General features: G+C 39.4%; 3 protein-coding genes and 1 non-coding gene across 14 annotated transcripts; 1 reads left to right on the top strand and 3 right to left on the bottom strand.

The window, feature by feature from the left end:
- Window positions 1–13,721: 13,721 nt before the first annotated feature.
- Window positions 13,722–25,051, bottom strand: PLA2G12A (phospholipase A2 group XIIA). Its single transcript, XM_004476171.5, has 4 exons — window positions 24,744–25,051; window positions 18,744–18,820; window positions 17,098–17,263; window positions 13,722–14,670 (listed from the first exon to the last, which is right to left on the bottom strand). Exons 1-4 carry the CDS (start codon window positions 24,943–24,945, stop codon window positions 14,552–14,554), a joined length of 564 nt encoding a protein of 187 aa, XP_004476228.1. The 5' UTR covers window positions 24,946–25,051; the 3' UTR covers window positions 13,722–14,551.
- A 22,428-nt stretch (window positions 25,052–47,479) lies between these two features.
- On the bottom strand, window positions 47,480–108,271 carry CFI (complement factor I). Of its 2 annotated transcripts, none has more exons than XM_058294169.1 (14): window positions 107,980–108,271; window positions 94,751–95,030; window positions 92,231–92,384; window positions 80,580–80,761; window positions 79,308–79,421; window positions 79,066–79,176; window positions 74,300–74,323; window positions 74,115–74,135; window positions 70,997–71,032; window positions 60,949–61,052; window positions 60,671–60,774; window positions 53,400–53,677; window positions 49,712–49,816; window positions 47,480–47,901 (listed from the first exon to the last, which is right to left on the bottom strand). In XM_058294169.1, exons 1-14 carry the CDS (start codon window positions 108,034–108,036, stop codon window positions 47,684–47,686), a joined length of 1,788 nt encoding a protein of 595 aa, XP_058150152.1. In that variant the 5' UTR covers window positions 108,037–108,271; the 3' UTR covers window positions 47,480–47,683. The 2 variants fall into 2 exon arrangements, with proteins under 2 accessions (XP_058150152.1, XP_058150155.1); XM_058294172.2 differs by having other exon boundaries at window positions 74,300–74,320; window positions 107,980–108,236.
- On the bottom strand, window positions 69,549–69,651 carry LOC111759919 (U6 spliceosomal RNA). The gene has a single exon (XR_002793756.1). It is a non-coding gene; the product is annotated as a U6 spliceosomal RNA (small nuclear RNA).
- On the top strand, window positions 107,377–128,519 carry GAR1 (GAR1 ribonucleoprotein). 10 transcript variants are annotated; one of them, XM_023583990.3, is made up of 8 exons: window positions 107,377–107,529; window positions 118,940–119,658; window positions 120,016–120,232; window positions 121,756–121,910; window positions 122,382–122,441; window positions 125,281–125,425; window positions 127,680–127,745; window positions 128,183–128,519. In XM_023583990.3, exons 3-8 carry the CDS (start codon window positions 120,028–120,030, stop codon window positions 128,194–128,196), a joined length of 645 nt encoding a protein of 214 aa, XP_023439758.1. In that variant the 5' UTR covers window positions 107,377–107,529; window positions 118,940–119,658; window positions 120,016–120,027; the 3' UTR covers window positions 128,197–128,519. The 10 variants fall into 10 exon arrangements, 9 of the variants coding, with proteins under 9 accessions (XP_023439758.1, XP_058150168.1, XP_071071210.1 ...); XM_058294185.2 differs by having other exon boundaries at window positions 107,424–107,529; window positions 118,940–119,613; XM_071215109.1 differs by lacking the exon at window positions 118,940–119,658 and adding an exon at window positions 124,127–124,226 and having other exon boundaries at window positions 107,434–107,529; window positions 125,339–125,425.
- The last annotated feature ends 3,322 nt before the right edge of the window (window positions 128,520–131,841 follow it).

Raw genomic sequence — 131,841 nt, 5'->3', positions numbered from 1 at the left:
TTAGAGAAGTTGTGAGCTTATAGAACAATCATAATGTGCAGACTTCCCGTACATCACTCCAGCCACCAACACCTTACATTGTTGTGGAACACTTGTTACAAATTATGAAAGAACACGATCGGACTATTACTGCTAACTATGGTCCATAGCATCCACTTGGTATATTTTTTCCATACACCCCCTAATATTAACACTATGTGTTAGTTCTGTACATTTGTTATAGTTCATGAGGACGCTCATATCTGTACTGTTGGCCACAGTCTATCTTCCACCACATGGTTCGCTGTGTTATACAGTCCCGTGCCTTGTACATTCTAGCCAAATTATATACGCATTAGCATTCACTTTCATGGAGAATTCTGCAATCATGGCCCAGTAAACCTTTAAATGTTTTCCTTAGTTCAAAAGAAAAAATTTCATACCCCCCGAATGTTGACCCTTAGGGTTGATATAGTACCTACTTTCACACTGATACAAGAACATTACAGTATTGCTGTTAACTGCAGCCCATACGTTACATTAATTGTATTTTCCCCATGCATCACTATATTCTTACCACCTTGTAATAGTGACATACATTTGTGCTAGTTCATAGAGGATTGTAGTTCACAACCACAATCCTCATCCACCTCCAGGTTCACTGTTATTCAATTCCTAGATTATTGTTTAACTTTCTTTCAACTGACATTTACATCCCTAGACTACCCCTTTCTGTCACAATCTCTTTCATAAACTAGCCAGGTTAGTTATATTCACTATGATGTGTTACCATCAGCTCTATCCATTTCCACAGTTTTATGGTCAAGCCAATTGAAAATTCTACATACTTTAAGTATCAGTACCCCTTCTCAATCCTCATCCTATCTCCCAATAACCTATAGTCTAGGTTTTAACTCTATGTTTATTCTTTGTATTTAGTTCATATTAGTGAGACCATACAATATTTGTGCTTTTGTGTCTGGCTTATTTCACTTTAGCATAATGTCCTCAAGTTTCATCCATGTCATCATATGTGTCCCAATTTCATTTCTTCTTAGTATTCCATCATACATACAAACCACATTTTGTTTATCCATTCATTGGTTGATGGACAATTGGGTTGTTTCCTTCTTTTGGCAATTGTGAATAATCCCATAATGAACATTGGTGTGCAAATGTCTATTTGTGTCACTGATTTCAGTTCTTCTGGATATATTCCTAGTGGAAGGATTGCTGGATCATACGACCATTCTGTATTTAGCTTCCTGAGGATCTGCCAAACTGTCTTCCACAGAGGCTGCACCATTTTATATTCCCACCAACAGTGAAGGGGCGTTCCTATTTCTCCACATCCTCTTCAGTACTTGTTTTGTTCTTTTAATAATGACCATTCTATGAAGTATAAGATACCTCACAGATGAGATACCTCATTGTTGTTTTGATTTGCATTTCTCTAATGACTAGTGATACTGAACTTTTTTCATGTGCCGCTTCACTATTTGTATTTCCTCTTGGGTGAAATGTCTCTTAAACCTTTCACTCACTTCTTAATTGGACTGCTTACTCTTTTATTGTTGTCCCCTGTGTAAGGGAGCCCCACGCGCAGTGAGTGCACCCCATAAGGAGAGCCGCCCAGCACGAAAGAAAGTGCAGCCTGCCCAGGAATGGCACCGCCCATACGGAGAACTGACACAACAAGATGATGCAACAAAAAGAAACACAGATTCCCGTGCCTCTGACAACAACAGAAGCAGACAAAGAAGAAGATTCAGCAAATAAACACAGAGAACAGACAACTGGGGCGGGGTGGGGAAGGGGAGATAAATAAATAAATAAATAAATAAATAAATCTTAAAAAAAGAAACCTCCACCTCCCACCAGGTCTTGGAAGATGTTTTTGTACGTTTTCTTCTAGGAGTTTTATGGTTCTCACTTTTATATTTAGGTCTTTGATCCATTTTGAGTTAATTTTTGTATAAGATGTGAGGTAGGGGTCCTCTTTCTTTCTTTCTTTTGGCTCTGGATATCCAGTTCTCCCAGCATCATTTGTTGGAAAGACTATTTTGCCACAGCTGGGTGGGTTTGACAGTTTAGTAAAAAATCACTTGACCATACATGTGAGGGTCTGTTTCTGAACCATTAATTTGGTTCCATTGGTCTAAATGTCTATCTTTGTGCTGGTACCATGTTGTTTTTAATGCCGTAGCTAAGTAATATGACTTAAAATTCTGGAAGTGAGAGTTCTCCAACTTCATTCTCTTGTTTTAAAATGTTTCTGACTATTCAGGGCCCCTTATCCTTCCAATTAAATTTGGTAATTGTGTTTTCCATTTCTTTTTAAAAGGCTGTGGGGAGCCCTGCAAAGCAGGCTCCAAGTTCACAGTGAGAATGTAGATAAAGTGCACCTGGAGAGTCTGGAGATAAAATAAGGGGTGTCCACTGTGCAAGGTCATGTGCTGAACTAAATATGCTGTGTGGATAAGAAGTAGAAACTGTGTTATCTTAGGCTTATGAATAGAAGAATAACTTTTGTGTTTGTATTGACCTAGAAACGCAAACCTTCTGAATATGCTATTTCCCCTTATGGTATAAAATAAAGTGTGTGTTCAAGCCAAGTGCCTGAGGTAGTTGTGAGCTCCTCATGGCCCACCTGGCCCCCACTATTTTGAGTCATTTCTTCAGCCTCACACTCCTCCCACCTCATGAACCTGTTCAACTGTGCAGGTCGTGGCGAAAGGGTGTTGGAATTTTTATCAGGATTTCATTGAATGTGTTTATAAATTTGGGAGAATTGACATCTTAATGATATTTAGTCTTCCCATCCATGAAAACAGAATGTTCTTCCATTTATTTAGGTCTTCTTTGATTTCTTTTAGCAATGCATTGTAGCTTTCTGAATACAATTGCTTTATGTTTTTGGTTAAGTTTATCCCTAAATATTTGATTTTTTTTGTCACTATTGTAAATGGAATTTTTTTCCTGACTTCCTCCTCATTACTAGTATAGACGCTATTGATTTCTGCATATTAATTATGTATCCTTACACTCTGAATCTGTTTATTAGCTCTAGTAGCTTTGTTGTAGATATTTTGGGATTTTCTAGGTATAGGATCATATCATCTGTGAAGCAAAAGTTTTAATTCTTTCCCGATTTGGATGCCTTTTATTTCTTTTTCTTGTCTGATTCCTCTAGCTAGAATCTCTAGCACTGTATTGAATAATAGTAGTAACAGAGGGCATCTTTGTTTTGTTCCTAATCCCAATGGGAAAGCTTTCAGTCTTTCATTGAGTACAATGTTAGCTGTGAACTTTTCATATATGCCCTTTATCATATTGAGAATGTTTCTTTTGTTTCCTATCTTTTGGAGTATTTTTATAAAGAAAGATGCAGGATTTTTTCCAACACCTTTTCTGCATCAATTGAGATGATCATGTGATTTTTCTTCTTTATTAATGTGGTGTATTACACTGATTTTCTTGTGCGGAACCACCCTTAAATGACTGGGATAAAAACCACTTAATCATGATAAATAAGTCTTTTAATGTGTTGTTTGATTAGATTAGCAAGTATTTTGTTGAGGATTTCTGCATCTGTATTCATTAGAGAAATGGGTCTGTAGATGTCTTTTTTCCTAATATCTTTATCTGTCTTTATATTAGGGTGATATTTGCCTCATAGGATGAGTTTGGTAGCATTCCTTCCTGTTCAATTTTTTGGAAGCATTTGAGTAAGATTGGTATTAAATCTTCTTTTATTGTAACAAATATGCCAACTAATGAAATACATTGCTAATGGGGAAAATTTGAGGGGGGGGGGTATATGGGAATCCCCCTATATTTTCAATGTATCATTTATGCAATCTAAACCCTTTTTAAAAATAAAAAACAAAAAAGAAAAATAGAAAAAAAATCTTTGAATGCTTTGTAGAATTCACCTGTGAAGCCATCTCATTTGGGGAACTGTTTGAGGACTGTAGCACTCCCTTTAGTATTTCCTATGGAGACAATCTCTTCATTACAAACTCTCTCAGTTTCTGTTTATGAATAGTCTAAACTCACCCTCATTTTTGAAAGACAATCTTGCTGGATATAAGATTCTTGACTGACAGTTTTTCTCTTTCAGTATCTTAAATACATCATATCACTGCCTTCTTGTCTCCATAGTTTCTAATGAGGACATCCCTAGTATGTGATGAATCACTTCCCTTGCTGCACTCAGGTTTCTCTCTTTATCTTTGGCATTTGCTGTTCTGTGTCTTGAAATTGGTCTATTCAGATTTATATGGATGGGACTTGCTGTGCTTCTTGGGCACTGATATCCATATCCTTCAGTAGTGTTGGGAAATTTTCTACTGGTATTTCTTCAAATATGCCTTCTGCTCCTTGTCCTTCTCATCTCCTTCTGGGACATCCATGACACAAATGTTTGCACATCTCTTGCTGTCCTTTAGTTTCCTGAGACTCTGTTCATTTTTTCCTTTTTTTTTTTTTTTTTCTTTATCTGTTCTTTTGTATTTTTGCTTTTGGAGGCCATGTCTTCAAGTTCACCGATCCTTTCTCCTGCTTCTTCAAATCTGTATACACCTCCAGTGTATTTTTTTTTAGGAGGTACCAGGGATTGAATGCAGGACCTCGTACATGGGAAGTAGGCACTCAACCACTGAGCTACATTTGCTCCCCTCCAGTGTATTTTTAATTTCATTTATTGTGCCTTTCATTCCCATAAGATCTTGTATTTTTCTATATATGCATTCAAATGCTTCCTGGTGCTCATCTAGTGTTTTCTCAATATCCTTAATCTCTTCCACCATCTCATTGAATTTAGTAATAGGATTTGTTTCATCATCTATGATTAATTGTCTCAACTCCTTTATGTCATCTGGAGACTCAGCTTGTTCCACTGACTGAGCAATCTCTTATTTCTTGTTATGGACTGTGTATTAATCAGGATTTTCTAGGGAAACAGAATCAAAAGGAGATATCTGTAAGTAGTATGAGATCTTATAAAATTCTCTCACATGACTGTGGGTAGCCTGCAAACCAAGAGCTCTAATGCAGGTCCTTGATGAGTCCCCAGAGATGCTGTCTATCTGAAGTTGAGCTGGAAATTCTCTCTGAAGGCTGAAATCACTTCCTCTCTTAAGGCATTCAGCCGATTGGATAAAACAGTACTCATTGCTGACAGCAATCTCCTTGGTTGATTGTAGATGTAATCAGCCATTTATGCAATCAACTCACTAATGATCAAAGTCCACAAGTGTCCTTTTATTACAATTAGCCCAGTGCTTGCTTAATCAAACAACTGGGTGCAATTACCTGGCTGAGTTGACACATTAGCCTAACCATCACAGATTATAATTTTTTTGTTGGTATCTTGGCATCTGGTTTACTAGATTTATTTATTTTAGGTGCAGAATTTGGAACTTTATATACAGTGACTCGTTTAGCCAATGTGAAAATTTTCAGCCATTTAAAAAATCTTTTTATTGCCCTTCCTTCCTTGCTGGTTGCATAGTAGAGCTGAGGATGCAGTTAGTACTGTGAGCCCTGGAGGCTAAACCTGCCTGCATTGCTCTAGGAACCATGAATCTTCTCCCTCCTTTTCCTCCTTCCAGGGGTAGGAATGGAGCCACAGTTGTATGCAGTAATCCAAGCCATGCAGGCCAAAACTGTCTGTGGTTGCCTGGAGGGACTGATGAAGCTCCTTGCCCCTTCCTCCCCTGCCTGGGATGGGGATGGAGCCACAGGTGTGGGCAGCAAACTAAGTCACGTGAGTCAAAATTGACCGCGGTTGCCCGGGTAGACTGATGAAGCACTGGCCTCCCTCCTCCCCTGCCAGGTGCAGGAATGAAGCCTCCTGTATGCCAGCAATCTAGTCTGTGTAACCCAGAAGCAGGTGCAGAGAAGGAGAGAGAGCACTGTCTCTCCTCCTGTGCTGTGAGGGGCAGGGGTGGAGCCAGATATGTGTACAACAGTCTAGTTCATGTAGGCTAAAAGCGGCTGCAATTGCCCAGAGAAGCTGTCCCGCTTGCCCTGTCAGGGGAAGGGATGGAGCCACAGCAGTGCCCAGCACTGTAGTCTGTGTGGGCTGGAAGTGGCTACAGTTGCCCAGAGAAGCTGAGGAAACACTGTCCCTCTCCTGTCCATTCAGGGGTGGGGATGGAGCCACAGGTGTCTAACAATCCAATCTGTGCAGGCCCAAAGTGCTTACAGTTGTTCAGAGAGGCTGAGGATGCACTTTCTCTTCTCCTCCCATCAGGGGTGGGGAGGGGCCAGAGATGTGTCCAACAATATGGTGTGTGTGGGCCAAAAGGACCTGCAAGTTGCTAAGAGACTGGGGGAACACTGTCCCTCTCCTGTCCTATGTGTGTGTGGGTGTGTGTGTGTGGGGGGATAGAACCACTGGGTGCCCAACAATCAAGTCCATGCAGGCTGACAGTGCCTGCAGTTACCCAAAGAGGCTGGTGAAGGTCCCCCTAACCTCCCCCCCTGTCCTAGATGGTGTCCTAAGAGAGGGCTGCAATCCAACCTAGGGGGACAGAAACTGGTCCCTACCTTCACAGTGATTTTCAATGAGCATTGCTTGCCCTCATGATGAGGATGGAGTTAAAACAGAGGCTACTGGTCTCTTTCCGAATTGGGCATGTTCAAACTTTAGCTGTTCTTAGGACTGTACGTTAGCCAGCCAAATTTACTAATTAGTAGCAGAAATCTGTGTCTGACTCCCACATTTTGGGAAATGGAGCTTCCAACCCCACTGGGGAATAGCTTGAGGTGGCTTGGGGCCTGGTCACTGCTGCACAGATTTCACGGCAGATGGGTAGTCTCCTCCTTCTGCTCTCCCAAGGATGTTACAGGGTGCTCTTCTGCTCTCCTGGGCCCCCAAACAGGTGATTTAAATAGCTTTGGCAGATCACTAACTGCACTATAGAATGAACTAACTCTTGGAGCTTGTTACTCAGCCATCTTGCCCCTCTGCTAAGCCTGAAGCAATTTCAAATCACCTGCAGTGAGCTAGGCCAGGCTCAATCCCAGCATCCCCATGTTTTCTTTCCTGAGTCCCTCAAATGTTCAGGATTTTGAACATCTCTTCCTGTTTCACATGTTGTCCTTTTTTATTTTATTTTAAATGTTGTGTTGGTACAGGAAATTTGGGTTAATGTAAACTAGAGGTAACGCCAGGATTTTTAAGTCCAGAGTACATAGATCATAGTTTATCTTGACATGCTGTCCTTGCCTATGCCGAAGTGTGCTAATCTGGTGCAATATAGTGTTTAATTTTGATTTTATTTCCTCCTTGTGTGGCTATTGTGTAAGACTTACTTCAATGGAAAACTCTTTTAAGACTGGATAAAAACACAGCCTTGCAAATAAATTTATTTTAGGAATTGTTTCACATGACCATAGGGACTGGAGAATTTGAATTCCATAGGGTACACTTCAAGGTGAAAACTCCAATGAAGATGAAGTTGAATTCCCCAGGAGAGAAGCTAGTTGGCTGAAGTAAAGGCAGGAATTCTTTCTGACTTCTGAAATCCTCAGTTCTGGCTTTAAGACCAACTGGATGAGGAGACTCTCCTTACTGCTGAGAGTAATCGCCTTTGTGGATTGTACATGCAATCATGTACTATATATAACTATAGTTATAAATTCATGAATAAAACACCCTCGTAGTAACTATCAGGCTAGTGCTTGCCTGACAAAACAACTGGACACCATAACCTAGCCAGGCTGACACATGAAATTAAACATGATACTCCTCTGGACCTTCTCATTTCAAAAGTAACCAACTTAGGACTGAAAAACAAACAAACCAAAAATGTGTTAAGGAAACACTTCCAATACCTTAAAGTCAGGTTAAGGGATGCTTAAGTAAATAGTAAGTTCTAGTATTTGGGAAAGAAAGATGAAATCTTCTACACGTGCTATAACTGAAGTCTTGCTTGGTTATTAAACAGAATATGAAGTCATTGGAGAAGGGTTTTATTCTCCTGATGTTCATTTCATTGTATACAGAAAATATTTCAGAAAGCATTATATATCTCAGTAACTTATTCTGCAGTAAAGACAGTGTCTCCTTCTTAAGATATGATGATTGAGTTAAATGACTGTAAAGCACTCAGAACAGTGCCTGGCATGTAATAATTGGCTATATTTTTATTACTACAATCTTTATGCTCCTTGAAAGCAGGAATGGGATTTCTATTGGTTTCCTCATTACTCAGCCCAGTTGCTTAGCATTTGGGAAGTGTTCTATAAATATTTATCCACTGAATGAAATTCAGGGTTTCAGCATTTGCACTCTGGAATTCATCAGTTTGAATGAGTTATATCACCAGGGAACTTCCTGTCCTTGTGCCTAATTTTCAGGGTCTCCTCTGCTTGAATCCTGAAAATACTTCCTCTGTCAGAGTCCCAACTGGCTGACCTTCCAATATTCTGAAAGAAGTAGAATTGATATTATTTTTTTTTCTCCTAGAATTTTTATTACTTTTAAACCTATGTGATTATATACTTTAAAGTAAATTATTTTGTCCATCTTAAGACATACTGAATCACAAACACTAGGGATGGGGCCCAGCAATGTATGTTGTAACAAGTCCTAATGCACACTTATGTTTGAGAACCACTGATGTAATTAGATCCTAAGCTCTTTCTCCACTATCAAAGAAAAAAAAAGTAAATAGATACTTTTGAAAAATTCAGATACACTAAAAAACGGAAAATTAACAGACAGTATGGCTTAATTCTTCCCATATCTGAATAGTCACTCACAGAATTTACTGATACTAAAGGTCTTAGCCAAGTTTTACCTACCTGGTAATGACATATATAGAATACATGTAAATTCAGAGAATTCTAAGAACTTTTGGTTATTATTTATAGTGTTTAACCTGCAAAACCTAGTGTTTTTTCCTAAAGCTTAAATTTATGTGATTCTGATTCCTACACTTTGGAAAACTTGAGAGCCAACAAAGAAAGTTTTGCAAAGCTGTCAGCAAAGAGACTTTGAAGGATGTTATAGAAACTGCCTAAGCAAGCCTGGGTCAAAAAGTATAACATGACTGTGGCTTGTATGCAAAGACAAAGTTACTGATCCAAATTTTAATAAAAAATTTCATTATTTCTCATATGCTCGTTGCTCTGATTTATTCTCAATCTTTAATTTATGATTTGGAGAGGTTGCTAGTTTTGTAAGGTTAAGTGGTAAAGAAAAAGAGCAAACTACAAAGGCCACTTCAGTCATCATACAAGTGTGAAAGAATATTTACAGGAAATTTCTGTGAATTTTGAACAACACATGGTAGTACATGTGGAAGGATCGTACCTAATAGGCTTCATTCCACTCTCCAAAGCTACTGAGTCTACTAAAAAGAGTTGTTTTTATAAAAAGACTCCATTGCCTTCCCTCAGTTAGATCTTATCCCTTTTTTGTACCAGGATAAAATAGTCATTTTGCATTATACTTCCTGATACTCTTATAATTCTACATGTATGGTTAGAAATACCAGTTTTTCATTTTAGGAAGAAACTATTGTAAATGAAATACAGCCCCTAAATCAGATATTAGATATAAGCTAATAAAAATAATTTCTAATATTACTAGGCTAGACTAGTTTAGAGGTTCATTGAAGGAAAACTCTGGCTCCAGAGGCTAATTTGCTTTTGCTTTCACAACTAAACTGTCTTCACAGGTTCTCAGTGCTTCTGTTTCCCCATCTATATGTGTATCATACACACACGCACTCACATACATAGAAAGATGAACCTAGAAATAATTACAGGTGTGTGTGTATACATGGATTATTATACACACATACTTCCGTGCTGGCAGGGACTAGCAGCACCCAGATATTGGTTTCTAAATATCATTCTCCAATAAAAAGAAGTAGGGCTCCTTGGAAAAGGGGCTGATTCTGGCTAGGGCGGGGCAGAGAATATACAAGACGAGCATGGAGCATCTCACAGTGCCAGAAAATGAGGAAGTGCTCAAAAATCAAAAAGATGGGACAAAGCTCCAGGGAAGGTGTTTCCACATCCGGTGTTTGGTGGCTTTGGTTGTTTTGTTTACTTGGCTGAAACTACCTGAATGTATGGTGGCACGGTGTGGTGCAACACCAGGCTCTGGACCGACTGCATGGGTGGGGGTGGGCACTGAAAAAAAGAAGAAAGCCACAGAAGCAGCTGAATCGGTGAAATCCAGAAGAGAAGGGAGAGACCAGCAGATGCTGGCATGTGCCCTGCCAAGTGACAGAGGAGCCAAGAATCACCAGCAGCCAGTCTTTTACAAGAAATCACTGCCTTGAAGATGCCTTGATTTATACATTTTCCTGGCCTCAAAACTGTAAGCTTGTAAGCTAACAAATTCCCATTGTTAAAAGGAAAGAAAAATGTTTACATATACCACGATCAAGTGGGATTTATGCCAGGTATGCAAGGGTGTCTGAACATAAGAAAATCAATTAATGTAGTAGACTGTATTAACAGAACAAAGGGAAACAAAACAAAGGGGGAAAAAAAACCACATGATCATCTCAACTGAATCAGAAAAGGAATTGGACAAAATCCAGCATTCTTTCTTGCCAAAAAGAAAAAAGAAAAAGAAAAAGAAAAAAGAAAAATAGGAATAGAAGGAAACTACCTAAACATGATAAAGGGCATATATACAAAATCCACTAACATTACACACAGCGGTAAAACAACAATAAAAACAAAAATCAAAAGGATGGAGCTTGTCAAAGGGGCACAGGAACCAAACTGACAGAGGTCCCATTGGCCAAAACTGGAACAATTTGAATAAAAAATCATGTAGAATTATAAACGAGAATATATATATTTAAAAAGTACATGGGACTGGGAAGCAGAGTTGGCCCAACAGATAGGGCGTCCGCCTATACATGGCAGGTCCAAGGTTCAAATCCAGGGCCTCCTGACCCGTGTGATGAGCTGGCCCATGTGCAGTGCTGATGCGCGCAAAGAGTGCCGTGCCACACAGGAGTGTCCCCCGCATAGGGGAGTCCCACGCGCAAGGAGTATGCCCTGTAAGGAGAGCCGCCCAGTGGGAAAAAAGTGCAGCCTGCCCAGGGATGGCGCCGCACACACAGAGAGCTGATGCAGCAAGATGAAGGGACAAAATGCAACACAGATTCCAGGTGCTGCTGACAAGAATAGAAGCGAACACAGAAGAACACACAACAGATGGACACAGAGAGCAGACAACTGAGGGGGGATGATGGGGAAGGGGAGAGAAAAAAAATACATGGGACTATACTGATAAATTGAACAATAGGAGAGACAAATCTTTTATAGAAAAACAGAATTCCAAATACTATATAGAGAATCCCCCCTGTGAGGAGATGGAGTTTAATCTCTTTCCCCACCTCCACCCTTCATCCTGCATAGCCTGAACTAGCTTTCAAAGAATTAGAAGTATGGAAGGGGAAAAACTATAATTTTACAGTGAAGAAAGCTGTACCTTAACCAAATGTCCAAGATTAACATCACTGGTAATAACTCAAGTTGACATCATGTATCCCCTGGTTTGACATGATGTAAAAGACCCTTTATCTTTGTTGAAGTCTTCCTAAAAATCAAGAACCCCAGTCTGATCATGAGGAAAACCTCAGACAAACCCAAATTTTGGACATTCTCCAAAAGAACTGACCATTACTTCTCAAAAGTGTAGAAGTCATGAAAAACAAGGAAAAACTAAGAGGATGACAATTAGACATGACTAAATATCCTAGATTGGGGATCCTGGAAAAGGAAAGTGACATTACTGAAAGAAAGTATGAAATCTAAATAAAACTGGGTTAATAGTAATTAAGTAGCCAATGTTGGCTTCTTAGTTTCTGAGAAACATTCCATGGTTATGTAAACATTAGAGGAAACTTGCTGAGGGATATAAGGAAACCTTATGCATTATCTTTGCAACATTTCTGTAAATATAAAATTATTCCAAGATATAAAAATTTCATTTAAAAAATCTGAACATAAAAATTGCTTCTATTAATGTTTGTATATTATCTATTACAAATTAAACATTTTACAAAGACATTCTCTTTTCTTGAGAAAGCCAACAATAGGACTGCTTAGAAAATCTATGAATTAGTTATATCTTTAAAGTTACCTGGTCATATATTTACTGTTATTATTCCAATTAAATATTGAAAACAACTTGTAAAACTGTAACGGTTTGAAGTACCATCACATTCTTTTTCTTTTTAAGACTTATTTTTTTCTCTCTCCCCTTCCCTGCCTCCCCTCCCCCCCCCCCACTTGTCTACTTTCTGTGTCCATTTGCTGTGAGTTCTTCTGTGTCGGCTTATATTCGTCAGTGGCACCAGGAATCTGTGTCTCTTTTTGTTGTGTCGTCTTGCTGCGTCAGCTCTCCGTGTGTGCAGCGCCACTCCTGGGCAGGCTGCACTTTTTTCATGCTGGGTGGCTCTCCTTATGGGGCTCACTCCCTGCACGTGGGGCTCCCCTATGTGGGGAACACCCCTGCGTGGCAGGGCATTCCTTGTGCGCATCAGCACTGCGTGTGGGCCAGCTCATCACATGGGTCAGGAGGCCCTGGGTTTGAACCTGGACCTCCCATGTGGTAGGGAGATGCTCTGTCCGTTGAGCCAAATCCTCACTTCCCCCACCACATAAATCTAATCCATTCTTGGGCATGGATCCATTTTAAGTAGTATTTTTTGATAAGGCTACTTCAGTTAAGGTGTGATCCACCTGATTCAGGATGGGACTTGAATTACTAGAGTCCTTTATAAGCAAAATGAATACAAAGAAAGAGAGAGAGAAAGCCACAGAAGCAAGAACTGAAACCCAGAAGAGAAGGGAGAGAGCAAAAACATGTTGCCATGTGCCTTGTCATATGGCAGAGGAGCCAAGGATGCTGGCAGCCAGTCTTTGGGAAGAAAGCATTGCCTTGATGATTTCCTGATTTGGATATTTTCTCAGCCTCAAAACTATAAACCAATAAATTCCCATCATTCAAGCCAAACCATTTCATGGTATTTGCTGGAGCAGCCTAGGAAACTAAACCACTGACCTTTTATAAAAGTTTGAAAGAAAGTATCAATTAAGGGTATTAACATTTAAATTGTATCAGTGTTTGCTCCCTTCCCTTCTCTAATAGGGGATACATCTCTTGGCAGGATAGCTGCTACCATCTCACAGTTTGGTAAATATTAGGTTCCTTATAATGATGTATATTCAAAGTTAGGAATCTGGCCTTTATCCAGAACATATTTTTCCTTCTGCCCCTAATTGTAATTCTAATTAGAAAGAACCACCTCTCCTTGGGCTGTCCTTCTCTAAATTTCCAAGCAGTTTATCTTAATAACTTAAGTCATAAGTTACTCAAAAGATATATATGGCTTGGGATCCTGGGTTAGGGGAAATCAAACGGCCAGGGGCAAGTGAAGCAGTAGAGGAACAGAGATGAGAGCTCTAAGGGGTTGAAAAGTCCTGACAATTCATACACATTTTCAGGGGTAGCCAAAGTCTTCTGGGATTTGCTCTTAAACATCTTTTAATAATTGTCAAAATAAATAAGAGATTTACTATAAAAGGTAGTTCTTTGTATCTTGCCCTTTTGTATCCATCCCTTTTGAATCCACAGTTAAAAATGATAACAACATCAAGAAAAATTTTTGCTAAAACCACTAATGGATATTTTTAAATATTCCAAAATCTGGAATAGGCACTAGGGAATAAACACCAAACATAACAGTATATAGAGTTCTAAAGTATATTATGTTAAAGAACTTTTCATTTGCTTCATTAAGTCTTCTAACCAATTTAGGCAAAGATTACAGCAAGATATGACATCTATCATATGAGTGGTTCATAAAATGGGAGTGGTTATACTTCTGAATCTTGTTTACATTACCTTCTATGCATATTATATAATACATAGACGCCCTGGTTTTGCTTCTTAAAGAGGTTACTAGCTGATAGTTCCAAGTTTACAAGAGAAACACATACGGAAACCTTGTCTGTGTAACTAGCCCTGTCATTAGAAGAAACAGGATATATTCATATGCTTAACAAGTTATAAAGAAATAGCATATCATGCGCAATTAAAAGAGAAAAAATTAAGCCAAATTCTATATAAGTATTTTAAAATTCCATAGTAAACAAAGATCTAAGAGAGGATTTTCCTGTATTTCCAAATAAGGTAATGTTGAACATACCTTATAATGAACTTCTACATTTGACCTTTTTTGTAAATACAGTTGCAAAAACTGGGTTGCAGACCCTCCTTTAAAAAATTTTTCCCTCTTAACACACACCTCTTTCTGGGATGGGTTAAGATCATTTGGCACAGTAAGGGAGCTTCCCCCAGGAAACTACCTGAGAGGGAAGGCATGACCTCCCTACCACCTCCGTCACTTTTTTTTTTCCTTTAGCTTGAGGTTTTAATGTCAAAATATAAAGTCTTGTAAGGTTTTAAAATAATCCTTTCACAAAATAAGGCAGCTTTAAGCTGTAAAAACATTTAGTTCTTTGTCAAAGGTTAAGTTTTTCTGTCCTCATTTGCTGTAACCAGCTGTCAGCATCTTCTTTAGAGATCAGTTTTTTCTTCATAACGACACCTGCATGCGGCTCTTTGGCTGTCCAGGTATGGCTTACAGCCTAAATGTATAACACTGCCAAACAAGAGCTCCACTGTAGTTTCACATGCTGCAAAGTAAGAAAATGCTATTACTGTCAGGCAACTACAAAGCACGTATATTACATGTTACAGCACAGGTTCAAGTACATCCTTTGTGGGCACACAAACGTATGTAGAAGAAAGTCATCCCAGACCCTTGCAAACCAGCAGTACATATAGATGTGCAGACTTTAAGTTTTACTGTCTTTACCATATATTTTACTTTTTAAAAAAAAATTATTTAAAACAGCTTTATTGATGAATAATTGACATATAATAAATTTCATATAACATGAACCCTTTACAGGCATTCACCCCTGAAACCATCATCAAAATCAAAATCAAAATAACTTCTATATTCATCACCCTGAAAAGTTTCCTACTGAGCCCCTTTTGCCTTTCCTGTTCTTCTCCAATCCCAGGGAATCCTTGATCTAGTTAATGACATTCTAGATTTCTTTGCATTTTCTAGGATTTAATAAAAACTGAATGCTATAATATGTACTATTTTGTCTCTTTTATCTCAGGGTAATTATTTTGATATTTATCCATGCTCTTGTGTGTATCAACATACAGTTGTTGAGTTTTACGAGTAGCATTGCCACAAATGATTCATCCTGAGACTCATTGTTGGATACTTATTTATACCCAGTTTCTGGCTATTACAAAAGTACATGAAATGAAGCTTTAGTTACGAATTCCTCTATCCATGTAAGTTGTCTTTTATCAGTTTTATTGCACTATGATTCATATGTCATACAATCTACTATTTAAAAAAATTAAACTTGTTGTATTTTATTCACTCCTCTGTGCAAGTATAACTAGTTAATTTTAGAAAATTTCATCACTCAAAAGTAAACTTTGTACTTGTCACCATTCATACCCACATTCTCACAACAAAATGCAAAACAAACACTAAATTACTTTCCAATTCTCTAGATGTATGTATACTGGATAGATCAAATAAGAGGAATAAATGACATATTTTCCATATATTTTACTTTTTGTTTGCATTCAACTGCCCAATCCAAGTTTTTGTACTAGACAAATGACAGTGTTTCTCAATAGCACTGATCAGTTATTCAGTGAAAATTTTCACTTTATCTGAAAAATAAAAGCACCAATAGAGATGCCAGATAACACTTTCGAATTTGTGTTTTAAGGAAAGATGTTTTAGGGATAGAGGAAAGTAAAGTTAAAAAACAATAAAAACCCTCCAAGCACTTAATTATGGCCAATGGCTTCTACGCATTAATATTACCATTTAAAATGTCTAAAGTAAACACAATCCACTCAACTTCTTTGACCAAAATTCAAATTTGGCCTGGGAAGTGGGGCACATAGGAATCAGAGATGATTTTTCCCTGGCAGGTTTTTAACATTTTTTAAGATTATGAAAAACATAATAAATTTACTTTTTTTATTCTAGGAAGGCTTGTAGCGGTTTGATATAGTTATGAATTCCAAAAATAGATATTGGATTATGTTTGTAATCTGATCTGGACCTGGGCATGATTAAGTTATGATTAGGGTGGGTGGGAACTCATAGATAAAAGACATGGCAAAGGACAGAGTTGAGGGTTTTTGATGTTGGAGTTTGATGCTGAAGCCTTAAGCTGGAGCCCTGGGAAGTAAGCTCACAGAGAAAAGAGAAGCAAGCCCCAGGAAGAGAGGATCTGAGCCCAGGATGAAGCAAGTCCCAGGAAGAGAGGAACCCTAAACCCAGAGAGAAGCAAGACCCTGGAAGGGAGGAACCCAGGAAACCTGAACCCTTGCAGACATCAGCAGCCATCTTGCTCCAACATGTGAAAATAGACTTTGGTGAGGCAAGTAACTTAGGCTTTATGGTCTGGTATCTGTAAGCTCCTACCTCATATAAATACCCTTAATAAAAACTAACCAATTTCTGGTATTTTGCATCAGTACCCCTTTGGCTGACTAATATAAGACTAGAATACCCAGTTGAGATTATCTTAACATGTTACACTTTTAGTTTCAAATATTCATATTAAGAAACTTTTCACTGATGTAATTACAGAATCTTAACATTTTCAGAGTTCTCTAAAAGTCTGTATCATTAAGAAACACAATCAACTACAGAAGTGAAGAGACTAGGACTATTAAATATCAGAAAACAGAAAATACATCTACCTGTGCTTCAGCTGTGCACTAGTTTACTTTAGCAAAATCTTTTACTGTCTTTTTAAAGATACATAGATCACACAAAATGTTACATTAAAAAATATGAAAGGTTCCCATATACCCCCCCACCCCCCTCCCCCATCTCCTCTCACATCAACAACCTCTTTCATCAGTGTGGCACATTCATTTCATTTGGTGAATCACTTTGGGGCACTGCTATGGACTGGGGGAGAGTGTATACTAGTTTGCTTTAGCAGAATGTATGCAAGGGGATACAGAGGCTACTCATCCCTATCCCAGCGGATTGTCCTTACCTTGAACATGCTGAGCTAGTCCTAGTGTTTTCTGCACATTTCGGCAGATCTTGGAGAGGCAATACTGGAACTCCTCATCACAGTCATTCTTGCTTTTGCCACAGGTCTCATAGCACCTGTCATGTTGGTTGCAGCACTTTGTCAGGGAAGGGATGCCAATGTTAAGCTGAAAGAAGCATTTGGATGGATTATGGCAATGAAATTCAAAACTCTTCTGAAGCACTGCATGTAAACAGATTTAGAAATAAATGATGACACTCTATAGGTAATTTCCAAAATCCCATTTTTGCCTGAAATATATCCATGTTATGACTCTCCTCATTACTCTAATCCACACCCACTCCTTTACACCTTTTTCTCCCTCTCAGCCATGTGCTCACAGTTTCTTATTTTGCAACATTAAGAATACAGCTATCTGCTGGTGACAATCACAATTATCCAATTGTACAAAACACAGTTTTTAAAACAAAGCTAAGGCTAAGGGCATTAAAAGATTTCTCCTACAACTACAAGCAAGCAAGTCCCATCCATCAGCCATATGGGATGGAAGCCTACTCTCAATTAGAGGGGGAGTGGGCATCACCATTCCAGAATCCTCAGGATTGGGAAATAAAATATGGACTAGAGTGGACTTACTGGTATTATACTATAGACTTACTGTGATTCTAGCACTATAAGAAATTATATCATTGATGTGGAGACAGTGGCCACTTGGAGGTGCTGAAGTCAGGGAGAAGGAAAAAGAGGTATAATATGGGTCATTTTCAGGACTTGAAATTTCCTGAATGACATTGCAATGACAGATACAGACCATTACATATCCTGTCATAACCTACAGAATTGAGTGGGAGAGAGTGTAAACTGCAGTGGCAGTGTACCAAAATGTGTTCAACTGTACTGAATGTACCACACTAATGAAAGAAGTTATTAATGTGGGGAAAGGTGGGAGGTGTGGGGAGTGGGGCATATGGGAATCCCTTATAATTTTTATGTAACATTTTATGTAATCTAAGTATCCTTTAAAAAGAAATTAAAAATGTATTTTAAAAAATTTTCTCCAAAGGTTAAGCAAGTATGATTTTTGGATACTTCAAAATATTTTGTGTTCTGTACCCTGAGCTGCCCAAAATAAAATTTTGTTTTTGTTTTTAGTCCTTAAGTGTTTATTCTTTCCCCCCAAAGATACCATTACTTGGAATCTACAGTTTATTTTTAATCATTTTAAATAACTTTATATGCAAACCCTTATGGAACCATTTTCATGAACATTTTCACTCCATAATACTTTGCTCAGATCCAGCCTTCTCTACAACAAACATCCTGTCCCACTTAGCCTAATTTTAATATAGAAAATGTTATGGTGTAACGATACCTCTTTTTCCCTAAGTAGAAATATTTGTGACATTAGGACATCCCAATTAAATGGCATCAACATCTATACAATTAAAAAATCACTAATTTTACTCCATTTAGTTAAGACTTACTACATATATAGTTACCCTTAGCTGTAAAAGAATGTAATAAACCTGACCATTATTTCTATAATCAAAATTAATATTTATGATCTTGAGAACTCATTATTAGTGTTGCAGTATTATTATGTAGCCTACCAGTCAAAATCTTATCAAATAAGAAACAATATTTACATGAACACCAAACATCGGAGAGCCACATCCATTCGGTGGTGAGGGTTTATAATCATAATGTGGGAAAGGCTTAGATCCTATAAAATAAAAATAACATCATAATTAATTTTCCAATATAATAGAAATAAAATACATACTTGAAAAAAGTGCACAAGTGTGCTAGATATGCCCTGGAAATATTATGTGGAAACTGACTGAAGTAAATATGTCTTTATTCTGATGAGCATTAAGAATGCTAATTTGTCTACTTATTTTTATTTCTCCTGCTGTGAGGAATGTGGCATATATATAAATGTATGCACACATGCATATATACACATACGTGGTGGTTCCTCAATGTTTAATTATTGTTTTTTTTCTTAAAGATTTTTAAAAATTTTTTTAAATTTATTTCTCTCCCCTTCCCCTACCCCCAGTTGTCTGCTCTCTGTGTCCATCACTGTATGTTCTTCTGTGACCGCTTCTATCCTTATCAGTGGCACCAGGAATCTGTGTTTCTTTTTATTGCATCATCTTGTTGTGTCAGCTCTCCGTGTGGGCGGCGCCATTCTTGGACAGGCTGCACTTTCTTTCCCGCTGGGCGGCTCTCCTTCTGGGGCACACTCCTTGCACATCGGGCTCCCCTACACGGGGGACACCCCTGCGTGGCAGGGCACTCCTTGTGCGCATCAGCACTGCGCATGGGCCAGCTGCACACGGGTCACGAGGCCCGGGTTTGAACCGTGGACCTCCCATGTGGAAGACGGATGCCCTAACCACTGGGCCAAGTCTGCTTCCCTAATTATTATTTGAAAGCTTTTTTTTTTTTAATTTAATTTTATTTATTCATTTTTTAAAAATTGAAAGCTCTTATCATAGAAAACATACAAAAGCTAATCCTGGATTTCAGGAGATTTCTCCAGATTGGGTCCATATCTATGAAAGATGAATTCATTCTGTTTTCCCATACATCTAACACATATTATTTTTAGATTAAAACCTACAGACGAATAGCAGATGTAGGTCAAGTGGTTGAACACCTGGTATTCACGTATAAGGTCCTGGATTCAAGCCCCTGTACCTCTTAAAACAACCAAAAAACAAACAAACAAAAAACAAAAACAAAAATCTATAGGCAAAGACTATCTTCTCCACCTTCTGCAACCTTCTCTACTGTACCCAAAGCTCAATAATCACTAACTAACTAGTTTACTCAGCAAGAGCCTAAAGCTAAGAAAGACAAGGCCAGCTGATGATCATTTAAATACCTTAATACCATTATAAGACATTACAAGGCCACATATTCTGTCCCCAACTCCAGTGAGCCACTTCACAAATATACTCCTTTGCCAGCTAAGGGAAAAGGTCAGGAGTAGGTAATGATGGCTTGGTGGGCCCTATTACTCTGGCTATACTATTACCCCCTAATAGTCCAGGGAATAAATTCTACCACCAGTGAAGCAGTAACCAAGAGTCATCATGATATCACTGTAACAATCTTGAATTTTGGAGGGTTAAGAAATATACACTTAATATAAAAAATCACTTCATACCAGAGAGTCACCTACTTTCTTTCTGAATGTTTCCCTGATCCTCCTATATCAAGAAATAGCCTATTCCATTATGGAATGGCACATTAAGATGTTCTTTCTTTTGCCTTCTGGTAAATTTTACCTGTAAGCAATCTTCTACCCCCTGGAGAAACACAAAATAAGGCAACTCCTTATTTTAATAATAATCCTTTAAAACTTTTGGAACTACCATTTATCTTTACTTTTAAAAATAAAATACCCCAATTATTTCAGTCATACCACAAGCCATAGTTTCCAAATACTGCATCATGGTTGGATACTAGGAGAAACACAAAGCATTCCATCAACTTTCCCTCAACTAGCCTGTATTGCTAGGAGACTTAAATAAATATAAGGTTATCTTCCAAAAACAATGTGAGGGAAAAAAAAGCAGCCCTTCAGTAATTAGCCATCAAAATAAGTAACCCACACAAAGTAATGATTATTAACGGTTTAAGTGAGTTGCTAAGAAGTTCCATGCTCAAAAGAAGTGGAAAAGTATAGGCTCAAGAGTATAACCTCATATGAAGGTAAAAACTATAGCCTGGTCAGTCCAGTCAGAAGGAACTATGTAAACAAAAGGGAAAAAATTGTCAACATGGGTCTAGAAGATGGGAGACCAATGGCAGAATTTACTCATGTCTTTAGCACCATCCAAGAGGGAGAGGGTTGTGGAAGCCTCAGGTTATCACAGGAGTCATTGTGACCATTCAACTCTTACCTCCTGCTTTTATTCTTTTATTCCTAAGAAAATTGTTTATGATTTGGCTTCCCACATACAAGGGCTAAGAGAGGGAGGACACACTAACCACTTGGATGCCAACTGGGCACCTCAAACTTAAGATGTGCCTCCTGACATCCCTCCACCCCCACCACTCCAAAATCTGCTCCATCCACACTTCCCTCTTGTCGTTTAATGGCAACTCCATCCTTCCAGGCACTTAAGGGCAAAAACCTTAGCCATCCTTCACTCTCTCATTTTCTTATACTACGCATCCAATTAGACTGCATATCCTGCTGACTCTACCTTAAAAATAGTCTTCGCATTACCTCCACTCCTATTAGTCTGGTCCAAGCCACCACAGATTACTGCACTAACCTCCTAACTAGTTCCCCCATCCTATCTCCCTGGCCCTATCCCAACCCTAGCCATAGTTCAATCTCAACACTGAACCAGAGTGATCCTATAAAATATACAATACATGAGGGCTTTCCTCTGCTCAAAACCCCTCCAACGGCTCCTTGTATCATCAGAATAAAAGCCAAAGTCCCTTCAATGGCCTGTAAGACCCTATATAATCTGGTCTGCCATGCCTTATCTGATCTCATCTCCTATTACTCTTTCTTACTTCGTTCCACCATATCTGACCTCCTTGCTGTATCATTGGCACTCCAAATATGTTCCTAATTCAGGGCCTTTGAAACAGCTGTTCCTCTGTATGGATGTTCTTCTTCCTAATATCTACATAGTTGCTCCTCCACCTTCTTAGGCATCCCCTGACCATACCATTTATAGCACATATGAACATCTAACATTCTGTATCATTAAAACCTACAACTACATGGAATTACTGCTCATCAATTTCACTCTCTGCCTTAACACAGTGCTCTTTCTCTGGATGTTTTATCTTCTGCATGGATGGCTGAAATCTAAAGATTTGTCTAGACTGAGACAAAGTTATTTCTGTTCTATGTGCTTTTCTTAATTTGAGGCAAATACTTCCAAATAGACCTTTTTTTTTTTTTTCACCTCGAAGAACATGAAGCAGATGAGAAGAAGCACAAGGAAAAGGCTGTTGGGTCACCCAGAATTCTTACCACTGTGCTTTGTGAAAAAGAGATCCCTGGTAGAATCCCAACAAGCATTCTCAAACACTTGAAATTTAAATTCATGATCATAAATGGATCACTCTGTTTTGACTCTTGTTCTTCCTATCCCCCTCCACCCATTTTATTCTCGACACAACAGTCAGAGAGATCCTGTTAAAACACACATCATGTTACTCCTTTGCTCAAAACTCTCCAATGGCTTTCTGTCACTCAAGTGAAAGTTAACTTTTTACAATGATTTTTCTCCCCAATTATTCAGACTCTCTTGCCACTTCTCCAGTATATCAGGCACATTCCTACCTCAAGGCCTTCAACTTGGCCTCTGCAAGAATGCTCTTTCCCCACATATGATCATGGCTCATTCCCTTTCTAGTTAGGTTTTTTACTCAGTGAGGCCTGCCTAACCACAATATATAACATTTCAATAGCCCCGGCCCCCAACATTCCACTTCCTTTCCTGCTTTATTTTTCTTGATGGCACTTACCATCATCATATTATATATTTTATTACTTGTCTATCCCCACTACAAAGTAAATGCCACAAAGACATATTTTTGTCTGTGTATTCAGGGCTGTATCCTTAAGATCTATAATGTAATTAGTACTCATTAAATATTTATTGAATGAATTAGTGACATCCATAACTGCTAAAACCATTTTGCAATCCAATTGTGTTTTCAATTTTTCAAAGGAAATGAATGTTTCCTTCCTCAAATCGCCGCTGTCGAAGAAAAAAATTAGGAAACAAAATAGTAAGCATCAAATTTTCCCCCTAAATAACTTTACTTAACTCTCAATAAAGCTTTTTTCTTACCCAGGGAAGGACGGTCAGGAATAAGGAAGCAAGTCTCCATATCATCTGTCCTTTAGATAAAGCAAGGATAACTAAATGCAACAAGTCTGTACCCTTCAACCTGACCACCCTCTCGCTAACATTAACTCTTTCTTTTAAGCTCCCTTGACCTCTTCATTGCAACTAAAGTTTATCCTTTAATCACTACGCTCCTCAAGCTTTGAGATTTGCCTCTTTCTATTTGGTTCTTGATTTGGTTCCTTGCATTCTAAAATATATATGAAAGGCTGACTCAGAGTTCCAGGGAGACTTCTCAAGTAAAAGGAACTAGAAGAACAATTTTCATGGTGTTAGAATTATCAGAACGGTCACTTGGTACTTACTAAGTCAAAAAGGGATTTTCACTGAAGTATACCATTTCGTAAATTCTTAAATTTATTTTCTGTTTTTTATGCTGGGGAGCTTGCTCTAAATGGTATACTTAGTGGCACCATTAAGATTAGTAAAAGTAAAGATTAAAAAAATATTTTAATAGAAATAATATTCATTTGTTGTGAGATTTTTATTTTAATGTTTAAATAAACTCTAGACCCTTGACTCATCATCAATTTACGAAGACTGCTCCTCCCAACTCTTCCCTATCTCAGTATATGGCGACTCCACACTTCCTTTAGCTCAAGTCAAACCCTGGGAATCATCATTGATTGGTTTTTCTCCCCGGTGCTTTTTTCTTTTTCTTTTTTAGGAGGTACTGGGCAATGAACCCAGGACCTTGTACCTGGGAAGCAGATGCTCAGACACTGAGCTACACCTGCTCCTCTCCCCAGGTCTTTTGCACTTGTTGTTCCCTTTGCCTGGAATGCTCTTTCCCCAGATTATAGGATTTTCCCCCTTATCACATTCAGGTTGCTTCTTAAATAATTCGTTATCCATGAGGCCTTCCCTAAACAATCCACACTCCCACCAAAGACATTCTCAGAGTCAAACAGGAAGTAAAAAAAAAAAAAAAAGGAAAGAAAAGAAAAAAGTACATGAAAACAATTATATTAACCAACAGGGACGAGAAGGAGTCGTTGATACTCAAGGAAAGACAACTCCCGTCAAATCTTGGTAGATTACTGCTAATGAGAGTTACTATAAATCACTCTTTCTCAACAGAGTACACCAAAAGTCTGTACAAAGGTTGCGATTTATTCTCCGTAGCTTTGCAGGAAAACAAACAAACACTGAAAATCAATTCTTCAGAAAGTTAAAACAGCCTGACTTAAAAATTCTAGGTTTGCTTTGTATGATTGGTTGTCTAATTTACAGGCACTAAAACGAAGAACTAAAATCACAATATGTTCCATTCCATTACCATGATCACTTTAGGTAACGTGGTGCGATTGCCAAAAAATAAAAAATAGGAAAAGGGGAGCAGATGTGCCTCAAGCAGTTGAGTGCCCGGTTCCCAGTGCCTACAAACAAACAAACAAACAAAAAACCAATGATAACAAACAATCAAGTGAAAAAAACCAACCCGGGGAACCCGATGTGGCTCAGTGGTTGAGCACCCAATCCCTGGCTCCCGTACCTCAGAAAAATCATTCAGAAGCAATGCAAACAAAACGGAGAGTACGCATTTAGGGAACCTCCTAACAATAGCGATGAGACCCGGTAACCCAGTTGTCCAATCAGTAGAACAGCAAGATTCTAGCCGTGGTTAAGTGTGTCTACGGCAAAGGACGCCGTCGTCTGCCTCGCATCTCTCGCTCTCTCACCTCCAAGACCTCCATCTCCCCAACACCCCCGTCAGCACGGGCTTCGCTGGCCTGGGTTCCCTCTCACCGTCACTGCACTTGTACTGACAGAGCCCGTCCTCGCCTCCAAGGAGGTCCAAGGCGGCGTTCAGGTACGTGTCTATCTTGTGCACGCCGTTCCGGATGGTCTTAAGGGTGGTCCTCCAGTCGGTGGTCTGGGCCTCCCCCTGGCAGCTCAGGGCGGCCGCCAAGAGCAGGAGGGCGAGCGCGGGCCGCGGAAGCACAGCCATCCGCGCAGCGCCCGGCGTCGCCGGGTCCCACGGGTCCCCAGAGCCGCGGCCCCGGGCGCGCCCCCCAGGAGTCCCCGGCACGCCTTACGTGGCCGCGCAAGCGCAGGACTAGGAGGCAGCCGCCGGCTCCTTGTCCACGCCTCCTTCCGGGCTGCGTGAGCCACGCTCGCCGCTGTCGCGGCCGCCGCTGCCGCAGCCTTTGCAGAGCGCCTGAGCGAAGGCGGCGCTGTCCCGGCGACGCGCGGCGGGGCGCGCCTGCTCAACGGGGCCGGCGGTCCCCGCGCGCGCCTGCGCCGAGGCGTGGCGCGTCGGAAAGGTTCGCGGGAGGCCAAAGCGCGGGTTTGCGGGGGCACCCAGTTCAAGGGTTTCGGCGTGGCTCGCGAAGGAACCACCCCCGGAGCTTTGAAAAATACCAATGTTCGGACCCCATGCCCGGAGATTCTGATTAAATTGGTTCGAGGTGGCACCGGGTATGTTTTAAAAGCTCCACGAATGGAGCTATCGAAGAAATTTCCATGGCCTAAGCTGACCTGTCGGGGTACAACCAGTCACCCAGAGGTACAAGCTTTAGGTGCGGACAATTTAGGAGAAGTGAGTTTCCGAAGTCCCTTGCAGCGGGGTCCAGCGGGGTTAGCTGCTTGGAAACATGATTCTCTTGCCTCCCACCCCCACGCCTGTTCATCATGTCGCCCTTTTTCCGCGAATTGGGGGAGCCGGGCAATCGAAGGTGGTGATGGGTGCCTGACTGTAGTTCCCCCGAGATTAAGATACTGCTTTGGACTTTGTGGAAGAAGGTGGTTTGATAGTAAAAAACAAAACACAAAAAAAACATGGCCATGAATTTTCTTCCCTGTTAAGGAAGACCCTGAACTCTGGTTTTGACTGCAATTAAAAAAAAATCTTGATCAAGGAAATCATTGTTTTTTCACTCAAAGTATTTTTAACGTGATAGATCCAGTGGCACTTCTCTGTATTTTTTCGTAGTGGTGTGCAGGATCTTATATAATGATTGTAGCGTAGCCATTTGCACCAGAGTTGTAAATATCTAGTTATTAATATCTTTGCATCCTACCAATTTCTAAGATTTTTTTTTTAAGATTTATTATTTCTCCCCCCACCCTCACTGCTCTCTTGTGTCCATTCACCGTGTGTTCTTCTGTGTTGGCTTGCATTCTCACCGGCACCGGGAATCTGTCTTTTTTTTTTCTTCATCTTGCTGTATCACCTTTCCACATGTGCGGTACCACTCCTGGGCGCTCTGCACTTTTTGCACGCAGGGCGGCTCTCCTTGCGGGGTGCAGTCCTTGTACATGGGGCATACCTACGTGGGGGACCCCTTGCATGCCACTGCGCCTGGCCTAGCTCACCACACGGGCCAGGAGGCCCTGGGTTTGAACCCTGGACCTCCAATATGGTAGGCGGATGCTCTATGAGTTGAGCCACATCTGCTTCCCAGTTGCTGAGATTTTTACAGTAGGATCCAGGGTCATAAGTAAGTGTTGGGGATAAGAGAGTCTTTTTTTTATTTTTAAAAGATTTATTTTTTATTTATTTCTTGCCCCTTCCCCCTCCCCTCTCCCCTCCCCCCCAGTTGTCTGCTCTCTATGTCCATTCACTGTGCGTTCCTCTGTGACTGCTCCTAATCAGCCGCACTGGGAATCTGTGTTTCTTTTTGTTGAGTCATCTTACTGTGTCAGTTCTCCGTGAGTATGGCACCATTTTTGGGCAGGCTGCACTTTCTTTCATGCTGGGCAGTCTTCTTATAGGGTGCACTCTTTGCGCATGGGGCTCCCCTACACGGGGTACACCGGTGCGTGGCAGGGCACTCCTTGTGTGCATCAGCACTGTGCATGGGCCAGCTCCACACTGGTCTAGGAGGCCTGGGGTTTGAACCTTGGACCTCCCATGTGGTAGGCAGATGCCCTATCCATTGGGCCAAGTCCACTTCCCGAGAGTCTTTTCTATAATAAGAATTACAAATAGGCGTTTTGTGTTTGTTAGAAGCCTCATAATAATAAGTGTGCAGCACACAGTTCATAAGCATTACATACCTCTTTATTGCTCTGTACCAGGCATTTGACATACATGATCTCTCAAATTTTGAATACCCCCTTTAGGAATGCTGCCTTAGAGTGAATATGAAACAAAAAGAAGGACTTCCCTATGGTAGGATGTAGCCCAAGCCAAGTTCCATTAGCAGAAACCCTACTGGACTTTTTTTTTTTTTTTTTGTCTTCATTTATTTTTTTAATGTTACATTAAAAAAATGAGGTCCCCATATACCCCCCACCCCCCTCACCCCACTACTCCCCCCATAACAACAACCTCCTCCATCATCATGAGACATTCACTGCATTTGGTGAGTACATCTCTGAGCACTGCTGCACCTCATGGTCAGTGGTCCACATCATAGTCCACACTCTCCCACGTTCCACCCAGTGGGCCATGGGAGGACATACAATGTCCAGTAACTGTTCCTGCAGCACCACCCAGGACAACTCCAAGTGCTGAAAATGCCCCCGCATTACATCTCTTCCACTCCTTACCCCCAGCAGCCACCATGGCCACTGTCTCCACACCAATGCTACATTTTCTTTGATTACTAATCACAATAGTTCATGAACAGAATATCAGTAAGTCTACTCTAATCCATACTCTATTCCTCCATCCTGCGGACCTTAGAATGGTTGTGTCCACTCCACATCTATATCAAGAGGGGGCTTAGATTTTACATGGATGCTGGATGCAATCCTCCTGCTTTCAGTTGTAGGCAGTCTTGGCTCCCTGGTGTGGTGGTTGACCTTCTTCACCTCCTTGTTAGCTGAGTGGGGTAAGTCCAATAAACCAGAATGTAGGAGTTGCAAGTCTGTTGAGGCTCAGGGCCTGGCTATCACATGGTCAGTCCAGAGATTCAGGTCCCCTGGGTATACATTAAACCCCAGCAACGACTACAGTTCTGGTAAAAGTAACAGGAGAGGCTTGTGGACAAAGATCACATCTGAGTCCAGCTCCATCACACAGAAACACAAACTCCAAAGTAGGGCCAACTGAGCTGGCAGTGAACTCCATCTGCCATGACCATAGAAGCTGTGGGTCTCTGTAGCCCTCAGAAGAACCAATACCTAGGGTTGTATCTACTTTATCTGTCTCTGGTTTTATGTTGGATATATGGGAGTACTGTATATATTGTATATATGAATTACAGTGATCTAAAACTTTTGTGAAGATAAGCTTAATAGGAAAAAGAAAATATAGGACGTAGGCAATGAGGAAAAGACAGAAGTAGTTGCCTACTGGACTTTAATTTGCAATAAGCCCCTCAGTCAGGGGCCCTTGTGCTGGGATCAACTTGCACTATAGAGGAAGCAGGGGAGGAATTTGCTGGTACTAGTATTATCCTCATTGCATTTCACTGTGAGGAATCAAGGTGCAGAAAAGGCATGTAACAGTCCCTTGTCAAACCAAGGCCTCTAACCAATGATTCTTCCTCCCCTCTCCAACTCCCTCCCTCTCTTCCTTCCTCTATATAGAATCATTTTCTTAGCTTTCTGGAGCATTGTTTCTCTCATCTCTACAGTGTGAATGGGATGGGCTTCCTCTGAGTACGCCGAGCTCCACTACCAGAAAACAAGACTTGGTTCCTCCAGTTCTTCCAGAGAAGGTCCCTTGTCTAAGAATCTTTCAAAACAAAGGGCAGCATTCAGCAAGATAACCTGGTTCTAGTCCTCAGTTAAGGTATACCTAAAGCCTCCCCTTTTTTTCTTTTCTCTATATATTTATTACTTGGTGATCTCATTTAACTTCTTCCACCTTAATTACAGCCTCTGCTCTGAGGACTCCGATTGAGTCAGCCATGTGTCATCTCTCCTTAGGAATTAAATTCTCAAATTATAGTTCCTCTGGCTGATAGAGCTATTTTATCTTTCTCTCAAGCAAATCTTATCTACTGAGTTCCCCATGGGAATCACCATCATTGTTCTGGAAAACAGGGTTCTAAGTTTTATATTCTGCATTCTCTTTATAGTCAATCAATAGATATTTATTCTTTTGCTGCAATAATTCCAATTTTTAGTTTTTCTTTTAGTTCTTGCTCTCAAATACTAGGAATTGACGATAGGGCTGGTTATACAATTTCTGAGGTCCAATACAAAATAAAAATGCAAGGCCCCTTGTTAAAAAATTTTAAGAATTTCAAGAAGGTGGCAGCAAAGCGTTAAACCAACTGTGGGGAGCTTCTGAGCGCAGGGGCCTGTGTGAAGCCATCCCCAACTGGCAATATTATGTAGTTTCTTCTAGATTACCCCATCATCATTTTCCCCCAATAGTTAGCATAAAATGTTTAAAAGAGCCTTCTTTACAGGGCACTTTCATCTAGTCAGCAAAACCTGTGTTTTACCCTCCTTTTCACTGTGGCATCCTCTTTCCATTGCAAAACCCAAGCCATCTTCCAGGTCATTTCTGCTAGGAAAGACGGGTGTGTCAATAAATACTTTGGCCATGTGTCTCTCTAAATCACTGGAGGAAGAATTTTGTGTGGTCTTGTAGTACAAGAAAAATCCAGTTGAATATTAAGACATTGTTCTGTACCTTACAATGTTAGAAAAATTCAATGTGACTCTTGCTTTCAAGCATGCTGAGTGCAGTTTTAACATTAACCAGATTTAGCTTCAGCAAAAATGTGTAACTATGAGCGTCCTCATCGTTACTTGCATCTTTCGTTATCTGAATCTTCACATTGGTACCATTCCCCCCCATCCTTATCACCCTAAGATTGCCTGATCTCAGGTACTATGAATATTTTAAGATTAATTGAGAAAAGCAAAAACTAATTTTTCCAGACCCTTCTTAGAAATGTCACCCTAATGACTTTTTTTGTTTCAGCTAGTATAAAAGCAGTGAGAAAAACCCTTTTAGGGAAGGCAAATTTGAGACATACCTGGCTCCTGTCCTTCTGCCAGCATTAATAAACCTGCTTTTTCTCATGACCATCTATCCAAGTGTGGACTCCAATTCACCTGCTTGGGGCAAGAACCCAGAGGGACCCCCGCCGGGTTTTCTTCAGTCTAAGCCAATCATATTGATTCCATTTCTTTCCTATGATTGGTTTAGAAATGGGCATGTGATACAATTTGGGCCAATAAGATGAAGGCTAATAAGATGAGGGCTAATGTGGCTTCTGGGACAGTTTTCCTAACTCTTAAAAAAGGATACTGGTCAGGGATCTGCTCTCTTTTCACTCCTTCCTGCCTGTGGATGTTGTTGATGATGAGGCAGTGGGAACTGCTACAGCCATACTGCAGCCATGAGAGGACAAGCTGGTAGACAAAAGCTAATATAATAGCTGGCTCTCCAGGTTCTTGTAATATCATTCAGTAGTTATGTATTGAATATTTACTAGTTTCCAAGCACTGTAGTAGGGAATGTAAATACAGCAGTGAACAAAGCAAATCAAAGCCCTTGCTCCAAAACCTACCTTCAGGTGGGGTGAGGGACAGTTAACAAAGGCATACCATGACATATGGGCATATGTGTCACGGAGAAAAATAAAACAGGGAATGAGAATTCAGACTATGTTTCTGTTGGTGTGGGATTCCTGTTTTATGTGGTGAGGGGGAAAGTCAGGTAGATGTCTCAGGAAAGAGCATTCTAGGCAGAAGGATCAACAAACACGAAGACCTTGAAGAGAGCCTGCCTGCCATGTTTGAGGAATTGCAAGGAGGAGAATTTGGCTTGAGTGGAGTGATAGAGTGAGAATAAGGTGAGAGAGGTGGAGGAAGAAGGGATATGGTTGTGTAGGTCATGGAGGCCTTGCAAGCCAGTGTAAGGGTTTGGGCTTTTATCTTGAGGGAGATGGGAAGCCATGGGAGAATTCTGGGCAGAGATGTGACATGACTTGCTGCTTTGGCTAATGTGCTGAGGATAGATGGTAGGCAGACAGTAACTGAAGTTGAGAAGTCAGTTAAAAAGTTACTGTAATAAGCAAGGTAAGACATGATCATGGCTTGGCTCAGGGAGGGAGCAGTGTAGGTTTGATAAATGGTTACATTCTAGATATAACTTGATGATCAAGCCAACAGGACTTGCCAGTGGATTGAATATGAGATATGAGAGAGGGAGAGAAGTTGATGGTTTTGAGGTTTTAGCTTAAGCATTTGGAAGGATAAAGAGTTCTCACTAATTGAATTGAGAAAGATTGTGGAGGGAGCAGGTTTGGGGGGGAAATCAGGAAATCAGATTCTGATATATTGTGCTTGAGAAGCTTATGTCAGCAGTTCTGAGGCCTAGAAATAAATTTGGAAGCTGTTAGCATAGAGATGGCTTTTAAACTCATGAGATTAGCTGAGATCATCTAAAAGTGTGTGAAAAGAGATGCAGAGCAAAGTCCAAATCTTAGGAAATCAGGGAGCTAAGAACCAGTTAAGGACACTGAGAAGCAGACAGTGCAGGAGAAGTACAAATAAGAAGTACAACTAAGAAACAATTCTGATGAGTCAGAGGAAAATGAGGTCTGGATTTTGACCACTGGATTTAGCAACATGGATGTTATCAATGAACTTCACAGGAGAGGTTTGAATGGAATATTTGGGCACAAGAAAAGGAATTGGAAACAGCAATTGTAGTCAATATCAAAACAAAACTATGAAAATATAAACTATGTTCATTTGTGCTAATACTTGTCTGAATATATAAGAGTGTTGGAATGGGATCTTCTGGGTACCTGAGACTAGACTTTATTTTCTATAAGAAGCGTCCCAGTACAATAATAAACATAGTCCATTAACTAATTCTACTAGAAACCGCTAATGATCTCTGCAATGTACACAGGCATCATGGAACACAAATGGTATTAATGAGGTGAGAATGCAATGCTTATTGAATTTAATGTAACATTAACTCAGAATACTTGGAAATTGGAATATTTTGCAATAATACAAAATTAACAGAATTCAAATGATCAAGGACTATTCCTTTTTTTTCTGGTCTCTTCCAATGTCCCATTAAATGGCTTCAACAGTCTTACTGAAATGAAAATAAATACCACTTGGTAAAGTGATTCCAGCTATAACAATCTTTGCCCAATATTAGGGCTGAGACCCACACTTATTCCCCTTTAATTTGAGTTCCCTTTTAGAGACTTATCTTCCTTTTACATTTTTATTTGCTTTGGTATTTTCTTTTCATTTCTTATTCTTTCTGTCGGCTTCTAAACATGGAATACCTTTTCTCATCTCTGGATATCATTTGATTACATCTGCACTCATTCTCAAACTCAACATACTTTCAAGAGTTCCTTGTATGAGGAAAAGTCAGCATTCTCCTGAATCCTAAAAATAGAGTGCTTTCTGGCAGATGATGGGTGCTCAGTAAAAGAGATTTTGATTAATAGAGATTTTGTCCAGGGACTGTTAATTAGCATGATCTTCCCTGGAGGTTGTTGGGGAACAGAGCTCAAGAGAGGCGGAGCTCTGCCACCGTCTTGTGCTTAATCCAGCCACATGGACTCACCATCTTACTAGGGAGACAGGAAAATAAACCCTTAAACTGTAGTTTGCTAGATTTCCAAATGGAAATCAGCCTAAGTTATCAAAGAAGTTTTCCTTGAGATGAGCTTAATCTGAATTTGGGGAGAACTTTCCAGGCTAATGCAAAAGCAAAGGCCCTGTGACTTGAGGAGCAACCACACTCTGGAATGAAGAGCAGTTTATTGTGACTTGGGATGTGGCTGGGAGGTGGCTGGAAAGGGAGAAAAGGCCAGATCAGGCAGGGCCTCATATACTATTGGTAGGCTGAATCGTGTCTCTCAAAAAGATAGACTCAAGTCCTAGTTCCGCTGTACCTGTGAATGTGACCTGATTTGGAAATAAGGACTTTGCAGATGTAATCCAGTTGAGGTGAGGTCAGGTAGGATTAGGGTGAACCCTAAATCCAATGACTAGTGTCTTTATAAGAGGGCCATATAAAGAAGACACACAGGGAAGGTGGCCTGGCACGTTGTCAAGGAAACAAAAATAATACAAACGAATATGTAATCTTCTCACAAAATTGTCTGATCCATACTGCTTTTGCTTTTTTAATGACTGATCTGGAATTTCTAGCAGTAACAATGAAGAGGAACATATTTTCTAGTTCAATTAAATGTACTTCTCTTTGGTATACTACAAGTCAAAATATTTTCTCCAGATACAGAATATCATGCTTATAATCCCAAAGAAAAAATACCTTTGCACAACTAAAGTTTGGAATTTGTGGTTTCATAACTAAGATGTATTATTTATTCTTTTTTTTTTTTTTTTAGGTAACAGGACCTCATACATGGGAAGCAGGTGCTCAAACCATTGAACTATACTCGTTCCCCATTTATTCATTTTTGATGATAGTATTACTAACCCATTATTATATAGTGACTGATTTTTCTAGTGTTTTTTTTACTTTTTTTTGGTTAATGTCAGTCACATTAACATTCTTACATCACTGCTGCTTAGAAGGAGAACTGGGGGAGTCTGTTTCCAATATATTTTCTCTGAAAAAAGCTGACTTTCTGATAGCATGATTAGCATGACTGAACTTTCAGTATTAAGCACAAATACATGAAGTCACATGTATTAGTCTGCCAAGGGGATGCTGATGCAAAGTACCAAAAATCTGTTGGCTTTTATAAAGGATATTTATTTGGGGTAAACACTTAGTTAGGTGTTGAAGAATCCAACTCAAGGTTGCTTTCTCACCAAAGTCAGTTGCCACGTGTTGAAGCAAGATGGTCACTGATCTTGCAAGGGTTCAGTCATCCCCCCTGGGTTTCCTTTCTCTCATCTGCTGGTGGGCACAGGGCTTGTCTCTCATGGCTTCCTCTCTCCTGGCAAAGGGCTCGTTTCTTTCCAGGCTTTCTATTATCAGTCTCAGCTCTTCTGGTCTCTTCACAAGGTCATCTGTAAGCTATCAGGTGAATGCCACAACTCTCCCTGGGGCCCCAGGATCAAAAATGACAGAGCTCCCTCTTCTGGTGTGTCTTCTTGACTGAGTACCCATTTATATCAGCCAGCAAGGGTCAGGAACTCAACCCAAGTCAAGCTTTATTGATGTGGTAGAATCAAAGCCCAAGTCTTTACAGGTAATTTAATCAAGATCCCCTCAATTGAATACAATATAATCAAAGTTTATCACACCCAGAAGAATAGATTAGTTTACAAACATAATCTTTCTTTTTTTGAGATTCACAAAAATAATCTCAAACTGTCCCAACACACAATAACATATTGCTTAGATTCCAAATATTTACAGTATTTCAAACCTACAGACATACAAGAAAATAAAGAAATTGGGCATCCCATGCAAGAGACTGTAAGAAAACTTGAAGTGGGAGAGACCTATAAAGTGGTTGTTCATAAATTAGAATTTGCCTTTCAAAAAAAATCCAATAAATTGACCATAAATATTTAGTTAAATGTTTAAATTGTGGGTCTAACAGCATTGCAGAGGCTAGGAAAGCTTTGACATTAAATTATAGTATGCTTTTTGGATATGGTATATCTATCTTGAGCAATACCTTTTTCTTCAGCTTGCTTAAGAGAACCTATAATATATCATTAATACTTGTAGAATAAAAGCCACTCATCCTAGCATTCAAAACCCCCCTTCAGCTTCAGAATCATCTTTAGCTATCCTCTTCTAGTCTCTGGGTTGTCTTTATTTCCTTCAGATATTATTTCACAGCTGCCTCATACATGATTTGGGCAGGTTATGGCACTTTTCTGACCTTTTGTTTTACCTTAACATGATCTTTTTTTTTTTTTTAAAGATTTATTTTATTTATTTCTCTCCCCCCCATTGTCTGCTCTCTTGTATCCATTTGCTGTGTGTTCTTCTGCGTCCATTTGTATTTTCAGGTGGAACTGGGAAACTGCGTCTCTTTTTTGTTGCATCATCTTGCTGCATCAGCTCTCTGTGTGTGTGGTGCCACTCCTGGGCAGGCTGCACTTTTTTTCAAGCGGGGCGACTCTCCTTGCACATGGGGCACCCCTACATGGAGGCGCCTGTGCGTGGTATGGCACTCCTTGCACGCGGCAGCACTGTGCATGGGCCAGTTTACCACACAAGTCAGGAGGCCCTGGGTATGAACCCTGGACCCTCCATATAGTAGGCGGATGCTCTATCAGTTGAGCCACATCTGCTTCCCAAATGATCTAAATAATAGTGGCTGGTGCACCAAAGTGGCCAGTGACTACTTGCCAGTGTTTTTAGTATCATTTCTAACAATGTGATTGATTCATGCTGCTTCTGCCCAAAGTGCCCGACATCCCTCTCACTACCATTGAAACCCTGCCATGTTTTTAAACAAATAGAATATTTTTCTTGAACATTTTTTGCACACAAGAAATTCAAGGCACTGCCACTGTTTTAGGTTTTCTAGAGTTGGGAATAATGTGTGGGTTCCCCTGGGATAGCAGAAGGGGCCACCAAATGTCCTAAAGGAGCTTGCCAACAAGGAATATTTAATGACAATGTTGGAGGGAAGATAACAAGAATGTCAGAACTGGAAAGATCTGTTTTGAAATACAAGCCATTGTGATAAGTTATAGTTTAGAATCACTTGGTATTGAAAGAATAAATAATAGATATTGTTTCTTCCTTAAGACTGTTATCATGGAGATACTGTGTAATTAGGAATTCTTTCTTATACCTCAGCTCACATATTATATCTATAATAACATTGATTTGATAGCCACAACACCAACATTTTATCTGGCAGACAGGCCTTTTCTCAAAGCCAGATCTTCAGGAAGGAATTCTTTTAGGGTATGATTGCTGGGTACGTGGAACTGACTTTTACTTATTTTACTATTAACAAACTTGTATGGCATTGAATTAGGTGTTTTTGGTTTGGAACACAAATCTTATCAACATTATTAGTCTCAGCTGATCATATTATCATTTATTTTCATCTCTCTCCTCCCCTTGGTGACATTTAGCCTTCATTCATATATTCTGTCCTGCGGCGGCTTGCTCGGTCGGTAGAGGTGGGGTCTGGCTGCGGACGAGGGGTCGGTCCAGCTCTGGACGAGGGGTTGGTCCCGCTTGGGACGGGGGGGTCGGTCCCACCTGGGACGAGGGATCGGTCCAGCAGCAGACGAGGGATCGGTCTCACAAGGGGTTGCGCGGTTCGGCTGACGGGGTCGCCCGGCGAAGCCGGCGACGAACTGGGGACAAGGGAGGCCAGGCCCTTGTCGGGGGCTCTCAGGACTGGAGGGCGCACGGCAGAAGAACTACCGCGGAGACAAGGTAAACACGCAAGTCCACTTTATTGAGGGAGAGGCAACAGTTTTATAGGGGCTGGGGAAGGCTGATTGGTCGAAGCCACGCCCCGTTCTGATTGGTTGCCGGCAAAAGGTCAGTGGGCGGTACTGGACGGGGGAGGGGTGGTGGTTAGGGATTGGCTGTCGCTGTTGCTGGGGGAAGGGGCAGGGTTTAGGGCTTGGTGGCTGCTGTTGCTGGGGTGGAGGGCAGACTTGAGTTTCCCGCCCACGCCTGGCTGTTGCTGCTGTCGGGGGAGGGGAAAAGGGCGGGCTGGATTCTTCCGCCCACACCTGCCTGCTGCTGCTGTCGGGGGAGGGGAAAAGGGCAGACTGGAATTTTCTGCCCTGCGCCTGCGCAGGGAGAAGGAAGAAGAAGGGTGCCGCCCCACAAGGCATCGGGTGGCGCCATCTGGGAGGAGGGGCGGCCGCGGAAGCATGGCTGCCGAGAAGGGGAGACCCGAGGGCACTCTGCGCCCATGCCGAGCTTCCTTCAGGGGTGGCGGTGGGCCCGACCAACCACCCTATTATGGGGGCAGCGGCTTGGCCTGCCGCGGCTGCTCCCCCGCCAGGCCAGCAAACCACACTTCAGCCCGAGGGGTGACCGCACTGTCCCATAAACATCACCTGAAAATCTCTCTCCCTGATCAAATTTGCCAAGCAGAGAGTCATTATCTTCAACACATCAAGGAACTGTTGTAGAATTTGAGAGAGGTTCAATCATTTGCGTATAGAAAGGCCAGGACTCTGGAATGATTTGGAGAAGGAAAAATGGTTTATTGACAGCCCACAGGACTCGGGAGCTTTCTGTTGCAAACCAGAGTGCCAAACAAGAATTTTGAGTTCCTTTTATACAGAGGAAGGGCTAAATTGTTCTTTGTTTCAGTGCTCAATAGGTTTGAATTAGCATATATATCTTCCATATCCTAGGTAAACTTTTAGCATGGACTTTATATATTCTAGGTAAGCTTTTAGCACATTTGGATTGCATTTTCCCTGAATATTTAAAGTTTATAGAGTTTGCATTGATAAACTGTTTCCTGGGACTGGAGTTGTTGCCCTGGTTACCAAGGGCAGGGCTGTAGCCTCTCACCATCCCACACCCACAAGTCAGGACAGACAGCTTAGGTTATCTCCCAAGAGACAAAGAGCCTCCCAGCCATAGCCCACATCAGAACCAGCCCATGCTTACAGATCAGGAGCAGTTGTCTCTGGTGCTTCATTTTGTTCTAGCTTGAAAGTTCTTCATGCTGTTGATTTTTAGCCAGAATCCCCTGTCAAGGATGAGTTAAAAGACTCTTGATCCAACCAGCCACCCTATGTTAGTACAAGTTGTAATTCTACGGTGTAGGCAACCTTGGAACCAGGAAGGAACACTGCCTTAAGCTTTCCATGACTCTGGGGAAGCAGAGAAACTCCCAGGAGGCAGGGGTGTGGGAAACCAAAGATGCATTTAAATGGTTATTGCCTCAAGATACCACGGATTAGTGGGAGAGACATTTAATGTATTATTACAATACAATTTAGGAGCATTTGGGTGGGATTATAGAAATACATTTGAAGGAGAAAATCTGCTTATGGAAATCTAGAAGATTTCAGAGAGGAGGTGACATTTGAGGTAGAATTTTGAAGAATAAGTAGGGGATGGGATGCTTACATCACAAATGTAGCAGTTCATTTCATGATGATGATTTTTCCCAGCTCATTAAAAAAAAAAGGTTTTTATCTTTCCTTCAAAAATGTTTCCAGTTTATTCATTACACTTTATTTTTATTTTTTTATTTTTTAAAAGATTTGTTTATTTATTTCTCTCCTCTCCCCCCACCCCGTTGTCTGTTCTCTGTGTCTATTTGCTGCGTTGTCTTTGTCCACTTCTGTTGTCAGCGGCACAGGAATCTGTGTTTCTTTTTGTTGCGTCATCTTGTTGTGTCAGCTCTCCGTGTGGGCGGTGCCATTCCTGGGCAGGCTGCACTTTCTTTCGCGCTGGGCGGCTCTCCTTATGGGGTACACTCCTTGCGCGTGGGGCTCCCCTACATGGGGGACACTCCTGTGTGGCATGGCACTCCTTGCGTGCATCAGCACTGCACATGGGCCAGCTCCACACGGGTCAAGGAGGCCCAGGGTTTGAACCGCGAACCTCCCATGTGTTAGACGGGCGCCCTAACCACTGCGCCAAGTCCACTTCCCCATTACACTTTATTTTAAACCACATAAGTAATACCAGAATATGTGCATATTGTAAATTGTTCAAGTAAGTAGAGTACAAAATGAAGTTATTTTAAACTACATAAATACAATCCATGAATACATTCTTTATTTAAAAAACACTCAAATAGATTGAGGAAAAAGTGAATGTTCTGTTGTCAAATTCTACTTACTACAGTTAATCACTGTTAACAGTTTGATGTGAATTTTCAGAGACCCTTTTGAATGACTATATACTTACATACAGGATTTTCATTCATATCTACTTTGGCTACATGGGAGTGGGATATGGATGTGCCATCTGTTATTTAGGCTGTTCCACTTTCTTTTTTTACTAGCAAACAATGCTGCAGCAAACATTCTTGTAAAATTGTTCTTTTCTGTTTATGTATAGTTCTTCAAAATAGGTTCTTGGAAATGGAATTGTTCAGTTTATGCAATCAAAGATTTATATTTGGTAGAACTGTAAGAAACGAAGATTAGTTTCATTTTCACAGAAAGGAAGAAAATATTAATTAATGTAACCTGGCAGCTTACTGCCTAAGTCTCCCACTCCCGGGTTAAGCAGGAACAAAGGAAACCAGCTTAAGTCAGTCCTATAGGTTGTAAAAAAGATGCCCAAGAAAGAGCTAAGTCAATACCAATTCAGCACTAAATTCCATTTCTTATTTGGCAAAGGGGAGCAGGTAAAAACTAAAATGGTTGGAATGTGATAGAGGAAGCAGTTAAATCACAAACTTTTGTGTGGGAAAGGTAAATCTTCTCGGATAGGCTGTAATCACTAAAGTATCCAGTCTATGGAGAAACAGAGGAAGGGCTTGCATGCTAGGCTTAGGGGTATAAATTGTGTCATTTTTCTTTGTTTGGGGCGCGAGCCACGTTTTCTGATTGTGTGCCCCTTCTTGCAAGATTTAGAATAAATTCCTTTCTTCTCCACAATTGGGTGAGCCTTATTTTCTTCCAGAAAAAAATTTCTTTCTTACAGAGCCGGCAGAGGGCGGTCTGCAGCGGCGCCCTTGGTGTGTGGAAAATGCCTCCCCATGGCGGGTTAGGATTGATGCTCTGTGGATGATGCCGACCTTGCTGCCGAGCCCGTGGCTACACCCAGTAAGACCCCTCCCTGCTCCCCACCAGGAATAAAAAATATAGGGGATTCTCATGCGCCCTGCAGATGTTTTATTTTATGTGAAAACTGAAGCATCAACATATCTGAAGTCAGTCTGCCCTTCTTTTTAGAATGTAAATTCCTCGAGGGCAGGAACTGTCACTTTTAGTTTTACAGTATTCCTTTAGTGGCACTGTGTTGGGGTTCAGAAGTGGGAAGAGTCTTGTCTAGCAAGACTCAGATGCATGAAGAAAGCACAAGTATACACGGCAGTTTGTATGCTCAAAGAAGTAGCTCCATTTATTCGTTTTTCTTCCCATATATATTCCCGTTTCTAGCCTTGATGCAGAATTAACAATGAATCATAACTCATGAATCTGTTTTCCTGGTTAATCATAAGCATGTTTAACCTAGTTTAGCTCGTGATTAAATGTCTCATAGTGTGTTTACAGCAGGCTATGTTCTGAACATCACAGTCACTTTCATCCGTTATATACTTAATAAATATCTATAGGTACTACATAACTTACATAAGACTCCTCAGTCAGGCAGGGTGGCTAAAGTTGTTTGCAACCATCTGCGTTCAAAGTTTTCCTTGAACTTCCATCAGGGTCTCACAGAGGCAACCTGGTTTACCACAGCACTGTATTGTAAAAATATGTAGTAATCAACATGTATTGAGCATACATTGTGTGTCAAGATTTACTTGTATGATCTTTACAATAATACTATGCAGAAATACACACTATTATTCCTGTATATCAAAGGAGGAAATCAAAGCATAAAGGGACTAAGGTAATTCTCTAGTCTTACCAGGAAGTTGCTGAGCCATATTCAAACCTGGCATTTTGATTTTGCAGCCCATGCTCTTAACCACTTCTGTGTAATCCCTAATAAATATTTGCTGAATAAATTAATGAGTAAATAAACCATGAACTACAATGTTTGATAGATATTGACATATTGCTTTCCAAAATGACCATACCAATTTAAGCTATCATGAATACTATCTGAGAGTGCCTGTTTTCCCATGACCTTCCCAGTCTTGAATGTTATTGATCTTTATTTGTTGCACGCACATAAAAAGGTATATCTAGTGAAAAACAAAGCTATTCAAGATGATGGTTACCCATGGGCTGAGGAGGGAGGGAGATATTATAGGAGCAGCATATAAGGAGCTTTTGCTATGATGGTGATATTTTATTCCTTAAGCTATTTGTCCAGGACAAGGGAACTCATTGTATTAGTCTTCCTAACTTTTTCAGATGATGCAAATATTGTATAATAAACCTTTAAAACAATAAATGATTGCTATTTTAATTTTGAATTTCCATGCGTTTAGCAAGCTTATCTTTCTTGATGTTTTATATGCATTTGTATTTACTAGTCTTTGAATTCTTATTCTTCTTATCTTTTCCATTTCAACTTTTTTTCTTATTGATTTTGAGGAATCCTTTCTGTATCATGGATAATATTCCTTTGCTATATATGTTATACACATTTTCTCTCAGTTGTGGTGTTTTGGAGCTATGTACTTCAGAAAAACATGTTCTTAAGCTTAATCCTTACCTGTGGGTGTGAACCCATTGTAAGTGGGACCTTTTGATGAGATTACTTCAACTAAGGTATGGACCCATTTCAATCAGGATGGGTCTTAATCCTAATACGAGTCCTTTATAAGCAGAATGAAATTCAGATAGAAAGAAACCATAGAGGGATCTGCCAGAAGCTGAAAGTCAAAGGAACCCAGATAGAGAAGGGAGAGACTAGGAGAGGCCACCATGTGCATTGCCATGTGACAAAGGGGCTCAGGGCCAAGGATCACTGGCAGCCAGCCCCAAACATCAGTCTTCTGAAATAAAGCATCACGTTGATGATATCTTGATTTGGATTTATCCTAGCCTTAAAAAGGTGAACCAATAATTCCCATTTTTTAAGCCATCCCATTGTATGGTATTTGCTTGAGGCATCAAGGAAACTTAAACGACTTCATCTTAACTTTGTGATATCTCTTACTGTACTGAATTAAAAAATTTTTTAATGTCCAAATATGTTGATCTTTTCTTTATAGCTCCTAACTTTCTAACTTTCTTAACATCTAAACATCCTTGAAACTTTCCTGACCACCTAAGATTTATTACCTTATTCATGTGTGTGTGTGTATATATATATATATATATATATATATATATGCATGTATGTACATCTTGTCCACAACAATTTGAAGTAGCTCACAATGAAAATACATACAATACAATTGAATGTGACCATGTAATATTTGGATGTACAAAATCTCTTAGGGCTTATACAGTCCAAATATAGAATATGGCAGATAATGCTAGTGCTCAGATATCTATTTTCCCCCACTTCTTCTTGGACACAAAACAAAACTTCATTTCCCAGCCCTCCAGGAGTAGGTTGGAGGCTACTGGCTGATGCAATATAGGAGGAAATAATTTCTGCCACTTCTGGGCCTGGTCCTAAAACCTTAGTGCAACATTTCATGCCCCTCCTTTCTCTTCTGCAGTGACCTTAGAGATCAAATGTTGAAGATGGTGGTATTGTGTGATGGAAGGAGCATGGGTCCCTGAATACCTTGAGCAGAGCACCAGCCATCTGTATTGACTATGATTTAAGCAATATATATATATTTTTAATGTTTTTTAAAATTTCTCTCCCCTTCTCCCCTTCCCCCAGTTGTCTGCTCTCTGTGTCCATTCGCTGTGTGTTCTTCTGTGTTCACTTGTATTCTTGTCAGCGGCACCTGGAATCTGTGTCTCTTTTTGTTGCATCATCTGGTTGTGTCAGCTCTCTGTGCGGTGCCATTCTTGGGCAGGCTACACTTTCTTTTGAGCTGGGCAGCTCTCCTTATGGGGTACACTCCTTGTGTGTGGGGCTCCCCTACGCAGAGGACACCCCTGCGTGGCATGGCACTCCTTGTGCACATTAGCACTGTGTGTGGGTCAGCTTACCACACGGGTCAGGAGACCCTGGGTTTGAACCTTGGACCTCCCATGTGGTAGGCGGACGCTCTATCTGTTGAGCCAAATCCACTTCCCTGAGCAATATTTTTTTAAATTGTGTGAGCCATTAATATTTCTAAGTTGTTAGAGCAGTTAGCCTGCTCTGTCAGTCTGACTTTGGCACTGTGGAAGCCTTTGATATATTTTGGTCACCCAGCATTTTTTTTAACACTCTTCCAGTGTTTGGAGAATTTCTAACTTTTTAAATCCAAATTTCTCCTGGCTAAAAGTCAGAAATTAATTTTTCTGCCCTCCTTTTGACTAAGGCTCAGATATTCAATCCTTCTTTTAACAACTGCGTGTTAGCCTCACACAGAGTATTAGGTACTATTCTAGGTTCTAGCAGTGAACAAAACGGACAAAATCTCTGCCCTTCTGGAACAGGGGAACAGGCAATAACTAAACCAAAATATATTTAGGAAGTGATGGGTGCTTTGATGCAAAAATAAAGCAGGGAAAGGGGGATAGAGAGGGCTGGGGCACAGAGTGCTAGGGCAGTTTTAAATAGTGTTGCCAGAGAAGATCCCTGATAAACTGACATTTGAGAAAAAACTTGGGGGAGGTGGAGGAGGGAGCCACAATGATATCTGGGGAAGAGGGTGCCAAAAGAAAACAGAAAATGCAAAAGCTCTGAGGGAGGAACATGCCTGGAGTGCTCAAGGAAGATTAGAGAGGTCAGTTTGGCCAGGCTAAGCCAGGGGAGACACATTAGAAGCCAAGGTACAAGAGGTAGTGAGGGGCCAGATCACTTAGGGCAGAGGTTCTTTTTTTTTTTTTTTTTAATATTACATTAAAAAAATATGAGGTCCCCACATACTCCCCACCCCCTCACCCCACTCCTCCCTCAGGGCAGAGGTTCTTAACCGGGGTCCCTCAAGGGGTCTGTGGAAAGATTTTAGGGGATCTGTGTACTTGAATTGAAAATTCAAAAAAACATTCTTGTGGGGACGTGTTGGTGCAGGTGTGATATATTTATTAAATAATATGCAGTTAGTGTAGACTTAGTATGATTTTTATTTTGATGTAGTATGTTCTGAGTGCAGTGGATAACAGCCTGCAAAAAGGTAGGTAAGGGGAAGCAGACTTGGCCCAGTGGTTAGGGCGTCCGCCTACCACATGAAGGGGGTCTGCAGTTCAAACCCCAGGCCTCCTTGACCCACGTGGAGCTGGCCCACACGCAGTGCTGATGTGTGCAGGAGCGCCCTGCCATGCAGGGGTGTCCCCTGCGTAGGGGAGCCCCACGTGCAAGGAGTGCTCCTGTAAGGAGAGCCATCCAGCGTGCGAGAGAGTGCAGCCTGCCCAGGAATGGTGCCACACACACGGAGAGTTGACTGAGCAAGATGATGCAACAAAGAGGGAAGGCAGATTCCCGTGCCGCTGACACGCAGTGCATGGACACAGAGAACAGACAACTGGGGCAGGAGGGGGGAAGGGGAGAGAAATAAAATAAATCTTTAAAAAAAAGGTAGGTAAGGATGGTAGAGATGGTTTTATGACACCAGCGGAAAACTCGAATTTCTAAATGTTTGTTGAAAATGACCACTTGAACAGATGTTGAACCATATTAGCTTATTGGGTGTTGAAATTATGGGAACGTTGTGAAATGTAAATTTTGAATAATCCTAAAATCTAATTTAAAGACATGCTGACATTGAGTGTCATAAAACTGTCTGCCACTACATTCTGAGAAGGGGTCTGTGGTTTTCACTTGACTGGCAAAGGGGTTCATGAAGCAAAAAAAGGTTAAGAAGCCCTGACTTAGGGCCTTACATGCTAGAGTGAGGAATTGAGATTTTATTGAGTTAGTTGAGAGCCAAAAGACTTTTTGAGAAGAGAGGTGATATTCCCTGGCTTATGTTTTAAAGGAACCATTCTTGTGGCTGTGTAGAAGAATGGACGCTTTGTGAGTGGAGTGAGGGGTAGAGGTGGGAAAACCTTCTTCCAGGTGAAGGATAGTGGTGGCTAGGCTCCCAGTGGTTACAGTGGAGGTGGCGAGGAGTGGTCAGATCCTGCATATGCCAAACACAGAGCCTACAGGATTTGTTGGTGCCTTGAATGTGGGGTTTGAGAGAAAGAGGGGGCAGTCCTGGCTAACTCCAAGGCAATTGAAGATGGGATTGCCATTAAGTCAAAAGGGGAAGACTGAGGGAGGTGCTGGTTTGGGAGAGGGAAGATCTGGAATCCATGTTTGGTGATGCTAAGTAGGATAGCCAAATGAAAATGTCAAGTAAGCATTCCATATATATGTCTGGAATTGAAAGTATCAATCTGGGAATCATTATCCCCAGATGTGTGTCCTAGTCTCTACTTCTTAGGTGCATGGTATGAAACTGATTGGATGTGGGTGAGTGAGCAAATGGGGGAAGAAGCAGTATTGTACGGAGCTGTTCCTGTGGAGGGGGCACCTAGTTTTCAGAAGTAGCAGTGTTAGAGGCATAGCAGTCGTGTCCAGTGACTAGCCTTTGTTCACAAGCTGTAGATGGAGACTGGGACCAGAGTTAGTGGCAGTGGGAGTCTGATGAAGCACTCCTACAATGGACTTTCATGGTGGAAGCGCTGAAATTAAGGTTCAAAAATATTATGTGCTGCCTTGACATCTGGGAGAAAAAGAGAGGGCCTTGATCGTTCCCCTTGGCTCTGCTCCTGTGGATGAGGTTCCCCCAGGCCTTATCAAATGGACCAGGTGCAGTCTTGCTTATCCCTGAAGAGCGGATTTCAATTCCCTGCCATCCAGCTAGATTGTTCAAAGAAACCAATCACATCTTCCCATAGGAACCAGGGGGCACCCCACTTTCCTGATACTACAAAACCTGCCTCCCTGGTTGGTTGTTCTCTGTTCCTGAGTGCAGCCCCCATGTGTGGGGGCTGTGTGGCATGCAGTGTCCTCCTCTCCCAGACTGGATCTATGACAAGTAAACTGTTGATTTCACCTCTTGGTGTTGTGTGTGCAGCCATCCCCATAACCCTAAGGCAGGCATCCTTTCTCACCAAGGAGGAGACTAGGAACATTATTTCCAAATGAGTAGCCTCGGATGGGTAGCCTCAAGAACAAGATCTGGCATTCCTGCAGATTCTGTGACCTGCATAATATCTTTGAATAAGCTTATTTTTTTTACTAAACCAATTAGATTGCCTTCTGTGGTCTGTGACTAAGAGACCTGACACAGATCCCTAAACTGGGGGAACTCTGGAGTAGGTTAACCCATCCTTGATGCCTCTGGCACATGGAATTGTATGGAGAAGCTGGCTCTTTCCCCTTCAGGTACCAACCCTGGTCCCTCTGCTGCAAAGCCTCCAAGTCCCAGGTCACTTCAAAGGGCCACGATACCACTTCTCCCTAGATCAGCAGACAGTGCCCCAGGTGCTGAGTTTCCCAGCTCCAGCCCTTAGTACGTTCCTCTTTTTGCCTCATACACTGACATCTTTTAAGGTGCCAGATGCTCCAGGATTGCTGGGTCAGGATAAGGTGGTTTTAAAACATGCCCACAAATTCTGTGACAGTCCCCTGACAAGAGACAGATTATGCCCCCTCTCCTTGACACAGAGCTGGTTTTTGTGATAGATAAGATACTGTGTGGCTTCCAAGGTAGATTAGAAAAAGTTGTGAAGTTTCTGTCAGTTCTTTTGAGACCACTCGTCAGTTGCTACAAAAGAATTCTGGTGACCCTAAGTCTACCCTGTTGAGACCTGTATGGGGTGTGGGGAGACCACACAGAGAGAAGTCTGAGGAGCCCCAGCTGTTTGAGTCTTCCCAGGCCATGTGATGACCCCTGCCCCAGCCTTGTCTGGCCTCAATGGCATGAGAGACCAGAATGAGAAGTGCCCAGCTGAGCCCAGTCAACTGCCAAGTTCATGAGCAGAATAAGTGACTATCATTTAAGCCTCTATTTGGGAGTTCTTTCTTACACAACAATATGAAAACTGAATAGTCTCCTGCATTCAATGGCAAAAACAAACAAACACTGAGCAGCAGCTGATTTTGGAATATATGTAGAAATGAGTATTTCTATTATTAAAACAACTGGGCTCTATTCAGGACTGGACCCAGAAGCCATGCTGAAGGTAATAAAGTGGAGTGAAGTGATAGAGGAAGACTGGGTATCTGTTGTACATTTGGGGATCCACAGAGGAGCCCTGAGTGGACAGCATGCCATTTACTGAGCTGGGGAGGTTTAGTGAGGAACAGTCATGAGTAGTGGGTTGGCCATAAGTCTTCTGAAATGCTGTTAGATATCCAGATGGAGATGTCAGTTGCTGAGTGGGATAGAGTGGCCTGGAGTTCCAGGAAAGATCAGGGCAGCAGATACGGAGTTATGAGTCATTGATGTAACATTGGTGAATCTAGCTGAGATCCACAGAGAAAGTTCAAAAGGAGAGGAGGAGGCTGAGAAGGAGATTAGAGGGAGGGGATGTGATGCCGTGAGTGGTCAACTGTGCCTAATGCCACTGGGGGTCAGAGGACACAAGTACAATTAAGTGACTGTGAGATATGACACCGTGAGGTCCATGGTCATGTTGAAGTATCCATTGAGTGGTCTAGAGAGAAGGTCAGGGAGACCTTGGGAAATGAGGAAATGAGGGCACATTTTCTAAGAAGTTTAATGCTTAAAGAAGCAAAGAAATGGGACAAGAACTGTGAGATCTGTCATTAACCTGTGACAGATATTGTGCCAAAAATTTTACATAAGTGTGTACTTACATTTTTACAAAATTCCAGTTTCCATTTTACAGATGAAAAATGAAATGCAAAGAAGATAAATTGCCCAGGTCAAGCAATTAGTAGGTGGGAGATTTGGGGTTTGAAACCAGGCTAATCTAACTCCAGGTCATTCTAGCTTAACCTTTAGTATAGTTAATACATTACTTCTGTATGAAGAGATAATTTAATCAAGTTTTCTGATAAATAAAATTGGTATGCTTGTCTGAAGTTTTTATTTGTGGATTATACAGCAAGATGCAAGATACCAATATAGCAATTGTAGAGACCTTTAAAAATAGCCAATAAAATTTGATTCATTGTATTTTATCTACAGAAGTGTTACCTGTGTACTTTTCCATTTCAATTAAAATGGAACTCCTAATAGAAGTAGAATAGAAAGAAGAGGAAGATCACAATTTTATACATTGTACTGAGAAATAAGAGACCTTCCCACGTGATTGCTAATCCAGTCAAAATAAGTGGCCACTCTTGTGTAAACCCCTGGGAATTCTGGTTTTCCACAGTTTTCACCCCAACTCACAATACCCCAAACATAAGTCACATTGTTAACATCTGTACAGACTAAAGGGCCTCCAGAATCCCCTTTACAGGCATCGATGGAACCATCTTTTGTACCTGAGAAAGAAAAGAGAAAAAAAAAAATCACACATTTATTTCCATTTGTCAAAGCTACTCTGCTCTCTTCCTACCTCCTCCACTGAAGTGTCTAACTACTTAGACTTTCTTACATTTTCCTATCAGGAAATAACGTATCTTCTCCCTTATTACAAGTCCCTTCTGGGCTCATGAAATTGGAGAGATACAGGTTGGGGATACTTGATAAATCTTCTATTCATTCCTTAAATTTAGCAGGTGTTCTTTCTGCTCCTCCTTTATGCAACTATAAATTGAGGTGAGATGACCATAGCATTCAACATTGAGGGGGAAAAATAGTGATACCTAATGCTTATTGAGTGCTTAATATGAATTGGCCATTCATGGTTTTAATGAACACTACAACTCTATAAGGTAGGTGTCATTATTAACCCTATTGTACAAATAAGGCAAGTTAGGCACAGAGAGGTTAATTAGCTTGTCCAAGGTCACACAGCTAATAAGTGGCAGAGCCAGAACTTGAAACCAGACAGGCAATCTTAGAACTTGTCTTCTTAACTGTGATATGCCTCCTGGCAGATTTTGTGCCATTTTCTCCTCTTGTTCACTGTAATACTGAAGTCCATTTCAAGATAAGGAGGGGCCAAGGAGTGATCTGTTTACTTTCTTCTCACTCCTATGACTAACAAAGATTTTTACTTCACTGTATTCAAGAAGTTATAGGATGTCAGTAATTTTGCCTTCTTCAGCAATACACTATTTATAAATGGTTTCAATAAAGCATCCTAAATGTACTACACTGGTTGGTTGGTATCCTGCCTTTGGGACACCACCCTAAGTAAGAATTGCTATAGTTCTGTTAGGTAGGGGCATTAGTATTACTGTGATGTAAAAGGAGACAGTAGAAGATACCTTAAGAGATATAATGATTTCTGAGGGAGGGGGGATTTTCTTCTAAAAGGTGGCACTTGAGATGAGATAATTTGTATTTTTATTCATAAGTAGTTTTGTTTTGATCTTGGATACACTGCTTCTTGCCTATAAGACTCTGGGCAAATTACATACTGCTCTGCATCTCAGTTCCCTCATCTATTAAGTTTTCCAATTTTGCAGATGAGGAATCTTGCTCAAGGTCACATGACTAGCAATTGATGAAAAGTGGGCTATAAGCCCAGGCAGTCTGGTTGCAAAATTTGAGCTCTTAATCACTGTGCTATACTGCTGTGTAATAGCTTATGGAAAGTCTTTCTTTCTTTTTTAAAAGATTTATTTATTTCTCTCCCCTCCCCCCCAGCCCCAGTTGTCTGTTCTCTGTGTCTATCTGCTGCGTGTTCTTCTTTGTCCGCTTCTGTTGTTGTCAGCGGCACTGGAATCTGTGTTTCTTTTTGTTGTGTCATCTTGTTGTGTCAGCTCTCTGTGTGTGCAGTGCCATTCTTGGGCAGGCTACACTTTCTTTCGTGCTGGGCGGCTCTCCTTACAGGGTGCACTCCTTGCGCGTGGGGCTCCCCTACGCGGGGGACACCCCTGCGTGGCAGGGCACTCCTTGCGTGCATCAGCACTGCGCATGGGCCAGCTCCACACGGGTCAAGGAGGCCCGGGGTCTGAACTGCAGACCTCCCATGTGGTAGGCGGATGCCATAACCACTGGGCCAAGTCCGCTTCCTGAAAGTCTTTCTTACCAGTATTAGAACAAGGGAACTTGAATTAAGGGAAAGGGCCTACCTAGAAAAGTTTGATGATACAGCAGCCAGAAGGCCAAATAGAAGGGTTCACAGCCCAGTTTGGTAGGAGGTATAAACTATATCTCTCAGGTAAAACACTTGGTACTTACCTGCACATTGCATTTCTTTTTCATAGTACCGCTTTCCGTAAAACTTAGAGCAGTTGCCTATTAATTTAACTTCACCCCACTTAAGTGAATAGACTTTCTCGTTATCTAAATAAAGTGAGAAAACAGAAGTCATCAGTGTGAAATCTAAATAAGTATTTACTCTTGTAACTTAGTAAACACTAAGAATACATAAGACTATGTGGGAATACAGATTAACTTTTGAAGACAATTCATTAGAATTTTTAGTTACATGCTCCACTTATGTCTAATTTCTATGACTGTCTTTCTAAAATTGGGTAGATAAGGGGAATTATTTGAATACATGATCTGAAGTCATACTTCACAATCTTAATACTCCTTTAATAAAGAGTTGGCTATTTTGAGTCTAGTAGGGAAGTTGGTTTGGGAATCAGCATTCTGGAACTTCTCATATAAATAACTTCTATCTTCTAAAAGGCCTTTGTTTCCTTGAAAGTGCTTGTTAGAGTGAAAATGGCTTTTTAATCTAAGAAATTAGAATAACGAAAAAATACATGAAATTATTAGTGTGTATGTATTTTTTGTATATCTCCTAAGATTGAAAGGTGATTTAGGATTCCCTCTTCATTTAAATGCGAGATTTGGGACTTGAACATTTTTAGTCCAAGAAAAGAGAAGGGCCAGGGACAGATTGGCAGAATGGAGAAGCAATCTTTCCAATTTCTCGTTCAGTGTCAGCTCCCTCACTACACAGAGCTCCAGGAGGGAGATAAAGATCTTTGAAGTATATGGCAAATCCCAAAAGAGGTTCTTCTTTCCTCCTTCAAACCTTACTTACAGTAAGTCTCAAGGTATCTGCCTTCTAAAGGATGGGAGCTTTTCAAAAAATTATTAATTTATTATTTCCCCTAAATCATGGAAAGCCTATAAAAACCGGGCTCCTGTACTATGTGAGCACTTTTTAAAGTAATTTAATATGGTAAAATATATACTACACATAATTTACCATTTTTACCCTAGTCACAATATTGTGTACCTATCACCACTTTATATTTCCAAAACTTTTTCACGCTCCAAACAAAAACTCTACACCCATTAAGCAATAATTCCTCGTTTCTCTGCTCCCTATTCTACATATTTCATAAAAGAATCATATAATATTTGTCCTTTTGTGTCTGTCTTATAGTGTTTTCAAAACACAGCCATGAGGTAGCACAATCATAACTTCATTTCTTTTCATGGTCAAATAATATTGGTCAAATAATTTCCATACAATAATTTTCATACAATAATTTCCATACAATAATTTTCATGGTCAAATAATATCCATACAATGGATATACCACATTTTGTTTATCTGTTTATCCATTCTCTTGGGCTGTTTTCATCTTTTGGCTATTGTGAAGAATGCTGCTATGAACATGGGCATACAAGTGTCTGTATGAGTATGTGAGCAATTTTTAATGACTCAGGAGATTGCACTCTCCTCTGAACTCTTGCTTTGTACACTTCTTAAGTCACAGTCTGCTATCTTGAATTCAGGTCTGATGGCTTCTCCATATTTCTCAACTTCTCCAAGTTGAGAGGTAGGTCTTTGTCTTTCGACTTTATAACCTCTGTAGCCTCTTCTCCCTTAACTGGGTCCATAGTTTTCATATAAATTCCCTACACTCTGACTTTGCTACCTTGCACACATAATAAGTGTTCAATAAATGTGTTAAACCATATTTGTTCAGTACATGGTCAGTGAATAAGAACACATCTCACTCCCAATTTATAAGAAACACATGGAATAGAGGAACACATTTTAAGTGCTACATTAAGGAAACAATCAGCCAGATTCAAGATGTGGAAATTCCAAAATAAATTTATCTCTAATAAATACATTTTAAATAAAAGGAAGGAAAACTTCTCAAGATTAAAGAAGATTTAAGAAAAATATCCACAAATGCAATATAAGGACTTTGTATTCAGATTCAAATGATCCAATTCAATTGTAAAAATATTTTTAAAATAATCAAGGAATATTAAACAGGGTGGTTATAAGATGATATTAAAGAATCACTTGAATGTTGTTGGGTATGGTATTGGTTTTGAAGAGCTTTTTAAAAAAAGTCCTTGTCTGATAAAGATATATAGAGAGTATTCGTGGGTGAAATTATATGGTATCTGGGATTTGACTTAACATACTCCTGAAGAAAAAGTGGAGAATATGCTGAATAGTTCCTAATTGTCCCTCAGATCCATTTCCCACCCTTCCGTGGCCTGCTGCCCTCAGAGCCCAACCTGTCGGCTCAAACTCCACAGGGATCCCTTGCCCTCTGGGTTCTAGCTAGTTTCTGAGAAAGAGGGGAGGTGGAGAAAAGTGAAAGTAGGGTTGGGTGTAACCTTCAACCCAAGGTCTAGAGTTCTGGTTTAGGCAACCTGTCTCACCTGAGTCTCTCTCCATCTGGTCACCTCTCCCTCCACCCCTTTCCTGCTCTAGGGGTGATGAGAGCTCAGAGACTGTCAGTCCAGGGTACTTGCACCAAGCTTCTACCCACATCTTTGAAATTAAACCCCTTTGTAAATAAACCCTCCTAATCATCCTTTTAGAACTCTGATTCATACAGGGAGAGCAAACAGAATGGCAAAATGTTGATGAATGTGGAAACTGGGAATGCATAAATAAAGGTTTATTATATTTTTATCTCTACTTTTGTATGTATTTGCAAATATATAATGAAAGGTTTAAAAAAACTAGAACAAACATAAGAAGACAATACCTCTTGATGAATTTGTTCCTAACAAAACCTAGTATTTTGTAAATCTTGGGTTTTCCAACATACCATACATTCAGTTTAATTTATACATGTATTTAATACCTCTCACTTTGGCAATTATAAAGAATGCTTTGGAATATGGGTGTATAAGACCAATGTAAAGAAGTTACTTTGGGTTTCTGCTGACCAAGGGAATTTAAGAGACCAAAAGGAAGCTAAATTTTGAGATTAAGTCTTCAAGATGATGAGAAAAGAGTGGGCTAGTTTAATTCAAATCTCATCTATAATTTAGCAGGTCTTTCTAAAAATTTGTGTCATTGTGTCCTCCCCATCTCTGATTCATATAAAATGTTGACCTCATGTCTTCTTAGCAACCCAGAGAATGAGTTCTTTAAGTTCTCTTTCTCTTTGTGGGGATGTGTGGGGATGGGACATGGGGAGTGGGGTGGGGAAGGCAGACAACTGGGAGGTTATGAGGATCGCTGATTCAGCATATCCCTGGAAAACAATTTTGTTTTCATCCATATCTCCCCAACAAATCAAAACAGTTCATACTCTATGTCTCTTTCCTGTGTTTTTTTCTTGGTGAATGGTTATCTCCTCAATGTAGGTTTCAAGTTTACACAGAGTGGGTACTTTGAAAACTCTGGATCAGGACCAGCTATATAATATGTGGGTTCAGTGAAAATGAAAATGCCGGACTCCTTGCTCTAAAATTATGAAGAATTTCATGGCAGTGACAGCAGAGCAATAAGCCAAACATGGAGCCCTTCTGAGCAGGGGGTGCCATGGTCTCAAGCCCATGAAACTGGCCCTGGCTGGGTGCTAAGTTTTCTGGATATGATTGTATGGTTTCTCTGAGTACAAGGAGATTAGCTCCTATATATTTCTATTCCCATTCATTTTTTGGCCTCTGAATTCTATTTAACAAATATTTAATAATTTACCTTTCTCTCGACCCCATCCAGAAACAATGCATGTATCACCGGGTTGGAATAGATACGGAGACCAGGGGACGCAGGCGGGGATGGAATGAGGCAGCACACATTCTCGTTGGTTTGGCCGCTTTTTCACCTCGATCAAAGCTATGTCATTTTGGTAGGTGGTTCCACTGTAGTTTTCATGGATAATAATTCTATTCACAGACTGAATTTTTAGCTCCGAGTTTGGCTTAAACCAGTTTAATAATGCTATCCATATTTGGTAACGGTGAATTTTACTGACTCTATATCAGAAAGAAAAAGGAAAATAGATTATATAGAAGTTTAAAACACCACCAATATAAACATGGAATTCTGAAGCTTTGTTTTTTATATTCTGCTTTTTAAAATTTCCCAGTCTCTATCTTTGTTGTCATGAGGCAGTGAGCTTAACCTTACTTAACACAGAATTAAGGCCAATGGGCAAACAAAGAGGAGAATAATCCGTCTAACTGCTCATTATCAGGAACATGGAGAATTGCTAATATTTCGAGATGCCCAGAAGTGGAATGAGTTTGCTGTCTATGTAGTGAGTGACTCATCACTGAAGCTGTTTAAGCAGGGACCAGACATTTTGTCAGAAATGTGGTAGAGGAAGTAGGGAGATGGACCACACACTCTTTTGTTACTAGGCCCAACCCAGAGGTTCTCTTGGGGAAGACAGCAGCAGTCATTCTCCCAACCATTGAGGACTTTCTTCATCCTAACATTGCATTGTATTTATTTGTTCCCATGCATTTTTCCTCATAGACTAGACTCTTTAAAGTGTAAAATGGGGTTATTCATCTATGTAGTCTCAGTGCCTAGCATTGCACCTCGAACATAATAGTAGCAGCTTAAAAATCTTATGGAAATGGTGAATGATCTATTGCCTGTTCTTTCTTTTTTTTTTTTTTTTTTTTAGATTTATTTATTTATTTAATTTCCCCCCCTCCCCTGGTTGTCTGTTCTTGGTGTCTATTTGCTGCGTCTTGTCTCTTTGTCCGCTTCTGTTGTCGTCAGCGGCTCGGGAAGTGTGGGCAGCGCCATTCCTGGGCAGGCTGCTCTTTTCTTTTCACGCAGGGCGGCTCTCCTTACGGGGCGCACTCCTTGCACGTGGGGCTCCCCCACGCGGGGGACACCCTTGCGTTATTGCCTGTTCTTTCACCTCACTCCATTTTTATGCCAATTTTCATCTCATAGTTTCAAGCAAATTGTGTATTTACCTCTACATCAGGGAATGTGAAGAGTTGCTTCATTGAAGTATTAAAACTTAGTTTATTTTTTCCTGCAAAAGTAAGTTGCTACATAAATGAACTCATGATCTAGCATTTCCAAAAAATTAAGTATTTCATAAAATATATTTTCCTTAAGCAACAAAACTTATTTTAAACATTTCAGTGGAAATATTTTGAAATGTATTATCTATCATAACTTTTGCTTCCTCAAACAGCATAAACTGAACATAATTTAACCTTACATGAGAATGATTCAAATATAGGCACACCTCATTTTATTGTGCTTCACTTTATTGCACTTTGCTAATATTGCACTTTTTACATATTGAAGGCTTTTGGTAACCTCGCAACAAGCGAGTCTATCTGTGCCATTTTTTCAACAGCATGTGCTCCGTTGATGTTCCTATGTCACATTTTGCAGTTTTTCAAACTTTTTCATTATTATTAAATCTGCTATGGTGATCTGTGATTTGTGATCTTTAAAGTTACTATTGTAAAAAAAAATAATAAAGTTACTATTGTAATTGTTTTGTGATGCGACAAACTGCACCCATGTAAGATGGTGAACTTATCAATAAATGTTGTGTGTTTTCTGATAGTTCCATGGACTAGCCATTCCTGTCTCTCTGCCTGTCCTCAGGCTGCGTAGGACACAGCAGTATTGAAATATTGAAATCAGGCCAATTAATGCTACAATGGCCTCTAAGCATTCAAATGAAAGAAATAGTTGCATTTTTCTCACTTTAAATCAAAAGGTAGAAATGATTATGGTTAGTGAGGAAGGCCGAGATAGGTTGAAAGCTAGGCCACTTGGGCCAAATGGTTAGCCGAATAGTGAATGCAAATGAAAAGTTCCTGAAGGAAATTAAATGTGCTTCTACAGTGAACACATGGATGATGAGAAAGTGAAACAGCCTTATCGCTGATACTGAGAAAGTTTTAGTGGTCTGGAAAGAAGATCAAACCAGGCACAACATTCCCTTAGGCTAAAGCCTAATCCAGAGCAAGGCTCTAACACTCTTCAATTCTATGAAGGTGAGGAAGTTGCAAAAGAAAAGTTTGAAGCTAGTGGAGATTGGTTCTTGAGGTTTAAGCAAAGAAGCCATCTATATAACCTAAAAGGGCAAAATGAAGCAGCAAGTGCTGATGAAGAAGTTGCAGCAAGTTATCCAGAAGATCTAGCTAAGATAATTGATGAAGATTCTATACTAAACAACAGGTTTTCAGTATTGATAAAATAGCTTTCTATTGGAAGAAGATAACATCTAGGACTTTCTTACCTAGAGAGTACTCAATGGTTGATCTCAAGGTGTCAAAGCTTCAAACCTTCCAAGGACAGGCTTATTCTTTTGTTAGGGGCTAATGCACTTGGTGACTTTAAGTTGAAGGCAATGCTAACTTACCATTTAAAAAATGCTAGGGCCCTTAACAATTATGCTAAAACTATTCTGCTGTATTGAAACAAGAAAGCCTGGATCATAGCACATCTGTTTACAACATGGTTTACTGAATATTTTAAGCCCACTTCTTAAAAATTAACTTAAAAATTAAGATGAGACCTACTGCTCAGAAAAAAATATTTCTCTGAAAATATTACTGCTCATTGACAATGAACCTGATCACCCAAGAGCTCTGATGAGGATATATGATGAGATTAATATATTTTTTTAATGCCTGATAACAAAATGTCCATTCTGCAGCCCATAGACCAAGGAGTAATTTTGACTTTCAAGTGCCATTATTTACTAAATACATTTCATAATGTTAAGCTGCCATAAATAGTGATTCTTCTGATGGGTCTGGGAAAAGCCAATTGAAAACCTTTTGAAAAGGATTCAACATTCTAGATACCATTACAAACATTCATGATTCATGGGAGGAGCTCAAAATATCAACATGAACAAGAGTTTGGAAGAAGTTGATTCCAATCCTCATGGATGACTTTGAGGGGTTCAAGACTTCAGTGGAGGAAATAACTGCAAATGTGGTGGAAATAGCAATAACAAAGGAACTAGAATTAGAAGTGGAGCCTGAAGATGTGACTGAATTGCTGCAATCTCATGAGAAACCTTTAATGGATGAGGAGTTGCTTTTTGTGAATGAGCAAAAAAAGTGGTTCCTTGAGATGGAATCTACTCCTGGTGATGATGCTGTAAAAATTGTTGAAATGACAACAAAAGACTTAAAATATTACATTAACTTAGTTGATAAAGCAGCAATATGGTTTGAGAAGATTGACTTCAATTTTGAAAGAAGTTCTCTTCTGGATAAAATGCCATCAAACAGAATTACGTGCTATAGAGAAATCTTTCATAAAAGAAAGAGTCAATCGTTGACTCTTTAAGTCATTGTTGTCTTATTTTAAGAAATTGCTGCATCTACCCCAACTTTCAGCAACCCCAACCCTGATCAATCAGCAGCCATCAACATCAAGCAAGACCCTCTACTGGCAAAAAGATTATGACTTGCTGAAGGATCAAGTGATGGATAACAATTTTTAACAATGAAGTATTTTTAAATTAAGATATATACATTTTTTTAAGATGTAATGCTATTGTACAATTAATAGACTAGAGTGTAAATGTAACTTTTATATGCCTTGGGAAACCAAAAAATTTGTGTGACTGGCTTTATTGTAATATTCGCTTGATTGTGGGAGTCTGGAACTCAACCCGCTATATCTCCAGGGTGTGCCTGTAATCATAATCATTGGTGCTGTGCATTACAGTTAAACAGCAATGTCTAGAAGCTATTGAGGTGTGCTGTGTTCTTTTATATATACTTAGTGACCTGAGAATACTGTGCTACATAATAATTTTGGGTGTTTTTCAGGATCAAAGGTCCTAAGAATTAAGGGTTAACCCTGTTTATTCAATTCACTCAACAATTGTTTATTATTTACCTAATCTATACACCAGGAACTGTGTTAGGCACTGGGGATGCAACAATGAACAAAATCAGAAATGCTTCCTGCCTTCATGGAGCTCAGGGAAGGAAGCAGCATTAAACAGATAAAGCATACTGAAGAAGGTATATGGTCATCTGTGAAAAGGAAGGAATTAAAAGTACACAGGGTTCTGATAACTTATAGAGAGGGCTTTGGCTTAAGGGAGTCAGAAGGTTCTCTGAGGAAGTGACGACTGAGCTGAGATTGAATAAAGAATAGCATATCTAGGGAAAGAGGTCAAGGCAGATCACTTCAGGCAGGGGAAACAATAAATGAAGGTCCCTTTGCAAGGGGGAGAAAGGTGCGTTTGAATAGCTGAAAGATGTCCAGATGGGATGGAACCCAGAGCAGGAGGTGGTGCTGTGGAGCAAAATGAGACTGGCAAGATTAAGGACAGACTGGTGTCTAATGGGTCATGTTAAAAACTTTGTTTAGATTTTTATTCTAAGGGGTATGCAATGTCATTAGATTTTCCGATGGTAAATGATCAAACCATATATGGAAACATCGCTATTGTTGAACAAGAGAGAATGGATAGGTAGGGCAGAATGGATATAGGTAAACTAATTAGGAGGCCCTGGTTATAATCCAGCTGAGGCGTGAAGACAGGGAGCCAGTAATGGCTGACATAGAAGTTTTGACAGTTAAATACTTAGAACTTAAAAATATCATCTATAGTTGGTGATATATTGGCTGGACTGGTTTGGGAGGTGTGGGAAGGAAGTGGGTCAGGGATGATTCTTAGATTTCTGATTTGTATGACTAGATGAATGGTGGTGTCACTTGCTGAGGTAGGAAGCATGGGAACAGGACAAGATTTGGGGGAAAGGGAAAATATCATTAGTTTGGTCTTAGTTATTTTGAACTTAGTGTACTTTTGTTATAGCCAAGAAGTATGAACAGGCAGTTGACTATAAGGTTAGAGGTTGGAGAACAGATCAGGCTTGAGATACAATTATGTCAAGATACATTGGTATATGAAAACACATCAATTCAGGGAAAAGGCATAAGAAAAGAAGAGGATGCCAGGTTAAGCATCCATGAACTCCAGATTCTCAGATGAGCAAAAACATCTGAACAGTAATGTTCATGTATCAGAGAAGGTCTGACCAGAAGGGTAGGTAGAAAACTAGGAATGTGTAGTGTCACAGAGACCAAGGGACAAGGGACTGTCAGAAGAAAGAAACTAGATTTGGTTCATTACCCCTATCCATGAAGCTCTTTATGGGTATCATTCAACATATTTGATAACCCTCGCAACTTAGGGTCACCTGCAGATTTGCTAAGCAGGCCTTTATCTGAGTAATGTCAAATACGCAGAACTTTTTCCTGGTTCTCCTACTAACTAGTAGTGTGGCTTTCGCTAAGTCACATTACTTCCCAGTCTCAGTCTGCTCATCTATAAAATGAGAATAATATTTACCTCTTAGAATAGTTGCAAATATTGAGCAAAATAACATGTGAAAGTGGCTGGCAGAGTACCTGGTCTGTAAGAGGTGCTCAATAAACAAGGTTTCATTCATTCTAAAGATCAGAACTGAAGATGGAGTTCAGAGCTCAGCCTGCCTCCAAGCTCACTTTGATTCGTTTATCAGCACCCTTTGGTACTGCCATTTAGCCACTTATAACTTGTCATATTCACCCTGCATCAAACTCGTTTTTCCCATCTGTAGGTAAGGATGAGGTTTCCTATCATAAGCTAATGCTTAATCCAGACGTATTATGCCTACCCCATGTCTCTGACCTGAGACTCTCAAAACTGTCAAAGGAGTAAGTAGCACAATGTAGCACATCTTCTTCAACCCCTCAGCAGGCTAATGCCTCCGAGACCGATGGTCCATCAGCCAAGACCTGCTGTAGCCCAGAGAACTTCCAAAAAGAAAAATGCAATGTGAGTGGTGCCCCTGAAGTGGAGCAGCCTGATGATCCCCAAACTAATGTGCCCAGGCCAGCTCTGAGTCATGCACCCCACATACCCAATTTATCCAGGATCACTGAGCAAGCCAGTCAGTGTTGGAGTAGTACATGAGTTAATTAGCACAGGGCTTAGATCAGTTCCTTTACTGCCTAGAACTCATATCAAATGTATTTAAGGGCACATGAATAGAAGAAAAAGTGATTTGTGTGTTTGGAACCTTTGAATGCATGCAGCTTTCTAAACAACATCCTTGTTGAGATGAGACCAGAGACGGGCCAGGTTAGCATTATATCTATATAAACTTTTCAGTCATAATGCCTTCCAAATAGTTTGGTCTCAGTTTTACAAAATGTGGGTATATGGAGAATTAAAATAAAAACAGAACCTTCTCACACTTTCATGCTGCCTCAGCATCTCAGGGTGGTAGTAACATAAGGGACTTTGGCATGGTCAGTGATGCCTCAGCATCAGACCCTATCATTAGGTGCCTCAATGACCACCCGAACACCTGTTAGGCAAGAGAAATAGCTTCTCCCTTTCCACGTCCTAGCTCGGTCTGCACCCCTGCAAAAGTAAAAACCAATCTCCCCAATTCCCATTCCTGCTTGACCAACTGCTACCGCTGCACCCACATACTATTATAAAGGCAGAGTCCCGAGGTCCACTCTCACCCTGCTCCCCGCCTGCTTGGTTGAGCCTACGCTCCACTGTGTTTCCCCATGTGACCCTGTGAGGTGTGCTGCTCCTCTCTGTTCTAAGACCCGTGAGTACTGATAAACTTATCCTTTCATACCCCTCTGGTGTCACTCATCCTCACCGCACCTGAATATCTAAGAGCCTTTCAATACAGGGTTGAACCTACCTGCCTTACCACCACACAAATGAGCCAAGGAGAACCTTGGTACTTCCAGGTCTGATCTGACCTTGCCAGCTGGGATCAAACAACTTGGACTGTGGATATTGCAGTAGGGTCTGGGGTAAGCATCTGGGAGACAGGGGAAGATTCCAGTCATGAATATCAGATGCTATTTAGCAGTTAGTAAAGTGGAATCTCGGGGACTTTTCTCAGATAGACTTTATTCCTCATCTGCCACCATCTCTATTACCCATTTTCATTATTTTAGGAAATCCCAAATCAACTAGAGACATTTTTTACCTGACACAATGTGCAGCAGTCAGAATCCAACAGCCACCAATATAAATTCCTCCACAGGTGATCTTATCATCATCCTTAATTGCTATCTGCCATGGGAATTCTTTCTACAAAAGACATTGGTGTGGTCACTGCCAGTCTACCAGAGAGCGCTACAAAGAGGTATCCCTAAGATATGCATCATAAGACTCCCAGTCTCTTATTATATCATCCCCAAAATTATTTTCTCAACCTTGGCCATTCCTGGCAAGTAAACCTTATGATTTTTCATGCAGGTTTACCAAATGTGCAGACTTTCCTCCCACCACTCGTTTCCTTCGAACGTGCGTGTTGTCTTTAACTCCACAGGACAGTTTAGGTAAAAAGGACTTTATCCGTTTTCTTTCTTCAAGAAAGGAAGAGAATGTATCATTATTATTTAAAACCCATTACCTTGTGCACAGACACTTCTTGATTACTTATGCCACAAAAACAAAAGCAGAGTGACAGCTAATACAAAATGGGCCTGTTAAACGGTGGATGCTAAACTGAACTATTCACCTCTTTTTATTTTTTATTTTGGCCTAATATTAAAATTGGTTTGACTCTTTGGTGCTCTGCCTTCAGGTGGACTAGAAGCAGAAAGAGTCTGGCTGAGGCTTAAACATTTCCACAGGGATGGCTGAAGAGGAGACAATGTTCGAAATCATGAGGATACACTGACATGGGAAACTGCATCTTCTCACCTATGTAGTTTTTATTTTCTAGAGATTGTTCATATTATTCTTTTCAATAATCTTAATATTAATGATGTTACTCTCAAGTATTTTCTATATGGTCAGTACAAAGTATGCTTAGTACGGCGCATATGTTCTATCTCATTTAATCATCATATCAACCCTGAGAGGTAATGTGCTAGGGATCCCTGGGCAATCAAACTTCAGCGGGCCAGGAGGTATTTTTTGAGCCATTTGACATGTGAAGATGTTTCCTTCCTCTATGAGCATCCACATGTGGCACATTTGCCACTGGGAAAATGCGGTAGGGCAAGACTTTTGAAATGAATTTGCAAGAAAATTCATCAGAAGGGAAGAAAGTTAAAGTATAAGATGCTCTATTTGCTTTATATAGTTCACTATATCTTGAACATTTTTGCAAGCTTGCTTTTTAGTAATACTTAAAGAGCCCCAAGTGAGAAAGGAAATCAATAACACTGTCAGTCATTTGGGACATAGAAGAAAGAGGTTGGTCCCAAAAAGTGATGTTATGAATTAACATGGATAGCATATGTATATGTTTTTGGTTCCACCCATCTTTAAAAATTGAATTGAGGGTAAGTATGATGTTAAGTCTTAAATTTCTGCTTGGACCTTTGAAAGAAGAGAGACCTCATCCATTGTGAATTGTAAAACCAGCTACCTGGGTAGTATCTAAAAATTAATGTTATCTTGAGTCAAAAATAAAGGGATTTTGTTATAAAAGCTGTTCTGATTGATAGCTGTATCTTTAAGTTCTAAAACATCTGATTTAAAAAACAAAATGGGGGAAATGGACTTGGCCCAGTGGTTAGGGCGTCCGTCTACCACAGGAGAGGTCCGCAGTTCAAACCCCGGGCCTCCTTGACCCGTGTGGAGCTGGCCCATGTGCAGTGCTGATGCGCGCAAGGAGTGCCCTGCCACGCAGGGGTGTCCCCCACGTAGGGGAGCCCCACGCGCAAGGAGCGCGCCACGTAAGGAGAGCCGCCCAGCACAAAGAAAGTGCAGCCTGCCTAAGAATTGCGTCACACACACGGAGAGCTGACACAACAAGATGACACAACAAAAAGAGACACAGATTCCCGGTGCCGCTGACAATAACAGAAGTGGACAAAGAAACAAGATGCAGCAAATAGACAAAGGGAACAGACAACTGGGGTGGGGGGAGGGGAGGGGAGGGGAGGGGAGAGAAATAAATAAATAAATCTTTAAAAAATGAAAATAAAAAACAAAATGGAGCACAGGTAACTCAAGCCATTGGGTGCCTCCCTCCCACATGGGAGGTCCCAGGTTCAGTTCCTGGTGCCTCCTAAAAAGGAGACCAGCACACAACTAACAGACACAGAGACAGCACGTGTAATCAACAAGGGGCAGGGAAGAAATAGATAAATAAAGATAAATCTGTAAAACAATAAAACAAAACCCAAACTGTTAAATAATTTTGGGGCCTAGCAAGCTAAAGGGAGTCTTATTTGCATTTAAGCCCTATTTTACTCCTAATTTATATTTAAGGCTATATTTTCATATATATCACTCGAAGTTATATAGTGAATAAATAGTTGAGTCAGGATTTTACAGTTTTGCCTCACTTGAAACTCTTATCAATTATTAAATTTCCAGGAACTTAGTACTTTTGTTTAGCTTAGTTCTTAGAGCACAACTGACCAGAGCACAGAGCTTCAGAATCCTTCTATTTATCATAGTTAAAAACATATAAAAGTGCAGGTTAACTCAGTCATATTCTATTATTTTTCTATTTCAGAATGTATGTCGTGCATAATGTTTGAATTGTGGTTGTTTTTAACAAGAATGACCTTAAACATTCACAACAGTAAAACCTTATGTAGGAGTATTGTTTTAATTTCAAAACTAGCCATAAGAAATAACACACTTTTTTTTCATTTTAAAAACAATATTGAAGTATGTCATTCATACATGAATATACATAAACAATAAGTGTATAGTAAAAGTTGTGAACTTATAAAACAAACATGGGTAACATCATACATTGCTCCCATGTATCACCCCACCACAAACACCTTGCATGTTGTGAAACATTTGTTACAAATTATGAAAGCGCATCCTCAAAGTATTACTACTAACCATAGGTCATATCTTACATTTGGTGTGTTTGTCCTCAAACCCACCCTATTATTTTCTTGTTTATAAACCATACAATTTATTTAAAGTGTACAATCAATGGCATTTGGTATAATCACCAAGTACATTCATCACTTCAGTCAATATTAGGGCATTTTCATCACTCAAAACAAAACCCACTATTAAACCCATATGTTAGTGCTACTAATTACAAATCCTGTGATGCGCTTTCACCATTTCTATTCATTTCCAAACATTTACATTTTCACCAGTTCTGCACAGATTAAAACCTCAGCTTTCCATTCTCTAAGCATATTCTTTTTTCTGGTGACATAGTCTAACTACTGACTCCGTGGTTTGCTAATTATATTTAGTTCATAACAGCAAAGTCATACAGTATTTGTCCTTTTGTGCCTGGCTTGCTTCACTCAACACAATGTCCTCCAGGTTCATCCATGTTGTCATATACTGCATGACTTCATTTCTTCTTGAGCGGAATAATCTTTCATAGTGTGTAATTATCACAGTTTGTTTATCCATTTGTCAGTCGATGGAAACCTGGATCGCTTCCATCTTTTGGAAATTGTGAATAATGTTGCTGTGAACAGCGGTGTGCAGATGTCCGGTCATGTCACTGCTCTCAGTTCTTTTGGCTATATACCTAGTAACAATGTTGCCAGGTCACACGGCAGATCTATATCTAACTCCCTTAGGAACCGCCAAACAGACTTCCATAATGACTGTAGCATTCTACATTCCCTCCAGCAGTGAATAAGTGTAGCTATGTTTCCACATCCTCCCCAACACTTGAATTTTTCTGTTTTGTTAATGTGGCCATTCTAGTGCGTGTGAGATGATAGCTCATTGTAGCTTTGATTTGCATTTCCCTAATAGCCAGTGATGCTGAGCATTTTTTCATGTTTTTTGGCCATTTGTATTTCTTCTTTAGAAAAATGTCTATTCAGGTCTTTTGCCCATTTATTAATTGGGTCATTTGGCTTTTTATTGTTGAGTTGTAGGATCTCTTTATAGACCGTGGATATTAGACTCTTGTCCGATGTGTGATTTCCAAATATTTTCTCCAATTGAGAAGGCTGCCTTTTTACACACTTCACAAAGTCCTTTGAGGTGCAGAATTGTTTAATTTTTATCAGGTCCCATTTATCTATTTTTTTCTTTTGTTGCTCTTGCTTTTAGTGTAAGTTTTTAAGAGATTCCACCTACTACAAGGTCTTGTAGATGTTTCCCTCATTATCTTCTAGGAGTTTACAGTTCTTGTTATTTTGTTTAGGTCTTTGATTCAATTTTGAGTTGATTCTTGTATAGGGAGTGAGATAGGGGTCCTCTTTCATTCTTTATCCAGTTCTCCCAGCATCATTTGTTGAAAAGACTGTTCTGTTCCAGAAAAGTGGACTTGGTAGGCTTATCAAAAATTATTGATAGAAGATTGAGAGACAATGAGTTTTTTTTTGTTGTTGTTTATTATTATTGGAATAATGAAAAAGCTCTAAAAATGATTAAAGTGATGACTGCACAACTATGTGATTATACCAGATACCACTGATTGTACACTTTGGGTGGATTGTGTACTTTATTTATTTTATACACTTTATTTTTTCGTCTTTTTTTTTTAAAGATACATAGATAAAAAAAATTACATTAAAAGATATGATGTTCCCATATACCCCTTGCTTTATTGATATGTATCAATAAAACTGATTTGTTTAAAAAATTCATTTGACCATGCGGGTGAGGGTCTATTTCTGAATTTTCAATTTGATTCCAGTGATCAGTGTGTCTGTCTTTATGTGCCATTTTGACTACTGTAGCTTTAGAATACACTTCAGTGTCAGGAAACTGACTCCTCCAATTTTGCTCTTCTTTTTTAGGATGTTTCAAGACCTCTTTCCCTTCCAAAGAAATTTGGTAATTGACTTTTCTATTTCTCTGAAGTAGGTTGTTGAAATTTTGAGTGGTATTACATTGAATCTGTAAATCAATTTGGATAGAATTGACGTTTTCATGTTGTTTAGTCTTCCAATCCATGAATATGAGCTATCCTTCAATTTATTTAGGTCTTCTTTGATTTCTTTTGGCAGTGTTTTGTAGTTCTCTGAATACAGATCCTTTACATTCCTGGTTAAAGTAATTCCTAGATATTTGAGTCTTTTTGTTGCTATTGTAATGGAATTTTTTTCTTGATTTCTTCCTTAACCTTCTCATTACTAGTATATAGAAACACTACAGATTTTTGTGTGTTGATCTTGTATCCTGCCACTCTGTTGAACTCATTTATTAGCTAGCTTTGTTGTAGATATTTTGGGGTTTTCTAAATATAGGATCTTATCATTTGTGAATAGTGGGAGTTTTACTTCTTCTTTCCCAATTTAGATGCCTTTTCTTTCTTTTTCTTGCCTAATTACTCTAGCTAGAACTTCTAGCACAACGCTGAATTAACAGTGGTGGCAGTGGGCATCCTTGTCTTGTTTCCAATCTTAGATGGAAAGCTTTTAACCTCTCCTCATTGGGTACTATGTTGGCTGTGGGATTTTCATATATGCCCTTTATTATGTTGAGGAACTTTCTCTCCGCACCTATCTTTTGAAATGCTTTTATCAAGAAAGGATGATGGATTTTGTCAAATGCCTTTTCTGCATCAATCGAGATGATCATGTATTTTCTTCCCTTTGATTTGTTAATGTGGTAAATTACACTAATTGATTTTCTTATGTTGAATTATCCATATATACAAGGAATAAAACCCACTTGATTGTGGTGTTTAATTGTTTTTATATGCTTTTGGATTCTATTTGCAAGCATTTGGTTGAGAGTTTTTGTATCTACATTCATTAGCGAGATTGGTCTGTAATTTTCCTGCAGTATCTTTATCTGGCTTTGGTATTAGGGTAATGTTGGCTTCATAAAATGTGTTGGGTAATTTTCCCTACTCTTCAATTTTTTGAAAGAGTTTAAACAGGATTGGTATTAATTCTTCTTGAAATGTTTTTTAGAAGAATTCATCTGTGAAGCCATCTGGTCCTGAACTTTTCTTTGTTGGAAAAAAAAATTTTTTTTAAAGATTTATTTATTTATTTCTCTCCCCTTCTCCCCGACCCTGGTTGTCTGTTCTCTGTGTCTATTTGCTGCGTCTTCTTTGTCCGCTTCTGTTGTTGTCAGTGGCATGGGAATCTGTGTTTCTTTCTGTTGCGTCATCTTGTTGTGTCAGCTCTCCATGTGTGTGGCACCATTCCTGGACAGGCTGCACTTTCTTTTGCACTGGGCGGCTCTCCTTACGGGGCGCACTCCTTGAGCGTGGGGCTCCCCTACACGGGGGACACCCCTGCGTGGCAGGGCACTCCTTGCGCGCATCAGCACTGCACATGGGCCAGCTCCACACGGGTCAAGGAGGCCTGGGGTTTGAACTGCGGACCTCCCATGTGTTAGACGGGGGCCCTAACCACTGGGCCAAGTCCGCCGCCCTGTTGGAAAATTTTTATGACTTATTCAATCTCTTTGTTTGTGTTTGGTTTGTTGAGTTCCTGTATTTCTTGTAGAATTGATACAGGTTGTTTTTGCATTTCTAGCAATTTGTCCGTTTCTTGTCTAATTTGTTGGCATACAGTTTCTCACAGTATCTTCTTATGATCCTTTTTTATTTCTGTGGGGTCAGCTGTAACTTTCCCCCTTTAATTCCTGATTTTATTTATTTGCATCTTCTCTCTCTCTCTTTTTTTTTTTTGTTAGTCTTGCTAAGAGTTTGTCGATTTTATTGATTTTCTCAAAGAACTAGCTTTTGGTTTTATTGATTTTCTCTATTGTTTTTTTTGTTGTTGTTCTCAGTTTCATTTATTTCTGCTCTGTTCTTTGTTGTTTTCTTCTTTCTGCTTGCTGTGGGATTGGTTTGCTGTTCTTTTTCAAGTTTGTCCAATTGTTCAGTTACTTCTTAGATTTTAGCTCTTTCTTCTTTTTTAAAACAGGCACTTAGGGCAATACATTTCCCTCTTAGTACTGCCATTACTGTATCCCATTAGTTTTGATAAGTTTTGTTAATTGTTTCCATTTGTCTAGAGATATTTCTCTGGCAATTTCTTCTTTGACCCATTGATTGTTTAAGATTGTGTTGTTTAGCTTCTATACGTTTGGAAATTTCCCCTTTCCTGCCTGTAGCAGTTTGATATTATTTATGAATTCCAAAAAGAAATATAGATTGTGTTCGTAAACTGGTCTCTTCCTCTGGGCATATTATATTGTGTTAAATTCAGAGGTTTTACTTTTACTTGATTAAATTATGATTAAAGCTTTGATTCAGCCATATCAGTAGGACATTGACTCTCTGTCCCTTTGGTGGGTGGGGACTCTCAGAGAAAACAACATGACAGAGGAGAGAGAGTTTGAGTTTTGATGCTGGAGCCCCATGAAATAGACACACAGGAGAAGAACACAGAGGAATAGAGATAGCTCCTTAGACACAGCGGAGGCCCCAGAAAGAGAGATGAGCCTAATAGTCTATAGCTGACCTTGTGAAAGATCAGAGCAGCTGAGCCCAGAAAGAAACAAGCGCCAAGAGAGAGAGACAAGCTGTAGCAGTTTGATATGGTTATAAATTCCAAAAATAGATACTGGATTATGTTTGTGATCTGGTCTGTACCTGGGCATGATTGGAGTTTTGATTGGTCCATGTCATTAGGGCGTTGAGTCCCCGCCCCTTGGCATGGCAAAGGACAGAGTTGAGAGTTCTTAATGGTGGAGTTTTGATGTTGGAGTTTGATGCTGAAGTCTGATGCTGAAGTAAGCACACAGAGGAAAGAGAAGCGAGTCCCAGAAAGAAAGGAACCTTGAACCTAGAGAGAAGCAAGACCCTGGAAGGGAGGAACCCAGGAAGCCTGAACCCTCACAGACTTTAGCAGCCATGTTCCTCTAACACATGGAAATAGACTTTGGTGAGGGAAGTAACTTATGCTTTATGGCCTGGTATCTGTAAGCTCTTACTCCAAATAAATACCCTTTATGGAAACCAACCCATTTTTGGTATTTTTCATCAGCACCCCTTTAGCTGACTAATACACAAGCCTTATGCTAACTTACAGCTGAGAACAGAAGGAGCTGGGACCATGGAGCCTTAGGAGGAAGAGGAAGGCTGAACCCTCACAGATACTGGCAACCATCTTGCTCCAACACTTTGGTGAGGAAACAGACTTTGGTGAGGAGAGTAACTTATACTTTACGGCCTTGTGACTGTAAGCTTCTACCTCAAATAAAGACCCTTTATAAAACCAAACAGATTTCTGGTACTTTGCATCAGCACAGCTTTGGCTGACTAATACACTGACTATTACTGATTTCCAGCTTCATTCCATTATGATCAGAGACGGTGCTTTGTATAATTTCAGTTTTTTTGAATTTATTGAGAGCTGTGTTGTGGCCCAACATGTGATCTATCCTGGAGAAGGATCCATGAGCACATGAGAAGAATGTATACCCTGTTGTTTGGGGGTATGATATTCTGTATATGTCTGTTGGGTCCAGCTCATTTATCATATTGTTCAAGTTCTCTTTTTCCTTGTTAATCTTCTGTCTAGTTGTTCTATCTTTTGATGTGAGTGGCATATTGAAGTCTCCAATGATTATTGTTGCGATATCTATTTCTCCTTTCAGTTTTGCCAGCATTTGCCTCATGTATTTTGGGGCACTCTAGTTAGGTGCATAGATGTTTATGACTATTACTCCTTCTTGGTGGAGTGTTCCTTTTATTAATATATTATGGCTTTCTGTATCTCTTATCACTTGTTTGTATTAAAGTCTGTTTTATCTGACACCAGTATAGCTACTCTTCTCTTTTGGTTACTATTTGTGTTAAAATATCTTTTTATAACCTTTTACTTTCAGGCTCTTTGCATCTTTGGGTCTAAGGTGAGTCTCCTGCAGAGAGATATGGATGGCTCATGTTTTCTTATCCATCTGTCAGCCTATGTCTTTTGATTGGGGAGCTTAATCCATTATCATTCAATGTCATTACTGTAAAGCATTACTTATTTCAGCCATTTTATAAAAATATGGAATGCATCATGAATTTGTGTGTCATTCTTGCACAGGGTCCTGCTAACCTTCTCTATATCATTCCAATTTTAGTATATGTGTATATGTGTATATTTAGTATATGCTGAAGCAAGCCCAAAATAACAAATTTTTAAAAGCAGTTCTGGGAAGTGGACTTGGCCCAGTGGTTAGGGCGTCCGTCTACCACATGGGAGGTCTAGGGTTCGAACCCCGGGCCTCCTTGACCTGTGTGGAGCTGGCCCATGTGTAGTGCTGATGCACACAGGGAGTGCCGTGCCACGCAGGGGTGTCCCCCGTGTAGGGGAGCCCCACGCGCAAGGAGTGCACCCCATAAGGAGAGCCGCCCAGAGTGAAAGAAAGTGCAGCCTGACCAGGAATGGCGCCTCACACACGGAGAGCTGACACAGCAAGATTACTCAACAAAAAGAAATACAGATTCCCATGCCGCTGACAACAACAGAAGTGGACAAAAAGAACATGCAGCAAATGGACAGAGAGAACAGACAACTGGGGCGGGGGGTAGGGAGGGGAGAGAAATAAAAATAAAATAAAATAAAAGCAGTTCTTGGGGAGCAGATGTGGCTCAAGCGGTTGAGCACCTGCCTCCCACATGGGACATCCTGGGTTTGATTCCTGATGCCTTCTTCTCCTTCTTTTTTTTTCTTCAAGATTTATTTATTCATTTATTTCTCTCTCCTTTGCTCCCCACCTTGGTTGTCTGTTCTTTGTGTCTATTTGCTGCGTCTTCTTTGTCTGCTTCTGTTGTCAGTGGCACTGGAATCTGTGTTTCTTTTTGTTGCATCATCTTGTTGTGTTAGCTCTCCGTGTGTGCAGCACCCTTCCTGGGCAGGCTGCACTTTCCTTCGTGCTGGGCGGCTCTCCTTATGGGCACACTCCTTGCGCGTGGGGCTCCCCTACGCGGGGGACACCCCTGCATGGCACGGCACTCCTTGCGCGCATCGGCACTGCTCATGGCCAGCTCCACACGGGTCAAGGAGGCCCGGGGTTTGAACTGCGGGACCTCCCATGTGGTAGACGGACGCCCTAACCACTGGGCCAAGTCTGCTGCCCCTGGTGCCTTCTAAAGAAGACAAACAAACAATGAATGGACAACAAGGAGACATTGAGCAAAAACGATGAGCAGACGAGCACAATCAGCAAAAAAATTAGAAAAAAACAGTGAACAAGAAAAACCAACAATGAGCAAAAAGACAAGGGAGCCAAGGTGGGGAGCAGTCTGAAGTAGTTCTCAAGAAGCATTTAGCCTTGTTTATCTCAAAAATCATAGGGAAAGGAGCATTTTTTTTTTCAATTTAAGTTGCTATCAAAGTTAATTGTGCTTGAATAAATCATTCACACTAACACACATATACATACTCATGTAGTTGCATACTTAAACCAGTGAACCACTAGTAAAAAAAGTATAATGTTAATTTACCTGCATCCATATCAGCAGTCAAGATTTCCATTTTCTCTATAATAAAACAAATTCCAATGTTTAGAGTTGTGTTTACAGTAAAAAGTGAATCATTTAAAAAATTAAAACTTTGTTAATAACTTTTTATCTTAAACTTGTCCTCCCTTTAAAGAGGACTGTGCCAAATCCTTATTTCCTTTCCATAGCTAGGGAATTTTGAAGGCTTGAGATGAATTACCTAGAAACTTTTGCTGGTATCAAACTAGAAGTGTCTAGTGAGTGGTACAAGTGAGTGACAAGACTCACAGTGCCACAGTTTTCTGAGTTTAGAACAGGTAAAGTGTAAGGACCCATAGAAGGAAAGCTGCTTTTTCAACTCTACATAATGCGAGGTTTTTACATAAGGTGGAAGCAGTCACTGATACTGACCAAGTGAGTCCTGAACTGATGTTAAAAAGTCTCTGCTCATTTATACATAATAAGGCACCTCGTAAAGGGGCCATGTGAACAGAGAATATTTTATTTGCTTTAGTATTAGGCTAATTAATATTAGTCAGAAGGGAAAAAAGGTTCTCTTCCTTAAACTTCTGTTTGAAGCTATCTGGGCTAATTCCATCTTGAGTGTGCCCCATCCTAGAACATTTCAGGGGACAGAATTATGATTGCTTTATCCTGGGGATCCAAAGGCAGCTTCCCCCCAATTTTAGCTCTGCCTTGGATGAGGGTGTGGTTGTGATGGCATAGCTGGGAGGGAGGGCAATGCTACTTTGCTGCAGCAATTCTGTATCTTTCTCCTGGATTTCTCAAGTTCTCTGTGGAACGGCAGACATATATCGGTTATGTCATACAATTAGGTTGTTTTCTGGGGCAAAGAGATACTCTGCTCAGAAGCATTCACCAAAGCACCTTCATGAATCAGAAAAGATTCAGCATTTGTATTAAATGCTCAACAAAGGAAGATGAAGAGGATCCAGTGTAGCTGAGGTGAACCGGATATTAGAAGAACAGCATAGAGTTTCAAAAACACAAACAGTAAGAAACAAAATTGACTTAATTTTATAAAAGTTAAGGATTTCTAGTCAACAAAACCCACATTGTGTAAAGTTAATAGATGGTGACAGAATGGAAGAAGGTGTTTGCAATGTCTAAAACTGACAATGAGTTAATATCTAGAACGTACAAGGAACCCCTGCAAATTAACTAGAATGACAACTGCAACCGTGATATGAAATTGGGCAAAGAAAATGAACCAGGAAAAGGAGAGAAGACACTCAAAAAGCTAGCCAACATACACATGAAGAGAAACTCAAAACCACTGATTATTAGAGAAATCAAATTGATAAACAATGAATATCACTTTATACTATGAAACTAGCAAAATGAGAAAGCTTGGATAATGCCAAATGTTGGTGGAGTTGAGGAGAACCCTCAGGCATGGTGGGTAAGTAGACTCGTACAGCCTTGCTAAAGAACATCGAGACACCGCCTAGTCAAAACAAGCCCATGCATACCGCAAGACCCAACAATTCCTTGCCCTAGTGGATGTTCCCCCCAAATTCTCCTGCATACCCTCAAAGTGAAGTTATTCACCACAATGTGATTGTGTGACTGCTGGAAAGGTGGAGAACAAATTGTGAAAGATGAACACCACAGAATATTTTAGGCAACAGTTAGAAGCAACAGATTACATGAACACATAGCAACTTGGACAGATCTTTAAAAACTTAATATTGGAAAGTGGGTGTAGCTCAGTGTTTGAACACCTGCTTCCCATATACGAGGTTCTGGGTTCAATCCCTGGTAGCTCCAAAACAAACAAACAATCAAACCCCAAAACTTAGTGCTTTTTAAAAGGCAAGAAAAAAGAAATGAGATCTACAACACAATATTACGTGAATTAAACATATGTGCTCACAGAATAACAACACATGTTGGAAAAGAATGCATACCAACAATTGACATACACATTAAAGCACATGAAAATGGTTTCCTATATGGGGATGGGAAGGGCAGAAAGGTATAGGAATAAAGGGGGTACATAGGCAAATACTAGAGAGGCTTTGTCTGGACCAATGACGATAATGTACAATGAATTGAGGACCACAGCTCACTCATCTCTCTACACCTGAGGTCCAAAACAAGAAAGGAAGGAAGGTAAGGAGAGCAGAGGGAGAAAAAGAATAAAGTAGGGACAAAAAAGAATAGCAGCATTGGAAGGGAAATGATTAGAAGGAGGGAGGGAATATTAAGAAGAGGCGTTTAGAACAAGGGTTGATCTTGAGCATATAAGTTCCCAGAGATCTAAGGCATCCCAAGGAGGACCATGAACTTCCAACATTATGTGATCTGGGGATTTGAGTATTAAAGAAAAGGATGACCCAAAGAGTGGGAGCATTTAGGAAAATCTGGCTTACATAAATAAATAAGAAAATATCTACCATGAAAAGATCTTATCTTTCCTCTGGTGGCAATTTCTTCAGGAGCAGCCTTGGTTTTAAGAAAGAAATAAAGAGAAGGGTATTTGGCAAATGTGAAATGAGAAGGGAAGAGTCTACTTTTGGTAGTTATTTGGTCAGCGGGCTGTGGATGGGAGTGAGAATTGGCGTTTGTCACACTGTGCCTAAACTCATGCTAAAAAAGGGATATTGGTAACAATGGTGACACCACCCTAAGTTAATAATTACATTAAAAGATAGGAAGAAAACAGTACCTTAATTTTGTTTCAATTCTGCAACATCCAAAAAATTTATTAAAAGTTTGACCTTGGGAGGCGGCTGTGGCTCAATGAGTTGGGCTCCCATGTGCCATATGGGAGGCCCTGGGTTCACGTCCCGGGGCGCCCTTGTGAAGGTAGGCTCCCCCGCCAGCGCTGTGGAGAGCCTCGCAGACTGCCCGCTCCGCAGAGTGCCGACTCAGCAAGGTGACAACAAAAAGGGAGACAAGCAAAAACACAGAAGAGACGCGTACCGAATGGACACAGAGAGCAGACACAGACAACAAGCAAGCCGTGGGGGTGTGTGTGGCAGAAATAAATTAAAAAAAAAAAATACAGACACGGAAGAATGCACAGCGAATGGACACAGAAAGTAGACAGCAAGCAAAAAGCTGCAATGGAGGGGGGAGGGAAAAAAAGGTTTACCTTGCGGAACAAATGCGATGGCTGAAAACAAAAGCAAAAATAATTTACCATGGCATAGGATAATTTTTATTTGAGCAAAAAAAATCACACATTACCAATGCTTTACATATATCAGAAAAGCTATAGCACTGTATCCTTGCTATCAATACTGTAATATAAATGTTCTGTTATAAAAATAGATTTACCTTGAGTTCTAAGATGTCCAGCTGCTAAAAACAAAACACAAAAAACTCATTATAGGACAGAGATTATTTTCACTTGAATAAAATATTTACAAGTCATTAACATAAAAGTAGATAACAACTTAAATTAATATTTACAAAATGAGAAAAGAAACCATACTTTGCCATCTTACTTTGGCTTTTAGTACAGCAAAATAACTTACTTATTTTACAATTAAACACATAGATTTAACTGCACCAAGGAAATCATTTCAATTTGAATTTTAAAAAGAGATTAGTATTTTAGCTATATTTGAACACCTCTTCAACAGCAAACATCTCTACAGTGATGCAAAATTTATAACCATCTTAAGCTTATATTAATAAAATAAGGCCTTGTGATAATATGAATTCGTGATAAATGAAATTGAACTCAAGATATAATCCAAACCTTCCTTGATTTAGTTTTCTGACCTGACTGCCTAAAAGAGAGGTCAATGAATACACTAATATATTTATTTTATATCTCTGCTTTCACTTGCCCTCTGTGTGTGTGTGTTTGTGGGGGGGCAATAGAATCATTGCTGAAAGACAAAAGGCAGAGCTCATCCTAAAGAAGGGTAAACTGAGGTGACAGTTGACTAAATGTATTTTTCATATGAATTGAATAAATTGATGAAAATAAATAAACTTTAAGTTATGATTAATCCCTTCTAGTAGGATTTTTTTTCTGATAAATTAAGAAACCACTTTTTTAATCTTAAACTTTGAGTTTTGAATCAAGAGGAAGAGGAGTGAAGCAGATTTGGCCCAATGGATAGGGCATCCGCCTACCTCATGGGAGGTCGGCGGTTCAAACTCTGGGCCTCCTTGACCCGTGTGGAGCTGGCCCATGCGCAGTGCTGATGTGCGCAAGGAGTGCCCTGCCACGCAGGGGTGTCCCCCGCGTAAGGGAGCCCCACGTGCAAGGAGTGCGCCCCATAAGGAGAGCCGCCCAGTGCGAAAGAAAGTACAGCCTGCCGGGGAATGGCGCCGCGCACACAGAGAGATGACGCAACAAAAAGAAACACAGATTCCTGGCGCCGCTGATAAGGATAGAAGCGGCCACAGAAGAACACACAGCTAATGGACACGGAGAGCAGACAATGTGGCAAGGCAGGGGAAGGGGAGAGAAATAAATAAAAAAAAATCTTTAAAAAAAAAAGAGGAGGAGGAAAAGGAGGGTAAAGTTAAGGAAGAGGAGGAGTAGGAAAAGAAACCTGAAATATTGTACTAAAGAAATGACATCAAACTGTACAATCTCACTGGCAAAAGTCTTGGTTTGCTGCCTTCCTCACTGAAATTTTTTTTTCTTCCTCTCCTCTTTTTACAAAGGATTGGATTATTATTATTATTATTTATTTTATTAGGAAGTACTGGGAATTGAACCCAGGACTTCTCATACATGGGAAGCTGATGCTCAACCTCTGAGCTATATCCACTCCCCAATGAGAGCTGGTTTTTTCATTTTTTTTTAGAAGTTCCTGGGTATCAAACCTGGGACCTTGTCCATAGGAAGCAGGTGCTCAACCATTTGAGCTACATCTACTCCCCATAATTTTAATGAACACAAAAGTACTTTTGCCCAACTGCTTACACACTCATCAAAACAAACTAATGGTTCGACATCCTAAAAAGCATATTCTCCAATTTAAGACTTGCTATCAATGGAAAAATAAAACAAAATTTCAGTAAAGTCAAATACTTGGTCTACCAAGTAAGGCAAATTTATTATTACTCTCAATTCATCCATCCCTTTATATCCTCAGCATTTATTTACAGATGTGTGTATAAGGAGGCATTTCTAGAACTTTTGGAATCTAAAAATAATTAGATGGAGTATGTTTTCAAGGAGTTTATTATTGAGAAGGGGAGGTAAGACAAGTATAAAAAACTACCTGTACAATAAACATTAAAAGTAAGTAGTGTGCTGGTGCTGACTCATACGAGCTTGCAAAAGCCTGCTGTGTCCATTGATCCCCCAACTCATGTTCTGGGATGTCATGTCAGTAGCTTGAAATTACCCATGGTGAATCATTACACCACCAAAACTGGGAAAAACTACAGATCAGGGCCTCCTCCCCAACCCAGGAAACCAGTGGTTAAACATTTACCAGCAACACCACTGGATAAGTTCCCAAAAATATGTAGATATAAGCATACTAACTGGTTCTACAACCTTCCCTATTTTTGATAGCATCTCCATCCTTTTGATTTTCACACCAAAACCCTTGGAATCTGACTGCTCATTTGCTCTCACTCCTACCCCCATTCCAATCTATCAGCAAATCTTTTTGGCTCTACCTTCAAAATATATTCAGAATTTGACCACTTCTCACCATTTCCATTCCTACCAACTTGTCTTAGTCACCATCATTGCTTCCTTGGATTACTGCATTAGTTTCCACTAATGATTCCCCATTTCTCCCCTGACCATTCATAAAGCCTATTCCCCACCCAGAATGACTGGATTTAAAATGAAAGTCAGAGCACATCACACTCCTCAAAGTCAAGTAGTGGCCCCCCTTTCACTCACTAGCAGACTTTACATGTCTGTCCTGACCCCCTTGTCTTCCTCACTGCTGCCACCTCACTAATATCACCTATTGCCCATTCTCTTACTCTCACTGCTGCCATATGTACCTCTGCCACACTAGGCACCTTGCTGCTTGTCCCTCAAACATAGCAGGAATGTTCCTGTCTTAGGAACACGACATTGGCTGGTACCTCTCCTTCGAACACTCCTTTCCAGATAGCTCCATGGCTAGCTCTATCATTTCCTTCATTTTTATGTAAAAGTTATTTCAGTGAGGCCTTCCCTGATCACCTTATCTAAAATTTAAAAACTTACCTCCCCCCAAAAAACACACACACAAAACTTACCCCCTGACATTTTATATACTCCTTCCCTGCTTTAGTTTTTCTCCTTAGAACTTACTATTTTTCTTGACATTTATTTATTTCTCTTGTTTATTGTCCCTTTTTCCCCACTAGAATGTAAACTACTAGAAAAGAACAAGGATCTTTGAAAACATTATTCATTACTGTAACCCCAGTTCCTAGAACATTGTTCAGCATACATAGTTGACATTCGATAAATATTTGTGGAATAAATGAACGAATAAATAATTCACAGAGATTTTCCTCCTGAAAGCATCAGTTGGAACAAAAAAGTCAGTCAGTGTAGCACAACATTGAAGACAATTGGAGGTTGCCCATGGCACCAACTCATTCTTTTGAAACTTGGTAAGTGAAAGGAATGAATAGCATTATTTTGCCTTTCCACTTGAAATTCATTTCATGGTAACCAAATATTTGATGAAGGAAAGTTCTCTGTAAAATTCCAGTTAATAAATGCAGAAGTAATAACAGAATTAGAAAACACTATCTTGCAACCCCTACTGTCAAAATATATCTAGACAATAGTTAACAAAGTCTGCTAAAAATCATTTTGGTAAACACGTATAGGAGAAATTTTTAATGGAAAGATCAAGGTGATTCAATGCTCAATCTTAGCATTACTAGTGGGACAACCAGAGAACAGAGCATTACATATAATAGGAAGTGAACAGCAACACCCATCAAGAATTCTTGCCTAAAATATTGAACCTTGCATCTAATCAATCCTCTAGGATCTAAAGACTTGTTTGGAAATTTTGGGAAATTCCTGAGATAGAAGAACACATTCACATCTCAAGGAGGAATTAGTCATATCTAGAATGAGGGAGACCCTATGGACAAATGACTCAGGTTTCCTCCATAATCAATGACATGAGCAAAGCAGGTGTAGCTCAGTGGTTGAGCACCTGCTTTGTATGTACAAGGCCCCAGGTTCAATCCCTGCTACCTCCTGAAAAAAAACCAATGACATGAAAAAAATTAGGGGTGAATAGGTGGATGGGCAACATTTAAAGAATAAAAGAGGTTTAAAAAACCTAATGTATAGACAGTTTGCATCCTGATTCAAACACATTTGAACAGTTGGGAAAATTTGAACATAAGCTATTATTAAATGATGTTACAGAATTAATATTTTTAGATGTGTTGATAGGATGGTTATATATATATTTATATATATTATATATTATATATATTATATATACATTTCTAAGGATAAGAACATATATATATAGATGTGTTGATAGGATGGTTATATATATATATTTATATATATTATATATTATATATATATTATATATATATATAATGTTCTCATCCTTAGAAATGTGTACAGGTGAAGTGACATGATATATGAAATTTGCTTTAAAATACTATATATATTATATATATATTATACATATTATATATATATTTCTAAGGATATATATTATATTATATATTATATATATATATGTTCTTATCCTTAGAAATGTGTACAGGTGAAGTGACATGATATATGAAATTTGCTTTAAAATACTCCAACAAACAAACAAACTAGAAGAGAGGTAAGCAAGACTGGCAAAATACTGATAGTTGCTGAAACTCTAAGATGAGTACATAGGGGTTCATTCTACCACTGTACTTTTTTTGTACATGGGAACATTTTTCTAATAAAAACATCTAAAATAACAAATATTTTCTGAATGAAAATATGTAGAGGTTATCATTCCATATATCTTCAAATGCCCAGTCATAGGACTGTTACTGCTACATCCTCCTATGGTCACTTAGGATTACAGATCACCTAAAGAAGAGTTTCAGAATTCCTGGATCAAATAATGAAGAAAAGTAACCACAAAATAAAAAATTACCTTCACAACCAATTTCATCATCTTTTGTGATGCAGTCCACCTCACCATTGCATTTATACTGTTGTGGAATGCAAACACCTGATTTACAAAGGAAACTTTCACCTTGGCATCCTACAAAAACAAAAATAGAGATTTCTTCATTTCTTAAAATTGAATGAGATGGGATCTTAAAATGTAATCGTTTTTACATTTTTTAATCATGAAGACACATGTGGGCATTTCAAACCTAGATTTATCTCTACCTTTACAGCAGAGCTCATCACTTTGGTCTCCACAATCATTGATGCCATTACAGGCCCTCTTTTCAGGAATGTATTTCCCATTTACGCACTGAAACAAGCCATTGGTTGGAGAATCTGTAACACAAGGATTTTCTTTGTGAAGTTTATTTATAGAATTGTGATGTGATATCCTTAAAACATGTTAGGAGAGTACACTTACTGGTATTCTACTATAGAATTATTGTGACTCTAGCAATGGAAGAAATTATATCATTGATGTGGAGACAGTGGCCACGGGAGTTGCTGAATTCAGGGAGAGGGAAAAAGAGGTGTGATAAGGGGGCATTTTCGGGACTTGGAGTTGTCCTGAATGATATTACAGGGACAGATGCAGGACAGTATATACCCTGTTGTAACACACTGAATGGACTAGGAGAGAGTGTAAACTACAACGTAAACTATAATCCATGATGTGTAGCAATGCACCAAAATGTATCCATCAAATGCAATGAATGTACCACACTAATGAAAGAAGTTGTTGATGTGGGAGGAGCCGGGTATATGGGAACCTCTTATATTTTCTAATGTAACATTTTGTGTGATCTATGTATCTGTAAAAAAATGATAATAAAAGAACAACAACAACAACAAAAAACATGTTGGGAATAATGGGATCAAGAATTAGGGTCTCTTGCTGTACATTGGAAGCCCTGGTTCTCACCCATTCTTTTCATGCTACTACCTTAATTCTCACCCCCAAGACATGTTTGGGAATGCCATTTATATTTTGATGGTACTTTTTCTTAGCATCAGAAAATGGGAGGGCATGGCTTTGGCCTTTGGCACCATATGTATGGCTAAAATATGTCAATGCCAGGATGGAGGAGCAAAGTAGCAATGACTTCCTAGAAAGTGAAGCCCTGTCATGGTCACTTAAATATTTTAAAGGAATATATATAGGCTGGACATCTCAAAGGAGATGCCAAGGTTTCTTTTGACAGAGAATTGGCTTGTGTTAGCTATATTAACTTTAATCCAGATGTTCAAAGAAGTAAAGGGGAGTCAAACAGCTTTGCTTTCCACACAGAGATCTGAATAGAAGTAATATTTGAATGACAAAAAGTACAGTAGGGAAAAGCACCAATTTAGTATCTAAAACCCAAAACATTATAGAGGCCATATCTTTGCCTCTCTGACTGGCAACCGGGTATCAATCATTTGTTTGTTTACTATAGACTGAGTGTGAAATAAATGACCTTGAATGAAGGGAAAATAGGTGAATACTCTACCAACCTGCATTCTGTGTATAACACACCACACTAGCTAATTCCTGGTATCCGTTAGTCATTGCCTTAGTAAAAGTACATTCAGCCAAACTGGTCTCTAATCCTCGACAGTGCACATTCAGACATTCAGTGTCATTTGTAGTGATATCTTCAGATGTAAGAAAGCTTCCTTCAGTATCAAGAGCGCCTCTGCAAATGGAATGAATAAACATTAGGGTAGAATAATGAGTACTTCGTTTTTATAACCTCACTGTAGAAGGTAAAGGGTTAGGGTTATTTTCTCTCAATATCTAAATGTGAGTTTCAGATTGGGCAAGATATTAAAATTCTATGAGCATCAGTATCTTCCACCATCAATGGTAATATAACTACCTTCCTGGGTTTTGGGAAGATTAACTAAAATTATCAATTTAAACTGACCAGTCAGTGTTTGAAACATGGCAAGCACGTAGCAAATATTGGTTACCTCTCCCCTGTCTCTTTTTTAAGGAGGAATGCTTCTTCCCAATTCTGATGTTCCTTTCCAGCCTGAGCTGTGCTATTCCTGGCCTTTTTCCATCCCCTTACCTTCTCCACTCTCTGGAAAAAGGAGGGGATTCACTTGATCAGGGAATTTTCAAATTATGGACCATTCATGGTCAGCTCAGCTCTTCTACTTTTTCTTTTTGAAAAGAGGAGGAAAAATGTTCCCCCATGCTGTAAGACTTACCTGATTGGCCATTATTGCATAGAATCTGAGAAGTTAGGTTGATTCAATTCTAGCAGGCCTATTTTGTTTTCACAGAAAGTTACATCCTCCAATTCTGCCTTGGCAGTAAAAAAGGTGATATTTTGGCATCCATGTGCCATTGTGTGGTCTTTGCAACTTGTTCAAAATGTGGGGGGGAAGAGGAGTATTATTTATTGGATACCCCTCCATTACCCAATGCTATAAGGAAGATAAATTGCAGATTCTTCCAGGATATTCAATTGCCTCTTATTTCTCTTTAGAAGAAAAAGGAAATGTGTTTTAAAAACGGTTGGGCAAAGCTACATTGGACAAGTGTAAATAAATATAAAGCACAGTGGCAAAATAAGTATTAGGGAAATCAGAATTAAATGCAAACAACAACAACCACCACAAAAGAGAATAAAGAGGATTTTTTAAAAAATCACACGAGATTCATAATGAAGTTATAGTAGTCATTTGGGGTATTCAGACAGATAATCTGGAAAATCTCTTATCTAAAAATACCTGAAAATACTAGAAAAAAAGCACCATTGATGAACTCTCAATAAAGGAAGGAAAAATCTCCCTGGCTAAAATTGGAAACATAAGTCCATGAGCATATGTAAAATACAAGCAAATTACTAAGATGGCAAAGATTGAGAAGGTTTACCATTAGGTTAAACCATAAGGCATGGGTCAAAAGTCAAATATCAGCAATATCCTATGTTTGATCTAATAATAAGAGAATCACTATCAACCTACCAACAAATGTAGTTTAAGAAGAAGAAAACTGAATTCAGAAAGAAGGATTGAGATGCAAGAAGGAATGGAAGACCAAGAAGTTGGTAAGCATGAGGTAATCTGAACAACAGTAATAATACTTGCTTTTTATATAATAATAGTGATTAAATTTGGGAATATATAAACACAAGGTGGAATTAAATACTGGAAACATGAACATATAAGAGAAGATGGGGTAATGGCGTTCTTTGTGCTATCCCTGAGGGGGGTGAAGACTTCCTAAATCAAATAATCATGGTATAAATTAAGGATAATCACTAAGGAATTTTTATGTATAGAATTGAAATGTATAATTCCTAAAGCAAGGAGGAATTTTGAGGAGAAAAAGGGGAAGGATTAAAAAAATTGATTAATCAATAAAGCTAGAAAACACAAAGTAAATAATAAGTCCAAAATAAGATAGGAAAAATTAATTCAACAATGTAAGTAAGCACAATAAAATAAATGGGCTAAATTCTTAGGTAAACAATGATTGCCATATTAGATTAAAAAAAAATCCAGGTGTTTACGAGACGCTCCTAAAATACAAAGATATATTAATATTGAAAGTAAAAAATAGGAATAGATTTTAACAAAGCAGTTAACAGGCTTTCTTGTTCTAAATGATAGCATATATATTATATAGAACCCTGTACTCAATAATTGAGTATATGTGTAATGTCAAGCACTTCTGAAGCATTTATTATAAAACATACTGAACCACAAAGCAATCTCAAAAAATATATTTTAAAAATGCTGCCCTAAAGGCACATTCCCTGGCCACAAGGCAATTAATTAGAAAATCAGTAATAAAAAGATCACCACATTATGAATGTAGATGAAGATATCTTCAAGAATAAACTAATGAACCAAATCCAACAGCACGTTGAAAGAATTATCCACATTATCAAGTAGGATTTATCCCAGATATGCAAGGGTGATTCAACTTAAGAAAATCAATGAAGGTGATAAACCTGTGATGGTTAGGCTACTGTGTGAACTCAGCCAGGTAATGGTGCCCAGTTGTTTGGTCAAGGAAGCACTGGGCTAATTGTAATACAAGGCAATTCATGGACTTTAATCATCAGTGAGTTGATTGCATATATGACTAATTACATGTACAATCATCTGAGGAGGTTGTTGTCAACAATGAGTGACATCTCATCCAAAGAGGAAGTGATTTCAGTATTCAGAGAGAGAATTCCCATCTCTACTACAGACAGCCAGTGTGTCCTGGGGAACTCATCGAGGACCTTCATCAAAACCCCTAGTTTGCAGCCTGCCCTCTGGAATTTGGACTTGTGCATCTCCACAGTCACGTGAGACAATTTTGTAAAATCAAATACTATTTACAGATATCTCCTATGGGTTCTGTTTCCCTTGAGAACCCAGACTAATACTGGGAATGGTTCTTGAGAAACAGACTTGCGATCTCTGAAAAACAGACTCAGAGTCTCACAGTGTGAGTAGCAGAGTTACACTGGAAACTAAAATCTCAACCTTGCAGGGTGTCTGCTGTTAAAGTGTTGACACTGATAGAAAAGGAGTAGAATCCTGAGGATTGGGATGGAGACATGTGGATTGATGATGATATTGGTGGGAATATTGAAACTCTAAATTCTGCTAAGACTTTAACAGATAAACCTGTAATGGTCTGCCTCAAGGAGATCAGCCAATGTCAAGCTTGCATCACACAACCTCCAGCCTACCCAAGGAATCCAGACCTGCTCCATGCCCTGAGGTGGGTACCACCCAACCTCAAACCTGTACTACCCACTCTCCAGGCTGCCCTAAGGAGTCCGTACCTCCTCTGTGCCCTGAAGAAACAATCACCCAACATCCACCCTGCCCTGAGTGGTCTGCGGTCCAACACCTGCCTCAAGAGATTAATCCTGTCTCACCAGATGAAACTGCAAGGAAATGTGCTGAGGAAATTGACTTGCAAAACACTTCTAATTCTTTTCCTTACCCACCCCTACCACTCCTCTTTTCTTCCAGACCTATAACTAAACTAAAATCACAAAGAGCTCCCAAAGGTGAAGTACAAAGTGTGACCCATGAGGAAGTATGCTATACTCTAAAAGAACTGCATGAATTTTCCAGTTTATATAGGCAAAAATCAGGAGGATATGTATGGGAATGGGTTTTAAGGGTAAGGCAGGTTAGTATAGTGAAAGGGGGAAGGCAGCTGGCTTGGCATACAACATGGCCGACAGACCACCTGGCCAGAAACCTCCTCAGAAGAAGGATGCTGGAAAGACACTGCAAGACCCCAGCCATGAGAATCTCATTTGGAATGAGACTCCCATTTGGGGTCAAGGGAAAGCCCTAAATACTCTCAAAAGGCCTCACCATTGGCCCCCTGAGAAATGATAGAGGGGGACAACCAATCAGAACAGCAAACAGCTGGGGCCCCACCCTAACATTATGAAGGGGAAGGAGGAAAGACTTTAAAAAGCCCTGATCTGGTGCCCCACACATGCAACTCACTCTGCAGTACACCCATGGTCCATGTCTTGAACCTTGTACTTTTCTCATTTCTTAATAAACTCTTTACTCTCTTGCCTACCCTATGGTGTGTCCTTAAATTCTTTTATGTGACATAAGCCAAGAACCTAGAAACCCAGAAACCAGGGCCATCTGGTAACAAGGGTATGGAATAACAGGGTATGGAATAAAGTTGGATCAGGATGAATCTGTATATATAGGACCGCTAAGCAGATTTCTGGATTTAATATTGTAGCCTGAGTGATTAGAAAGGGCTCTAACAGTATGTTTGGGTGGCTGGCTGAAACATGGACCAAAAGATGGCCTACGATGCCTGAGGTCAAGATGCCCAAATTACCTGGTATACTGTAGATGAGGGTATCAAAAGGCTTAGAGAGATTAAATGTTAGAATGGATTCACCATTTAAGACCTGCCTACCCACCCCAGGAATGTCCAGAAGACACACCTTTTCCCAGGATTGTGAGGAATAAATTTGTGAGACTAACTCCATCTTCTCTGAAGAGCTCTGTGGTTGTTCTTCTGTGTAAGTCAGATATTCTGTGGGAGCTATCATCATGGAACTAGAATCCTTAAATGCTAAGGGGATGATCGCATCCCTGACTGGCAGAAGCTAAAGTAGCAGCACTCAATTGCCAAAGACGTGGTAGGTGTGACTACCACAATGAAAGGCAGACTCAAAGCAGCAATCTAAAGAGTCTAAATCACATAGATCTATGGTGTTGGCTAATAGGTTATGGAGTACCTAGAAGTACAATAGATGGGCAGTCTACTAAATTCTTACTTGATCTATATAAACAGAAATGTTCTAGGTCAAGTGAACAAAAGCCAAACTTGAATTACAGAAACAGAGAGTCATGGTCCCTTAATCAATTTTCAGGCTTGAGACAGTTTACAGACCCAGAGCCCCTTGAATGAGGGGAAGGCCAGTTCCCCTTGGGGAAGGATCCTGGTACACTGCCAAAAATTTACAGTTAATCTTCTTCCCAGATTTCCCCAAAGAGACCTACAGCCTTTTACCAGAGTACTATGCACTGGGGAAAAGGAAATGATCAGACATTTCATGGATTGTTAGACACTGGATCAGAAGTGATATTAATTCCAGGGACCCAGAATTCACTGTGGTCCACCAGTCAGAGTAGGGACCTATGGAGGTCAGGTGATTGATGGAGTTTTAGCTTGGGTCTGTCTCACAGTGGGTCCAGTGGGTCCCTGGACCTGTTCCATCATTATTTCCTTAGTTTCAGAATGCATAATTGGAATAGACATACTCAGTAACTGGCAGAATCCCCACATGAGATCCCTAACATGTGGAGTAAGGGCTCTTAGAGTAGGAAAGACCAAGAGGAAGCCACGAGAACTGCTCCAGCCTACCATCAAAATAGTAAATAAAAAGCAACACCAGATTCCTAGACAGATTGCAGAGATTAGTGTCACCATCAAGGATTGAAGAATGCAGGAATGATGATTCCCAAACATCCCCGTTCAACTCTCCTATTTTGCCTGTACAGAAAACAGATGGATCTTGGAGCATGACAGTAGATTATCATAAACTTAACCAGGTGGTGACTCCAATTGCAGCTGCTGTTTCAGATGTGGAATTATCACTTGAGTAAATCAACACATCCCCTTCTTCCTGGTGTACAGCTATTGATCAGGCAAATGTGTTTTTTTTTCAATTGCCGTTAGTAAGGACCACCAGAATCAGTTTGCTTTCAGCTCATGAGTCCAGCAATATACCTTAACTGCCGTGCCTCAGGGGTATATCAAGTCTTCAGCTCTATGCCATTGTCTTCAGGGAACTTGAACATCTCTCCCTCCCATAAGACATCACACTGGCCCATTATATTGATGATATTATGCTGATTGGACCTAGTGAGCAAAAAGTAGCTTCGGCTCTAGACTTATGGGTAAGGCATTTGCATGAGGGAAGATGGGAGATAAATCCAACAAAATAAGGGGCCTTCTGTCTTGATGAAATTGCTAGGTGTCCAGTGATGTGGGGCATGTCAAGAGATTCTTTCTAAAGTGAGGGACAAGCTATTGCATCTGTCCCTGCCTATGATCAGAAAAGAGGCTCAATTCTTGGTTGGTCTCTTCAGATTTTGGAGATCACACATTCCTGATTTAGGTGTGCTACTCCAGCCCATTTACTGAGTGACCAGAAAAGTTGCTAGTTTTGAATAGGGACCAGAACAAGAAGAGACTCTGTGACAGTTACAGGCTGCCGTGCAAGCTGCACTGCTACTTGGGCCATATGATGCAGCAGATCCAATTGTGCTGAAAGTGTCAGTGGCAAATAGAGAGGCTGTCTGGAGCCTTTGGGAGATCCCTATAGCAGAATCACAATGCAGACACAGGATTTTGGAGCAAAGCCCAAAATCCCCTGCAAATAACCCTCTCCTTTTGAGAAAAAGCTTTTGGTCTGCTGCTGGGCCTTAACAGATACTGAACACTTAACCATGGGCCATGACTTTACCATGAGATCTGAGTTGCCTTTCATGAGCTACCTATTGTCTCACCCACCAAACCATAATGTTTGGTGTGCACAGCAGCACTCCATAATAAAGAGGAAGTTCCCTACAATCAGTTGACTGAGGAAGAGAAAACTCAGGCCTGATTTACAGATGGTTCTGTCCCAATATGCAGGTAATCACTGAAAGTTGACAGCTCTAGCACTGCAGACCCTTTTGGGAGATCCCTGAAGGAAAGTAGTTAGGGCAAATCCTTCTAGTGGGCAGAAGTTTGAGTAGTGCACCTGGCTGTTTATTTTTCTTGGAAGGAGGTATGGCCAGAGGTGCATCTGGACAATGATTCATGGGCTGCTGTCAATGGTTTGGCAGGATGGTCAGGAACTTGGAAGGAACATGATTGGAAAATTGGTGAAAAAGAAGTCTCAGGAAGATGTATTTGGATAAACCTTTTTGTATGGGCAAAACACATGAAGTATTTGTGTTCCACATGAATGATCATCAGAGGGTGACTTCAGCAGAGAAAGATTTTAATAATAAAGTGGATAGGATGACCCCCCTCTGTGGCTAGTACTCAGCCTCTTTCCCCAGCCACTCTTGTCATTGCCAAATGGTCTCATGAACAAAGTGGCCATGGAGGTAGGGATGGAAGATATGCATGGCTCAGCAACATGGACTTCCCCTCACCAAGGCCGACTTGGCTATAGCCACTTCTGAGTGCCCAATCTGCCAACAGCAGATTGGCAATATGGCACCATTCTCCAAGCTGATCAGTGTGCTACCTGGTGGCAGGCTGATTATATTGGAGCACTTCCATCATGGAAGCTATTTGTTCTAACTGGAATAGATACATACTCTGGATATTGGTTTGCATTTCCTGCACACAATGCTCCTTCCAAAACTACCATCTGTGGACTTACTGAATGTCTTACCCACTGCCACAGTATTCCACACAGCATTGCTTCTGATCAAGGAACCCATTTCACAACTAATGATGTGTGGGAATGTTCACATGCTCATGGAATTCACTGGTCCTACCATGTTCCCCATCATCCTGAAGCAGCTGGATTGACAGAATGGTGGAGTGGCCTTTTTTTTTTTTTTTAAGATTTATTTTATTTATTTCTCTCCCCTTCCAACCTCATGTCCATTTGCTGTGTGTTCTTCTGAGTCTGCTTGTATTATCAGGCGGCACAGGGAAACTGTCTCTTTTTTGTGGCATCATCTTGCTGCGTCAGCTCTCAGTGTGTGTGGCACCACTCCTGGGTGGGCTGCACTTTTTTTTATGCAGGGTGGCTCTCCTTGCGGGGCACACTCCTTACGTGTGGGGCTCCCCTACGTGGGGGCACCCCTGCATGGCACGGCACTCTTTGCACCCGATAGTGCTGTGCATGGGCCAGCTCACCACATGGGTCAGGAGGCCCTGGGTATCGAACCCTGTACCCTCCATGTGGTAGGCGGATGCTCTATCAGTTGAGCCACAACCACTTCCCTGGAATGGCCTTTTGAAGACTCAGTAATGGTGCCAACTATGTGGCAATACCTTGCAGGGTGGGGGCAACGTTCTCCAGGAGGCTGTGTATGCTCTAAATCAGTGTTCACTCTATGGTGCTGTTTTTCCCATAGCCTGGATTCATGGATTCAGGAATCAAGGGGTGGAAATGATAGTGGCACCACTCACTATAGCCCATATTGATCCACTAGGAAAATTTTTGGATCTGGTACCTGCAACCTTAAGCTTTGCTGGTCTACAGGTCTTAGCTCCAAAAGGAGGAGTGCTTCCACCAGGGAACACAATAAAGATTCCATTGAACTGGAAATTAAGACTGCCACCTTGCCACTTTGCTCCTTGTGCCTCTGAATTAACAGGCAAAGAAGTGAATTGCTGTACTGACTGGGATGACTGATCCTTGCTATTAAGGGGAAAAAGGAGTGCACCTACACAATGGAGGCAAAGAATGATTTGCCTGGAATACAGGCAATGTTATTAAAGTCAGTGGATAATTGCAACAACCCAATCCAGGTGGGACTAACAATGGTCCAGAATCTTCCAGAATGAAAGTTTGGGTCACCTCACCAGGCAAAGAACCAAGGGCAGCTGAGGTGCTTGCTGAGGATAAAGGGAACTTGGAATGGGTAGTGGAAGAAGGTAGTGATAAGTATGATCTTTGACCATGTGACCAGTTACAGAAATGAGGTCTGTAAATATCATGAGTTTTTCTTCCTTGTTTTGTTATAAATATGTTTGTATATGTACATACAATGAATGTGTTTTCTTCCCAAACCTTTCCATTTATTATGTGACATAAGTTGTATTAGTTTAATGTCATAGTATTTAAGGATATCAAGTTCAAGAGTGACTATTACGCAAGAACTTGCACCCTATTCCGGAGGGATTTAGTGCGTTTTTGGTTGTACACAGGACAGCTGAATACTGTTAGGCAGAAATATATATATATGAATATATATGTGTGTGTGTGTGTATATATATATCTTTTTGTTTTTATTTAGAGACTTAAGGTGATATGTATGTATGTATGACTGTCAAGTTGACAAGGGCTTGACTGTGATGGTTAGGCTAATGTGTCAACTCAGCCAGGTAATTGTACCCAGTTGTTTGGTTAAGCAAGCACTGGGAAAATTGTAATATAAGGACAATTCATGGACTTTAATCATCAGTGAGTTGATTGCATAGATGGCTGGTTACATCTACAATCAACTGAAGAGAGAGCAATAAGTGACATCTCATCCAATCAATTGAATACCTTAAAAGGGGAAGTAATTTCAGTATACAGAGAGAATTCTCATCTCTACTTATGACAGCCAGAGTGTCCTAGGGAACTCATCAGAGCCCCTACTGTCACCACTGTTATTCAACATTTTACTGGAAGTTCTTGTCAGAGCAATTAGGCAAGAAAAAGAAATAAAAGCCATCCAAATTGGAAAGGAAGAAGTAGAACTTTCCCTATATGCAGATGACTTGATTCTATATATAGAAAATCTAAAAAAAATGCACAACAAAGCTACTAGAGTAATAAATGGATTAAGTAAAGTGGTGGGATACAAGATCCACATAGAAAAATCAGTAGTGTTTCTATACACCAGTAATGAACAAATTGATGAGGAGATTAAGAAAAATATTCATTTACAATAGCAACTAAAAGTATCAAATATCTAGTAACAAATTTAACCTAATCTATAAAGGGCTTAAATACAGAACACTATAAAGCATTGCTAAAAGAAATCAAAGAGACCTAAATAAATGAAAATACATTCCATGGTCATGGATTGGAAGACTAAATATTATCAAGATGTTAATTTTACCCAAAGCGATTTACAGATTCAATGCAATCCAATAAAACTTCTAACAGCCTTCTTTGCAGAAATAAATCAAATTTTGTGGAAATCAAACTTATGTGGAAGAGTAAGGGGTCCCAAGTAGTTAAGACCATCTTGAAAAATAAGAATGAATATTTTTCACACTTCCCAATTTTAAAGCTTACTGCAGGGAAAGTGGATGAGGTTCACGTGATTGGGCTCCCATTTACCATATAAGAGGTCCAGGGTTCAAGTCCCAGGGCCTCCTGGTGAAGGCAAGCTGGCCTGCGCTGCAAGCTGGCCCACATGGGCCAAGGTTTTCATCATGAAAATACCAAGACAACCTACAGAATGGGAGAAAATATTTGGAAGCCACATATCTAGTAAAGGTTTAATATCCAGAATTTATAAAGATATCCTACAACTCAGCATCAAAAGATGAACAATCCAATTAACAAATAGGCAAAGAAGATATACAAATAGTCAAAAAGCACATGAAAATATGCTTAACATTATTAGCCATTAGGGAAATGCAAATTAATACCACAATGAAATACCACCTCATTCCCACTAGAATGACTACTTTTTTAAAAAAATGGAAAATAAAAAGTGTTGGAGCAGATGTGGAGAAATAGGAACATAAGTTTTATTGTTGGTGGGGTTGTAAAATGGTGCAGCCACTGTGGAAGACAGTTTGGCGGTTTCTTAGACAGTTAAGTATAGAAATACCATATGACCTGGCAATCCCATTCTTAGGTATATACTCAAAAGAATAGAAAGCAGGGACTTGAACAAATATTTGCACACTGATGATTATAGTAGTATTATTCATAATTGCCTAAAGGTGTCCATCAACAGATGATGAATAGATAGACAAAATGTGGTAGATACATAAATAATGGAATATTATATGGCATAAAAAGGAATGAGGTTCTGATATATGTGAAAAAATGGTTGTACCCTGAAGACATTATATTGAGTGAAATAAGCCAGAAACAAAAAATAAATAATTCACTGGTATGAAATTATTAGAATATGCAAATTCATAAAGTCAGAAACTAGAATACAGGTTACCAGGGGCCAGGGTTGGTGTAGTATACGGAGAGCTAATGCTTAATTGTGCAGAATTTCTGTTTGGGGTGATAAAAAAAGTTTTGGTAATGAATGATGGTAATAGTAGCACAAAGTTGTGAAAGTGATTAACACCACCAAATTACATTTGAAGGAGGTTAAAATGGAGGAACTTAGGTTGTATATATGTTACTAGAATATGAATTTTTTTAAAAAAACTTTGGACTATTTAACACAAATATTGAACCCTAATGTAAACTTAATAATAGAGAAAACTAAGTATGTGAGGGGTGGTATATGGGCTATCTGTATTTTTCTGCATGATTTTTCTGTAAACCTACAGCCTTTCTAATTAAAGAAAATGATAATAAAAAGCAAACTAATAAATTTGGAGAATAAAACAGTAATTCATGGGTCAAAGAGAAAATTAATTGAAATTTAGGAAACATTTTGAACTGAAATATTTGAATATTTTGAACTGAAAGCATCACTTATGGAGAGCTGTGGCATGCAAATAAGAATTACCTAGAGGGGAACTTATACCCTAAATGTTTATATTAGAATATAAGAAAAATTGATGAGTTAAGCATCTAACTTAAGTGTTAGAAAAATAAAATAGAGCAAAGATAAAGGAAGCATCAACAGTGAAAATTAATATAATAGAAAATCAAGAAACGAGAAATTAAATGCAACAATCAAAAAGACTAATCAAATAGACAAATCTGGAGAAAGATTAGATAACTGCAAAAATCGTAGAACGCTAAAATCAGCCCTGAGATCAGCCCCTTGATGCAGGCACTCACTGTTGAAATCCGAGATCGAGGCAGGCCACATTGGCCTGGGTCATGCTCCAGGTATTTTTACATATGAACACTTTCTTATCTTGGTCCACAAGTTTGACTTCAACAATTCCCTCTGAATCTGTTTTTCCATACTTCAAGGAAACACTAAATTGTCCTAAAATAAAAATCCGAAAGAATGAGCAGTATTGAGGCATTCACATTTCCCCCTCTTGATTAAAGACCTTAAAAGTAATAAAACATTTAAATTCAAATTAACTTTGAACACCATAATTTTTTAAAAAAGATTTTATTGTATTTTTCCCTGCCCCTGCCTCCACCCCTGCCCCCTTGTTTTTTTTGCTGTCTCTGTCCATTCGCAGTGTGCTCTTCTGTATCTATCTCTTTTTTGTCTTCTCATCTTTCTCCTCTAGGATTTCCCAGGATTTGATCCTGGGGACCTCTGATGTGGAGAGAGGTTCCCTGTCAATTGCGCCAGAGTTCTTGGTCTCTGTTGTGCTTCACCTTGACTCTTCCCTTTGTCTCTCTCATTACATCATCATCTTGCTGTTGACTCACTTGCTTGGCACTGGATCACCACACAGGCATTGGCTCACTGCGTGGGCTCTCTTGTGGGCACTTGGCTCACCACTTGGGCACTGGCTCACCGCACAGACATGCTTTCTCTTCTTTTTCACCAGGGGGTCCCAGGGATTGAACCTGAGTCCTTCCATATGGTAGGTGGCAGCCTTATCACTTGAGTCCCATCCACTTCCCCATGATGATTTTAATGAGTAACAACAAGCAGTAGTGTATGAAGTGTTTATTGTGTGTTAGTGGCTGTACTACCAGTTATGTAGAATATTTCAAGATCCTCCATCAAACTTATGAAGTTTCAGCCTATATTTATCCCCATTTTTACCAATGAGGAGACTAAGGCCAGGAGAGGTTAAGTGAATGGCTCAGGTGGTGAAGCCAGGAATTTGAACCTGTATATTGATCTCATTCCACAGTCCATGTTTGTAAGCCAAACAAATAATGAAAATGTAAGAAGGGTTTATGGATGCTCATATTTTTAAGGCAGTTAGCTCACAAGAAGAAAAGTCTGATATTGACAGAATAGTCTCCACAGTTGCCTTCTTGGTATCCAACAGGTAACAGAGATGGGCTCAAACAGGGAGATTTCTTCCTCCTTTTTCATGGGACCATAACATCATAACTCAGCATCCCCCCAAACTATATGCTAATGGAAGTGGAATATATCATGTTGTCTTTAAAAATAAATTCCAAAAGAATAAAAAATAATAATAGTTTCAGCATGACCCTGTAAACTTACTGTGTCTGTGATAACTTGATAACAGAAGGCTAATTTTTGCTGTCATAGCTAAAATTTAATGAATACTTTTTGTGTTCCAAGCCCTGCATAAGTGCTTTACTTTTAAAAAAAGATTTAATTATTTACTTTATTTTTCTTTATTTATCCCCCTCTCTCCCAGATGGTTCTCTTGTCTGTCTGCTCATTGTTTGCTCACCTTCTCCAGGAGGCACCAGGAACTCAGCCCAGGGCCTCCCACCTGAGAAGTGAATGCCTAATGGCCTGAGCCACATTTGCTCCCCATGGGCTGTGGCATTTGCTGGCTTGTGGCATCTGCTCACTGTGTTGGGGGCGGCATATTGCTCTTTGTGGTGGAATGCAGCGTCTGCTTGTCTTCTTTTAGGAGGCACCACAACCCACACCTGAGATCTCCCAGGAGGTAGGTGGGAACCCAACTGGTTGAGCCACATCTGCTTCTCTATATTATTTTATTTCATTTTCACAAGAATGTTCTGAGTTAGGTCCTACTATTATTCACATTTTAAAGATGAAGAAAGTGAGTCCCAGAGAGGTCACACGCCTTGTCAGTTGCAGCCCCTGCAAACTCTCTAAGGCTTGCAGGGGTTGGAAACTAAAACTCACAGTGATCTCCCTTATCTAAACCACCGCACTAACCTGCATTTGAGGATCCCTGTGCCCTCACCAACTGAGGCAGCTGGATGGAGTGTAGATCAGCTTCCTGGTTTGTTTTATCAAGTTTGTTAGATTGGAATATGTCCTAGGTCAGCAGTGCTCTGAGCTCCACTTGGATAACCAGGGCCAAAGGAGAAAGAGGGATTGGATAATGGAAAAAATTATGGGGGCCACAGGTCCAGAAGGGGACCTGAGGTCGGACTGTGCTGCCTATCAATACCAATCTTGAATAAAGTCTTTTTCACTGGGTCCTGAACTGACTCTCAATGACCCTGGGGATAACCATTTTAGCCAAGAAGGACGGAAACAATTCTGAAGTGTTGGGTAGTTGAGAGTGGCATGGATGCTAAGGGGAGAAGCCTGGTGACCCCAGATTCCCTTAGTTATACCTAAATAACTATGGCAGGTCTAGAGAAGAACTTTGAATTGTCTTCGTAACATTTCACAGGAAATTTATTTTCTAATAGAAAGTATGGCAGATAACTGCGCTCTTATATCATAGAATAGCTCATTCTTGAAAACTTGGCTTGTCCTACCTTCAGCTGTGCATGTTCCATTATTTAAAAACTTTGCTTGTGGACGAAGACACTCAAAACTCTTTTGCTGACAATAAGTCGGGTAACTTTTTCCATTAGTTGAACACACTGTAGTACCATTCTTTGGGCACTGATAAGGAAGCTTACAGGTGCAGGTCCTGTCGACGCATTTCTGCCATGGTTGGCAAAAGACTTTATTACAGGAGAGATGTGTATATTTTTCTGTTAAGCACTTTCTGTCCAATAGATCTTCTTGAGGTGTGTCTGATGTTGAAGTGAACTGTAAGCCACAAAATAAAAATAAAATAATTTAGTAATAAAGTCTTCCCTTTGAAGATGAGTAAGTGTAGGAAAAGAACAAAGCAGTTCCCGCGCCCCCCCCCCCACCCCAACACACACACACAGTACAGATGAGGGGTGGCATGACATTGTATAGTGATTTTTAGAATTAGGCAAACCTGGTGTCTAGTCCCAGCATAAGGTCTTGGGCAAGCAACTTACTCTCATGAAATGCTAGTTTCCTCATCTGTAAAAGTAAGTATAATATCATTGGATTTGATGAACAAATTGGGACCCCTGAGGAAGTAGTTTAACTGAGTGTTAGAAGCAGAAAATGGATGTTGGAGAGTTAAGGCTTGAATGGGAGGTGAAGTAGAAACAGAAGTGTAGGTTAGCCCTTTCTAGAAGTTTGATTGGTCTTGCAGTTGGACATGGGAGACTGACCACAGACTTTTATTTCTGCTTCCTTCTCAAGCCCATTAAAATGAGAATAAAGGAGTTTTAGAAAAAGGTATAAACAATGAGGCCAAAGAGAATGGAGAGAAGAGGACTGCAGGCTAGAGATGTTATCAAAATGCTGAAGTGAGAAAGCAGATGGGCTAGAAGACCAGAGAGAACTGAAACCAAAGTTTACATGAGGGTAGACATAAGAATAAAGTGGATTCACCCCAGAGCCCCACAGAGGCTTAGGAAAGGAAGCATTTGGTACCTCTGGAGAATATGGAGTAGCTAAAACCTGGGGGATTGGTTGAAAGAAATGGTTGTATGAACACATTCTTGAGAAATTTCATGTACACAGCAGAAGAAACAGCAACAATTTGAAAGTGGTTGTCTCTGGGCAAAGACAATTAAGAGTGAGGAGGAGTGTGATGGAGTGTTTTTGTTATAAGCAAGATCTGATTGGTTGTTTTAAGCTGTATAGTATTTTTTACTTTTGTAAGCTATGTACATAATTTTGTATAAATAATGAAGTAGGAAAAGAATGGTCTTGATACTTTCAGTGGGAAAAAAGATTGTTAGGCTCTGAAGAAGAAAAAAGTGGATGGGAGGATAGCATAAAGGGACACAGTAAAAACTGGGCTTTTATTATTAAGATAGAGGAAGTTTTATCATGATTATAGGCTGAGGGCATGCATCTAACAAAATGGGAAAGATTGGGAATTTAAGGGAGGGGGCCAAATTTGTCAAAACAAGACTGTGGAGGGGGCAGGGTATGGAGGGATAATCAGAGTATGGAGGGGTTTTCCTTAGAATGAACCAGGTACTGTTCTAAGTCCTGGAAATAAAACTATGACCGGCACAAAGTCATGGAGCTTACATTTCTAGTAGAGGGAGACAGACATAAACCAACAGGTAAATATATAGCATGACATAATGTGATAAATGCTATGCAGGGTAAGAGAGTTTGGGGAGTGGGGGAGAGGACTGCTGTTTTGTGTAATGGTGTCAGGGAAGACTTTAGAGAAAAGGTTACCTAGGAGCAGAGACCTGAAGGTGATGAAGTGGCAATCTATGTAATATTTGGGGGGAAAAGTGTCATATTCAAAAGATACAGAAAATGCAAAAGCTCTGAGTAGTTATGTTTTTGGTCCAGTGCGGCTGGAGAGGAGTGAGTGAAAAGGTGAATATGAGGAAATGAGGTCAGATAGTTGGAGGAATGGGTAACAGATCATTTAGAACTTTGTTCTCTGAATGAAATATGAAGTCATTGGAGGGTGTACACCCTTCAGCATTTAGAGGTTGGACAGATTAGGAAGAACAGTAAGGAGACTGAGACAGTGTGGCCAGTGAAGTAGAAGACAAGTAAATTGAAAATGGTGGTACAGAAGCAAAGATAAGGAAGGAGTGATCAGCAGCTGTGTTGAAGGCTTCTCATAGATCCACTAATATGGTGACCTTGACAGATGTAATTTTGGTGGAATTACAAGCTTGACTGAGTTCAAAAAAGAATAGGAAGAGCAAATTGGGCACAGCAAATTTTTCTGAATTTAGGTATACTGGGGCACAGAGATATGGGTTGATAGTTGGAGGTGGATCTAGAGTCAAGGGAATGTTTTTGTTTCAAGATGGAGGATAATACACATGTGCTTGATTAAGGGACATTTTGGATCATATGGCCTAGTTTTAGCTAAAGTAATCCTTATAATTTAACAAGTGGCTTAAAAGATTCTTGGAGAGAAATGAATGCTGGATTGAAAATAATGCCAATAGGCAACACCAATGAACAGCAATAAAACGGCAAAGTTGTACTTCTAACACCAGAAAAAGTGTTCATCAGCCACTTTATGGGGTTAAAAACAGTGAAGACCTAATCAGTTATGACTAGAAGTCAGACCCCTTCCCCAATCAGTAGCATTAAAAAGACTTTGAAATCTACATTTATATCTAATATAGTTAACAGTGAATCTTCCCTTGTGCACTATTGTGTATGTTGTTCTTTGTGAGGTACTTTTCCAGCCAATAAAATCAAATATTAAGTAAACTGAACTTAGAAGTTCTGTATTACAAAGGATAAAATGAAAAACCTCTAAAACAAAGAAGTGTTTAATAACATTTTTCCATTAAAGATTGTTAATGAAAATTATTGAAATATTATTTGTTTATAATTTTGTTTGTTTTTTTAATATACATTTATTTGTACAGCAGTGCATTATTTATAAATATATTCACATATACTGGGAGCACATGCTCAAATCATATAGCAATTATTACTATAGCATAGTCATTTATGAAGCATGGTTCCTTCTTTAGCTGCTGCTGTTTCTGTGTGCATTTCTGTGTGTGTTTTGTCCTTTCCTTAGCATTTGTGGTGATGTACTGATTATTTTGGTGTGTGCTTTGTCTTTTATTTCTAGGCAGGGCTACAATGAAACACGTTTCGATAGTATTTATTAGAAAACACAATTCCCTATTTTAGGCCTTATCAACCTCAGTACAGCAATATAGCTTTAATTCATGTTTCTTCTTCATCTTCTCTCTTCCTTGTTTTTTAACCTTAATCTATAAACAAAGGAAAAAGATGACCAATTATAATGAAAGGGAAGATAAGTCCATCCTTTCCCCCTTCTTCTTGGCATTATTAGGAATTCTCCAGTCTATTGCTAACTAGCTGTGTAATTTTGGGTAAGTTACTTTACCTTTCAGAACCTGTTTCCTCTCTGATAAAATGTGAAAATAAAAATAATGTCTTAAAAAATAACATTGTCTTCACAGAGCTCTTGTGAGGATCAAATGAAAAATACTTGGGAAAGCACATACAAATACTAGTGTCATGATTGTGGTAGATTGCAATATGGCTCCGGTTCTTCAACTCTTCCTTTACCCCAGCCCTTTTCTGTGCTCCCATTGTGAGCAGGTATATTTCCCTATGCCTTGATGCTGGGCCTGGCCATGTGACTTGCTTTGGACAATGGGTAGTCAGCATATGTGACTCAAGAAACACTTGGCATATACTTGTATGACTGGTTTATTTTATGCTTCTTTGCCATAGCCATGAGAAGAACCAGGATAAGGTAGCAAAAACCTGAAGAGCAAAGCCACACCTGCTGAGCCCAGCCTAGATCAGCTGATCCCCAGCCAACTTGCAGACTAGTACACTAAATAAAGTATGCAGTTGAGATTTTGTGGGGGTTTCTTGGGTAGCATTGTTATGGCAATTCCCAACTGGTACAATGGTTATTTCCCTGACCAAAAGGAAAACTTGGAAAACATTGAGGAAAAAAAGGAAAAGTTTCAACAAGACTAAACAATATGAAATTTTGTCTTTCTTCCAGAAGGGAATAAACAACTCAGATCCCTGAGGATAATAATCATAATAAAAATCCTTTCTATCAGAAGAGTTCTAGAGCTGCTGTGGCTTCAATTCCTCCCCATCATGTTCTTCATTAGCAATTTGTTTTTCCTCCGTTTTTTTTTTCTTTCCTCGCATCTGACTCTCGTATCATATCTGGGAGCAATCCTGTTTTTGATATAAAGTCATGCCCCAGACAGCCCAACAACCCCTTAACCAGAAGCTATTCTATTTAGATGAAAAATGGGAAGAATGCTTCTCTATTTACCTACTTATGGATTATTACAGTTCAAATAAGAAATTTGAATAAGACCTGTTGTTTTTATTTAAAAAAAAAAAAAATCCTACTTTTCCCGGGACCAGGATTTTGTTGTATCCTGTTATTTTTGTCTCTCTTTAAAAGTTGGGGAGATTGTTTTTGGCGTCAATTCCATACTTTGCCTCAGAGATTAAAAAAAAAAATTATTGCCTAGTTTTTTGGTCTTGTTTTTCTCATAATGAATATAAGATGGCTGGAATTATGTTTCTTTTTAAATTTTTAATTAATTTGGGGGGATAGAAAATACATAGAAATATTACAAAATTCAAAAGAAACAAAAGTATACCTGTAAAAATTATATTTCCCATTCCTTCCCTTGTCCTCTTAACCCAGCCAGGGCTTTCCTTAGAGGCAGCCACTTAACAACTTCTCGTGAATCTTTCCAGAAATCATCAGTGTATATGCGAGCCCACATTTTATTCTTCCAATACCCCCATAGATATTCCTATTCCCAGACTTTTTGTTAAAAAACGTTTATTGTGATATAAATCACATACCATAGAATCTGTGTATTAAAAGTGTACAATTCAATAGTTTTTAGTATACTCACAGATATGTGCAACCAAACCCCTGTCAGTGTTAGAATATTTTCATCACCTCAAGAAGAAACTTTATAACCTTTAGCTTAGCATGATACTTTCAAGTTTCATTTATATTGTAGCATGTATCAGCACTTTATTCCTTTTTATGGCTGAATAAAATATCATTGTTGTAGGTATTGTGGGAAACAAAGGCATGTTGTTTCCATGGAAGCAAGTTACTTTCTGACCACTGGGTTATACTGTCCCTAGAGATATACGTGTAGGTGGCTAATCTCTCTGGGAAAAATAACATTCCAGCAGAACACAGACTCGATATCTCAAGTAACCTGGGCAACAAGATTAATGAGTATATTTGTTTCAATAATATAATAGAACATTATGAGTTTTAGTAACTATCTTATCCACTGTGCACTGTTTAGAATGAGGTAATGGGAATAGTTAACTAGAATAGTTGCTGGTTCTCACAATTGCTTGGGGTATATAAAGAAGCCCCTGAAATTAATAAACTTGTCTGATGAGCTTGAGGCTTCAATGCTCGCAGATCCCCTGAACCCAATCTTTCTTTGTCTTTCATTCCCGATACCCTCGGGTCCGTCTTCTCCTACAGGTATTTTAGATTTTATCCATTCATCCATTGATAGACAATTGGATTGTTTGTCCTTTACTTCTTTATTCTCAGAGGTCCTGCTCTATCAGTTCCTATAAATTGCCTTGTTCTTTTTTAATGGCTGCTTAATATCTGTAATACAGACACATTAGCTTTTATTTAACCAGCTGGACCTAAGATGCACAACTTCAGGAGGCACCATTTATATAGATTATAATTTGAATGGTTCACTGTGGAGTTTTGCAACCAGAGGCCCTGTAACTAGCACCCTAAAGAGAATTTAGATTGTTTCTACTGCTTTATTACAAACAATGCTGCAATTAATCTTCTTATATAATTCTCATCATTTCCCACATGTTAAGTATTTATGTAGGACACTTATTCACAGTAGAATTGCTGAATCAAAGGAATGAACAATTTTAATTTTGAAAGATATTGCCTAATTTATCTTTATAGAGGTTATTTTAGTTTGTATTCCTGCCATCAATATATGAGTGTCTCTTTTCCTTACTCTTGACCACAGAGTATATACCTTATTGTACATTTTTATCTTTACCAATTTGGTATAAAAAATATCATCAGAGGGCCCCAGCATGAGGGGAAGCAGGGCTGACTGAAAATCACAGTGAAGGTAGGGACCAGCTTCTTTCCACCAAGATTGGATTGCAGCCCTAGACTAGGCTCAGCCCCTCTGGCAGAGAAGAAGTTGGGGGTACCTACATTATCCTATCCAGGTAACTGCTGGCACTTTTGGTCAGCACAGACCCAATAATTGGAGACCTGGGGCTCCATCCCTGCACCCCAATAGGGTAGTAGAGGAGCTGTGTTTCCTCAGTCTCTCTGAGCAACTGCAGCTGTTTTCAGCCCAGGTGAACTGGTTTGTTGAGCACCTTTGATTCCATTTCCACCCCTCTACCCCCATGGGATAGGAGGAGGCTGGTGTTTCCTGCCTCTACAGGCAACAGCAGGCACATTCAGCCTACGTGGACTAAGCAGGTGTTCTTAACATTTTTTGTTCCACAGACCTCTTTGCCAGTCAGGTGAAAACCATGGACCCCTTACTAAATCCACACTATGCTGTGTATTTTTAAATAAATATTTCACACCTGCACCACTGTCCCCACAAGAATTATGTTTTTTTTTTTTTAATTTTCAATTCAAGCTCACTGACCTACTGAAATCTTTTTGTGGATCCCTTGGGTGTGCATTTGGCCCAAATGGAATAGATTGTTGGGCACTCCAGAGGGTTCATTCCCACCCCTGGCAAGGAGCAGGGGTAATGGTGCTCCATCAGTCTACCTGGGCAACTGTGGTCATTTTGGACTGACATGTCATAGATTGCTGCCCACAGCTGCAGCTCCACCCCTGCCCCAGGCAGAGGAGGAAGGGGCATGAAGTTTCATCATCCATCTGGGTAACTACTGTCTAGGCCTGCACGACTTGGATTCATACACATGGCTGTGGCTCTGTCCCTAGCCCTGGCAGAACAGGAAGGTGGGAACAGCTTCATCAGTTCTTGGGGCAACACAGGCAGCTTCAGCCTCCACAGCTTACAGCACCAACTATATCCTCAGTTCCTACTACATAACCGGCAAGGGAGAAAGGGCAAGAAAGTCCTAAACTAAAGAGAGAAGCTGCACACAGAAAAATACATTTAGTAAGCCAGATGCCAAGACACCAAGAAAAAATTACAAGTCATACCAAGAAACAGGAAGATATGGCCCAGTCAAAGAAATAAACTAAGCCTACAGATGACATAAAGGAGTTGAGACAACTAATCATAGATGTTTAGAAAAATTTCCTTAATAAATTCAATGAGATGGCTAAAGATATTAAGGATGTTAAGAAGACACTGCATAAGCGCAAAGAAGAATTCGAAAGCATGCTATACAAAACAACAAATCTTATGGGAAGGTGCAATAAATGAAATAAAAAATACACTGGAGTCATATAACAGCAGATTTGAGGAGGCAGAAGGAAGAATCAGTGAGCTTGAAGACATGACCTCCAAAAGCAAACATACAAAAGAACAGATGAAGAAGAGTGGAAAAAATTGAACAGTGTCTTAGGGAACTAAATCTTGGCAAGCGACTGTATGTTATGGGATTCCCAGAAGGAAAAGAGAAGGGAAATGGGGCAGAAGGAATATTTGAAGAAATAATAGTAGAAAATTTCCCAACCCTACTGAAGAACATAACTATTCATGACCAAGAAGCACAATGTACTCCCATCTGAATAAACCCAAATAGACCAACTCTCAGACACATACTAATCAGAATGTCAAATGTGAAAGACAAAGAGAGAATTCTGGCAGCAGCAAGAGAAAAGGGATGCATAACATATAAGGGATACTCAATAAGATTAAATGCCGATTTCTCACTAGAAACCATGAAAGCAAGAAGGCAGTGGTATGATATATTTAAGAGAAGCAAAAAGGGGCAGAAGGAATATTTGAAGAAATAATGGTAGAAAATTTCCTAACCCTATTGAAGGACATAGATATCCATGTCCAAGAAGCACAATGTAATCCCATCCAAAAAAATCTGAATAGACCAACTCTGAGACACATAATAATCAGAGAATCAAATGCCAAAGACAAAGAGAATTCTGAGAACAGCAAGAGAAAAGCAATGCATAACATATAAGGGATACCCAATAATATTAAGTGCTGATTTCTCACCAGAAACCCTGGAGGCAAGAAGACAGTGGTGTGACGTATTTAAGATACTACAAGAGAAAAACTTCCAGCCAAGAATCTTATATCCAGCAAGACTGTCTTTGGAAAATGAGGACGAGATTTAGAATATTCACAGATAAACAGAAACTGAGAGAATTTCTAACTAAGGGACCAGATTTTCAGGAAATTCTAAAGGGTGTGCTAGAGCCTGAAAAGAAAAGACAGGAGAGAGAGGCCTAGAAGAGAGTCTAGAAATAAAGATTATATCATTAAAAGTAACTAAAAGTGTCAAAAGAGTGGGAAAAATAAAATATGACAGATAAAACTGAAAAAGTCAGGAATAAACTTAACCAATGCTGTAAAGCACTTGTATTCAGAAAACTGCAAATCAATGTTGAAGGAAATCGAAAAAGGCCTAAATAACTCTAAGAACATTCCATGCTCATGGATTGGAAGACTAAATATCATTAAGATGTCAATTCTACTAAAATTGATATACAGATTTAATGCAATTCCAATAAAAAGTCCACCAGCATTTTTAAAATAAAAATTGAAAACATGATTATTAAATTTATTTGGAAGAGTAAGGGCTCCTGAATAGCCAGAATCATCTTAAAAAGGAAAAGTGAACTCTCTTCTCTAGATTTTAAATTATATTACCTAGATATAGTGGTAAAAACAGCATGGTACAGGCATAAAGACAGATGCATAGACCAATGGAACCAAAATGATGGTTCAGAAACAAACTCTCATATGCATGGTCAAGTGATTTTGACTGACCTGTTAAACCTACACACCTCGGGCAGAACAGTCCATTTAACAAATGGTGCTGAAAGAACTAGATATTCATAGCCTATCTCACACATTATCCAAAAATTAAGTCAACATGGATCAAAAACCTAAAAATAAAAGCAATAATCATAAAGCTCTAGAAGAAATTGTAGGAAAATAGCTTCCTACAACTCGTAAAGGAGATAAGAGGGGGACTGAGCTGGACAACTGGTGTTTAATGTATGTAGAAGTTTTAATTAGCTTTACTGTAAAAGTGTGGAAATGTATAGAGTGAATGGTATATTGGTCAGCCAAATGGGTGCTGATGCAAAATACCAAAAATGGGTTGGTTTTTATAAAGGGTATTTATTTGGGGTAGGAGTTTACAGATACCAGGCCATGAAGTGTAATTTACTTCCCTCACCAAAGTATATTTTCACATGTTGGAGCAAGATGGCTGCCAATGTCTGTGAGGGTTCAGGCTTCCTGGGTTTCTCTGGGCTCAGCACTTCTCTTTTCCCCACAAGGTCAGCTGTAGACTATGAGGCTCTCTAGAATTTGCCTCTCTTCACAAGGTCAGCTGCAGACTATCACGTGAATGGCTCTGTCTCTCTCCCTGGGGTGTCTAAGGAGCTGTCTCTATTCCTCTGAGTTCTTCTCCTAGCTCAGGTCCTCTCTTCCCAGGTCTTGCTTCTATTTCCTCTGCATGGTGACTTCCTGGGCTCCAGCTTAAGACTTCAGCATCAAACTCCAACTTCAAAACTCCAACATCAAAAAACCCTCAATTCTGTCCTTTGCCATGCCTTTTACCTGTGAGTTCCCACACTGAACACCCTAATGATGTGGCCCAATCAAAGCCCTAATCACAACTGAATCATGCCCAGGTCCAGACCAGATTACAAACATAATCCAATATCTATTTTTAGAATTCATAACCATATCAAATTGCTACAGATGGTAACACATAGTAACAGCTAGTTTATAAATGGGGGTGGGGCTGAAAATAGTAGTCTAGTTATGTAAATGCCAATTAACAGAATGCTAGAGAATATTCTAGGAACAGAATAGCACAGTAAACTGAGAGGTGGATGAGAATTGTGGTTGATGGTACAGATGCAACAGTGTCCTTTGTTACCTAGAGCAAATATACATCACTATTGCAGGGTGGTGGGAATGTGGAGAAGCATGGGAAAGATGCACATGGAGTGACCTATGTATGGTGGTTGGCAGTAATAATATAATATTCTTGCATCTATACCAAAGACATACTGTGTTGATAATGGGGCAGTACGGAAAATGTGTGCCAAATGTACACTATCAATGTGGTAACAATCAGATGATATTATATTATTTGTAACAAATGTTTCCACCACAGTGTGGTGTGCTGATAAAGGAGTGTTGTTTGGGAATTCTGCACATATGCTTGATTGTTTTATAAGTTTACAACTTCTGGCATAAAAAATATATTTAAAAAATAATAATAGGGTGGGTTGGGGGGAAATATATCAAAAACAAGATAGGGACTATAACTAGTAGTCAGATTTTGACAATATTTTTTCATAATTTGTAACGAACATCTCAGGACAATGCAAGGTTTGGTGGAGGGTTGATGTATGGGGCCCCTGTATGATGTATGCCTGTTTGCCCTGTACATTCACAACTTTTACTATGCACTTACTGTTTATTTATGTTCATATATAATGATATAAAATAATAATAACAATGGGAGTTGGGGAAAAATACTTTGGTTAATAGTAATATTTTGACAATGCTCTTTAATCATTAGTTTAAAAAGTTTAACAACAATATAAGGTATCAGTGGTAGGGTGAGCTGCGAGAGTCCTGTATGATGTTACATATGTTTGTTTTGTAAGTTCGCAACTATTACTGTACACCTATTGTTTATGTATGTTTATGTATGAGTGATATATGTCAATAAATTTTTTAAAAAGTAAAAAAATAAAAAAGAGGTGAGAAAACTCAGGAAAGGAGGGAAGTGAAACCCAAAGCACAGGGTGTGCTCCTGAGACATTCTGAGATAGGTAGTAATTACCAAAGGATGCTCAAGAGGAAGGAAGCTGAATGTTTCAGGCAATTCAGTTCTCAACTGTGATAGGGCTATGCTGTAACATAATCCAATACCCTTGAACTTAATTTTACCCTACAAGTTTATTACAAATTAAGCTTAAATTGATGGCATTTTAGAGGGGGGATATATGAGGTTGATATTTAGCAGGGTGACAAGATGCTGGAAAGGAACATTTATGTGAGGCAAGGTACAAGGTAGAGAGAAAGCCTACTCTAGGAGCTCCTAACTCTGCCACCATCTTGCTGGTTCTCTTCCTCATCTCTTTCTCTAGGCAAGTTCAGTAAAACCAAAATTCTGCTGACTATTCAGATCACCTTATTTTTCCTCTCTGCCAGTCCACCCCAGTTGTTGACATTATCCACCTCCAAGTTAATCAAAGATGTTTTAATAAAAAGGGAGCTATTTTTTTATCCCCTGTAAAGAAACGTGCCTCCACCCCCTAAAATAACAAAATTGTACCCATATTTTATTTCATGATGGAAATGTTAGATACAATTTTAAACTTATTTGAACACCTTGAAATTGTTTCTATGATAACCTCCATTTAAAAATGTTTTCTTCTCAGCTGGCAGGATTAAAAAACTCAATTTTATTTCATAAGCTAATATTTTAAGAAGTTCTGAATTTCTCACAACTAAAAAATTAACTCCTCTTAAAATGCTGCTTCTTAAAGGATGAAGACATATCAGGGGAGAAGCTCTTCTCCTTTCCTTAAATGGAACCACTATTTTAGTTTTATTTTATTCTGGTTTTGTTCTGGAATCAGAAACCGGGCTGAATTTTTTCCCTAGAAACATTGTTTTCTAATGACAAGGTAATACACATTCATTTGGTAGTTTAAAGAAGAAAAAAAGAATAAAACAAAATAAAAATACCTATATCCCCCAACTCAGAGATAGTAACTGTTAACTGTTTAATATATACCCTCTAAGAACTTTTAAATTACCACATATATAAGCAATTATATGTAATACATTTTTATGTGTGGTATATACATCTATATAGATATATATTTTTTATATATATATACACATGCATGTATTTTTTCTTTAACAAAAATAATATTGTAGTAAGGACTTTCTATTTCAGTAAATATAGAACTGTATCATTTTCAATTGCTGCTTGATAGTTTATTTATGCATGTACAATAATTTAATGTTTCTAATGAAGGAGCATTTGGCTTATTTCCATTTGTTTTCTATTATAAACATTGCTTTGAAGATTTCTGTTTTAGAAGTTGCTAGACATGTAAAGTATGTAATTTTGGTTTCTTAAATAAGTTTTCTTCAAATATTTGCTTCCACAAGCTGACATTGAGACATTGAACTTTTTTGGAATCCTGTCTCAGGGCACTTTTAGTATAAACCTTGGCAATCACAGTAAGCACGTAAAAGGTCTCCAATATTTTTAACCCTAATAGATGAACTCCCAACCTGGCTACATGAATCATTTCAATTTTACTGAATGCCATCTCATTGAATTTTTAAATTTTGCCCACAGAACCTCCACTCCAATCAAATGGCTTTATTCAAGTGCCTTTGCTGCACTTGCTGCTTTTCCTGGCTAGAGGGGCTGGAAAGCACTTCCTCTTTTTCTCCGTTGATCAAATCTAATCCAGAATTAAAGTTCCAGCTCAAATCCCACTTGATCGATGAACTCTTCCTGACCTCCCAGCATGAAATGATGTCCTCTCATCAGAATTTTGGTAAGTGATATTTGTACCATTTTTGGCAATTAAAGGTATACTGTCTTGTTTTAAATGTTATTTAAATCTTGCTTAATATTTCATCATTGGCATATTTTTATCTACAATTATTCTAAAAAGCAACTGAAGGAAGAGATCAGTCTTACTATTTGCATAGCATTATACCTTGCGTATGGTAGGAACTTGATAAATCCTTATTGATTTGATTTCTGTAAATTATAGATCTGGATAAGTAAAATTCTTGTTCTGTCCAATGTCAATGCAGATATAAGCATATCAAAGGAATTATTTTCTTAAAACTTTTGTTACTGACTATAGAGTAGCACTATTGCCAAAACTATGTAATATTTAAGCTAAAATTGTATCTTTAAGATTTTTCCAATATTTTTATATTTTATAATATTTTAAATATCAACTTACAATAGCCTGCATAAAGATTGAAGTACTTACCTTACAAACACTTGAATAGAAGCACAACAGTAACAAAATAACATGAACAAGCTTCATGTTGGAGACAGGGTTTATGTCTGCCTAGGACTCTGATCCTTCTCAGGTATTCTCTTGTAATTTAATATTTAACCTCTGAAAAAATATTTAAAAACGGGTAGCCCCCTAAAGAGCTTTGTACTTTTGAACCCTTATAGACTTTGGCTAAAATTCACAGAGTTTTACCGTAACTGAAACTAAAAATGACCTTCCCAGTAAATAGCTGAGATAGGCAACCAATAGGGATCGTGTTTCCTCCAAAGGAGACTGATTTTCCCCACTTAGTTACTGAACAATGCCACCCTTGTGTTCTAGAGAAAGCAGAAAATAACATTGGAAGCAAATTTCTTATGTTTCTTGGTAAGATTAAAACTATATTTTGTTTTTAAGTTTGAAGACTAAGAGAAGCAGTAAGAAAAAAATGTACATTTTACTGATGACTATGCTAAATAAACCAAAAACACTCAAAGAACAGCTCCTTTATGTATTGGTTATGCTGCAATTAAATTATAGTCTCTGAGCACAGAAACCCTTTTGAAACAAGTTTTTTGCCCTAGAACCAACTATAGTGCAGGATTCATTTATATTTGTGAAATAAATCTGTGACAAAAGCAATGCTGTCACAGCTTGGGTCCTCCTGAAGCAGATATGGGACAGAGCTTTTAGGGATAAGATGCTTATTAGGGCAAGATGTTTATTAGGGATCAATACTTGTGAAAGGAAAGGAAAGGAAGAAAGAGTGAACAGAGGAAGAAAGGCTGGAGAAAGCCCTGGGTGACCCAGGAGGGAGCGAGTGTTGCCTGTCCCAGCGTCCCTGGGTCACTGAAGAGGCTGCATACCTTGCCTTGCTCAGTGACCTCACGTGCAGTGCCCCAGAAAGGGCATAGCCTTGGGTGAGGAGTTTCTATGCAGCTGAGGCAGACCCTGATGGATCTGACAATTGTTTGCTCTCAGGAGGAGAGTTCTGACCACACTAAAATAGCTAGGCAGCAAATCCTTCCTTGAAGGTGAATCTGGGAAGTCTGTATCTTTCAGTGTCCTATCCCTTGCACTTTTAGGTATACTTCTCCAGGTATATTCCCAGAGTGGCTCCTTCAAAATTCCAATGGGCCTCTCTTCCTGAGGGGAGTGATTGGGAAAGTTCTGCCCTTGCTATTGATCTTGGGGCTGCAATTTATTCTTTTCCCCTGCCTCTTCCCTGTCCATTCCAGATTCCCTTCACCCTGACCTATCCCCTCTGCTGGTCTCAATGGCTTATCTGACAGCATGTCCCAGAACCTCTTCCAAAGAAGTGATCTGAGCCCCTGGTCACCATTTCCTTCTGGAGCCAAAGTTGCTGATTCATTCCTTTCACAGTCACAAGACACATCCAAGTAGGTCATCTGAATTCCACATATATTCCTTCCTACTACCCATTGTAAAACAGCGGTCTTACTTCTTCTGAATGATCAGGGTCAATTATCCTTGCTAAGATGGTAACACAAATTCACTGCAGCAAGACACAAGGAGCTCAACGTACACCAGACAACAGCCTTAGCTAATAATTCAATGGGATTCTTAGAGTGCATCCTTTGGGGACAAAGACTTCTAATCCTGAAGAGCCCATGGTTATGGGGACAGGAAGCACAAAGCCCCCATTGGGTCATTGGTAGTGATGGTAAGTCATTCTTGCTTCTATCCCTTGGTTCCCAGACTCATGTACTTTTCCTATTGGACATACAGCACTATATGAAGGTCTTTGATTCAATGCATGTACTGATTTCTGGATGATAGCATCCCATCCTTGCAAGGCATTGCCTGTAACTAGCACTTCAGCATTATATTCAACCAGCCATTCCAATATGGTGTCAGGATACCAGCTTCAGGAGGTGTAGCATATGATATGACACCAGTGGATACTCCTTAGCTGTAAAGTGAGTCCCCTGGTCTGGCAGGATGGTTTGTGGGATCCTCTGCGAGAGGATTAAGCACTCTGTAATCATTTAGATCATGGTGCCACCTGAGACCCTACAGGAAGGAAAGTCACATCCATACCTGAGAATATCCACTGAACTAAGATTGAGGGGACCAAATGTAGTCAACTAGTCACCAAGCTGTTCTCCTTAATGAACTGTACCATGTTGGGGGTTCAAAGTAGGTCTCTGTTGCTGTCAAGTTGGACATTTGGGAATAACAGTAGCTAAATAAGCCTTGGAGTTCCATGCTATAGGTCTCATGTGTGGCTTTCATCTCAGTTACCATGGCCACTTCATTCTTGTGTCCACTGTGCCAGCACTGAATAACCAGACTGAATAACCAGACTGGTTAATATCAACTGGCCAAGTTATTTTCTTGGTTGTATAGTGCCTTTTTTTCTGGTGGGTGATAAAAAGATTTTTATAATCCTCACTCACTCCTATCTGTGTATGCCTCTACTCCAGACCTTGTCCTTGACCTTCCAATACTTTTCCTTCTAGGCCCCAACCAGATGGCCAGGCCATTCACTACTGTTGCAATTCTATATATGTAGTGTAAATTTGGGCTACTTCTCTTTCTACACAGGTGTATCACCAAAGCTCTGCCTATTGGGAGGACTTTTCCTCACCACTATCTTGCAAAACCACTCCTGAATGTGGCTATAGTGCAACTACTGTCCATTTTCAGCTTGTACCTACTAGTCACATCTTCCTAATCAGTAGTGATCCATGTAATACAACAATGGGATGCTTTACAGGAACTATAGATGATCCCGAACTTTTCAGACTTTATTATGACAGAGGATATGAAATAAGTCCTAGGGAAAAGTTGTAAATGTATATTGTTGCCTATCCTGTGTTAATATGAACTGACCCATTTTTTCAGTTTTAACTATCTAGAGTGATTTCTGTTTTTCTGATGGAATCCTGCCCGACATATATAATATGCATTAAACTAGAATCAAAGTCCTCATCTCTAAAAGAAGTTCAATCGGAACAAATATTAAACCTTGGGTGAGTGGTGGAATGTCTAAGCCTAGAAAGAATAGAAAACAAAATGAAAAAGACATTTATATATCTAAATTATATCAACAAAAAAAGCATTGAAAATAAATGAAATAAGCATGCAACTCAGGATGCTATAAAAAGAACAATAAAATGAACCAAAGTGATATAAACTGTTAGCCAGCAGTTTACAGAAAATACAGATGATAGAGGAAAATGATTTATACCACCAAGAGGATGCAATCAGTGAGAAGTAGGATATCCTACAAAAGAAGGTACTCAGTTTCTTCAATGAATAAATGCAATGAAAATAATAGGGACCTGAAACTGATATTGAATAAGGGTGACTTAAGAGAGATAGCAATCAAATACATTGCATGGGCCTTCTTTGGATCTTCATTTGAATAACTCACCTATTAAAAGACATTTTTGAGATAATGGGAAAATTCTACATAGATTGGGTTAGCTGATATTTAAGCATAATTGTTGTGTAATGGTATCATGTTTATGTTTAAAACATTCTCTGCTGGAGATATATGGATGAAATGACATGTGGCTTACTTAAAAATTCTCTAGCAAAAAAAAAAAGAGGGGTGTATTAGTTTGCTGCTATAACGAATACCCACAAATTGGGTGGCTTACAAGAACACAGATTTGGGAAGCGGATGTGGCTCAAGTGATAGAGCTTCCACCTACCATATGGGAGGAACTGGGTTTGATCCTTGGGGCCTCCTGGTGAAAAAGAAGAAGAGGAAGCATGTCCACGTAGCAAGCCAGTGCCTACGCAAGTGCCTGCATGGTGAGCCAGTGCCCGTGTGAGCTCCCGTCTGGTGAGCCAGTGCCCTGCGCAAGTGAGTCATGCAGAAAAATGACATCAAAAGAGAGACAAGGGAAGAGTCAAGGTGAAGTGCAGCAGAAACCAGAAACCAGGAACTGAGGTGGCACAATTGACAGGGAATGCCTCTCTCCATCAGAAGTCTCCAGGATTGAATCCCAGTGAATCCTAGAGGAGAGAAAATGAGAAGACAACATAGACAGCAAAAGCAGCACGGTGGGAGGAGAGGAAGGGGGGGAAATAAATAAATAAATAAATCTTTAAAAAACAAGCATACAGAAAAACCCACAAATTTATTTTCTCAACTGTTCTGGAGTTGAAATTAGTATCCCTGGGCTGAAATCTAGGGTCAGCAAGGCTAATCACTAGACACTCTAGGGGAGTATCTTCGTCTCTTCCAGCTTCTGGTGGTTGCCAGCAGTCCTTGGTTTGTGGTCACATCACTCCAAATTTTGCCTCTGTCTTCTCATCACTTTCTCTGTGTGTTGAATCTGTCTCACCCTTTGTCTTATAAGAGCACTAGTGATGGCATTTAGGACCCACCCAGATAATCCAGGATAGTCTTCCCATCTCAAGCTCCTTAATTTAGTCACATTTGCAAAGACTCTTTTCCAAGTAAGGTATCATTTATAGATTCCAGGAATTTGAGCTTGATGTCTTTGGAGATCATTATATAACCTACTACAAGAGGACAAATGAAACAAGATTTGCAAAAAGTTGAAAATTGTTGAAGCTGGGTGATAGGTACATAGCAGGTCATTATACTGTTCTTTCAACTTTTGCTTGTGTTTGAAATTTTTCATTATAAAAATTTAAAAAACAGGAATTCATGAGCTCACATGAATATTTCCAATTTAATGGCAGCTTGGCTAAGTCCTTTTAAAATTTTGTTCCAATATAAAAATTTGCATTCCTTTCCGTCTTTTCTGTCCTACCAGCTTCTCTTCTGTCATTTGCAATATGCTCTTATGAAGTATTTTAATTATATTTTCCTAACCTTTCAGTAACAGTTGCACATGTGCCCTCTTAGAGCTTAGATCCCATTATGAGGCTGCATTTATAATCTTTTCTCTCCCTAGCTCCCCAGCTCTTTTATAGACTCTTCATCTCTTTGATCATCTTTCTACAGCCATTTGTTGGCAGGCAGGATCTTAATAGTTGGGCAGACTGAAAGTATAGAGAAGAGATTGGTTCAGTTCAAATATTTATTGGGCAACTATTTTGTTCCAGACACTGTGCTTAGGATACCAAAACAAATAAACTGTAGTTCCCACCCTTTAGGAGCTTAGTCTAGTGTGAGTTTCTCAATTAGAATTCTGCAGATGTCACTAGGGGTTCTTTAAAAGGGTACTAGTGTTTTAAAAGAGATAGGGGAAATTTAAAAAAAAATTTTAAACATCCTTCTCCAATGTAATGTCAGTACTTGCAGTGATGAACAAAGATCAAATAGCCCTACTAGCAATTTTGCTAGAGGTCATTCACTCACAGGGCAGTGTACCACAGGACTATGCTCATTTGGATGAGTCCATTCTCAGTTTTTCATGTGAGATGGGAGGCTGTTGATAATTGGTTAATGCTGAATTGCACAGTAGGTTGATGACATCAGCCTTTCCTTCCCAAGTTGTCTCTCCTGAACTACCCTGCCTCCCCCTAAACCACAGCCACCTGGAAGCAAACAAGCTCTCTTTATTCAAAGATTTACACCTTGATTTCTTTTTTTAAAGAAAAGAAATCAAGGGGTAAATCTTAATTCTGAAGAAGAAATTTTAATGTGACAAAGCTCAGATGCCTGCACTGCTGATGTTAACATTGCAAACATGGAGAGTCTAGGTTAAAAGTGAATTGTATTATGAAATTGTTTTTTTTTTTCCATTTCCTTGTTTAGTTTGCTTGCTTTACACTTTATTAGTGTCTGTGTTTTACAAACATAACTTTAAGCCTAACAGGGCAATTTATGAAGAAAGAGTTGGAGATGAAAGAGAATCACAGGCCTAAGTAATTCTGATAAAGTTAGTAATGAAGAACCACAACTTATACATGCAGCAATGGCTCCAAAATAATCGAAAAGACACTTAACTGCAAATCACAGCAAAGGAGTAGATTATTTAAAGAATTAGTTTAAAATAAAAAAAAGTCATATTCAGTAAAACGGTTCAGAAAGCACATATTATTATTATTATTTTTTTAAAGATTTATTTATTTCTCTCCCCTCTCCCCCCCACCCTGGTTGTCTGTTCTCTGTGTCTGTTTGCTGCGTCTTCTTTGTCTGCTTCTGTTGTTTTCAGTGGCACGGGAATCTGTGTTTCTTTTTGTTGCATCATCTTGTTGTGTCAGTTCTCTGTGTGTGCGGCATCATTCCTGGGCAGGCTACACTTTCTTTCGCGCTGGGCGGCTCTCCTTATGGGGTGCACTCCTTGCGCATGGGCCTCCCCTATGCGGGGGACACCCCTGCATGGCAGGGCACTCCTTGCATGCATCAGCACTGCACATGGGCCAGTGCCACATGGGTCAAGGAGGCCTGGGGTTTGAACCACGGACCTCCCATATGGTAGACGGACGCCCTAACCACTGTGCCAAGTCCGCCGCCCCAGAAAGCACATTATTTAGTAACAGAACTTAGTGACCAGAAAAAAAAAAGCATCACTATTGGTGGAAAACTCATAATTTCAGCATGTAAATTTATAGAGTAAAATGCTAGGATAAGGTACCATATGAGAAATTGCAAAGGTTTTACTTTCAAGGTTTGATAAATAAAGCAACAGGTTGTTGTTTTATTTTTTATCCAGATTGATGAAGCAACAGACTTCTATAATAACTGTCATGTGGTAGCATTTGTAAATTTTGTAAATTATGGTAAAACTGAAGAAAATTTTCTTGTTGCAAAGGGCTTCCACAAACAAGCAAAGGCCAAGATATATTTAATGTTTTGTCTTCATAGCTGAAAACAAAAGATGTATCTTCAAGGAACTGTGTTGATACCTGCACTGATAGTGCCCCAACAATGACTTGTTCCCTGAGAAGTTTTGCCTCTTGTAAAATAAAATAAAAGAAATAAAAGAAAGAGAAAACCCTGATGTAATCACAATACACTGCTTTGTTCACAGAGAAGTGTTGATTTCAGAAACTTCTGGAGATGAAATGAAAAAAGTTTTTGGTGATGCTACAAAAATAATTACTCTTACCAAAAACCAACTGGTTCAAGAATTTTTAAAGCTGCATGAAACCTGGACAAAAAAACATGTAAATTCCCTCCCACATGCATTAATCTTATGGTTTAGCAGATCATGTGTTCTGGGGAAAATCAGCTGCCCTGTCATGAAAACACTTAGACACCCCATGAAAAAGTCCATGTGATGAGGAACAAGAAGAGCCCAGGCCTCCTACAAAGAGGCAGCATCAGCTTTCTAGGCATGCACAGTAGTTTGAGGCTTTTGTGGACCCCAGAAAATTATGTTCTTAAATTAATCCATTCCTGTGGGTGTGAACCTTTTATAGGTGGGGCCTTTTGTTTAGATTCAGTTAACGGCTCTTTAATTAGATTGCTTCAGTAAGGTATAGTCCAAGGTGGGTCATCATTCTCTTACTGGAGTCCCTTAGAAACGGGATGAACATAGAGAGACAGAAAGAGAGAGAAACTCCAGAGGCTGAGAGAGAGTCCTGGTGGCCAGAAGCTGGAACTGGTGGAGCACTGAGACATGGAGAGAGGAACCCACGGAAGCTGTGAGGGAAAGCCACAGACAGAGCAGCCAGCTGAAAGCAAGAGCCCAGAGGAGAAGGCAGAGCTTGGAAGATACTGCCATTGTGCCCTACCATGAGACAGGAGTCCTCTGGTGCCTTGATTTGGACATGTTTCTCAGTCTCAGAACTGCAAGCTTATAAGTTAAGAAATCCCTCTTGTAAAAGGTAACCAATTTCTGGTATATCGCCTTGTCAGCCTTTAGCAAATTAAAACAGCATGTATATAACCCACCTCAGAAATAGATCCTCCATCCCATAAACCCTTCAAAAGACTGCAGACCCAGGTGACATCTTAACAGCAATCTCTTGAGAGTGCCTGAACAAGAACCACCCAACTAAGCTGCTCTTGAATTTCAGATCCACAGAAATTGTATGAGATAATGTTTATTGTTTTAACCCACTATGTTTGGGGATAATTTATTATTCAGTAAGAGAAACTAATATAGATTTAGTTCTTAGCATGGTATTTGAGCTGAAAGGTAAGTTGTAGGAGTCCTTTCAAGAGAATAGTAGGACAGAATTTGCCAAGTACTTTGATGATGAATAACTGCAAAAATTAGCTTAGAGAGTAGACATATTTCATCACATGGCTTAGTTGAACAAATATCTTCAAGGCCCTGGAGAGATTGTTTTGACTTCAAGTTACAGGATTCTTGGACTTAACTGGAAATGAAATCTTTGGAAAAATAATGCAAAAGAAAATCTCAAAAATGTTTCCACTGCTGGTTGAACTTGACAGTAAGATAGTACAAAGTTTCAGATCTTACTGAAAACTACTTGGGGAATTGCAGAAAAAAACTGAACTGTATTTCCCTTTTCTTTTAACACAAATGAATGACTGGTTGATGGTCCTTTTCTTTGAATCTTCTCAGCATCAGAACATGACTTTGACCAGAGAGGAAGAACTTTGTGGGCTGTAGTTTGATTGTAAACAAAAGATGAAATTCACAGATCTGATCTTTGACAAGTTCGGGATTTCAGTGAAAGAACAGCATCCTGCCATAAACAGGAAAGCAACAAACATTTTACTGTACTCTTCAGTTTTTTACAGGAGTGAGCAAACTTTTTCTTGTCTAATGAACAGCAAGAGTAAAGACAGAAATTATTTCAGTTGAAAATGAAATCTGATGTGATGATTTCTGGTGTGATTTACTATTCCATATATTTTCATGATGGAAACATTAATTCAAATCAATTTGCACCCTTTATTAAATTAAATCTACTTAATATATCTCTAAAAACATTAAATTCCAGTTTGGCCGAAGGCAGTTATTTAACTGAAATTTACTATTTTTGTCATGTACATTTTTATAGTTTATGAAAAGAGATTAATTTTAAGGAAGGCACACTGAGCTTAATCTGCTTTTTATTTTTCAAGAAAGTTTGGCTAAAAAATCATTTTTAATTAGGGGGATAAACTACCCTTGCACACACCATATACTGTGTTCTGTACATGATCATCTAGTATGGTAGGAATTATTGATATGCATTTATGCCTTCTTGGATAAGATAAAGAATTGAAGTATGAATTTTTTTTTAAAGGAAAAACTGAAGTTTCCTCTCCTGCTTAATTTGCATTAGAGTTGATATCCTTTGGTGAGGAGGAACTAGAGTATGCTAATAAAAGGGACAAAAATGAACAGATTCACAGAAACATATCATTCTTTACGCAGAAGAATATTGGCAATTAATCTTTGATCTTAGTGTCTACAACTTACTGATCACGATAACATACTGTGAGTTGTGTATATAATCATTTTTGGGTAGAGGTTCCTGAGACATAAAAACTATTTCTAGGGTCCCCCCAAGGTAAAAAGATAGAAAACGGCTGGTCAGGTGGCCTGGAAATGGAGTTTTTCCAGGCAGGTGGAAGTGTTTAACAAAGGCAGAACACAGGAAACAAAGCATGTAGGCTGTCTGGTAATGATGCTGTCCTGATGGCAAAGAGGGATGGTGCACAGAACAGAAGAGAAATACAGTTAATTACATAGAAGTCTTGATTGATGGAGAGATATTACACCAGACTTGTTGCTATAGGAAATGGGGAACTATTTTGGGTCCTGAGCACAGGCATTGCATGATGAAACTGTTTTTGCAAGTTCAGTATGCCATCATATGCAGTACAGATGGGAAGAGGAAGAATCCAGCCTGAAAACTCGTTTGATGCAACAAATCCTCAAAATATGGTGATATTGTGGCTTGCTATTATTATTTCTGGAATTTTGAATTCTTATAGATTATATTGGGTGATTTAAGGTAGGAATAACACAAGGAAGTTTGGCAGTGACAAGAGGAAGCCTATAATAGTTGATGCTAGTATAAAGCTACCTTAAAAGGAATTAACAGAAATCGATAGCTTTTGATAAAAGAGACTGCCACTAAGGCTGGGGGTGGAGATGGTGAATTTGGATAGGGATAGAAGGAAAGCATCCAAAGTTCTGAGATCAAAGATTTAGAAACTCATGAGTACAACTAGGAAATTGAAAAGATGTAGGATTTGGGAGTAGGAAAAGGGGACTGGGGGTGGTGATGGTGGTCAGAGAAGGACAGATGACTGTGAGAAACCAAGACTATAGGATTCAGAATCACGATTCTAGTTTGTCCCTCTAACTAGGGGAGAAATTAACTGTGGATGAGACTTCACTTCTCTCAATGTCAGTTCCTTACCAGTGAAATAAAGGTGCAAGATGACCCTGAAGGTTCACGAAAGTTCAATGGTTTCATCATACTGAGGTGAGACACAGCAGGGAGATAGAAAACTAAACGTAAACGACACAATCAAAGCAAAAGAGGAGGGCAGCTTCAAGTAATTCTACTCCTGTAAGATATACAGAATTTAAGGTATATTGATAAAATCTAAATTTAAACTACATGTATCAAATCTCCTTAATATATACCACTGTAAGGTGTTCTCTCAAAGAGCTTTTCCTTTGTGCAGAAGACATACGGTGATTCCTAACATTTCCAGAGTGGAATTGACAAAGTTCATTCAATCTCATTAAACTTAAAACCACCCTCTGAAACAAGTACTAATCTTCACGCTTTTTCAAAGAAGGGGCGGTCAACTGCGTCAAATACCAAGGAAAGGTGTGAGAGGATTCGGGCAAGAACTCAACCAAATTTAACAAATAGACGGTCACTAACTTTTTTTGAAAGAAAAGCTTAGTGGGGGTGAGAAAGGATGAAGCCAAATATTAAAAAACTTAAGGACAGACTGGGCAGAAGGGCTGCCAGCATAGACTGGTGCACAACTAACACCAGGAAAGCTCTCAAAACGTATTCAATGAATGAAATAAATTATCTAATAAGAAAGATTAAAATATGCTTTGGCTTTCTATTAGATAACACGCACACTGATATATACACTCATGCACTGTTTCCGTTTAATTAGTGAAATCACAGGACAAAAGAACAGGAACATTTCAGCCCACAACCATGCATAATTCAAAATATCGCGAAGAAACAAGGAACTTGAAAGAACGTAGAAAATCCCATCCATTTGCTGTAATGAGCTCCGATGTGGCCAGAGCTACCTCTGGGTAGAGCGCGAATTAGAACTTCCCAGAGTTGTGGCAGCAGTTACTGGAGTTAGCTGAGAAGTGACGAGCACCGTTGGGAATCTGAGAAGAGCTCAGGCGCGACAAACCCGGCAGTCTGGGTAGTAGCGCGCGACGACTCCGCGGGACCGCGGGAGCGACCGCCCCCCAAAAGGAAGCCGCCAGGGAGCTGGGAGGAACAGCCTAATTCCCAACACCTCCCGTTTCCTAGGGCAACAAAGCGGCGTCACTTCCTGTAACGCCCTGACGCAAAGGACGTTGCCATCCTACGCCACTTCCGCTACTCTCCGGTAGGCATGTTGATCTCACTGTCTTAAACTGATCGTTGAAGTGTGAGATCATTTCTACTTTTCCGGTGTGAAGCTTGTTTTGGAGCCGTGATAGCGTCGATGGTTCACCGGTGACTGGCTCGTTTTGGCTGATCGGTTACCGAGTTTCCGGTTATTTTCCCCACTTTTCGCGGGTACGGTGGCCGAGGAACCTCCTGGAGGGCGGAAGTACCGGATAGGTGGGTGTGTGCGCCCGGTGGCTACCAGAGGTGCACGTGGCGCTGGTAAGCGGCCTCCGGAAGCCCAAGGATCTTAGAATACTGGACGCGGGACCCACTCGCGGGTGGGAGGGAGGAGAACGGGAGTTTAGTCTGGAGGCATTGCTGCTTCCTCGGGGAGGAGGTACTAACCTTTAGGCAGTGAGGCCCGTAAGTTGTCGGCGCTCACAGGGCCGTGGGAAGGTGCCGCTCCTCAACCCTCGGGTTCCCCATAGGCGGCCTGGCAGGGGGTGAGGTGGCAGGACTGTTGTCATTAGTAGTAGTAGTATTCACTTATAATATTCTGGCCGAGACTTAGAAGAGTTAGGTAGACTATTCAGAGGCCACAGCGACCAGAAGACACTGACCGTTTTTTCTTACCAGGTGGGGGAGAGCATGTCTTTTCGAGGCGGAGGTCGTGGAGGCTTTAATCGAGGTGGCGGAGGTGGTGGCTTCCATCGCGGCGGTGGCAGCAACAATCACTTCCGAGGTGGAGGCGGCGGCAATTTCAGAGGCGGCGGCAGAGGCGGATTTGGACGAGGGGGTGGCCGTGGAGGTTTTAACAAAGGCCAAGACCAAGGACCTCCAGAACGTGTAGTTTGTATGTAGCTTCAAAACTTGACGTACTTGGGAGATGGGTTTGCGTGTCTCAGCAAGTTTGACACGGTGTCAAGTGGTGAAGTGTGGATTCATCAGCTCTTACAGGGAGATTACTGCCTGTTTGGGAAGGCGGTCTGTTAGTGGAGAATACTGTAAACTGACAAACTCGTGCTGTAGCAGGTAAGGGGAGATGAAGAAGCCTGAAGGATTTCGGAATGCCTCATGGAGGAGCTGAAACTTGAGCTTTGGTTCAAAGGAAGATTAACAGCTATAAATGAGTACTATTGAGTTACCCTATTTCCCCTGTTTTACGGTTAAGAAAATTCTGTGATTCAGAGTTAAGTTTCTTTTCCACGATTGTAAGGTTAGTAGTAAGTGATTAGTAAGTGATGTATTTGAGATACAAAGCCAAGTTTTCTGATTGCAAGACCCGTGCTTTCAATTACTATGCATAAGTAAGAGAAACTAGGGGAAACATTTGCTTGGAAGGGAAACTACAGGAGTGAAAGTCAAGAACACATAATTAGAGCAGTTTTGGAATAATCAGTGATGTGAGATGGAAACATTACATAATGAGGTGGGATGGAAGGCACAGAGAGGCAGAGAGGTTTTAATGGAATGGAATAGAAACGTACCACGTCAAAGGAGAGAGAGAATGAAGTGTTTAATAAAGAATGTATGTGAGTTGGAACAGTATGCAAGATGTCTTCAAGAGAGGAATTGCTAGAGTCAAAGATCCTAGCCCAGAAACTGTTCCCAACAGTCAAAGCATGAAAAATTGAGAGCCTGATGTAGGATGGTGGAAGTTAGGGTGGGTAGTGTTAGATGCAAGAGAGATTTCAAAGAAAATTAGAAGGCTAATTCATGTGTACTGAGAAAAAAAGGTTCCAGATTTTGAGCTTGGGTGGTAGAGATAGATAGTTGTTCTGCAGAAATATGATGGGTATTTCAGTGGAAGGTGACAGTCAGGAGTAAAGGTAGTTATTTTGAGATTCTAGGCCTTGCTGACAAAGACTGAAGAATCATTGGTAAAGACATGATAGTGGGAGTGGGTAAGTTCTAAGGAGGAGAAAAAGACAGAACAAAGACCAAGCCACAGTTAGGGATTGGAGAAAAGGAAGAGGACCCAGGAGAATGTTGCATAGTGCTTAATCAGTTAATAATTATAATAGTAGTATTTACATAGTAGTTAAAATAACTGTTTCAGGTTGAGTGGCCTCAAAATATTAAGTGTAGGTACTGTTGTTAGCCCCATATTAAAAATGAGCAGAGAAGAGGCTGAGTAACTTTTTCCAGATCACATAACTAGTATGTTATAGAGTTGGTATACTAGCCCAGGAAGTCTACTTCCAAAATCTGCACTCTTCATGACTGTGCTATTCTGCCTCAGGGAGGGAAAAACCAAAAAAAACGAACAACAGGTATGGTGAAATTCCAGGAAGCCAAGAAGAAAGCATCCAAGAGAGGTTGGTCAATATCACTTGAAATAGTTTTGTATTTTAACATTTTCTTGTCCTATTTCAGTGTTAGGAGAGTTCCTCCATCCCTGTGAAGATGACATAGTTTGTAAGTGTATCACAGATGAAAATAAGGTACCTTATTTCAATGCTCCAGTATACTTAGAAAACAAAGAACAAATTGGAAAAGTGGATGAAATATTTGGACAACTTAGAGATTTTGTATCCTTTTTAATTGGAAGACCTAGTGATCTCATTCAGAGGTTACTATTTGTTCTTTGTTGGGTAATTAAGAATCGATTACATTAATTTGCTGTTTCATTAAATTGTACAGTACTGATACAGATTGGACCATAGAGAGTTAAGAGGAGAGAAATATTCATCAGTATGTATTGAAATGCTGAGCACTAGGAGGGGCTGAATTTCTTTTTCAGAAAAGTTCTAGAAATTTTGGACATTTTGGATAAGTGCTATAGGATTGAAGGTTTGCTTTGGTTATGGTGGTACCTCTGAAATAGAATGGTAGAATTGGGAGTTTATTTTGAAAGAACTCATTTTCTCTTAGTGCTCCAATGCAGTTTTTACCTTTTCCATGTATTATAACCTTGCTGTTTTAAAATGACCCTTACATTCAAAAGCTTTGGCAGTTTTTTTGACCTTAATCACTCACTTGCTCCTTAATTAAATTAATAGTATTTTTCAGTTAAATTGTCAGAAAACATGAAGGCATCATCCTTTAAAAAACTACAGAAGGTGAGTCACGTTTTTGATACTGGATCCTTTATTTTAAAAGTGAATGACCAAACTTAAGACAGTCCTAAGGGCATTTGAAATTCCTCCAATTTGAACATGCCACTAGTGAATCTTTTGAGCTGAGATGTTCCATATTTTGAACATTAAACTTAATGATTTTTAAAAGTAATTTATTTGACACAACCTTCCAGAAAGTATCCCTTCCTCATATTAGCAAATTCTGTAACTGCTAGAGTATGTTTTTTTAGTTTGCATGAAACTTACCAAAAAGCTTGTATGACCATGCTTCATACTAAGTGTTAAAAGAAGGTAGAATATTAAATGATGTTATAAGTGACATATTTATATGTTCAATAAAATTTTAAAGATGCTGTGAAGGAGAAATACAGTTGCTGTGAGAATATTTGCATTTCCCTAAGGCACTGCATTAAAAGCTGATACCTGAAAATTGACAAGGAGAGACTCAAATCTGGTTGCAGATGAGAATTTTCTGGGGGAGCTTTTATAAAGATGTATTTCTAGGCCCCACTCCTAGAAATTTGACCCAACAGGTCTTAGGATAGGGTCCAGGATTCAGATTAAAAGAGGAACGCCCCTAGATGATTTTGAGTTACTTAGATGAGTACTTGGGAACTATCGAGCTTTGTGAGAGAGGAATAGGAAATGCATTCTAAGTATAGAAAACAATGTGTGCAAAGTGTTAGGCAGGAAGCAACTTTAAGGATCTGAAAAAAGGCAGAGATGTAGCTTGGGGTAGAACCTGTAAGAGAGGGGTGGGGAGAGTAGTGCTTTAAGACTGAAGGGATAGATGGCCTAGGTCACTTAAGGTCTTTAGCTTATGGGAAAGAATTCTGATTTTAGTCTTTAATTTAATTTTGTTTTTGAACAACAGGGTAAATTCAGTTGTGCTTAAAAAGAACATGATGGGGAACAAAATCACCCCAGAAATGGGTCAACACTGTAAAGGGGCCAGTTAAGAGGCTTTGTGGAAGTTCCAGAAGAGATGATGATATTTTAGACTACGATAGTGGTAGTGGAAATGGGGGAAAGTGGATGGATTTATGAGAGATAAAGGAAGTAGAATTGATAGGACTTGGTAATTGGCTAATGAAGTTGAAGTAAAAAATATCACCATTTCTCATATGTCTGATTTCACCTTCTTTGTGGAGAAGAGGGGGATATGGGGAATATTAGGAGTTCAGTTTTGGGCACAACGAGAGTTTCAGGTACTTGTGAAATATTCAGATGAGGATGTCAAATAATTGGAAAGGTTGGGTTGGGAATTCAAATGAAGGGTCTGGACTAGAGATGGAATTGGAAAGTTACTAGTTTCCAGTCAGTAGATTAGACAGTCTAGGAAGAAAGTAGAGTGACAAGAAAAAAGCATCTAAAAGGCTTTGGGGCACCTCCAAAATTTAAATGTCTGTTAGTGGACACTGAGAAAGTAAAGAAAGAGGCAAAAAAGGAGAAGGCAGACTAGGAAAGTATCACAAAAGTTAGAGAAGTGTTTCCATGAGGGAGTACTCAATGGGTACAGCATGGTGCTAAGAAGTATTTGGATTTAGCAACAAGGAGACTGTTAGCTTCTGGTGCAACCAGAAGCCAGATTGGAATAGATGAGATAGTGACAGTACCTGCCAGCATGTGGCATACTGACTGTAGAAATTCTGACAATTACCCAACAGGAATTTGCATCGGTTTTGGTATGCCTGGAGCTGAAGAACCCCAAAAAAATACTGATAAGAGCTTCTCATTTGGCTGCCTGGAAAAAAAATTCTTTCCTGGGTACCTGCCTTTTCTCATAGCATTATTTATTTATTGATGATTTATAATTTAGTGTTTTTTTTTTGTTTTTGTTTTTTTAATCACATGCTAATGAGGTATATTCTACTTCTCATTTCCAGATCCACCTCTCTGTTCAAGTTCGGGCCTGCCTTATCTACTCTAGGTTATTGTAATAGTCTCTAGATAAATGCTGTCCAGTCTAGCTTTATGCAGTGATGGCAGTTTTTGCCCAATGTAGCGTCTACTACCACATGTGGCTTTTGAGTACCTGATGTGGCTAATGTGTCTCAGGAACTGAAGTTAATAATTGTTAATTAATTTAAATTTAAGTAGCTACCTGTGGCTTATGACTCTCATAATTGACAGTGCAGATTTAGATAATATTTTTGAGAGGGAAGAGTGATAAGGTGATATCTAGGGAGTGATACACACATTCTATTATTAGTTACCTACAATTTTTTTGAAGCCCCTTATGAATGCTCTGTGTAGAAGAAATGAAAAAATATACCTCCTTACTTTTTGTTATATTGAAAAGTGCCTTTTTTCACCCCAAATATAGGGTGGGTTTAATTTGTACATGTTCTCTATTACATTTCATGTTCAGTGAATATTTATTGATTTGGTCCTTTATTAAAGTCTTAAAATCGGTAGTATGTCAGTGCTTTATAATTTTACTGCTTAATTTTTAATTATTTAGTTTTTCTTATGGCAGTTCTGTTGAATGAAAATGTAGTTAACTTTTAGAAGCCATTCTCTGTTTCTAAAAAGAAATGAGAGTGTGGCTTTTATTTGTATGCATGCAATATTTATTGTGTGCCAAAGTTTAAGTGCTTTATGTGTGTTACTCTTTTGATTTTCACAGTTGTGTGAGGTAGATGCTTTATTATCTTCATTTTACAGATAAGAAAGGTAAGGGATGAAGAAATTAAGCCCTTGTACAAGGCTGCACAGTAACAAGTGGTAGAGTTGGGATTTAAGTTGACTCTAGAGTCTAGCCTGTTAATAATTACACTGTGCTCCCCTCCAAGTCATCATGCTTTTGTTATACTTACAGTTTTATATAGACCCATATAAACTGCTGCCACTGCAGAGATTTTTACCTCGACCTCCAGGTGAAAAAGGACCTCCGAGAGGCGGTGGCAGGGGAGGTCGAGGTGGAGGAGGAAGAGGAGGAGGTGGTAGAGGTGGTGGTAGAGGTGGTAAGTTACTTTTGGGGGAACATTTCTAATAAAATTTCAATATCACAGCTAATTCATTTTCTTGTACATTTTAGATTTAAAGACGACTTTAGGGTATAAAATAAAGTTTAAGATTATCTTAACTTCAATTTCTTAGATTCTATCACTGAATGTTATTGTCTGCTAAGAGTGGGTTATATATTCTTTCAATTTCCATATATATATATATTTTTTGAAGATTTATTTTTTTATTTCTTTCTTTCCACTTCCCCCCTCAGTTGTCGGCTCTCTCTGTCCATTTGCTGTGTTCTTCTGTGACCGCTTCTATCCTTATCAGTGGCACCAGGAATCTGTGTTTTTTTGTTGCTCTCCGTGTGTGTGGCGCCATCCCTGGGCAGGCTGCACTTTCTTTCGTGCTGGGCGGCTCTCCTTCCGGGGCGCGCTCCTTGCGTGTGGGGCTTCCCTACGCGGGGGGACACCCCTGCGTGGCAGGGCACTCATTGTACACATCAGCACTGCACATGGACCAGCTCCACACAGGTCAAGGAGGTCCGGGGTTTGAACCGTGGACCTCCCATGTGGTAGGCGGACGCTCTATCCATTGGGCCAAGTCCGCTTCCCTCCATATACTTTTAATACCCAAAAAAACCTTGTAAGGTAGGTGATATTATTCCTTTTTTTTTTTTTTTAAAGATTTATTTATTTATTTCTCTCCCCTTCTCCCCCCACCCCATCCCGGCTGTCTGTTCCCTGTGTCTATTTGCTGTGCTGTCTTTGTCTGCTTCTGTTGTTGGCAGCAGCACGGGAATCTGTGTCTCTTTTTGTTGCATCATCTTGTTGTATCAGCTCTCCGTGCTTGTGGCACCATTCCTGGGCAGGCTGCACCCTCCTTTGCGCTGGGTGGCTCTCCCCACGGGTTGTGCTCCCTGCGTGGCATAGCACTCCCCACACGCATCAGCACTGCACATGGGCCAGGTCCACACGGGTCAAGGAGGCCCGGGGTTTGAACCGCGGACCTTCCATGTGGTAGATGGACGCCCCAACCATCGGGCCAAGTCCGCCACCCCCAAACAGAGGCTTACAGAAGCTGATTTGCCCTTATGAAACAGTTGGCAGACCCAGAACTGAAACCCACACCTTCTAATGGCAAGGAATGTTGCTAATAAATTCATTGCTGTGTGTTTTGATGCATGTATTTCCCCAAGACTCTGGCACATTCACTCTACAGGGCAGATAGATGTTGAACAGGGTTGGGGTGAGGTGGGCTGTAGCATTGGGTGTGCTTAGGTCTGTGAATGGTACGGTGACTGGTTGAGAGGATGGTGGGCAGAGCCAAAGTCTTGAGGGAGAGGACTCGACAATTGGGCTTGGACAGCTTCTGTTACTGGATCAAAAAAAGTGAACTCTGTTTTCACCTTTGCTTCCCTTAATTTAATGATCATTTCACTCTATAAATTAGGTATTTGTCTCCAGCTAGGAGGTAATCTCTTAAGAAGATAGAATATATTCATTTCGTCTCTTCTTTTGTGTTTGTGTATGTGGGGAGGGTTGGGTACTTTGAGCATCTGATGAAGGGAAACCAACTCATTCCCATTTATGTGGTCTCATTCTTAAGCTTAGCATTTTAAAAATTCACAACTCTATTCTCTTAAAACCTTGTCACATATTTTTATATCAGCATTTTAGAAGTGTATATTTATTTTCCTCCTTTTTTATGATTCAGGTAATCCTTATAATGTCAGCTCTCAAAATAACTGAAACTGGAGACTGAAAAATAGAAGCCAAATACATGTGGTATAGTAAAGAAATGCTTAAGAAATTTAAAAATTTTAAGAACCATCAACATACAAGCATCAGCTGTGATTTTTGATAAATATTTGGCTCAGTTTACCTTAAGCATTATCATATTTACTTATAGTATTCCCAGAGAAAAAATACCCATATCCGCCACCCTGTGTTCTTAGGATAAAAAACTTTTATCTACTTTTCAAAGAAGGTATTTACCAGAGCAAATGCTAAGGACCTCGTACACTTTGCAGTAGGGTTAAATAAAATTTTAAAATAAAGCAGAATACTTGTTTACAAAGTTGCAACCTGGGGTTTTAGCTTGCTGAACAATTGGAAATCTATGCAGTTTTTACATTTCTTGTCTCTTAAAAAATTCTGTAGAGTAAAATATGTGAATCTGTATTTCTTGTTCTTAAAATTTTCGGAATTACGTTGATCTTTGTAGATTTATGATAGGCTATAATTAATAAATATTTCCCTGTTTTAGGTGGCTTTAGAGGTGGAAGAGGAGGTGGAGGCTTCAGAGGAGGCAGAGGGGGTGGTGGTTTCAGAGGTGAGTGGAAAATGTCTTTAAATGACTGAAGTTTAAGGATTGGTATTGTCTACTGTTTTCTCTTTATCTTGTTTTTCTGCCAGCAAGTGGTATTCTTTGCTTTCGTCTAATTAGTGGCTTTGTTTCTTCCTTGTTGACCCCCTTTTTTTCCCACCTACTTCTGATTTATTTTGCTTTATTTCATCTATGTTTTCAAGCCACCTCGATCCTTTATAAAGTAATATACTAATATTGAGCCGTAGAATTGATAAAGTTGATAAATGCTACTCCTTACTGTTTATGTTTAATTTTATTACTACATTTTGTATACCAGCTGATCATTTTCAAAAATATCACCAAAGATAATTCGAATAATGTGGAATATATTGTTAAAAAGTAATTTAAAAACAAATATATAATATGAATTGTAATTGAGTCTTTAACTTTCTCTTAATCAGGGAGAGGACATTAAGTGTAACAGTTGACAAAGAAACTTCGCCAGTTAACTTCTGTATTAACCTGCATGACGTACTTCAACTGTGGATCGGGAAATTGGTTATTAAAACAAGTTTTGAAGAACTGGTCATTCTATGATATGGGACTACAGCATCCACATCATGCAAAATGAGTGCAACGGAGTAGTCAATTTTGCTCTAAAAGAGAATGAACTAAGTCTTTTAATGTTTTCTATAATGCCTGGCACTCTGTGGGTACTTAATAAATGGACAGTACTTTTCATCTGAAAAATATTTGAATTTTAAATAAAGGTTTTTTTTTTTTTACTCCTTTAACTTATTTAGAGCTGTGTTTGTTAATTGTAGCCTATTTTTGAAGTTAAAAGGAATAACTAAAAGCTTAAAACTGGTGGGTTGCAGATTGAAAAACAGATTCATATACATTTACTGATCTTTTTAAATAGGCTGCTGCTACAGCAGTAATTAAGAATTAATATTATTTGTAAATAGCCCTTTTCAAAATACTTGTTTTTGCATAATAACATCAGTATCCTATATTCTTCCCTTTTATGTATTTGTACATAACTTCCTGAGTTATAGAACAAGTTTCTCTAATTGCTATTAAAATTGATTAGAAAATTTTAGCATTTATTATGACTCTATTAAAGATGCAACAGTTCTGATTGAGAACTATAGTTCAAGAAATGCCTGAAGAAATGTTAAATTCTTATTCAACATAGATAGAATGTTAGAAGTTTTTACTGAATGCTTTTTTTTTTTTTCTTTAAGTGACTTAAAGGTTTAAGTTGATACTCATCTTTAGTAAATATTTGCTTGACTGCTACATGTTCAGATTTTGGGGCAGGGATGCTACAAATGAAATTGGTTTTGGTTACCATTGCTGTGTAATTTTAGAGGCTAAAGAAATAACTATGATACTAAACTAGAATACCATGATAATGGATCACTTGCCATATCACTTTTTTTTTTCCTCTTCCCATATATCAGTCCCCAGAAGGAAAGCTATTTCTTCTATCTTTTGGTAAATTTTCTAGCATTCTTCACTCATTCTTGGTTAACTCTTCAGTGCTAGGTTGAGTGGCATAAGGTATTGCCTCTATATTGGTGTTTGTGCTTTGTAGTTAATGGATGGAGTAGGATTAGTAAATACAGAGACTGTAAATATAGGAAGAGTAAGTATTTTGAAAATTACTCTTTCACAATTTAGTAAAGGGAGCTGTTTGTTTTAGAATGACCTTGGGATAACATTTTTCAATCATGGTTAGGGCCAGGGTCTTTACTCTTGGTTTGAAGAAGACATGAGTTAGTGAGTACCAGAGGAGTGAAGGCATTGTACAATATTTTTACACATTTTTTAAAAAAACATTTTCTAAAAATCTAAAATGTCAAAATGATGGAGTTCATGTATATGTGAATAGACAAAACACTTGGAGTATATCTTTTACATTAGGTGTATCTTGTCATTGGCCATTTTTAAACATTTATCTTTGTGTCTTATTCCTTTCCTTCCTTATAGTGGGTCTTTCTGTGTTTTTTCTGTGGTATTTAGTTCTGAGTCAAGTTTCTGAGTCATGATTAGAGAGCCTAATGTTAAGGACTTTGGTATTGTAGGAACTATCGCAGGTTTGATTATAAAGGAGAATTGGATGATAATGCACTCTTTAAATATTTGCATTGATAAATAACGTGATTCCTTGCATCATGTTATAAAGCATTTGCTGCTGTAACAGTGAAACAGTTTAATGGAGTAAAAGCGTTAATATTTCTGATATTCCTGGAAAGAGGTCAGTTGAAGGGTATGAAATTAAAAGAATTGTGAACATATAAATTTAAAATATGCTACTATTTTTATTAATATTTCTAAACTGTTGCCAATTATAGCTTTTTTTTATGACTCATGAGGGAAGCATGAGAAAGCACTTTGCATGTACTTACGACACTCATATCTGTAACACTTCCATCTACATCAAAAAGCTGTCCATCTTTGAAATTGTTTTTCTTCAGTTCTTATAAATAGAAATAATTATTTCTCTCATTTAAATGAATGCTACAATGACGTAATCTAGTATAGAAAAGGAAAGGATTATGAACTAAAGCAAACTCTTACTTTTAAAAAAAATTGTACACTATGCAAAAAGAAAGAAAAAGCTTTTTCTTTCTCTGGAATATTAATAGGATTCACTTTGCTATTATAAATTCTCTTCAAAATATTTTTGTACATTTACAAAAATATGAGAACTGGTAGCTATAAGATCTGAGATAGATCACCTAACCTAGCTCAGCCTCTTGAGTTCATGAACAGTTGAAAGAACAGATCAAAAAGATTATCTTAGGTCCATTTATTCTCTGACAGGCTGATTTATGAAATTAAGTTAGCAGGTAAATAAAGCCCTCTAGTGGTTGTGTTACATGCTTACAGTGTTAACTTGGTGCATCTTGTATTTCTCAAATTTTTACAGATTTTTTTTTTTTAATTTATTTAATTCCCCACCCTCCCCCCATTGTCTGTTCTCTGTGTCTATTTGCTGCGTGTTGTTTCTTTGTCCGCTTCTGTTGTCGTCAGTGGCACGGGAAGTGTGGGCAGCACCCTTCCTGGGCAGGCTGCGCTTTCTTTCGTGCTGGGCGGCTCTCCTTACGGGGCGCGCTCCTTGCACGTGGGGTTCCCCTACGCGGGGGACACCCCTGCGTGGCAGGGCACTCCTTGCGCGCATCAGCACTGCTCATGGGCCAGCTCCACATGGGTCATGGAGGCCCGGGGTTTGAACCGTGGACCTCCCATGTGGTAGACGGACGCCCTAACCACTGGGCCAAGTCCGTTTCCCTTTTACAGATTTTTAAGAGTTACATTTCTCAGATTTTTTTAGTGATGTTATGTAGCATAACTAAGCATTGATTAAAAGCAGGGACACTTTATTCTAACTAATGTATGTACATACTGATAATAACTCACTTTTTAGGTTATAACAAGATAGCTCAGAATATTGGAATTATCCTCTACATCACAAGGTGAGTGATTGAATCCAGATACTTTTGCTGATAAGTACTGGAATTATTATCAGATAGTGTTGATTACTCAAGTGCATATCAAAGGGTGGAATAAAATGAGATGGGTGGTAAATTGTATATCCATGCTTTGAAATATATGGTTATTAATAAATTAGACCTATGTTTTTTTTAACTGGATTGACTTTGGGGGAAATAAGTTGCCAAATGAGTTTGTGTATATATTCCCATTTTTGTTTAATAGGAAAAGGGTGATTGGGGGGGACTCAAACCTTTCTATGAATATGTTTGTGTAAGAAAAGGAAAGCATAAAAAGGATATACACCAAACAATTACTGGTAGCTTTAGAGATTTGGAAGGATAGGGAGACATTACTTCTTTATTTACCTTTAGTTATTTTAACTTTTTAAGGAAAAAACAAATGGAATTGGTGGGCAAACTTGAAAGGGGCAATAGAAAACAAGGACCTTAATCCGAATAATTTCAAAATCTTGAAAGGCTCTTAATTTCAGAACTAATCAGTTGTCAAGTTCAGCTTCTGCACTAATTTTTTTTTTTAAGATTTATTTTTTATGTATTTCTTCCCTCTTCCCCCACCCCCCACCAGTTGTCTGCTCTCTGTGTCCATTCGCTGTGTG

This window comes from Dasypus novemcinctus, chromosome 1 (genome assembly GCF_030445035.2).
Source record: "Dasypus novemcinctus isolate mDasNov1 chromosome 1, mDasNov1.1.hap2, whole genome shotgun sequence".
NCBI classification, from domain to species: domain Eukaryota; kingdom Metazoa; phylum Chordata; class Mammalia; order Cingulata; family Dasypodidae; genus Dasypus; species Dasypus novemcinctus.
This window is presented reverse-complemented; position numbering and strand designations above follow the sequence as displayed.

Excerpts from the sequence above, each read along its gene's own strand:
- PLA2G12A (XM_004476171.5), bottom strand. The coding sequence starts at position 24,945 with ATGGCTGTGCTTCCGCGGCCCGCGCTCGCCCTCCTGCTCTTGGCGGCC. Across the intron at positions 18,821-24,743 it reads TCAGTACAAGTGCAGTGACG|GATCTAAGCCTTTCCCACAT; the intron begins GTGAGAGGGAAC and ends TTTATTTTATAG. Across the intron at positions 14,671-17,097 it reads ACTAGCTCAGCATGTTCAAG|CATGTGAAACTACAGTGGAG; the intron begins GTAAGGACAATC and ends CTTACTTTGCAG.
- CFI (XM_058294169.1), bottom strand. The coding sequence starts at position 108,036 with ATGAAGCTTGTTCATGTTATTTTGTTACTGTTGTGCTTCTATTCAAGT. Across the intron at positions 92,385-94,750 it reads TGGAACATGCACAGCTGAAG|GACAATTTAGTGTTTCCTTG; the intron begins GTAGGACAAGCC and ends TTTTTATTTTAG. Across the intron at positions 74,136-74,299 it reads TGGACATCTTAGAACTCAAG|CCATCGCATTTGTTCCGCAA; the intron begins GTAAATCTATTT and ends TTTTGTTTTCAG.
- GAR1 (XM_071215109.1), top strand. The coding sequence starts at position 120,028 with ATGTCTTTTCGAGGCGGAGGTCGTGGAGGCTTTAATCGAGGTGGCGGA. Across the intron at positions 120,233-121,755 it reads ACCTCCAGAACGTGTAGTTT|TGTTAGGAGAGTTCCTCCAT; the intron begins GTATGTAGCTTC and ends GTCCTATTTCAG. Across the intron at positions 121,911-122,381 it reads TTGGACAACTTAGAGATTTT|TATTTTTCAGTTAAATTGTC; the intron begins GTATCCTTTTTA and ends TTAAATTAATAG.